The sequence below is a fragment of the Piliocolobus tephrosceles genome, chromosome 3 (genome assembly GCF_002776525.5).
Source record: "Piliocolobus tephrosceles isolate RC106 chromosome 3, ASM277652v3, whole genome shotgun sequence".
Classification (NCBI taxonomy): domain Eukaryota; kingdom Metazoa; phylum Chordata; class Mammalia; order Primates; family Cercopithecidae; genus Piliocolobus; species Piliocolobus tephrosceles.
Genome location: NC_045436.1, coordinates 12,368,877 through 12,513,055, shown reverse-complemented (window position 1 = coordinate 12,513,055; position 144,179 = coordinate 12,368,877). Strand labels below are relative to the sequence as shown.

The 144,179-nt window shown below is 37.9% G+C and overlaps 1 protein-coding gene and 1 long non-coding RNA gene across 6 annotated transcripts; one reads left to right on the top strand and one right to left on the bottom strand.

Moving 5' to 3' along the window:
* Positions 1–31,271: 31,271 nt before the first annotated feature.
* LOC111552569 lies at positions 31,272–73,597 on the bottom strand. Of its 5 annotated transcripts, XR_002734670.1 has the most exons (5): positions 73,444–73,597; positions 59,208–59,275; positions 54,625–54,717; positions 33,780–33,906; positions 31,272–31,522 (listed from the first exon to the last, which is right to left on the bottom strand). It is a non-coding gene; the product is annotated as an uncharacterized LOC111552569 (long non-coding RNA). The 5 variants fall into 5 exon arrangements; XR_002734669.1 differs by lacking the exon at positions 59,208–59,275; XR_002734671.1 differs by lacking the exon at positions 59,208–59,275 and having other exon boundaries at positions 31,272–31,517.
* A 96-nt stretch (positions 73,598–73,693) lies between these two features.
* NEIL3 (nei like DNA glycosylase 3) lies at positions 73,694–127,399 on the top strand. The gene is made up of 10 exons (XM_023226906.1): positions 73,694–73,963; positions 85,952–86,064; positions 100,185–100,319; positions 100,604–100,817; positions 104,222–104,296; positions 106,278–106,444; positions 116,447–116,616; positions 118,379–118,799; positions 125,300–125,474; positions 127,107–127,399. The coding sequence occupies exons 1-10, from the start codon at positions 73,808–73,810 to the stop codon at positions 127,287–127,289; spliced, it is 1,809 nt and encodes a 602-aa protein (XP_023082674.1). The 5' UTR covers positions 73,694–73,807; the 3' UTR covers positions 127,290–127,399.
* The last annotated feature ends 16,780 nt before the right edge of the window (positions 127,400–144,179 follow it).

Sequence of the window (144,179 nt, the reverse complement as noted above, 5' to 3'; positions counted from 1 at the left end):
TGCAGTCAATTTTTATATCATTATTGCTGCTGGATTAACTCTTATATTTTTCCCAAGTAAGGCTATTGTAAACCTGGGATCAGATCCAGCAGTCTTTCTGTGTTTAAATCTAGAACAGTATTACTGGGATACAAATGAATGCCTTCCACCTAGCTTAATTATGTTTGAGCTGCAAAAGAATGCATATGCTGTATCTATGATTTTGCAAATACAAAGCAGGGGCTCCCTCTGCATAGCCATCTGTGCACTGCTTTTGTCTCGGATTTTTTGATATAGATAATAAAGCCTAATCCTCTTTCAAATCAGGAGAAGATAATTGGAACATGAGGCTAACCACATGTAATGCAATGATAGTATTTCCTAACTACTCATAACTTTGAAATAATAGTAATAGCAGTAATAAATGTGTTTTTATGAAACAATCTATTAGGCCACAATTTAAAAGTTATAAAAATATAAAATATTATAATTGCAAGTGAAAATTATAGCAAAGTTCCTAAACTAAGGACACATTGAAAATATCACCAACTAAGCAATCTTTTTTTTCTTTATTATTATTATTTTTTTTTTGGAAACAACGTGCTGCTTAACCTCATGGGCTCAGGCAATCCTACCTCAGCCTCCCAAGTAGCTGGGATTAAAGACACGAGCCACTGCCCCTGGCTAATTTTTGTGTGTGTGTGATTTTTTTTGTAGAGACAGTCTTGCTACATTGCCTTGACTGGTCTCAAACTTCTGGCATCAAGCAAAACTCCCTCCTTGGCACCCCAAAGTACTAGAATTATAGGTTTGGGCCACCACACCTGGCCAGTTATGAAATCTCCTTGTTACATTTGGGCCATTGAAGAGATAAAATGCAAAAAGAATTCTGAATGTGTGTCCTAAGAATGAGAAGAGTATGTACAATTATGTCAGATACCTACTGTCAGCATCAAACAGGTGACTTCTGCACATGAATCAACTAATAGCCTAGCTCTGCATGTGGTCATCCTCAACTCCAGGGACAGGTATTTTGTCTTAATTTCCACAGCCCATCCCAGGATTCTGCCTCCAAGCTGCTGCATCAAATCTCTCCTGAGTTTCCAGCCCACCTCCCTGCCCTGTGGACTTCAAACTCAAGACTGCAGTATCAGTTCTCAACCCAGTTTCCAGCCTGCTGGTCCACCATACAGATTTCAAACTTGTAATACTCCACAATCACAGAAGCCAGGTCCTTAAGGGGTGTGTGTGTGTGTGTGTGTGTGTGTGTGTGTGTGTGTGTGATGTGTGTGTTAATCTCATCAGGCTGCCAATAAAAATACCATAGATTGGGTGGCTTAAATAATCGAAATTTATTTTCACATAACTTTGGAGACTGGGAAGTCCAATATCAAAGCTCTGGAAGAGGTCAATTCTTGGTGAGGGTTCTCTTCCTGCCTTGCACATGGCACCTTCTCACTGTCTCATCACAAGGAGGAGAGAGAGCAGCCTCTCTGGTGTTCGTCTTGGAAGAGCACTTAATCCCACCAACAGGGCTCCACCTTCATGACCTCATCTCAACCTAATAACCTACAAAGTACCTATCTACAAACACCACCACATAGAAGGTTAGGGCGTCAATATCCGAATCAAGGGAAGTGGGCACAGTCTAGTCCATAGTCCATAGCACACCGTCTCTCTCCCCGCCTCTCTGGATGAGTAGGTAGGTAGACAGATACACCAATATGCTATGGTTTTTGTTTCTCTGGAGAACCCTGACCCCTACATCTCACACACTTTATCCTCTCTGAAATCCAAACTCCATAATAGCATCCTCTGACCAAATCAGTGCTTCAAAGTCATTCACTTTTTTTTTTTTTTTTTTGAGACGGGAGTCTTGCTCTGTAGCCCAGGTGGGAGTGCAGTGGCGCCATCTCAGCTCACTGCAACCTTCACCTCCCAGGTTCAAGCAGGTCTCCTGACTCAACCTCCCAAGAAACTGAGACTATAAGCATGTGCCACCATGCCCAGCTGATTTTTTGTATTTTTAGTAGAGATGGGGTTTCACCATGTTAGCAAAGATAGTCTCAGTCTCCTGACCTCGTGATCCACCCGCCTCAGCCTCCCAAAGTTTTGGGATTACAGGCGTGAGCCACCACACCTGGCCTCATTCACTTTCTTACTTCCATTCCAGCTGCTCTTCATCTTCAGCAAGACCTCCAATCCTTAGGCCACTTCACTTTTTGCAAAATGATCAAATGCCATCCAGCTTCAGTCCACCTTCAGCTGGGTACTCAATGCTGACATTGTCACTTTTTCAGAAGTTACTCCAGATTTTCACCTCAGTCTTCAAATCAGTAAAGTCATCAATGGCTTTCATTTTGCTCTACCGATCAGTACTTTTCTGTTCTCATTTTAAGATTTTTGTGCCTTTTTACTCTATTGATTACCCTGTGTCCCTTCACATTACGTTTGCAATAAATATATTTTAAACAATATGTGAAGATTACTTTTACTACAATATATGTGTTACAAGAATGCCATGGCACTCCATGGCCACTTATCTTACTTGGCACTCCCGTGACTACCAGTTTCTGGTCAGTTGCAGATGGTTAATAAAATCTTGTTGAACGAATAAGCCCTCTCATGAAGAAACATTCTACATAGACTGACAATGACAGTCAAACGACAGGGTGAGAGAAAGGGGTTTTTACTAATGCAGAAAGTGGAGGAAATGCTGAGGCCAAAGTATTACTTAAGGGTAATTCTGCCTCCTTTTATCTTCAATAAGTGGCAGCAAAGAGTTCATTCAGCCTTTATGAATGATGAAGTAGAGATGCCAAACACTCCGTTCCATCCTACAAATTGAGTGAAGGATCCATAAACTTTCATGTAGAATGAATCTTGTAGTAAAAGTAACCGTCTCGTATATTTGAAAATCCATTCTCGGCATACAAGATGTCTAGAGACACAGCCCGCTTAGGGGGAGACTTGACAGGAAACAGCAGATCTCAATTGTAGTTCTGATTCTGGCTAATTTGCTGTGTTTTCTGAGAGAAGTTCGTTAACTTTCTTAGAATTCAGTTTCATTACTTGTGAAAAGATTGGATTTGATTATTTCTAAGGTCTCTTTGAGCTCTAAATTTCTATGCTAGTCTGATGAGATTTAAATTTTTAAAACCCTTACTTGTTACTCATTCTTTAAAAATGTAAAAATTACCATACAGCACTTTTGCCAAAAAAAGTTTCTTTGTCAGCATTTCAAGATGCTTATACATAAACCTTTATACATACTAATGCAAAAAACTGCTAATTTTTCAGTCACTTAAATCTTTCTAGTCTTCATAAAGACTAGGCTGTATTATTTATCATTTTAGTGGGACTAGTAATGAATAATGTAAACTAAGTCTTTAGAGTTGGGATGAATTTTACCTAAGTTTTTCTTCTTAAATTGGATGTTACAGGTATATATGCTAGATTATTATATGAAACTAAAACAATGGAAATACAGGTATATAACATCTATTAGCACCTTGTATTTATAAAAAACATATTGGCTGGTCACGGTGGCTCATGCCTGTAATCCCAGCACTTTGGGAGGCCAAGGCGGGTGGATCACAAGGTCAGGAGATTGAGACCATCCTGGCTAACACACTGAAACCCCATCTCTACTAAAAATACAAAAAATTAGTCAGGCGTGGTGGTGGGCACCTGTAGTCCCAGCTACTCAGGAGGCTGAGGCAGGAGAATTGCTTGAACCCGGGAGGCAGAGGTTGCAGCGAGCCAAGATCATGCCACTGCACTCCAGCCTGGGTGACAGAGCAAGACTCCATCTCAAAAAACAAAAAACAAAACTGAAAACAACAAACAAAAAAAACTTATTTTGAGAATAATGTCCATTCACTCTACTATTTTAATCTTCTAAATTGAGGATTAACATTACAACCAACATTAATACATGGTGCATTTCAGCACTGCGTTTCCTTTCAGATCTAAAAGTTGCACACTATAAAAAACAATCCCAATACAAAAAAGGAATTCTAAACCTTCATAGACAGACAGTTATTATAAGCAATATTTAATAGAGTCATATTATACAAGTATGTTGAAATTAAATTTTTAAAAGTCAGAACAGAATATGGAATGTCACATTAATTAATTTCATAATCTTGATTCAACTCTCTTAGTCTCTTTTCCCCCATTTGTCAAATAAAGGGCTTAGATTCATTGATTTGAGAAAAAAAATATTTTGCAACTCCATGAGGAGAGGAGAGTAATTAATAAATGACCTGGAATTTAAGCTAGACCTGAAATGCACAGGGTCATCACAGGAGAAGAGAGAGAAACAGGACTCCCAGGCAGAAAGTCCAGCTCAGATGTGTCTTGAATCGTTTCTTCACTACCCACTCCACAGAGCATTGACCAGGCCTTCAGCAAGGTAGCTTGACAAGTCCCTGTGTTCATATTTTGCAGAAGGCATTGCCTAAAAAGAGCCACATATTTTGGTAGTGGTATCTCCATCAACCCACAGGGATGCCCCAGGGACAAGCCAGGGAAATAAATACACCAATTTCAGTCATGGGCACACACAGGGTGGGGAAGGGGAGAAAAGAGACCTGGGGGGACGACAGGAGACAGCATCACAGGACAGGGTGAAAATGCAAAATGAGCTCTGTTTGCTTAGGATGTGCAAATAAATAAACAAAAGCATTGTTTCAAAAGTAAAAGCAGGCCGGGCGCGGTGGCTCACGCCCATAATCCCGGCACTTTGGGAGGCAGAGGCAGGTGGATCACGAGGTCAGGAGACCGAGACCATCTTGGCTAACACGGTGAAATTCCGTCTCTACTAAAAGTACGAAAAACTAGCCGGGCGAGGTGGCGGGCGCCTGTAGTTCCAGCTACTTGGGAGGCTGAGGCAGGAGAATGGCGTAAACCCGGGAGGCGGAGCTTGCAGTGAGCTGAGATCCGGCCACTGCACTCCAGCCTGGGCGACAGAGCGAGACTCCGTCTAAAAAAAAAAAAAAGTAAAAGCTATAGTCGTTCATCAAAAACTGGCAGCATCTTGGTGTACAACTGCCCACTGCTAAATCTGTACGGCAAAAAACAGCCCAAAAGACAAAAACTAGTAGAACCAAAATAAACTCGATAGAAATGAAAAGTGGAAAATTAAAGAACATTGAAAACTGGCATAATTGAAATAAGAATAGGTGAAAATCCCGAAAATAAAAAATATAATCAATGAAACGTTTAAATCTGAATAGCCTAGACAAACTATCATAGAGATTTTTTATAATTTTTTATAATTTTTATAATTTTTTATAATTTGATTTTTCTATAATATAATTTTTTATAATTTTTTATAATTTGAAAATTATAAAAATTTTTTATAATTTTTTATAATTTTTATAACTATCATAGAGATTTTTTATAATTTTTTGATTTTTTATAATTTGATTTTTTATAATTTTTTATAATTTTTATAATTTTATAATTTTTTATAATTTGAAAGAAAGTAATAAGAAATTCACACAGATTGATTCACAGAGAGAAAAACAGATTATGATCATGTGAGAAGAGTTATTAAACCGCACAAAAGATGGATTATAAAGAAATGGCATGTATCTAATTACGTATGCTGAAGAAGAGAGTAAAGAGAATGGTTAAGACCTAATTTTTCAAGAGATTATGTAACTCAGGATGTTACAGAATCTAAAGAAAAAAACAGGAGTCCTCAGATTCAAAGTACAGTGTGAACAATGTTCACACTCAATAATCAGTTATAGTTCCATGAAACAGGAACAATTAGAAAATGGAATTTGTAAAAATAGCCTTTAAAGTGGTATTAAAAAGTCAAGTGTGTGGAAATAAATCTAATGAATGTATAAAGACTGCATGAGAAAATCTATAATGCATTACTACTGAGAGAAATCAAAGAGGACCTAAATAAAAGGAAGAGCATGGCATTGTATCATTTCTATTGCCACAGTAATGTTGCATCAGAAACCGCCAAAAGCTTTGTGGCTTCAAAGGGCATGCATTCATTTAGCTAAGTTCCCACACTGGTTATTTAGTCAGATGAGATCTTGTGGGCCAGACGGAAGTCACCTGCGTATCTGGAGGTTGGCTGGCTGTAAACTAGGGTAGGGATTCACATACTTGGCGGTCAGGAGGCTGTCTGTTGGGATGACTTGGTTCTGCTCTAGGAGTTTTCTGTATCTCTTCACTGAACTAGCTTGAGTATGTTCTAATCATAAAGCGAAAGGAACAAGAAGGAAAACAGAAATGCAGAAGTGCTTTTCAATCTTCTGCAGCAAGTTTGCTAATGTCCCAGTAAATGAAGCAATTTAGCACTTTAACTCTTGAAAGGAGCTGCAAAGGTACATGGCAAAGAGTGTGACTGCAGGGAGAAGCAAGGAGTTGGTGCTATTAATGTCATCAACCTACCACAACCATGATCGTGGACAAGAGAACTCAAATTATAAAGGATGTCAGTTGTTCCCCCAATGCCACGGTGCTCTAGCCTCATCTTTTATTTCCCCTGCCACAGTCCCAGATCAGCCACTTCTCCAACGAACCCTGAGAATGGATTTGTAAAATTATTTTGAAGTATCCATTGCATGCCTACTTTACATAGAGTGGGATATGTAAGTGTACATGTAATGTTTGACCTCACCAAAAAAGCCTCAACAAATTTCAAAGAATCAATGTCAAAGAAAACATGTTTACTGACAAAAATCAATACAGTATTGGAATTTTTGAAAAGTAAAATTTTTTTTCCAGCAATACTTAATAAGGAGAAATAGACCAAGTTATTATTATCAATACAAGGAAATATAACTACAGATATAGTAAGATTTTTTTAAATGTAAGTGAATGCTAGGAACACCTTTATGGAAATATATTTGAAAACCTAAAAACAGTTATAATTTTCCAGAAAATATATAAATGACTGAGTTTTTTTTTCTGTATGAAATTGAAAAGGTGAATGTACAATAGTTATTAACAACACTGAATATAATCAAAACTTTTGTCTTGTTCCCCCCTAAAATCATAAATAATTTATAATCTATACCGTTTTAGGGAATCAAAAAAGATGAAAGATCCTTCACAAATACTATTTGGCCAATATTAACTTGATATGCAAATTACACAAAGACAACACAAAAACAGCAAATATTTTAGACAAAACTGCTTTGTGACCATAAATGGAGAAATTCTAAATAAAATATTACTAAATTAAATTCAATACAGTGTATTTTTATTTTTTAAAAATCCATGATTACTAATAGGCTATACACAATCAAATTTGACAATAAGATAAAAGATTAACATATGACTCAGTAACATCCTAATAACAAACTAATAGAAACATAATTTGAAAAATAAGATTATATTAACCATAACAGTCAATACATCAGAGTATCTAATAGAGGAGCACCAAATGCATATTTTGGCGAAAGGCCAAGTGCCCAAGTGTTAAAATCAATGCATGACCACAGTTGAGATAAAGCCAAATATGATTACCATGATGAACTTCTAGAATGCAATCTGAATAAATCCAAAACCTCACAAAAAATATAAATTTCATTATAACTTTATTATTTAAAATGTTTTTATCCAGGTAATAACAGGGATGAAAAAACTGTAAAAAATAATTTTTAAAATATTTGTTGTCAGATTTATTTTGTATTTCATACTGCAAGAAAAATTATTTCTTCACACTTTCAGCTGCTATGTTAGGTTGCTTGTACAATTGTAGTTTAAGGGGAAACATTCAGGTCCTAAAAGTGGTTAAGTATCTAAAAATTAGAGTTCCTAGGTTCATTCCTTCAATTTTTAAAATACTGTGCACTAAACAATCGCACAAAGATTACAATTATTATTTAATCTCTATCATTCTGTCTTATAGTATTTAAATTGTGTGAACATTTGTTGGTTCAAAAGTATTGATATTAATTATTTAATAGCTAACATGCTTTCTGTTAATAATTTAACTTTATTTTCAAATTCTAATTTAATTTTCAAATATATTTTTCTATGTATCTAACTATTTGAAAGTTTATAATAGCTTATTCACGACACTAACATTTTACAGTCATTATTAATTGCTATAGCATTGTACTCTTGCAATAATTTAAAAAACATTTTACTTCAAAATAACACAGCATTTTACACAAAAAGAACATGAGAATTTTTACTCTGAGTAACATCTAGAATGTTTACATATACTTGAAAATGAATATTCAGATATTCACAATAAATACGTAACATGTCTTCTTTGTACTACTGATGTGTAACTTTATTTACATATGGAAGAAACCTTTGAGATCACAGAATTATTGATCATACTCAAGTTCAAGTATGGAAGAAATTATATCGAAGGTGGCTTTAAGGTATTTTGTCTTCTAAAAACCAAGGGTGAAGGCACACTGAATAGCTGGTTTGGCCAAATATCAAAGCCAAACAAAATATCCAAGCAACTCTAATAACTAGAAATAAATTTAACAGGAATTGTCATCATAACTTGCTGAGTTATGAGGTAATTAAGGACATGAATAGATAGAAATAAATCTTGCTCATGGATGAAAAGTTAGAATATTACAAAAATATAATTCTTTCCAAATTAATTCATAATTTCAATCTGATTTCAAGCAAAATTCTAATGAAGGTTTTCATAGAACTTGACAATCTTATCCTAAAATTTACATGGGAGAGCAATGACGCAAAAATAAGGTTAAAAAAAATAAGAAAGACAACAATGGGAGGCCATCTTGAGGAAAGAAAATCTTTTTCTCATTTGGAACGATGGTACCACATGAGTTTGCCATCATTCTATGGGTTTTGTCCTAACAGATACCAAGCCTTAGTAGACAAAGATAAATTAGACCAATGAAATGGAATGCAGGAGGAAACTTGATATATGACAGAGGAGGCATGAAAAATAAGTGAAGACTAGGTTTTCCAATAAATGTTATCAGGAGAATATAGTCAAAGTATGAAATGAAAATAAAATTAAGATTTTGTACATGATAAAATAGAAACTACAAGTAGAATGGATCTACAATCCATTCTAAATGAATTCAACACCTAATCTACAAAGCCTTGAAAAGAAAATATAGTGGAATATCTTTATGACTGCAAGGTTGAGAAAGAGTTCTTAAAGAGGATCCAAAAAGCTCAAAACATTGAAGAGAAGGTTGATGAATTTAAATACATGAAATTTTTAACTCTTCAAGTTGATACCATTCACAAGTAAAAAGACTAGCCACCAATTGGAGAAGTTATTGGCAATTCATGTAACTAACAAATGAATTAGATACAATAATATATAAAGAATTCCTACTAATTAATAAGAAAATAGGCAGAAAAAGAAATTTTAAAAGGATATAAATAATTCAGTGATGAAACCAAATGTTCAATAAGTGTATGAAAAGAAAGTCAATTTCATTTCTAAGTAGGGAAATGAAAAAGAAAGCAAAAGTGAAAAACATATCCATCAGAGTAATAAAACTTAAAAATATTTTATAATATCATTGACAAGGTTGTGGAAAAATAGAAAACTTATACACATTGATGAAAAGATAAATTTATTTAAAATACCCTGGAGGGCAATAGGGCAATGTCCCAGTGAAGCTGTAGATACGCACAACATTTAAACTTCCAGGTGCATACTCTTCTAGAGAAACGGAGCACACATGCATAAGCAGACAGATGGGGAGATATTAACATATCGTGTTTGTAATAGTGTAACATTGGACACAGGCCTAACAGCTCATCAAAAAAAAAAAAAAAAATGGAAAATGAACTGTGGTATATTCCATCAATAGCATAGTATACAGCACTTAAAAGGAATGAATCAGAGATCTACGTATTAACGTGGTGAAAACTCAAACATAGAATACTGAACAAATAAACGTAAATTAAATAATATGCATACTCTCATTTTTATAAACACTGAAAATAGACAAAAATGTTACGTTATATTTTTGGATCAATTACACAGTAACAGTATAAATGCATATATGAAATTAATAAACACTCTAATATTATAAATATATCAGGATATGAATGGAGGGAAGGGAGGTAACCAGGGAAGAGTAGCCAAGGTACTACAATTCTTTCTGTAATATTTTATAACTTTAGGCTAGGCACAGTGGCTCATACCTGTAATACCAGCACTTTGGGAGGCTGAGGCAGGTGGCTCACTTTGAGCCCAGAAATTTGAGACCAGCCCGGGAAATATAGTGAAACCCCATCTCTACAAAAAATACAAAACATTAGCCTGGCATGGTGGTGTGCACCTGTAGTCCCAGCTACTTGGGAGGCTGAAGTGGAAGGATCACTTGAGACTAGGACATCAAGGCTGCAGTGAGCGGTGATCATAGCACTGCATTCCAGCAGGGTGACAGAGTGGACACTCTCAAAAAAAAAAAAAAAAAAAGGAGTTGTTACAGTAAACACTACATGGTTTTCCTCCTACATGTCTGTAAAATGCCACCTTTGATTAATAAGCAAGGATACATAGGAGTAACACTTAGCTGCATTTAAACCAATCAGTAAAATAAGAGATAAAGTCATTTCCATTTTGTTGCGTTCAGAAAATAATTTTCCTACCAAAAATAAGACTTGTCTAAAACAATAATAACCTGGACAAAATGTGGCTGATGGCTTAATGAATCTAATAGCAATGATTAGAGATTCCTTTGAAATTGATAAATTATCAAATTTATGTATGATGCTTCTAAATTTATGTTTAGGTAAAAATTGTAAGACTTTTTTTAGAGAAAATTGAGGGTTAAAATTGAGTTATTCTATTAAAACATGTTATTTAAAAAATTAACTTGTAATCATTTAAATAGTTGAAACACAATGATTTTAATTTACAAAATTATTTATCTTGTAAGTAACTATGATTATTTTCCCTAGACTTCCAGCTGCACTTTCAACGAGGTCAGATATTAGCTAGTGCCAACATTTCATATGTATAAAATCGCATGCACCCTGTTGCCATTTAGGGTAGTGAATACCCATTTGTAAACAAAGTGGTGATCCATTATGAGAGCCAAAGGGCAAAGCTTTACCTGAACAGAGATTCATCATTTTTTAATGCAGCACAGCTTGATACTTGCGATATCATCAAGCACTCTGAAAGGTTCTTGTCAGAGATTGATGACCTAAACAATTACTGAAACTTAATAACAGCGTTAACAACTGCAGGTCGATCTCACACACCACAAAATAGTGCTTGTGTTTTTCTCCACGCTTCTTTTTAGCCAAGTTATATTAATATTTTGACCAGAGAAAATGTTGGATAAAGTTAGTTTTTTATTATTCCATATTAGTAATCATAGAGGGCATAGAGATTGCTGTATTAGCAGTACCACAGCAAAAATAATTCACTTGCAAAGCAACTATAAAACATTATGCAACAATTCGTTAATGGGTTTATCAAGATAGCTTTACACTGACTCTCTGACCCATGGAAAGCACTAAATGGAAATCTAGAGAGAAAATAATATGATGCTGGCCAGTATGTTTTAATGTTAATTATGTCCAAAAAGATTATGAAATATTTTATTCATGCCACTGGTAACATATGCCTATGAGATAACTGTATCAAAAAAGATGATTTTCTGGTTGTCTTTTCTTTTTCTTTTTCCAGAAAATGCTTTGTTTCCTATTATGAATTTGATAGTTTGATGAAAGCATATTTTGTTGGAAGGTACTTCTACTTGAACTAAAAAAAAAGTCCATATATATTTTATGTAGCTGATTTCAATAACTTCACTGAGAAGTATTAGAAGTAATGGTGTGACTCCTATGAACCAAACATTATTAGGTAAAGACACAACTTCTGCCATACTCCGAAAGCAACTGAACTGTAAACACCATGGTTGATTCACACTCAGTTCATAACTTACTTTTTTTATCCTTTTTCAGAGCTCTGTGCATGTACATAAAATTCAAGAGCACAATTGAATAAAATACAAATCACTGAGTGACTATTTAAAATTTAAATTTTGTTGTGAGCATTATCAACAAAGGCGGGCCATTAAAAAGGTTATTTCTTTACTGGTGAATTAATGATAGAAGGACAACCAGTGTAAACTATTCTGCAGACAGGCCAATAATGAAAACATAGCTAAAGCAGTAAAGCTTGCCAACTACTGATGAGACTCAGGAGAAATTTCTTAACAGATGTTTCCCTGAGCAAATATATACTTTGCCTACTCTGATTATGATGGCCTTGAGAATTCGTGATTTGATTCAATACTCAGCTACTCTTCAGCAGCCTCATAAAAAAATGACTCGTACAAAGGATATATTCTATATTTTCCTTTCCTAAGAACCAATATCTAACATATTTATAGTTCTCAGTCCCATATGGTGAAGCGGTGGTCCAACAGCACTGTTTGCAACACTATAATTAAGGTTGTGTCAGCATTTTATTATGAAAGGAAGGAGGCGAAGCCTTTTTGGATTTTTTTGTGTGTTTTCATTTTATAAGCTTCCCTTAGTTGAGTGCCCACTGACTGCAATAGTCTGCTTTGACCTTTCATTTGCTTCCTGCTAAGATTTTTTTTTTTTTTTGAAATGGAGTCTCGCTCTGTCGCCCAGACTGGAGAGTGGTGGTGCGATCCCGGCTCACTGCAAAATCTGCCTCCTGGTTCAAGCGATTCTCCCACCTCAGCCTCCTGAGTAGCTGGGTCTACAGGTGCCCACCACTATGCCCAGCTAAATTTTGTACTTTTAGTAGAGATGGGGTTTCACCACGTTGGTCAGCCTGGTCTCGAACTCCTGACCTCAGGTGATTCACCCAAAGTGCTGGGATTACAGGTGTGAGCCACTGTACCTGGCCAAAAGAGAGAAGAAAAAAAAAAAAAAAGCAAAACAAAACAAACAGGAAATTGCTACCGATAGATACTTTAATCTTGCAGATTCATGTCTAATCATTATTATATTCTGAAGACTTCTTTCTTTCTTTTCTTTTTGAGACGAAGTCTTACTCTGTTTCCCAGGCTAGAGTGCAGTGGCGCAATCTTGGCTCCCTGTAACCTCCGCCTCCCAAGTTCAAGCGATCCTCCTGCCTCAGCCTCCCAAGTAGCTGGGATTACAGGTGTGCACCACCATGCCCGGCTAATTTTTTGTATTTGTAATAGAGACAGCATCTCACCATGTTGGCCAGCCTGGTCTCTAACGCCGGACCTCAGCTGATCCACCTGCCTCAGCCTCCCAAAGTACTGGGATTACAGGCATGAGCCACTGAGCCCGGCCAAGACTTCTTTCTAGAAGGAACATGAGCAGGAAAATATTGGAGAGGTTTGTGATAGCAATAAATGTATACAGAGAAGAGTGAGGGAGTCACCATTGTTGAGTCTCATTATAATGCCTGTCTTGGGCATCTCTGCATTTTTACTAATATCTATTTGTGTGTATTAAAGCCCTAGTAGTTTTAATCCTTTCTTTCTAAAATCTTCCATTGTCTAATTTTGTATGCAATGAGAAATATTAAAATATGCACTTACTAGTTGTGGGACTTTGGGCAATTTGTTTATTTGTGCCTCAACCTCAAATTCCCTGAGTAATGAATGTAGATAGGAAGAATATCTACTTCATCAGACTGCATGGAAATTAATCATGCATGTGTTCATGCTCAGTGCCTGGCATATGATTTTCACCCATATCCTCTCCATCCTTACCTACCTACTGTGACTCCATTGTAGTTACCAGCAAGGTCTCCCCATTCTGCAGTTGCCTGGCTTGAAGTGCAGGTATTGAACTCTCTACCCAAAGCCAATCCTTGATAAACATTCTAAACTGTTCTTTTTTCTTTGTATTCTAACACAAGCTACAAATTAACCAAAGCAATGGTTATTTTGATTAATACAATATCCTCTAAGATTAATCATTAATAAATTATCCTCTAGGCTGTATGAAGGGGAAAGACCATGTCTATTTTACTGATACAGTGCCTCATGCCTGGCATAGAGGTATGTATGTGTTTCATAAAATATTAGTCTTCAGAGCTATCGAATAGATTGTTTTCATTTGTGTCCTCAAATGTAACAGGCAACAGATTCAATAACATCGCGTTTAGAAAACTAGCATTAGTGCATTATTATCCCAGAATCTAACTATTTCAGTGTGTCCTAATAAGCAAGAACATTCAGATCTTTCAAGTCAAGGATTTGCCTCTTACCAAGAGATAATTCACATGTGCCATCCTCCCTTGCCAATTGTAACATTCTCAGCCGTGGAAAGCTGCCAGAGTCATTAACCGGCTCTGCATGATGCTATTTCTCTTGCTGTCTAATCTGTCACCTCCATGCTTTCTTCAGTCTTTGCTGGCCTTCAGACCCCCTCTCACACATATGCTATCAGTAACCGGTGCCTCGTCCTCCTCCCGCAGCCTAACAGGCTGCTATTCTGCTATCGCCCTCCTGGGAGCGCTGCTGGACCGTGAGCCCGCTCTGGATGTTTCCAGCCGAGTTCCTGCCAATCTCCAACCAGCCCAGGAAGAGAAATACGCACTCTGTTAGAGCAACAGTGTCTGCTTTTAGCCGGTGCTATAGGCCATGGATTTGACTTCTGATTCCAAACGACAGCTGTTTATGTGAGATACAAACGTTGGGCACCCTAAAAGTAGCTAAGTTCTTTTTTCTAGGTGGTAGTTTTGCAAAGCACATGCATTATCAATGCAAACCTATCAGTCTTAGCTCTTCATTATACAGGACGATGTAAGCCTCCTTTTTGACTAAATGTTATTAAAACACTGGTGCTTTTTTTGCCTTTTAATTCATAATATTTTAAATACAGATGAAATAGTAACCAGTTTATTAATTCTATCATAGAATCATGTATTAACAACAGTTTACCTCTGCATTTCACTGCATCAGTAGTCCTCATAGTAAATATTGTCCTAAATATCTAAATATATGTTTTTTAACATTTACATAGCCAATGAGCATTGTGTAGCTCTAGAAAGGTTCCTTTTGGTAACTTCCATCAACGACACTGTGCAGCACTTAGTAGTATCCCTGTCACATGTCTTTGCCTTTTCTTCCTAGTAACACATAGTGTCTAAATTTGCTCCTTTTACATATCATATTTATTTACAGTAAGCCATATTTTAATTTTAAATACTTTTAAATGTAAATATGGTTTCTGTTGTCCACATGGTATCTGTGGTACAAATGAGTTAGTTGAATTAATCAAGACAACATCTTTTAAAAGGAATAAATATTCTTTCATAAGTGAGCTATGTATTATCATGACTATCTATTGCTATGGAAGTGCAAAAAGCAGACTAACATTTCCAAAACATAAATAGGGTAATGCCACATCCTTGCTAAAATCTTACAGTGACTTCCCACTGAAATTAAAACAGTGTGTACAGTTTTGCATGGTTTACATTATGAATGTGATGTACGTCCCCCAACCTCTCTCTCCAGCGTCTTCTTGCTGTGTCCTGCGTTCCTTTTCCCTGCCCTGCGCCCAACTCCTAAGCTCACACTGCGATGCACTTTTTCCAGTTCCTTCCAAAGTATGAGGCCACACCTGCTCTGTCTCAGCCCTTGCACAGTTTCCTTTATCTAGAATGCCTTCCCCGCCCTCTCCTGGCCAACCACTCCCCTCCTTTCAGGTCTCAGCTTAAATGTCATTTCATCAGAGTCCCATTCTGACTTCCCCTCCACTGCCATCCCTCATAACACCCTCTGCTGCTCTGTCACAGCACCTGTCACATTTGTGGGGTTTGGTAGGCAATGGTGTGAGTAGATGTCTCTCACTTCCACTAAAGTTGAAGTTGGGACCATAGCTTACTGTGAAAACTTGGCTTGTAAACAATGGCTAATTAGGCTCATAATGGCCCTCTGCTAACTTTGTGGCCCTATTTTTCTCATATGTAAAGTGTGATGATGGTTCAATGAGTATACATACATATTGTTTATATATATACATTTTTATAGATGACGTATATACACATAGTGTATAGCTTTGGAAAAAATACCTTTAGTAACTTTTATCAATGATACTGTGAAGCACGTCATGGTGCCTATCACATATGTTTTCACATACTATGTATATATAATATGTATATGAGAATATAAATAAATATACACGCATCACTTATAAAAGGTCCATAGTAATTATTATGCAAGTGCTTACTTATACAGTATTTTGTTCATTACCAAATGTCCAATGGCTACCACATAGTAGCCTTCGAAAAGTATCGTTAACTGAATTCATGAATGAAAATATTTTCCTTGTCCTTATAGGAAACTAGATACCAAACATTTCCAATCCACTGGGACAAGAATCTTAATTTTCTTGAGAGGTGTGGAGTAAGAATAGCAGTGAGAACAAGTGGGATGGGGAATGCAGAGGACAGACCTTTGAAATCCGTTTCCCTTCTCCGTCGCCATTCTCTTCTAAACTTCTGGGTTCAGAGCAAATCTGGTATATAATCAGGTTATGATCCATGATGGCTATTTAATGCACTTATTTATCTGATATCTTTTGAGCACCCACTGTGTTCTAGGCATGATTCTAACTATCACACAAAAATTCCTACCTTTGCAGAACACGCCCTCAGTAACAGCGGGAATTAAATGAGAAACCTTTAGCCTATTCCCATCTCTTTGTGGATTTCTAAAGTAAATGTGATGGATTATCTTGAAACTCCTCCCTGGAAAACTTCAGACCTGTTTACTCAAGGCTCCTAAAGGACGCTGGAACTTCAGAACGAGAATCTAACTAAATTAATGAAGCATTCCCAAGGTGTACACTATAGTAATGAGTGTTACTCAAAATGCACAGTCTGTGGACAAGTATGAAAAACAACGGTTTAAAAAAGAAGCTTTTTGATAATTATTATTATAGCTTTTCTCGCTTTGTTGTGATTCACTTTATGTTAACTCTGGGACTTTTCTCACTAATATATCTATTGAAATACCAGTTCAGCTTTTTCCTACTGTGTGCACTTGGGCAAATTACTAAACCTTCCTGTGTTTCAGTTTCCACATCTATAAAATGGGAATTATAACAGTTTTTGCCTCATAAAATTATTCAGGATTATATGAGTCAATACATGTACATTGTTTCGTACAGAACTTGGCACAAGGTAAGTACCTAATAAACGTTAATTTTATTATTATTTGTTTATTATTTATTTATTTATTTATTGGAAACAGGATCTCTTGCTCTGTAGCCTAGGCTGGAGTGCAGTGGTGCAATTGTAGCTCACTGCAGCCTTAAACCCTGAGCTCAAGCAATCCTCCCACCTCAGCCTCCTGAGTATCTGGGACTACGGGTGCATGCTGCCGTATGCAGCTAATTTTTAAATTTTTTTCAGAGACAAGGTCTCACTCTGCTATCCATGCTTAAGCTCCTGGCCTCAAGTGATCCTCCTATCCTGGCGTCCCAAAGTTCTGGGATTACAGATGTAAGCCACAGTCCCTGGCCAACATTTGTTATATGTGTCCTGATTACACTGATAAAGTCTTTATTACAGAATAAATATCCAAGGATATTCCATAGAATATCCTTGAGAGATATTGAACTTCATCAGGACATAAAACATGCTGAAAAAGCCAATGAGGTTCATTCTGGCAACTTCAAAAAGGAAGCCTAGGACAAGAGATTCAATCAAATCAGTCTTTGTAAGGAAGGCAAGCTGGGGGGAATCAGTCACCCACACTACAGCAGCAGAGTGTGAGGGCCACTAGAGTAACAGGAAAATCCTGTTCTAATCCAGACAAACACAATGGCATTATAGTAAAATGTATTTGCACATATTATGTGGCAAATGTCTGCACAGGCTGTCTACATTTAAGTCTAAGAGATCTAATATTACCCTAAGATCTTTCATGCTTTCTCCAAAAGTTGTGAATATGAAAATATAAATGCAAATTGAATCTTTACAGTGAATGTCACTAACCCTTAACCTGGTTTCCATATATAATTAATGAATTTAAAGTGAATACTCCACATCTATATGACATTTAAAGCAATTATTCTCTTGTCCCCTTCCCAAGGAACTCATTTAAATTCCTGACTCCCAAATCTCCATCCGATGAACTTTAACTTCCAAACGAGCCACCAAATATAACATAAACATCTTGCAGGTTGCTATGGTTTCAATGTTTGTCCCCTCCAAAACTCATGTTAAAATTCAATTGCTATTCCAAGAGTTTTAAGAGGCACGACCTTCAAGAAGTGATTAGGCCACGAGGCATCCACTCTCACAGGTAGAATCGGTGCCTTTATAAAAGAAAGAATATGGCCCCCTTTTGCTTTCTTGCCCTCTCTTGCCTTTCTGCCATCTGCCATGACATGACACAGCAAGAAGGTCCTTGCCAGAAGCCAGTCCCTCAATCTTGGACTTCCAGTCTCCAGAATCAGGAGCCAAATTACCCAATCTCAGGTATTTTGTTATAGCAGCACAAATGGACTAAAACACAGACAGAAAAGATGTAGATAAAGTTTTATATCTTTCATTTTCTTATTTTCTGTACCAAATCATTATAATAGCCAGGGTGGTTGAGAAAAAAGAGTCAAAGGTGTAAATAAGTTTGAGAATAGAAGTCAGATAAGGAACCCAGAATCCAGAAGCACAAACATTAGGAATCAAGAGAAGTAAGAATATAGAAGCAACAGAGATGAAGGCTTGGTTATGTGTTTATATAGGGTTTGGAAAAGAGCACAGATTGATAGCTTATGCCTGCTTTAACTTGTCATACACCCTGGCTTTCCCTATGTGGTCTGGGGTATATAAGTCCCCCTGTAAACTTGTGCTTGGGCTCTGCCAACACTGAGATACCTCAGACCAATCTTAGTGATTGATAACCAAAGATGAACTACATCCTATCTGAATGAGGAAGAACATTACAGGGCTGTCGCTGGAAATACTGGAACCTCTCAATGATCAGTGATTGCCAGTGATTTCTTTCTCCTGCTCTTCTATACTCTTTACACGTATTAGAAGCTTATGAGTAGATCTTTGGGATATTTGTGAGTCTTATCAAATCATTGCACTAACTTTGCTGAAGCATTTTTCTCCATTGCTAATTTCAAAAGCAAAATATAATGTTTAGCTCTTTTGGTTCTCAAGCTCTTTTGTCTCAGAAATGCAAATTATAGTTATGTACTCCTTAGATCTAAATTCAACTGCAACAAAAACCAGATACCTCTTCTAGTTCATTGTAACAATATTTTTTATCTGTCATATTCTGTATATGTAGCTGGGGTCAGATGGTTGTTAGTTCTGTGATATCATTGGAAGTACCCATTTTCAATAAATCAGACAATATGTGAAATAATGTTTAAAACATTGCCCCATATTCTATTAAGGTTATCATATCACTTCTGAAGATTAATGTATATTGTTCAGAGAGATTTGGGAATGGAGCAAATCTTCTAGATACTCATCAGATGTGAAGACGTATTTTCCCTGTGAAGTCACTGATATTCATGACCCCACACATGCTCACAAAAGCAGTTAGAGGGCTTCACCTTGAAAAGGTGTTTTTAAGTGCCAACTAATTCTTACACAAAAGGCCAGACAATAGTTGAAAACTCGACTCTAATATGTAGCCACTTTATTTTCCTTATTACCTAGATGGAAGAGATTCTTCTCTCATTAATACTTGAGGAATAAATATTTTTAGGCAAGAATTAAAGGAGCTAATGTATTAAATAATAAAAAACTTGCAAGCATAAGTTAAAATGTAAAATTTAACAAAATAATTTACCACACAATGAAAACCTCTAAATAAGATATCAGAAAGGTATTTTTTAAAAACAGCTTCTTCTCTTATCTAAGCCTTTTCCCCTTTTATTGACTTCTTTTTCAAGTAATGAGTAAGTCCTTGCTTGGAAGAGATAAACAAGCATAAATAAAACAAACACAATTAAAGTTAGTTTATGTATATATACCTTTGAATCAGATAGCATTGCCAGCCAATTGAGCTTTCTCCTGTGGTTTCTGTGGGGTCGATATTTTTCATGCTGGGTATGTGCATTTATCTTCCAGTTGATCTTCCATAATAAAATGAATCCCCCAAAGCTTCAAAGCCAATTAGCTTACAGTGATATTTTTCATTTTTTTCCTTATGAACTTCTACTTCAGTAAAAATACAGTTACTGATAAAAACAACAAAATACAAAAAAGGGAAGGAGATATGCTTCCACCAGAATCTATATTAACAGATCTGTCAAATCAGCCATGCTGTTGCTTAGCAGGCATCAGTAGATCACGTGACCAGCATCCTCCGTTTGGCCCAGTTTTCTCAAAGAGAAGAAATGATGCTTTCTTACTCGGGGTGAACTGGGTCTTCCACACCATACTGTTAAAAAAATCAGCTAGGTCTTGCTATGTCTAAAATACAAATTTATTAATGAGTCATATACAATTATTGATTAATTGATGATAATATAATAAGGCTTTATTAGAACAGAAAAATGCATTACCATAATGTGTACAACTCAATATCAAAATCACTTTGGACATGAACTGGCTGCCACTTATTTTCATGATTTAAGAATATTAAAAAAGGGGACAATAAGTATCATAAACTTCATTCTGGGGGAATCAGAATCATCTAATTTATGAGTTTTATGAGGTATGATTTATAAATACACACTATGAGAATTAAGCCAAATATTTACTGCTTATAACTCTCATTAACAACAGATCTGTCCATGGGTTTGCTTGTTCCTGATCTAAATGTGGCAGTTCTTACCGTTGGGCTCTGTTAAATATTGTTGACTAGTTTGTTCAACCTAGATTCCACCCTACCTCTAACTGAGATCTGGGGAAACTAAACAACGTTTAGCTATTGCACTAGGGTCCTTGATACAAATCAGATTCCTCAGATTAAATGCATTTGAGTGAGGTGTGGAAAGTGAAAGTGAAGCCAAAACCATTTTCTTGTCTTTTTTTGATGTTTTTCTACAAAGAACATGGAAATTTGAAGATTTTCTGCTTCAATCACTGAATGTCTTTTTCTTTGCTTCTTTTGTTTTTACAGGAAGTTCTATCAGAGGCAGCAGTGGCATCACCCTTGAATTCCTCATCCTGCGTCATAGGCGCTCTCAAGCCCAGCAGCTGTCTCAGCAGAGCAGGTCTCCTGTGGATCTTGATTGAAGAAGTCATTTCTGGTGGCGCAACTACCATCTATCCTTCCAGTATTCCTTAATGGAAGCCTACAATTTTCTGTGTATTTTCTCTTTTTTAAATATCCTTTTTTTGTAATTTCTTTTTTTTTTTTTTTTTGAGATGGAGCCTCACTCTGTCGCCCAGGCTGGAGTGCAGTGGCACAATCTCAGCTCACTGCAACCTCCATCTCCCAGGTTCAAGCAATCCTCCTACCTCAGCACCCCCAGTAGCTGGGATTACAGGCACGTGCCACCATGCCCAGCTAATTTTTGTGTATTTAGTAGAGACAGGGTTTCACCATGTTGGCCAGGCCAGTCTCAAACTCCTGACCTCAGATGATCCACCCGCCTCAGCCTCCCAAAGTGCTGAAATTACAGGCATGAGCCACTGCACCATGCCTTTTTATACTTCTATTTTAAGTTCAGGGGTACATGTACAGGTTTGTTACATAGGTAAATGTGTGTCCTGGGGGTTTTTTGAACAGATTATTTCATTACCCAGGTTTATTTTATTTATTTATTTATAGATGGAGTTTTACTCTGTCACCCAGGCTGGAGTGCAGTGGCGTGATCTGGGCTCACTGCAACCTCCACCTCCCAGGTTCAAGTAATTCTCCTGTCTCAGCCTCACGAGTAACTGGGATTACAGCCACCCACCACCATGCCCAGCTAATTTTTGTATTTTTAATAGAGACAGGGTTTCACCATGTTGGCCAGGCTGGTCACGAACATCACTCAGGTATTAAGTGTAATACTCATTAGTTATTCTTCCTGATCCTCTCCCTCTTCCCACCCTCCACCTTCTGAAAGGCCCCAGTTTGTGTTGTTCCCCTCTAAGTGTCCACGTGTTCTCATAAATTAGTTCCCACTTACAAGTGAGAACATGCGGTGTTTGGTTTTCTGTTCCTGCATTAGTTTGCTAAGATTAATGGCCTCCAGCTCCATCCATGTCCCTGCAAAGGACATGATCTTGTTCTTTTTATGGCTGCATAGTATTCCATGGTGTATATGTACCACATTTATCCAGTCCCCCACTGATGGACATTTAGGTTTATTCTTTCTTTGCTATTATGAATAGTGCTGCAGTGAACATATCCATGCATGTGTCTTGGTAACAGAACGATTTATATTCCTTTGGATATCTACCCAGTAATGGGACTGCTGGGTCAAATGGTATTTCTGTCTTTCGTTTTTGAGGAATCTCCACACTGTCTTCCACAGTGGTTGAACTAACTTACACTCCCACCAACAGTGTGTAAACATTCCTTTTTCTCCACAACCTTGCCAGCATCTGTTACTTTTTGACATTTTAATAACAGCCGTTCTGACTGGTGTGAGATAATATCTCATTGCAGCTTTGATTTGCGTTTCTCTAATGATCAGTGATGCTAAGCTTTTTCTCATAGGATTGTTGGATACATGTATGTCTTCTTTTGAGAAGTGTCTTTTCATGTCCTTTGCCCACTTTTTAATGGGATTTTTTTTTCTTGTAAGTTCCTTTAAGATCCTTATAGAGCTGAACATCAGATCTTTGTTGGATGCATAGCTGGCAAAATTTTCTCCCATTCTGTAGGTTGTCTGTCTATTCTGTTGACAGTTTCTTTTGCTGTGCAGAAGCTCTTTAGTTTAATTGGATACCATAGGTCAATTTTTGCTTTTATTGCAATTGATTTTGGCATCTTTGTCATGAAATCTTTGCCCAGGCCTCTCTCCTGAATGATATTGCCTAGGTTGTCTTTTAGGGTTTTCATACTTTGGGGTTTTACACTTACTTCTTTAATCCATCATTAGTTAATTTTTGTTCATGGTGTAAGGAAGGGGTCCAGTTTCAATCTTCTACATATGACTAGCCAGTTATCGAACCACCATTTATGAATAGGGAATCCATTCCCCTTTGCTTGTTTTTGTCAGGTTTATCAAAGAACAGATAGCTGTAGGTGTGTGGCCTTATTTTTGGGTTCTCTATTCTGTTTTACTGGTCTGTGTGTCTGTTCTTGTACCAGTACCATGCTGTTTTGATTACTGTGGCCCTGGAGTATAGTTGGAAGTTAAATAGCATAATGCCTCCAGCTTTGTTCTTTTTGCTCAAGATTGCCTTGGCTATTTCGGCTCTTTTTTGATTCCATATGAATTTTGAAATAGTTTTTTCTAGTTCTGTGAAGAATGTCAATGGCAATTTAATGTGAATAGCGTTGAATCTATAAATTGCTTTGGGTAGTATGGCCACTTTAATGATATTGATTTTTCCTGTCTATGAGCATGGAATGTTTCTCCATTTGTTTGTATCATCTCTGATTACTTTGAGCAGCCATTTGTACTTCCCCTTTTAGAGATCTTTCATCTCCCTAGTTAGCTGTATTCCTAGGTATTTTATTCTTTTCATGGCAATTGTGAATGAGTTGGTTCCTGAGTTGGTTCTTGGCTTGACTGTTGTTGGTGTGTAGGAGTGCTAGCAAGTTTTACACAATGACTTTATATCCTGAGACTTTGCTGAAGTTGCTTATTAGCTTAAGAAGCTTTGGTCTGAGACAATGGGGTTTTCTAGATATAGGATCATGTCATCTACAAACAGGGAAAGTTTGACTTCTTCTCTTCCTATTTGAATGTCCTTTATTTCTTTCAATTGCCTGATTGTCCTGGCCATAACGTCCATTACTAGGTTGAATCAAGTGGTGACAGAGGGCACCCTTGTCCTATGCCAGATTTCAAGGGGAATGCTTCCAGTTTTTGCCCATTCAGTATATATTGGCTGTGGGTTTGTCATATATGACTCTTACTATTTTGAGGTATGTTCCTTCAATGCCTAGTTTATTGAGAGTTTTTAACATGAAGGGATGTTAAATTTTATCACAGGCCTTTTCTTCATAATCTTGTTGTTTTTGTCTTTAGTTCTGTTTATGTAATGAATCACATCTATTGATTTGTTTGTTTGTCGATTGACTTGTATGTTGAACCAACCTTGCATCCCAGGGATGAAGCCTACTTGATTGTGGTGGATAAGCTTTTGGATGTGTTGCTAAATTCATTTTGCCAGTATTTTGTTGAGGATTTTTGTATCAATATTCATCAAGGGTATTGGCCTGAAGTTTTCTTTTCTTTTTTTGTGTCTCTATCAGATTTTGTTCTGACTGATACAGTAGGACTAGAAGTAGTTGTACTTGAGAGATGGGAATTTGGGAGTGACTGTAAGACCAGTTTTGTGAAACAAGGATGATCCATGATCCCAATGTCATTCAAAAATGGAAAATGTGTAGCCCATGACACAGAGCCACTCATAGGATCCCCTTCAGTCACTTGAAATAAAGTGCCTACTGAAGGGAAGGTTTTGAAATGAAATGACCATTGTGATAGAGCATCTGGAGAGTAAAAAGAATACAGAACTCTGGCTGTTTCTCATTATATTGGACAATTTTTAAATAAAAAAAAAAAAAATAAAGACAAGCTCTGGGTTTCCAATTCTTAGTCCAACACATGGTTAGAAGGCTGGGAAACATCTATCGTGATCTCTGGCCGTCACATAACCAACATAGCCAGAGATCAGACATGGAGTCTGATGTCCATAATTTGCTATATCACAACAAAAACTGAATACAAAGCCTTTCCATGCCTCTTACGTCAAAGCTGGAGTATTTTGCAACAGAAAGTGGAATCCCGATGGGGAACATTTTGATGGATTCTGTTGAACCTGACCAATCTGCATCCCTAAAGACCACCCACAGAAATGGTTCTTTCTCCCCTCTGTGATGGAACAAGCCCTGGTGTATTCGGAGACCCTGGCCACAACTGCACCTCACAGACACTACACCTGTGACAAGAGTTAGATTCCAGCTTGTCCTAGGGAAACAAGCAAAATCTGACATGGAAAGAGTTATGTTTCCATATCAAATAGATCCATGATTTTGCTAATATACATATATATATATTAGCTGGAAGCTGAAGGATATGTGTGAGAATGGGTTCTAATAAGGATAGACAAAGGAAAAAGAAACATAGATCAGACAAACTGTATCAATATTGGTATACCTACCAGAGATTATAGACTCAATGTGCCAGCTGAATCTTCTCACTGTGGTATAAAATGTTGACTTGGTTAGTGGACTAAATGGTGTTCTGCACTAAATGAAGGTGATATGCCTAACCTTATTTAGTATAATACAGAAAAAAGAATTTTAATACTTAGAATGATAAGAACGGAATGAGTTTATTTTATGTACTACATTACTCATCTATAGAGATTTATCCTGAGGCCCCTCAGAGGACCCTCCATTTACCTAGGCAATTTAAAAATAAATTGGTAAACAAAAATAATTAAAGACAGAAATATGGGCCAGGCATAGTGGCTCATGCCTGTAATCCTAACAATTGAAGAGGCCAAGCAGGAGGATCATTCGAGACAAGGAGTTCAAGGCCAGCCTGGGCAACACAGTGAGACCCTGTCTCTACAAAAAATAAAATATTAGCTGTGCATAGGGGTTTGCATTTGTAGTCCTAGCTATTTGGGAGGTTGAGCTGGAAGGATTGCTTGACCTAGGTTTCTGAGGATGCAGTAAGCTAAGATTGCACCACTGCACTGCAGCGTGGGTGACAGAGACAACTTGTATCAAAGAAAGAAAAAAATAAAATAAAAGATATAAGCCACTAGGGAAAAAAATGAAAAACTGTGAGTTTATACCAAAATATGTATCTCTAAGTATACTCATATGTAAAATATATATACTTATGAATACAAAACACATAAATAAATAAAGTAAAGAAATAAGAAGATAGGGGCTCTTGTTTTATAAGAACGCCAACTGCTGACTGATAAACCCCAGAGGGATTGCTGGAGTTGGAAAAAGGTCATCATTTTTGTCATCATTACGTAAAGATTGAGATAGGCAGAAATCATCAACTGATGCTAAAACTAGGGGGATACATTTTTTAAAGAGGCAAAATATTTGTGTGATCTTAAATTGTTTTTCTATAGATTATTAATTGCAATGTAAAAAATAGTAACTATATAGTATACAAATCAAATGCCTTGACCAGATGATAAGGATGCAAACGGATATTGTGTGACTCTCGATTTGATATGCTGAGAAGGCCATCAAGTCACAATATCCCTTATGTGGTATCCCAGTTGGGCAGACGTAACCGAAATCTAAACATGAGTAAACATCAAAGTCAAAATGAAGAACATGCTGTTTTGTTTTTTGAAAATGTGGGAGAGGACTGTATTCTGCATATAAAGGAGGCAAAGAAAGGCTTTAGACATCTTTCAAATTAAATGAATCTAAAAAGACATAATTAAGTGCAGTACCTACCCCTAGACTACATTTTATACTGGAAGACAAATTCAATGAAGGACGTTACTGGGTTGCTTGGTAAAATAGAATGTAGATGATAGATTAACATTTGAGTTAGTATTACATTTACTGAAGGTGATAACCACACAGTTGTTACACAAGGATACATTTTTTTCTTAAGAAATAAGTACTTAGTGGGAAAGGACCAGGAGGTATGCAACTTATTCTCAGATGCTGAGGCAGAGACAGAGTCTCTATGATAAAGCAAATGGAGCAACATGTTAAGAAGTGAATCTGGGTAAAGGCTCTACCATTGTTCTTTGTATATGCCTATTTTTGCAACTTTGGTATAAGTTTGAAATTATTTTCAAATAAATTTAAAAATATGTATTAATAAAAATATACATACAACATCTTGAAAGGTACTGTACTGGGTATCCTGAGTAGGTCAGCAAGGAAGGTGGAAAAGGCTGCCCTTGACATAGGCTTACTGACTTCATTGAAGACAGCTGGGTCCCAGAGTGGAGAAGACTAAATGGCAGTGCTTAACTGCTAGAAACAGGATGCTCACGATTACAGAAATAGGCAGCAGAGACAGAAAGATCATCAGAATAATTTTTCCCATAGGAATGTTTGGTAGTTACTAATTAACCATGGTGTCTCTTGGACGGAAATAGTTAGGCAGACTACTAGAGTCCTATTAGATCTGAATTTAAAGACTCTAATGTTGTAAGCAGAAGTCTGATTTTCCCATCATAAAAGAGTAAAAGACCCCCTCCTCTAATTCTTAGACATAAACTACTTCTCAAGACCAAAAGTCCCTCAAATACAGAGTAAAACAGATGCCTACGGAAAGACTTTTTGATATTGCCAAATCTTTTCTCTGGTCTCCCTGCAAAGGACACAGAGCCCCTTACCATGGGCCTGAAAAAGGAAATGTCCAGGCCTTTCAGGGATGACTGAGCTTGGACTAATGCATGGGTCGTAAGGACCCCAGTATATTGCACATCTGTCTTCTCTGCCCAAGTTTAGAGTCACTGGAGATGTAGACAAAAGACATTAAAGAACATTTTTGATATCAATTAATATAATCGGAGATTTTTTTGTCAGATATGGTCAAGTAGGTTAGGGAACTTACCATTCCAGGTTCCCAACCCCAGAAGTACCTGGACCCCAGCATAACCTGCCCTCAAGCTCATATGTTACTACATGACAGTGGTCTAATTAACAGCCCAATTGGAGGCTATTACTTCAGTTGTCTAAAGGTTTTGAGACAGCCATGTGGGAACGGCTCCCTCCCAAAACTCCATCCGGCCTGAGCACTGCGGTGAGGCCACAGAAGTTCACGCCATTTGCAGTGGAAAGGAGCCTGGCCCCTTCTCTTCCCTCGTGGAAATGGGAAGCTCACCAGCAGGGACTCTGGCTTTGCGGGGGGTCCCTGTTTTCGCTTTTTTCCCTTTTCACCCAATAAAACCCTTCCTTACTCCCCCTTCAAATTGTCTGCAAACCTAAATTTCCATGACCGTGTGGCAAGGACCCTGTCTTTAGCTGAACTAAGGAAAAGTCCTGCAACACTTTGAGACTAAATTCAAGTGACTATTTTATGACCTGTTTGGCCACTTGGCCTTTTAATATGAATTGCTGAGTAAATAAATTGTCCAGATGTGGCATGATAGCCATTTGAATGGTTCATTGAATTTTTTTAAAAAGAGCTACAGAATTGATATTAAAGCAACAAATGGGCACTGTTTACCTGTGGAAGGCTGCAAATTCTGTTTCATTTTCAGGCCAGGGAATATGTGAGGAGCTATGAATCGTGTTAAAGATATAAAGGGATTACTGATAAAGCATACATTTTTTTTCAACCTAGCAGCTGTACAGAAAAATTTTCTTAATAATGCTTGCATTTAATTACATAAAGAGTGGTAAAGTCTCTTTCACTTTATCTCAGTAATGAAGGCTTGATTCTGAAGATAATCCAGGGTCTTTCCCTGTCAAGGCCAGCGTGTGGGTAACAGTGAATTCAATTCCCAGGCTTCAGTATCCTTAGACGATAAAACAAGAATAATTTTTCACATACATTATAAAGATGAAAAATAGTACCGTAGGGCATATTTTCTTTAATATACTCTAAAAATATAGAGAGAGAGCATGATAGACAGATGTACAAAAGAAACAAAATTAGCCTCTGAGCCACTTCTAGAGTTCACTGTAACACCATTCAACAAAAATTTAAAAACATGAAAGAGTCTTTTCCTTAAAAAAAAAATTAGTGTGTTAACTTTTCTAGTACTGAGGCTTATTTGTGTGGGATTTAGCCACAGCCTCTGATGGCTTGCAAGATTACTAGTTTTGTGGAAATAATTAGGAAGCCCAGCTCTGCCTTGTAAACTAGAGTCTTGAGGTTAATTAAAGTAAAATAAATGCTGCATAGATGAGAACCACCAATAAAGCTTGACGGTCAGGTGTGTAGAATCCTGTCATCTGCTGAGAATACAGGCAAAGAAAGCCAGCATCATAAATTAACTGGGCATATGTTTAGACTTTTTATAATAATCTTCAATCAACCTTGACATCAGATACATTATGTCGATGGTATATAGTTGTATACTACACTGATTTTATTCACAGTGTTTAGACATCTCCAAAATATTTCTATGGAGTCCTAATATATGGCAAATATTTTTCTCTATTTTTTTTAAAAGAGAAACGATGTAAAGCTTTTTGCACAGGCTCACTGATTTCAGTAAAGAAATCAAAGGTTAGCTAATTTAGTTGGCCACCTCTAACAAAAATCATATTTCAAAAATGGTTTCTTTCCAAAAATCATTCAAAAAGATGGTAGCATTACCCCCAAAACAGTGCAAATGTCCTACCGCTGGGAAGGACTGAGAGTCAGGAGACTTGGGTTTAGAGCCAGAATCTGCCTATTCAAAGGGGAGTGAACTGAGTGAGCCTCCTAAACTTTCTGAGCCCCTGTTTTTAAAATACGAAATAGATACAAAAAGCAGTATCTTGTTGACTTCATGAAGTTTTTATGAGGATAAAATAAGAAATATGAGTGCACTTTCTACTGTAAAGCACTATGTACATGTTAGAAATTTATTAAAGAAAACATATTCCTTTTTTTCTTTTAAATAAGTAAGTTTTCTATTAATTTGTTATATGGAAGCAGCTTTGTGGGAGGCAAGGAGTTGTCTGTTGTCTCTTTACAAATGCAGTAAGTTACAGCCCTCTGCCAGACAGTTCAAAGTTCACAATAACGGACAGACAGAATAACACATGAGATTTCATAAACTAACCTACAGTAGAAAGTAATGTAAGTCAGAAATGGATGAGTGTATGAAATGCCCATAGAAAGTGCTATTTCTGAGACGTAGACACAACTAAAAAAAAAAATCATCTCAATCGTAGTTATTTAGAAGATTTCAGAAAATATTTCATCAAATTAAATGAATGTTAGTTTGCGGCAGAGTTTTAATAGTTAACACAGCTAACCTAGAGTCAATGGAAGTCTAAAGAGTATTAATTCTGTACTTAAGAGCCCTGGGAAGTTTCCTATATGGCAGTGAAAATGCAATATACCATTCTGGGATGTCAAAATGCAGAAATAAGGTAAAATAACGTTACACTAGCATTGTATTTCTATCCATTCTGAAATAAGCATTGAGGGAGGAATGTGAGGGTTTAAGAGTATGAACTTTACAGCACGGATTTGTAACACCACTATTGACAGATCGCAAGCATTATTTTCCTTAATTCCTAGTCTAGTAGATTCTAACCAATAACTAACTAAGTGAAGCACATGCAGTCTATGTTTATACTGTGAAAACATATACAATTTAAAAGCTGTTGGAACCCTCAAAACTCTTAAGCCTTGAGAGAAATGTGACTGTGATCTGAATCACGTAGAATGTAGCTACAGCTTCTGCTTCTTAGATTGTAGAATAACTCTCTTTCTCGTTGCTCTTGTGTTGTAAATGACTAGGAGAGACCAGAGACCACACCTCTTCCTCTTCTAATCCCTTACTTTTGTTACAGATTAACTGCCTCCTTTACTGTCTGCACCTAATTCAGACCAGATCATGCAAAAGACCCCATGACTGTCACATGTTCAGTGTGGAAATCAAATATAACTTTCCTGAAAGTAAAAGACCACCTCAACCAATCAGATCATATAAGGCATTAAGCCTTATAGTCAAAGATGTTGAAATTCTGTTAAGCTTCCCTAAGTGTTATCTATATAGATGACCCCCAAAATTCCACATTTTGGAAAGCTGATTTCCATTTTTTGGAATCCTTGCTTCCCCGATGGCCATCCTCAAGCTTAGTGCTTGAATAACCTCTACAATTAATAATATTTTCTGAATCTCATTATTTACGGTTGTCAATACTGAACACACAAATGCATAAGCACACCCACACACACTTCTTAATCAGGTAAGAAAATTAAATTGATTTTTCATGGTTGAATTCACTCTGCTCTCCAAGTGGTTACCTTTCTCATATAAATTCGAACCAAAATGGCGATGTCCAAGATTGTGTAGTGCCAGGTTATACTAATCCCTGTCTGGATAATACTATAACCAATCAGGACTCCAAGTAATTGAGTTTCTCATTTAAAAACAAAACTTCAATAATTTCATTGAACTCATTATAATAGATCTAAAAACTGAATGAATCAGTATATTTTAGCAGAAAGTATCAGCATACAGAATTAACAATAGCCTGAAGCATAAAGACATGATTTTTTTAATCTTATCACAAGTGTAATGGCCCAATGGGTTCACCTTGCCCACTGCCTAGACAGAGCCAATTTATCAAGACAGGGAAATTGCAATAGAGAAAAAATAATTCATGCAGAGCCAGCTGTGCAGGAAACTGAAGTCTTATTATTACTCAAATCAGTCTCCCTATGGGTTCGGGGGATCAGGGTTTTTAAGGACAACTTGGTGGGTGGGGGGAAGCCAATGAGACAGGCATGCTGATTGGTCAAGTCAGAGATGCTTCTTGTGCTTAGTTCCTAAGTGGGGGCCACAGGATCAGATGAGCCAGTTCATCGATCTTGGTGGTGCCAGCTGATCCATCAGTTGCAGGGTCTGCAAAATATCTCAAGCACTGATCTTACAAGCAGGTTAAGGAGGGTCAGAATCTTGTAGCCTCCAGCTGCATGACACTTAAACTGTAATTTCTAATCTTGTGGCTAATATGTTCAACCTACAATGGCAGTCAAGTCCCCAGGCAAGTAGGGGATTTCCCTTGGTAAAGGCCTGTTATCATCTTTGTTTTAAACTATAAACCAAGTTCCTCCAGAAGTTAGTTCAGCCTATGCCCAGGAAAGAACAAGAATAGCTTGGAAATTAGAAGCAAGATGCAGTTGGTTAGGTCAAATCTCTTTCACTGTCTTAGTTACAATTTTGCAATGGTGGTTTCATAAGCAGGCTAGAGATAAGTGGTTATGATATAGAAGGGCTGGGCTCCCAGCTAAACCCCACCCTTAAGCCTGGAACTGCAGCCCTAAGTGAAAATAGCCAACTCCATTTTTCCACCAAAATGTTGTTGGTTTTCTTTTTGGTCTGCCCTACCCCTATCCTGTGCCCATAAGAAGACTTCAGCTGGCAGAGCAACACAAGCAGCTGAGGATGAGGGAAACAAGTGGCTGAGTGTCAAGCTGAGAAGCAAGCAGAGAAGCAAATGAGCTTCAGAGACTACAGATAGATGCAGCTAACTTCAGATGGTGCAGCTTCAGGGAAAGATGACCTTCTTCCCACACCATCCCCTTTCCAACTTTCCATTCTGCTGAGAGCCACTTCCATCACCCAGTAAAATCCTCTGCATACACTACCCTTCAATCCATTCATGTAACCTGATTCTTCCTGGACACTGGACAACAACCTGGGTGCTGACAGGGCAGGGGCTGCGACATTGCTGTGGGGCCTGCACAGAGCCTGCTGCTGTCAGAGAGGACCAACTGGCCGGTTCCAGCGTTCATTTGCTTTGGTCCCACACTCAGTTGCTTGCATGCTCCCTCTTGCAAGGAGTGGCCAGCAGCGGACTGAGTGAAATGAGTCATCCAGTTCCCACCCATGAAGAGGGTCAAGGTCAAGGAAACAATCTCATGTCAGTTGTAGGGTCAATTCAACACCACAACAGTGACGGACTGTTAGCTCAACATCACTTTGAATCATTTTGGCTTTCTTTCTTGGTCAAAAGAAGACTGCCAAAGAGGCAAAACACAACCTCACATAACTAAATCCCAAGCAAGAAAGAACTGTTGAAAGAAAAACCTTAGACAAATAAAATTTAACAGAGTTGAACTGAGCAAAGAACAAGTCATGAATTGGGCATCCTCCTGAGCCAGAGTAGACTCAGAGACTCCAGCACAAGCATGTGGTGACATAAGACTTATGGACAGAAGGAGAGTGACCTACAGAAAATGGAAGTGAGGTACAGAAACAGCCAGGTGGGTTACAGCTTAGCATTTGCCTTATTTAAAAATGGTTTAAACAGTTGCCCCCGTATGATTAGCCAGAACCCAGTGACTGGCACAAGAGTAGATTTAAGTCCATTTACACCTCTATTTAGGTAATAGTTCACTATGTACAGAGAAAGCTTTAGGTTCAATTTAAAATATGTAAAGAGGCAACTTTAGACTAAACTTCATTTAACAGAATGGAGTGGAAGCAAACGCATATATTCCTTTATATATGTTTGCCTTTAAAAGAGTAGTGAAATCCTTCTCAGAAATCTATGTATATGTAATCTATAATATATTACATATACATATGTGTATGAATAACATAGATAAATAATATATTTGTACATATATGTGTATATAATATATTATATTATGACATATTATATAAATAATATTATATATTATTTATATAATATATAAATATAAAATTATTTAATATATAAAATATATAATATATATAAAAATTATATAAATAATACGTCATAATATAATATATTATATATACATATATGTACAAATATATTATTTATCTATGTTATTCATACACATATGTATATGTAATATATTATAATATATAATATATATTATATATTATAAAATATGTATCCTGAAACCTAATATCATGAGTTTTAAAACAGTAGTTGTCAAAAGAAAAAAATCTGTATACTAAACATAATAGAACCCAAGATTGTCTGCTGTAAGTAAATTTCATCCAATTCTTAATGTAAGAGATTAACATTTTATTATGGGAATTTCAACACCTTTAGAGGGATTTTGTAAAATTAGTATGGAAAACAGACAATCTTTAGGGGGAAAAAAAAGCATTTAATCTGAATCCATCTGACTGTGCCAGTGTTTGAGGAGTATTTGAGCCCAATTTAAAAAGTCTTTACCAGTCTTACCTAGAATACCTCCTTGTACTTAAGAGATATTCTCAATCCACTGCCTTGAGGCCATCAGAGGATCCTTCAGTTGCTTGTTCTTTTCTTCTTTTTCATGTTGACTAAAGAGGCACACTAAGCAGTCCTTCTAAGCAAAACGAAACAAAACAACAAAAAATAATCACCAAGGCATTTCTGAAAAAGAATCAAACTGTCCTTTGGAAAACTGAAATTGCACTTGGGAACTGCATGTTTCTGTCTTTAAATGTAGTCAACAAAACTGTTGCTCTCTTAGAAATGGTTTGTTTGTGATAAGTGAGCTTTCTTTCCGTAGATGAGGTCCCCAGAGTGAGTTTCTGTCACCAACATTTCCCTTCCTTGGACTTGAGAAATTACAGTCTGCAGATAACATACTTGCCTAAGCAGCACAAAAATGTTCCTGACTGCGAGGAACTTCTGAACAGCTTTGGGAAACAGGATTCCACGAAACTCCCTGGGGAATGCCCCGGAATGTTTATGGGGACCTAAACCTCTGCAGATGCACATTAAAATTTGCAGCAGGTTTCTCAATGGGCCTTTCTGGTGTTTTTGTGCTGAGGAAGTTTAAGTCTGTCTTATGGTTCTAAATATCATAAAAGTGCTAAAGTATGAAGTGTTTATCATAAAATCTTCTGAACAAACATGATTTGATAGATCAGCTCTAAAAACGTGGACAACTTTAATAGAAGCAGCAGGATGGAGTCACTGAAAAGATTAGGGCTCTCCAGTCAGAAGATCTGCTTTACATCTTGGTGCTGTTGCTTATCATCTCTGTGACCTTGTGCAATAATCCTTTAATTAATCTTTCTTTCCTCATCTGTCTCATAGGAATAATGTGAATATGATAGTGCTTTCATTCATTTTGTCATGAAGTGAATATTTGTTGAATCAGGCATTAGGTGTATGTGTCAGGCTCTAAACTGAAAAGGAGCAGAGACTCCCTCTTAGGGGCCTGCACCTCTCCACACCCAAGCATGGAAATAAAGGGAAATCTTGAGCTCCTTCAAGGGAATTTCAGGTGCCTAGCTAGCCCTGAGAAATAAATAATCAACTTGAAAAGCAAGAAAGTAATAGTAGCCTAAAACAACAGCCAAGAAAGCTTCAATCATGGGATGTTTGGTTCTCCTACAGAACTATGTTTGGTTCTCCTACAGAAACTAAGGATAACAACGTATGTCTCTGAGTTGTTTTCCAGAAACCCGGACCCCCACCAAATGAACCTGCTGGCATGTAGACCTCAAATAAGAAGGAACTGAAGTCTGAACTCTGACCACTGTTCTTTGTTTTACATTTCATTCTGAGGGGCCAGGAGGGAGTCACATCCAGGAGCCAGAGCTAACATTCCAATCTGCTGACCCCAAATTTTTAAAGAAGGTTTTTCTTACTTATCTAATTGCAAATTAGAACATCTTTGAATCTATTTATGATACGTAAGCCCTCTCTCCCTTAAAGCTATCCATCTTTTTAAGGCCAAAACCAATGCAAATGTATTGACATACCATGGTGCCTGTAACTTCTGCTTTCCTAAAATTTGCCCCTGCCTTTAAAAACTCTTACCTGCAATCCATCAACGAGGCTGGGACTTAAGTGTGAACGGTCTAGTCCTCATTGCTTGCCGCCCTACAAATAAACACCTTCCTTTCTACCAATGCAAACTGTGGTGTGGATATCTGGTCTTACTGTGCTGGACAAGAGGACCCCAGTTTGGTTCTGTAACAAGACTAGCTGCTGGGATACACAATAGGAAGACAGCCATAGTCCAGTCTTGTGAAAATAGAAGTGCCTAGGAAACTGTAATCTACACATGCTGGTTACCATGATAAGAAAAACAATTTAATGGGCTGGGTGCGGTGGCTCACGCTGATAACCTCAGCACTTTGGGAGACCGAGGTGGGTGGATCACGAGGTCAGGAGTTTGAGACCAGCCTGGCCAACATGGTGAAATCCTCTACTAAAAATACACAAATTAGCCAGGTGTGGTGGCACATGCCTGTAGTCCCAACTTCTTGGGAGGCTGAGGCAGGAGAATTGCTTGAATCCGGGAGGAGATTGCGGTGAGCCAAATCACACCACTGTACTCCAGCCTGGAGACAGAGCAAGACTCCATCTCAAAAAAAAAAAAAAAAGAAGAAGAAGAAAAATGATGTAGTGTATTTGAGGTACATAGCAATAACCAATTCCTTTTCCAGTAATAAATAACAAATAAAAGTCACAACTTGACATTGAAGTGATTTTAAAAAATGCATATCCACACCAGTTTAGAGTTTTGCGTTAATACATGAGGTCCCTCATATAAAGCAAAATTCCAAGAGGTAATACAGAAATCAACTTGGCTTCTCCTGCCAGACTGATCATTCCTTCCTAGTTTTGGTTACTGATTATATCACTGAAAAGTCAGTTAAGACACTGCTCTTACTAGCAGTGAAACTTGGATACGGCTTAAAAAGCTGCAATTCAATAAAGCATTAAATTAGACTGCTGATGAGGTATATTCAAGGAGACAATTTATCAATATTTATTAATCCTATCTCAAAATAAAAAAAAATATGTTTCTACCAAAAAACTTAAGGACATCTTTCATCTACTAAAGAAAGAGTGCAGATATTTTTAAACACTAATTTTAATGTATAGGTTATTTTTCAAAAAACAGGTAAATACTACAGAATCCATTATCAAAACTAAACTTCATACTTTAAAAACTATCATAGAATTTCAGAATTGAATTTGACCTTAAAGGTCACCTTTTAGAAAGGGTAATAGAATTGAATTTGACTTTAAAAATCACTTTTTAGAAATAGGAAATAAAGGAAAGGGTGTAGTGACTCACGTCTGTAATCCCAGCACTTTGGGTGGCTGAGGCGGGTGGATCACAAGATCAGGAGATCAAGATCATCCTGGCCAACATGGTGAAACCCCGTCTCTACTAAAAATACAAAAATTAGCCGGGCACAATGGTGCGCGCCTGTAATCCCAGCTGATCAGGAGGCTGAGGCGGGAGAATCGCTTGAATCCTGTAGGCAGAGGTTGCAGTGAGCCAAGATTGCACCACTGCACTCCAGCCTGGGCAATAGAGTGAGACTCAATCTCAAAAAAAAAAAAAAAAGAAAGAAAGAAAGAAAAGGAAAGAAAAAAAAAGAAAGGGAAATAAAAGAAGAAAAAAGTAAAATTTTTGTATAAATACACATAGCTTTTTAGTTTTCTTTTCTTTTTCTTTTTTTCTTTTCTTTTTTTTTTTTTTTTTGAGACAGTCTCTTTCTGTCATCCAGGCTAGAGTACAAATGGTCTGATCATGGTTCACTGCAGCCTCAACCTCTTGGGCTCAATCAATTCTCTCACCTCAGACTCCTGAAAAGCTGGGACTACAGGTGCACACCAGTATGCCTGAATAATTTTAAAATATTTTGTAGAGGCGGGTCCCACTATGCTGTCAAGGCAGATTTTGAACTCCTGACCTCAAGTGATTCTCCTGCCTCAGCTTCCCAAAGTGCTGAGATTACAGGCATGAGCCACTGTGCCTGGCCACACACAGCTGTTTAATGGCAAACTATGGGTCTGAACATGATCACATGTTAATTCAAGTCATTTTTTTCTATAAATGATTTATTTTGGTTTATAAATAACATAACATAAAACAGAATATGAAAAACATGACTGCAATGAAATAGCCTACTGAAAAGCTTTGAAATTAGTAATGAAAATTAATAAAAATACTTTTTTGTTTCTGTTATAATCCTCTTTCATTTGTTAGTTGATTCAATACTTTTATTTTGAATAACTACTAGTATTAATCTCTGTACATACCAAAATAAATAAGGCACACTGCTGTTTTTCTAGGATCACCCAATGTGGAAATAAATAAGCACAAAATCAGACAATATAAAAAAGGATAATAAGGACTTCATTGCCTTTAGAAACCATTACAAAGTCAGAGGAATAGCAAAACCCATGAATCATGCTCCATATGCTACCAGTTTACACCATGGAGAAAGGAAGAGATGGGATTAACTGGGCAGCCCCTGCATACAGCTGGTGAAACTGGATTAGTTTAGCATGGGCAGTAGGTGAAGATCAATAGAGCAGATTCAAGGATGACAATATTAGTTTCCTTGTCATAACATGGAAGTAATGCCTATCTCATAAGGTGGTTATAAGGAATAAAAAAGGGGCTAGGAGCAGTGGCTCATGCCTGTATTCCTAGCACTTTGGGAAGGCAAGGCAGGCAGCTCACTTGAGCCCAGGAGTTCAGACCAGCCTGGATAGCAAGGTGAAACCCTGTCTCTACTAAAAATACAAAAATTAGCAGGCGTGGTGGCACAGGCCTGTCATCCCAGCTACTCAGGAGGCTGAGGTACAAGAATTGCTTGAACCTGGGAGGCAGAGTTTTCAGTGAGCTGAGATCACACCACTGCATTCCAACCTGGGTGACAGAGTGGGGCTCTATCTCAAAATAAATAAATAAATAAAAATTAAAAAGGAAACAATACAGACATGAGTCAGGGAAATACTCGGTAGAAGAGGTCCACTCTCAAACCTGGACCTATGGCCCTAAATGAGAACATGCATTCCTATTTTCCCGCCTAAATGTTGCCTTTTCCAAAACCACTCTGGCCCATCATGACCCCCATCCTGTACCATAAAAACCCCAAGCTCCACTGGCAGAGGAGCAGAGCAGAGCAGCAACAAAGGAGAGAAGAGAAGCAGCAACTGGATGTTGGAGAAAAGCAGCTTTACTTCAGAGGAATGGCTTGATGGAGGGACTTTGGAGAAGAGCTCAACTGGGGAAGGCCGACCTACAGGGGAAGATTGTCTTCCCAATCCATCCCCCTTCCAGCTCCCCTGCCCATTGACAGCCACTTCCACTGCTCAATTAAAATCCTCCATATACACCACCCTTCAATTTGTTCATGTTACCTGATTCTTCCTGGACACGAGACAAGAAATCAGGTACTAAGAGGGCAGGTTATAAAAGGCTATCACTTTGACCCTTCACTGAGCTGGTTAACACTTAGCTGTCTGTGGATGGCAAATGCTGAAAGAGCACTGATTGTAACATATGCTCTCTGGGGTTCTGGGGGTCGCAGACACCCCCTCTCAAACAGCAGAACTAAAAGAGCATTGTAACACGCCTGGACACTGCTGCAGGGCCCACACAGAGCCTGCTAATGCCAGAGAGGAGTGATCAGTCAGTTCCAACTCATTCACTGCAGCTCCTGCATCCACTCACCTCTGTGCTCTCCCTCCTATGAGGGGTTTAGAGCTGTGGGCTGAGTAAATGAGCCACCCTTTCATGAGTCCTGTGAAGGGGTCAAAGGAAATATCCCATCTCAGAAGCATCACAATGGCAACATTAATAAAATACTTATAGTAACTCTAATACATGGAGATATCCCAAAAACAAGAATTCAGATAGAGGGCATCAGTGGCTGGCACACATCCTCCATAGCAGGCTTACCCAAGCTCAACTAATCAGCTTTACAGTAAGAACACCAACCCCTTTTTATGTGGCTAAATTGTTGGATCCATTTATAGCATTATAGTGGAATTTAAAAATACTATTTACTAATTGTTTGTATTATTTCATGCATACGCCTTATTTAAACTTTATTCCATGAGTGGATAACTCTTGTCCTGTCTTAGAGCGTTTAGAGAGGTTGAGAAATCTGCCCCAAATTACACAATTCAAGAGTGAGTCTGGCCAGAATTCAAACTAAGGAGCTAAGGAGCCTGACTCCAAAGTCCATATCAGTCTAATTCAGGGTTTGGCAAACAAGGCCCATAGTCAAATCTTGCCCACTACTTATTTCCATGTCACTAATTTTTCCTTTCTCTCTCTCTTTTTTTTTTTTTTTTTTTTGAGACAGAGTTTTGCTCTTGTTGCCTAGGCTAAACTGCAATGGTGCAATCTCAGCTCACTGCAACCTCCGCCTCCCAGATTTAAGCAATTCCCCTGCCTCAGCCTCCTGAGTGACTGGGATTACAGGCATGCACTACTGTGTCCGGCTAATTTCGTGTTTTTAGTAGAGACGGGGTTTCTGCATGTTGGTCAGGCTGGTCTCAAACTTCTGACCTCAGGTGATCTACCCACCTCGGCCTCCCAAACTGCTGAGATTACAGGTGTGAGCCACCGCCCCCAGCCTCAACCATTCTTATTAAGCACTAAATACCTAAAATTTGCTTTTTTTAATAAGATGAAAGACAGCATCTATGCAAAACTTCCATTGCAACAAAACCATTTCTATGACAACTAACACTATTTCAAACCTAGTAAGGTAAAGCTCCTTTATACACATTACATACTGTTGTTTTTTGTTTTCTGTTTTTTTGTTTTGTTTTGTTTTGTTTTTACCAAGTATTGCTCTGTTGCCCAGGCTGGAGTGCAGTGCCGCGATCTTGGCTTACTGCAACCTCCATCTCCCAGGTTCAAGTGATTCTCATGCCCCAGCCTCTGGAGTAGCTGGAATTACAGGCACACACCACTGTGTCCAGCTAATTTTTGTATTTTTAGTAAAGAAAAGGTTTCACTCTGCTGACCAGGCTGGTCTTGAATTCCTGACCTCAAGTGATCTGTACACCTCAGCTTCCCAAAGTCCTGGAATTACAGGTGTGGGCCACTGTGCCCAAGCTCTACATGTTGCATACTGTTAAAAGACAAAACAAAACACAAGATCTTCATTCCCACATAAATTTGCAATGAATATGTTTTTCAAGTTCAAACTATAGTTCCAGTTGCATTTTTCAGATCTTAATTAAAGGAAAAACAGAACAAAGCAAAAATCCTTCAAATTTCAAAATTCACTTAATTGCGCAGTTGAAGAGCTTCCACTTAGCTTTCCTGTGGAAGTTGCTAGTATGCAATAGAATGGACCACCAAAGTCAAATATCAAGGGGAAAATCCAATAGAATTCTCTTTGCCTTCGAACTAGTGAATGTGCCCAATTAAAATCACAAGCTCACATATTGATATCAGTATTTGGCAAAACCTATCTGTGTGAGAAGACGTTTTCAGAAATAAAATACATGAAATTTCATTATGAATCAACATTAACAGATGAGTTTACAATTGATTTTGATGACAGCAAAAACTAATTGTGAACCCTAGTTAAGCAAAATATTATTCCCCTAAAAGAGAAATCTGTTCTTATCATTCATAGACTTGTATGTTTAAATTGTTTAAGCATTTGTTTGTTTATTTGTTTGTTTATTTATTTACTGAGACAGGGTCTCACCCTGTCACTCAGGCTGGAGTGCAGTTGTACAATCGTAGCTAACTGCAGCCTGGATCTCCCAGGCTTAAGCAGTCCTCCTGCCTCAGCCTCCCAAACAGGTTGGACTACAGGCATGCACCACTATGCTGGGCTACTTTTTTTTATTTTTTGCTTTTTTTTAGTGACAAGATCTTGCTATTTTGTCCAGCCGGTCTTGAACTCCTGGCCTCAAGTGATACTTCTGTATTGGCCTCCCAAAGTGCTGGGATTACAGGTGTGAGTCATTGTACCCAGCCTGTATTTTCTTTTAATGAACTTGTCATTATTATATTTTGAATTTCAACAAGTAAAAATTTGTAGACATTTGTTTTCTCTCTTCTTATATAAATACTTACATAATATCCTCAGTTTTGCCTACAAAATTGCCTACAGTTTGACCCTTTATAATAGATCTGACCCTTTATAATAAAATGTTTGCCAACCTCTATTTTAATTCCAACAAATGTTCATTGAATGTCACTTGTCTTCCAAAGTTATCTGCTAAACATCTATACCTTGACAGTAATTTCCAATGTCTCTCCACTTGTCTCCAAAATATTTTGGCAAAAATTGAAGGATATGAAAAAATTGTTTTTATGAACTTTTCATTTGTTTCTAAAACCCTAATATGGCCTGGCCTGGTGTCTCCCCCAATGTCATCTTGAATTGTAATCTGAATTGTAATCCCCACGTGTTGGGGAAGAGACCTTGTGGGAGGTGATTAGAATATGGGGACGTCTCCCCCATGCTGTTCTTGTGATGGTGAGTGAGTTCTCTCGAGATCCGAATATTTTATAAGGGGCTTTTTCCCACTTCACTCCTCACTTCTCTCACCTGCCGCCATGTAAGATGTGCCTATATCACCTCCCACTATGATTGTTAGTTTCCTGAGGCCTCTGTAGCAATATGGAACTGAGTCAATTAAACCTCTTTTCTTTATAAATTACCCAGTCTTGGGTATGCCTTCATAGCAGCATGAAAACAGACTAATACGAACCCCCTCACCTCTTGCTGACTCATCTCCTCCCATCCCCTGCCCCACGCCCCCTCTACAAATCCCCAATGTTTTCATGTTACCTACTCATTGTGAATTATCCTCTCTCCCTAAGCCTTTCATTGGAATCAATATTTTCCCTCCTCTTTTCCTGACTTTGTCACAAATATCATTTCAGTACTTATCTGTCCTCAAGTTTGCACCATTCAGTGTAGGCAGGAGTTTGGATCCCCAAAAGTGAGAGTCCTGGCTGATCCTGATGGATCTAATAACTAAAGGAAGTTTCCAGATGGCACAGTGAACCCATGGATATTGGCCATATTCTTTTCAACTTAAGAAACAACTATTGGTAAGCAACTGGACCATGGGCTGCTGGCTCCTGAGGTTTGAGGAGGGGAGTCCTTGAATGGAGGCAACGTTTAAGGCAAAGATTACGAAAAGGATCGACGACACACATTCCAACTTCTATGGCCAACGCAAGCCATTCAAAGGCAGTAATGGTGTACCCAGGAGCATGCAGGGTACAGAGGTGACTTCTCTCAGAATGACTTCTGAAGTGGTCCCACTCAGGATAGCTTCTGAGCCTCTTTCTCCCTTCCAGTCACTCCCTAACATGAGGGCAAGGATTTCCAAAGTTTTGGCCAAGTAGATCAACTGTGTTTATTTACTTATTTCTACATATAAACTATCTTCTCAGCAAGACCCCATTATGTACAAGCTACATGTTAACTAATAATATGTTAACTAATAATAAGAGCTTGTGATATGATGTAGTTTTCAACTATATGCTTTATTACTTACAGTCCTATGACCAAAATCAGTGGTAAAAGGGATGAGCTTGCTTTATCCCAGAATACCTTAAACACACATGCTCATATTATTTTCTTTTCTTTTCTTTTCTTTTTTCTTTTTTGAGATGGAGTGTTGCTCTGTTGCCAGGCTGGAGTGCAATGGCCGATCTGGGCTCACTGCAACCTCTGCCTCCTGGGTACAAACAATTCTCCTGCCTCAGCCTCCCGAGCATCAGGGACTACGGGTGCACACCACCACATCCAGCTAATTATTGTATTTTTAGTAGAGACGGGGTTTCACTATGTTGGTCAGGATGGTCTTGATCTCTTGACTTCATGATCCACCTGCCTCAGCCTCCCAAAGTGCTGGGATTACAGGCGCGAGCCACGACGCCCAGCACATGCTCATATTTATATAATTACACTCAACCTAAGCCCCTCATTTTTCTTTGTCCTCTTTTGATGCCACAGTTTTCCTCACCCAGGCTGGCCCACTGTACTGGCTCGTTCTGTGCCCAAACTAAGCTTGCATGTCCAGCTCCTTGCCCTACCTATTATTCTGATATAGACAGGCTGAATGAGTGAGGCTACCTTCTTCAGTATCTACTCAGCTCTTTACTGATGATAATTCTAATGCTTACTGGTTTTCTTTCAGATAAGTAAAAACCATATCACGATTCTGTGATTTAAAAATACACAAAAGAGCTGGGTGTGGTGGCTCACACCTGTAATCCCAGCACTTTGGGAGGCCGAGGCGGGTGGATCATGAGGTCAGGAGATCAAGACCATCCTGGCTAACACGGTGAAACTCTGTCTCTTCTGAAAAATACAAAAACAAAAATTAGCTGGGCACAGTGGCGGGCGCCTATAGTCCCAGCTACTAGGGAGGCTGAGTCAGGAGAATGGCGTGAACCCGGGAGGCAGAGCTTGCAGTGAGCTGATATCGCGCTACTGCACTCCAGCCTGGGCGACAGAGCAAGACACTGTCTCAAAAAAAAGAAAAAAAAAAAAAACAAAGAACCTGATGTTCAATGTCCATGAATTTTATAGACAGTTATTGCTGTTTGACTATTTCTTTACATATTTCATTTTGTGTTTCCTTTTCTTGTCTTTTAAAGTGAGTCTTCTTTCCTTCACTTGATCTATTTATTTCAAAAGCACTTTTAGATGTTTTTCTACTTAATTTTAGTCACCATCAGATTAAATTACACAGCTGACCTTTTTTTTCCTACTAGCCATATAATTGTAGGGAAGTACATGTGCCAAAATATTACATTACTAAATATTTGTTATTATCTAAGTCAATGCCAGGATGTCAAGATAGCATGAGGCCAATGAGAAAAGCTTGGAAAACTTACAAATGTGAGGTGGATTTCATGTTACCCGGTAGGAAATGTGTATTAAAGGCCAGGCCAGAGAGTATGGGATAAGAAGGAGAAGAGATTAATGCAACATATTTGAGCTTTAGTTGTTAACATAAAACATAAATACTTTCAATGACTGAGACTAGTTAAAAGAAAGATCAGCTTCTGTACAATAGATTCTATAAAGAAAAAGAACACACACAAATGATATGTTAGATTCCCTTGCAAAATTGTAATAAAGTTGAAAATCATTATGGATGTAGTTATTAGAAATAAGGAAAACTGGCACCTATGAAATAGAAGTCATAATTATATTCAATAGCAATCACAATTTGCAAATTTTCAGGTTCTTAGTGAATTGTTATTTAAGTGAGTGGGAACAGCAAGCTTTAAGAAGCAGAGACTGAGAAAATAAGCACGTTACCAAAAAAAAGCCATCTGCAATTGTAAAATACAGAAGGAAGACTGAGGATTCTAAAACAAACTCAGGAAATGTGCAGTTAGTAGCACTCAGAAATAATGCAAGAGGAGAATAAGGCTGATGTGAATGAGTATGAAAATTATGAAAGCCCTTGAACAAAAGTAAGAAAGCATGTGTCAAATAAAGCATCACACTAGAAATTGCTACTAAAACAAAGAGCTAAGAGCAAGAATAAACTATTAGAAAAACTATCATTATGATGGAGAACTAACTTATAAAGTAAGTAAGCAGAACAAAGTTGTAAACACGTTCAGGGCAAATAAACCATGTTGAACAAGAATATAGCGTAATTTTAGTTCCACTATATTAAAAGAACATAGTACATAATATACTTTGAAGAAAATAAAATACCTTATTGGTGAATTCTGCTAGACTTTTTAAGTACCTTCATTTACCTTGTGAAAGGACCTATTCTTTTTCATGCACAGTAACAGCTGATGGCAATAAAAGGTATGAGTTCTTCAGAATACTTTACATTTAGCCAGGTTCACGAATGAGGGTTGTGTTTTACAATCTTTTTGTGAAATACTAGAACACTTATTAAAGGATAGTATACTGTAGTTGAAAGATAATTAGATTAGGACTCAGGTTCAAGTTCAGTTTTAATCTTTTTTCAGCTATGTGACTTTGGACAACTTTTTTTTTTTTTTCTTTTTTTTTTTTTTGAGAGTGGGCCTCATGCTGTCACCCAGGCTGCAGTGCAGTGTTGCAGTCATAGCTTACTGTAATGTCAAACTCCCGGGTTCAAGCTATTCTCCCACCTCAGCCTGCTGAGTAGCTAGGACTACAGATGCATGGGACTGTGCCCAGCTTCTTTTCTTTCCTTTTCCTTTTCCTTTTCTTTTCTTTCTTTTTTTTTTTTTTTGTATAGACAGGGTCTGATTATGTTGCCCAGCAATTCTCCCACCTAGGGCCTCCCAAAGTGCTGGAATTACAAGCATAAAACGACCACGCCCAGCCTGGGCAAATAATCTAATCTCTTTTAGCATCAGCTGCTTCATCTACAAAGTGTCTGTACTAATCATTCCTTCAGACAGATACCTTAAGATTTAAATATAAAGCAATTCTGTACTATTCCCAGGACTGATGCATAGTGACTCTTTTTCCTTCAAATCTTGATGGTTCTGGCAAAGCTTGAACTCAGCAATGTCATCGCTGAGCTATATAATAAAGAAAAGATATACCTACAAATAGGCATGTTGAGTAAATACATTAATGATGAAAACACATAGCCAAAAAGTGGTAGTACCACTTTTTCATCAGATTCCTTAAGGGGATGTTCACAGTATAAAAGGCTTTAACTTTTGGTAGCTGACAGCAGTGGACAGTATTGCTTGCAATCAGAGATAAGCTCAGTGTGAACAAAACATCTAATGATTCGGAAGCAGAAATAGAACAGTAAACATTATGCAGAGTATAGTGCCTTGCCCCTTGTAGGCACTCAAAAAAATAATCCATGGTGATTATGACAATGATGAACAGGACCAGGTCCCGCAATCAGTGTCTAGAGCCATTAACAAAAGGCCATGCACTTAGGAGGGGGATTGCTGCCTTTGTGGCGTTTACTGAGTATATTTCCACTCACTGGGTTACAGGACAATGATGAGAGAAGTGTAGGGCTTTGAGAAGACAGGAAATGGCCTGTTTTGTGACCCGAGTAAAATGTCGACAGCCTATCATAAAACCATTTTCAATTTCTGGCCTGAAACCTTATTTGCATTTTTTTTCTTAAAGTTACATTTTTTTCTTAGAGATACTAAATAATTTTAGGGGAAAATGTCTTCTGCAAGTTATTTTTATCAGAAAGCTAGAACATAGTTTATTTAAGGACATAGTTTGAAAGTTGCTTTAACTATCTGAGGGAAGGCCAGAAAGGCTCTATTTTCAAATAAAGAACCGACCAGAAGAAGTGGGGAAAAGGCTGAGTAAAGAAATGAATGGAATTAAAAGAATCAAGAGGTGCTCCTTTGCGTTTTGTGATTTTTCTACAGTAAGCCTATGGCAGAAACTTGTCACTTGCCACTATCTCTTCTCCCCATCTTCCTGGATAATGTAACTCCAATTTTGTTGGAGGTTATTATCAACGTTCTAAGTTTAATATGTAATATGTAAATATATTCACTTTCACAAATGCCTTTGCAGTTACAGGAAGCCGTGTTGCCAGTTCTGGCTAATAAGATACAGACAGACATGCCTAGGACCAGCATTCTTGTTAAGATAAGACAGAGTCTTGTGGGAAAGGGTTATGTACCGATCCCTTTCTTTCTGCCTGGAATGGGAATAGAAGGCCTGGAGAGGCAGCAGCCAGCTTGCAAACATGAGCACTGTCTTAGTCCATTAGGACTGCTATAACAAAATACGCTAGACTGAGCAATTTATAAACCGCAGAAACGTATTGCTCACAATTCTGGAGGCTGGGAAGCCTGCGATCAACCACCAGCAGATTCCACGTGTGGTGAGGACCCATTCCTCATCAATGCCACCTTCTAAGAGTTCTCACGTGGCAGAAGGGCAAACAGCCTCCCTCAGGCCTCTTTTATAATGGCACCAAGCCCGTTTATAAGGGCATAGTCCTCATGAGCTAATTACCTCCCAAAGGCCTCACCTGTTAATGTTATCACATTGGAGATTAAATTCAAACGTAAAAATGTTGGGGGGTACACAAACATTCAAATCGTAACAAGCACAAAGGTAGCAACACCCTGAGGAGGGCAGAGTAGAGAAATAAAAGGAGTTTGAATCCTTGGTAATTTCGCAGAGCTTCAGTAATAGCAGCCCTGGACTACCTAGCTCTACCCCGAAGTGCACATGAGAAAAATTTACACTTTCTGTGTTTAAGCCACTATTCATCAGGATTTTTATAGCTCAAAACCAAACATAATATTATGTCCAGTAAAGACCTACTTCATTTTTGTGTTTTGCTTTATTGTACTTCAAAGATAATGCATTATTCTTATTTTTCTTCTTTTTTTGGAGACCATGTCTGACTCTGTCACTCAGGCTGGATTGCAGTGGCACAATCATAGCTTACTGAAGCCTCAAACTCCTGGGCTAAGGTGAACCTCCTGACTCAGCCTCTGGACTAGCTGAAACTGCAGACATGCACCACCATGCCTGGATAAATATTGCATTTTTTACACATTGAAGGATGGTAGCAACCCTGCCTAAAGCAAATCTATCAAGGCCATTTTTCCAACATCATGTGCTCAATTTATGTCACATTTTGGTAATTCTAACAATATTTCAAACTTTTTGTGATTATTATATCTGTTATGGTGATCTGTGACCAGTGATCTTCAAAGTCACCACTGTAATTATTTCAGGGCTCCACAAATTGTGCAAATATAAGATAACAAATTTAATAAATGTTGTGTGCGTCTGACTGCTCCACCCCCTGGCCATTCCCCCATCTCTCTCCCTCTCCTTGAAATTCCTTAAGATAAAACAATATTGAAATTAGGCAAATAAATAGCCCTCCAATGGCCTCTCTCAGTATTCAAGTGAAAGAGTCACATGCATCTCATCTTAAATCAAAAGCTAGAAATGATTAAGCTTAGTGAGAAAGTCATGTTGAAAACAGCAATAGGCCAAAAGCTAGGCCTCTTGCACCAAATAGTTACACATGTGAATGCAAATGAAAAGTTCTTGAAGGAAATTAAAAATACTACTCTAGTGAACACACAAATGATAAGAAAGCAAAACAGCTTTATTTCTGATTTGGAGAAAGTCTGAGTGGTCTAAACAGATCAAACCAGCCACAATATTCCCTTAAATCAAAGTTTAAGCCTCAGCAAGACCCTAAGTCAACTTTGTGAAGGCTGAGAAGGGTAAAGAAACTGCAGAAGAAAAGTGGAAGCTGGTGGAGGTTGTTGGTTCATGAGGTTTGAGAAGAGAGGTCATCTCCGTAACATAACAGTGCAAGGTGAAGCAGCAAGTGCTGATGGAGAAGCTACTGCAGGTTATCCAGAAAATCTAGCTAAAATAATCAGTGAAAGTGACTACACTAAATAACCAATTTTCAATGTAAATGAAACAGCCTTCTATTAGAAAAAGATGCTATCTAGGACTTTCATAACTAGAGAGAAGTTAAAGCCTGGCTTCAAAATTTCCAATGTCAGGCTGACTCTCTTGGAACAAGAAAGTGTAGATGACAACACATCTGTTTACAGCATGGTTTACTCAGTATTTTCAGCCAACTGTTTGTTTTGTTTTGTTTTTGAGATGGAGTCTTGCTCTGTTGCCCAGGCTGGAGTGCAGTGGTGCAATCTCCGCTCACTACAATCTCCGCCTCCCGGGTTCAAGCGATTCTCCTGCCTGAGTACCTGGGACTTCAGGCACGTGCCACTACGCCTGGCTAATATTTTGTGTTTTTAGTAGAGCTAGGTTTTCACGATGTTCACCTGGCTGGTCTTGAACTCCTGACCTCAGGTGATCCACCCTCCTCAGCCTCCCAAAGTGCTGGGATGACAGGCGTGAACCAGCGCGCCTGGCCTCAGCCCACTGTTGAGACCCAATATTGAGAAAAAAAAAAAAAAAGTTTCCTACTGCTTTTGAACAATATACCTGGTCACCTAAGAGCTCTGATGGAGATGTACTAGGAAATGAACGTTGTTTCCATGCCTACTAATGCAGCATTCATTCTGTAGCCCATGGATCGGAAATAAATTTGACTTTCAAGACCTATTATTTAAGAAATACATTTTATAAGGCTACAGCTGCAATAAATAGAAATTCCTCTGATGGATCTGAGAGGAGACAATTGAAAACCTCCTAGAAAGGATTCATCATTTTAGATACATTAAGAATATTCATGTTTCATGGGAGTTGGTCAAAATATCAGCATAACAACAGTTGGGAAGAAGTTGATTCCAACCCTCATGGATGACTTTGAGGGGCTCCAGACTTCAGCGTAGAAATTGAGTGCAGATATGGTGGAAATAGCAAGAGAGAACTAGAATTAGAAATGGAGCTTGAAGGTGTGACTGAATTGCTGCAATCTCATAATAAAACTTGAATAGATGAGAAGTTATTTTTTATGAATTAGCAAAGAAAGTTTTTGTTTTTTGGGTTTTTTTTTTTAAGACAGATTCTCTCTGCCACCCAGGCTGAAGTGCAGTGGTGGGATCTTGGCTCACTGCAGCCTCTGCCTCCTGGGTTCAAGTAATTGTTTCTCCTATCTCAGCTTCCCAGGTAGCTGGGACTACAGGCATCTGCCTCCACACCTGGCTAATTTAGTATTTTTAGTAGAAACAGTGCTTCAGCATGTTGGCCTGGCTGGTCTCAAACTCCTGACCTCAAGTGGTCCACCTGCCTCAGCCTCCCAAAGTGCTGGGATCACAGGCATAAGCCACTGCGCAAGGCCGGAAAGTGGTTTCTTGAGATAAAAACACCACCTGGTGAAGATGCTGTACACACTGTTCAAATAACAGGATTTAGAACATGAATATAACTTTATTCTAAGTTATTTAGAATAACTTGGTTGGTAAAGCAGCAGTAGGGCTTGACAGGATGACCTCCAGTTTTTAAAGAAATTCTACTGTAGATGAAATGCCATCAGTTTGCATGATACACAGAAATCTTTTGTGAGAGTCCACTGATGTGACAAAATTTATTTTTGTCCTATTTTAAGAAATTGCCACAACCACCCCAACTTTCAGCAACTCCACCCTGATCAATCAGTGGGTATCAATACTGGGGCAACAAACAGATTACAACTTGTTTAAGGGTCAGATGATTGTTCGAGTTTTTTAGCAATAAAGTATTTTTTAAATTAAGGTATGTAATTTTTTAAAAACAGGATGTGATTACACATTTAATAGACAACAGTATAGTGTAAACATAACTTTCATATGCCCTGGAAAACCAAAACATTCTTGCACCTTGCTTTATAACTATATTGGCTTATTTCAGTGGTCCGGAAATCATCCTGCAATATCTCCGAAGTATGCCTGTATACGTTATTGGTGGAATTGTTTTGAAGTTTAAAATATAAGAGGCTTCGTAACCTAATTTAGGATCAGCCCTAATGGGAGCTTCCACTTTGTCAAAATTATGGTTAAAAGAGTCTGCCTAGGAGGAAACAACAAAGTAACATTCAAGGACCCCAGGAATCCACCCTTCCTCATTCTACAGGTGACTCAATCTGAGGCCAAAATCTACTTAAAACATATAGCTTTGCCCACTCAGGTAGATTGCCCTCAAGACCCTTGGTATTTTAAAGTCAAAATAATTCTACCTGAACCTAATAGGTGAAAAACAATCTGAGACACCAGAGCTAGAAAATAAAGAGGCATCTATATCTAGTATCCAGCGAAATTAAGACTCAGTTCCTCCCTGTGGCGCTGTGCTGAGACGCAAGTTCTGCAATTCCAGTCCTAACTTGATTAAGTCTCAACCCTGCCTTATCTACTCATCTTGCCTTGAATTCCTTCCTGGAAAAGTCTGCATTGACAGCTGGCAATCACTAGCCTTGATTCTGCCAGTTTCTTGGCCTTTCTAAATATCTGCCTGCTCAACCACTTAACCACTTAAACCTGGTTGTCCCTGTGTGGCTTCAAACTCCTATTAAGTAGGCCCAGTGTTCTCTTATCCATGGCCTTAATGTCTGTCTATGTTATCTAGCTGAATGAAAAGAAATTACAGGGCAATCAAGGCAACACAATGCCTTCGCTGATCAATATAGAAAAGGGCAAATTAAGAGCCTTTTAAAATTTAGGCAGACATTCTGTGAACTCTACAAAATTATCACAAGGCTTAATGCTGAAGAGCCTCAAGTAGCATTTGCAGAGTGTGTTTCTTGAAGTAAATGTCAGTGATCAAATAGATTTGGGAAGCAGTGTTCCATACTTTCCCCTTAGAAGCCCACAATGAGCAACAGTGGATAAAGATCCTCAGAAATCCACATAGAGGAAACCACTTTATGTTTTAAAAATTTAACCCAATGCTTCATAAAAATACTTCTTTTACATTTTTTCAAATATTCTCTGGAACACAATTTGAAAAGTGCATGAGGACAAAGTTTTAAAAATCGATGGGAAGATATCTTTTGGTTTCAAGTTGGAGTCCAGTAGACTTAACTCTACAGTATATTCAATAAATAATGTCTGAACTGGATTAAAGTAACTAGTAATAAAAATCCTGAATTTGACACGAGACATTTGTTTCCTTAAACTTTAGACATTAAGGTTTAAGTAAAAAATATGTATTTGACATCATTTGATTCTAGTTAGCTAAATATCACTTTTAATTATCAATGTTCTGAAAAATTCATGGTTAGAAAATCTGAATTTTAGAAGAAAAAAATACAGCTTATCAGTTTGATATCTATGACCAAAGTTCCTCTGTAACCTAGTGACACTGTTCTAATAGTAGCAAAAGAAGCTAGGAAGAAAACGTCAGCTTTTTAAAGACTACAGCTACACATTAAATTGAAAAAAAAAAAAGTAATGTTATTGTATTAGTATTATTTATCAGTGCATACACATGCACATAAACACATATATATGCACATACTTATACATATTCATGTGTACAAATATCTTGATATTTGCTAGATATTTGCATACACATATAAACACTTGGGATTATTTATTTGATTTATTCTCATCATCAGGAGAGTTTTTAAATGAACATGAAAAGAAAGCTATAGAATGAGAAGTACAAATCTGAAATACTAAATAAAAATGTTAGGAAGTTTAAGATGCATGGATTATGTATGAATCACAGGGTGGGGAAGAATTGATATTTTCAGGCCAAATGCTGATGAAAGGAGTTCTGGTACATAAAATAATTTAAGGCTATATGTATCAAACCTCTTTAATTCATGTGCATAGACATGAATTAAACTCTTCGCAGAGTTGGAGATGAGAAGACCTGAAAAATCCTTTTTCCAAACCTTCTGCTTTCATAAATAATGAACCTGAGACCACAAAACACAGATGGCTTGTCCTTAGGTGAGAATGCATCAATAGCTAAACTAAAATCAAAACCATGTTTCCTAATTCTCAATCAGGTTTCTTTATCACCAGATAGATACAAGTTGGTGGATTTTTCAAGCTCAGAACCGCTCTCCTGTTATGCAATACATTGCATGTATTGGCATCCATCTGGGCCCTTTGGGTCACCCCTGTGGGACTGGAGAACAAGGTGAATAGACACAAATATGTTGATTAGGTTGAGTCTCATTGTCTTCTGCCAGACTCTATTAAACCATAACATGCTAGATAATAGCTTATAACTAGGGTAAGATCAAATCCTAAGCCTGACACAGACCTCATAGGAAACACTGGAAATTATTACCTCCTTTTTTATTTTATGTGAAACTATATGTAAGATTTGCTAGCTTGTTTTTTTTTTTTTTTTTTTTTTTTTTTTTTTTTTTGCAGTTGCAAGATTTAATAGAGTGAAAACAGAGCTCCCATACAAAGGGAGGGGACTCAAAGAGGGTAGCCTTTGCCGGATCCAATGCCTGGGTTTATAATCCCATCGTTGTCCCTCCCACTGTGCTCTCAGGCGATAGATGATTGGCTATTTCTTTACCTCCTGTTTTTGCCTAAATAGCATTTTAGTGAGCTCTCTGATTGGTCGGGTGTGAGCTAAGTTGCAAACCCCATGTTTAAAAGTGGATGCGGTCGCCTTCCCAGCTAGGCTTAGGGATTCTTATTCGGCCCAGGAAATCCAGGTTTCTTTCTTAAATGTTTGACAGAATTAACCAATAAAGACATTTAAGACTCAAGCTTTGGCCTGGTGCAGTGGCTGACACTGTAATCTCAGCACTTCGGGAGGCTGAGGAGGGAGGATTGCTTGAGCCCCAGAGTTCAAGACCAGCCTGGCAACAGAGTGAGATTTCAGTGAGATTTCATCTCTTAAAAAATTTAGCCAGATGCAGTGGCATGCTCTTGTAGTCCCAACTACTTGGGATGTTGGGGTGAAAGGATCACTTTGGCCCAGGAGGTTGAAACCGCAATGAGCTGAGATCATGCTCTTGCACTTCAGCATGAGCAACAGAGCAAGACTCTATCGCAAAAAAAAAAAAAAAAAAGACTCAAGTTTTATTTGTGGAAAGACTATAATTACAAATTCAACTGTTTTTATGGGGCTATTTAGATTTTCTATTGCATCAATTTTAATGATTGGTGTTTTTCAAGGAATTTGTCTATTTTATCTTAAATTGTCACACATATTGGCAAAAAGTTAATATTCCACTATTATCCTCTTAATATACATATTATTTGAACAAAAATTCCTATTTTTCAGAAAGTAGTAGTTTTGATTTTCTTTTTAACTTTTTTGAACTTAATCTAGCTATAGTTTTATCAATTTTATTCATCTTTTCAGAGAACCAACTTTTGGCTCTGTCAATTTTCTCCCTTGTTTGTTTTATATTTCTTATTTCCACCCTTATCTTTATTGTTTTTGTGTCTTTTTATATATTTGGGTTTAAATGCTTGCCTTTTTCTACCTGCTTAAGAAAGTAGAAATTTAGAGTGATCTTAAATCATTTTGCTTATTCAATTTTAGAGTTTTCCTTTTAAGTACTACTTTAGCAATATCCCTCAAATTCTCATAGGCTGTATTCTTGTTTTAATGTCACTCAAATTAAGTTTTTATTTAACTGTAATTGTTTTCTTTGACCCATCTGATATTTAAAAGGCAGATTTTTTCTAATGTTTTGGCTTTTCTAAATACCTTATGTTATTGATTTCTAATTTAAGTCTGTTATCAGTTAACATAGTTTATAATATGAAGACTTTTGTATGTTTCATTTTCCAACATATGGTTTATCCTGGAAGTTGCATAATATGCCTTCATAAGAGGTGTTCATATGTCCATTGGAATGGTCTATATCTGTCATTAGTTCCACCAGCTTTTACTTTAGGTATTTTTGTATCAACATAGTACGTCTTTAGGTTTAACTCTCAGGGCAGCCATATGAAGAGTGACTTCATACTTACTTTTGATTTCTTATCCAGTGTTGCCAGTCTAACACACTTTCTTAGCCTTTCTGCATATATGAATAATTAGGGTTTTGTTCTTGTTCCGAAGCACTGTGAAAGAATAAACTCTTCATCAACATGTTCTCAGGATGTCATTATTTCCTCAAAAATAAACTGTGCACTAAAGCTATTTTGTACAAAATCTACTTCTAATTAAGCAAGATAAGGAGAGAAGGTATTGTGTAAAAAATAACTAACAATCAAGATGTCACAGGCATCTGCCAAAAATCAGAATGGTTGCTGGTAAATAACTTGTAATATGTGGTGGAACACGCTGATTGGCCACTCATTGCCCATTCCCTCCTTTGTGTTTACTAAAATAATCCTATTTCTGTTTTTATTAAAAGGACCCTCATTTTATTTTTATTAGCAATGCAACAAAAACCAAAACAAAACCCACACCTATCTCTCCAGCTCTGTTTCAGCAAAGGTTTGGTTAATGAAATTAGCTGAATTCTGCTAGGAATTCCTCTGCCGTTTTGTCTGCCTGACATGGGCACCTGCCCTTCCACCTCATAACTTTCTGATTCTTCCTGCCTGGAATAGAGAAAGGAGGTTACTGACAGAGAATAACACCTTACAACCATGAAGTCATCATGAAGAGGAAGGAGCAAAAGGTGAATTAAGTCCAGGATACTGATGACCTCATGAAGCCACCATACCAATCTCACTGACCTATATCCAGACTTTGTGTGTGAGAAAAGGAAACCCCTACACGGTTAAGCCAACAAAGTTGTGTTTCTTTTACAGTCAGCGGAACATAATCTCTAATACCAAAAAAGAAAGGAAATTCGTGAGTCTATCAGAAGCCAAATTCAAACTTCTGCCTGAGTTACATTTTTCCATTTCCCCTCTTCTAGAATAGTTTCTCTGAAGAATACACTTTAAAGGTTACTTTTTTTTTTTTGAGACGGAGTCTCACTCTGTCGCCCTGGCTGGAGTGCAGTGGCGCCATCTCGGCTCACTGCAAGCTCCACCTCCCGGGTCCACGCCATTCTCCTGCCTCAGCCTCCCACGTAGCTGGGACTACAGGCGCCTGCCACCACGCCCAGCTAATTTTTTGCATTTTTAGTAGAGATGGGGTTTCACTGTGTTAGCTGGGATGGTCTTGATCTCCTGGCCTTGTGATCCATCCTCCTGAGCCTCCCAAAGTGCTGGGACTACAGGCGTGAGCCACGCCCCTGGCCAAAGGTTACTATTTTATCCTGCAAAGAATTCAGTGCGAACTTTCTCCCATTATGGAGCAGATGATTTCTGGTTACCAAAACCAGAAATCATCTGAGTAGCGTTTCCCTTTCTTTGAAATACCACTACTGTTTCTAAAATGAGACATTAAGTCCAGGCTATCCTGAAGAACATTGTTGACTGCCCTTTTGTAAAACAACTCAACTTCTTACATAGTTTGAAAGACATTCCCAAGGTGAAATTTCTACAAAATTATTTCCATATCTGGAATCTCTGCAAACATGTTTCTGTAACTGCCTTGGCCTTTTCTGTCTGAGCTGAAGTTATGCTTAACCCTTTTCTTAAGAAGAGTTTTAAATTTGCAGTGCTAATCCCTTTCACATTAGCACGCAACCTCAGAATCAAGTTCTAACACGCATGTGCTGAGGAATTAAAACCTTTCATAATCAAGCCGTCACATAAATGTCTACTGATGCAAACTTCCACATATAAGATAGACAGTAATTCCAGCGGCATTTAGGATATGGCTCTGGATGCCCTAGTGCTGCGTTAATAAATGAAAAGAATGGGCTGTTTCTCAGCTTTGCTAATCTAAATTAGAATATTTTGTGAAGGTGAGTGCTTACCCCTGAGAGACTATAAAACATGTCCGTGTACATGCGTGCGTGCACGCGCGCACACACACACACACCCCTCCTTTAGCATTTTCCAGTTGCTTCATGAATGAAACCAGTGGAACAGAAAACAAAAAAAAAATAGGTGTCGGTATTTAGCAAGTAAGCAAAAAGTCTTGAATTTTAAATGCTGCATAGGTTTAGATCTGATAAACCTTTCAAGTCTAATAGATTAAAAAAATCAAAATAGAACCTATTGTGGCTTAACCGGTAGTTCAAATTCATTACAGGCCAATAATAATTAGATCAAAAAATGCCAAGGAATATTTGTTGAGGCTTAATGGTTACACTAGGAACCCCGTCTGCATAAGATGAACAATTTCTAAATATCGTTCCTGTCTTTAAAAAAAAAATGGGTTCCAAAACATCTACAAATTGTATGCATCTGAGTTTTTCTGTTGATTTTGGTGGTTGACTAAAACTTTGGGCAAGAAGTGAGTGATCTTTCATTTGGCTGCTGAAACTGTCTTTCTGTTCCATAGGAATATAAATCCATTTTACTGCATTATAATTACTGTGTTCTCATTAGGACATTATACAATAGACTGGATTCAGTCACCTCCTGAAAGTTGTACTTGTGCTGTTACATAGGTAGGGATAAATATACATATAGCTGACAAGTTATCTCCCAAGTGTGTAAATATGATTGAGAAGGCTAGAGTGTGCCCAACTGTCTTAAACGAGCTCACGATATTTATATCTGACCTTTAGTTAATGATATAACCTGCTTCTATATGGTCTGTCAAGCTCAGGATTGAGTATTTTGCTTAAACTTTGCGCACCTTTGATTGCTTCATGCTAGCAAAGTCCATCTGTTGCTGTCATTGCACAGCTATCAATTTCAGTGTTACCTTGCTTCAAATCATGCCTTAAAACAATCAAGTCGACTTGAAATGTCCACAGAGTAGATAATGTGGCATAAAGACATTATTCAAGCATTTCTGTTTTTTAAAACTCCAGGTCCATTCTTAGGCACGAGACTTTTTCTGTTCCTGCTTCTGCTTTATAGCAGTCAGGGCTTATCTTAGTTTCTGCTCTACCTCTCAGCTGCCACCTCCTTCTCTGTCCCTTGCTTCCATTTCTCCAAATGGCTTGCTGCCCCTAAAAACAGGGATGCAGCTTGTTTATTCTTAAGAGTTTCCCAGCTATTCATGATGTGAACTGGTGATCACTAAAAATAGCAACAATGAATCCACATGCAAAATTATTTCAAAACTCTTGGTCCTTGGTCTAAAATAATAGTCTCTGCCTGAGATGAAATCTAGTAATATTTCTGTTCTCAGGTTTTGTTTCTTGAGAAGAATTCCTTACCAAATACTTCCTCCACATTCAGACTCTATCAATGAAGATAATAGTGGCCCCTTTGCCTCAAGTAGAAATTCTGATTTTTAAAGAATAATTAGGCCAGGCACAGTGGCTCATAATCCCAGCACTTTGAGAGGCTGAGACAGGATTGCTTGAGCCCAGCAGTTTGAGATCAGCCTCAGCAACATAGTGAGACCCGTTCCACAATTTTTTTTTAATTACCCAGGCATTGTGGCATGTAGCATCAGCTACTCAGGAGGCTGATCGTAGTTCAACGCAGCTTCAAACTCTCTGGCTCAAGCAATCCTCCCACCTCAGGATTGAGGTGAGGTGAGCCTGAGAGTTTGAGGCTGTACCGAACTACGATTGTGTCACTGCACTCCAGCCTGGGTGAAAGAGCAAGGCCCTGTCTCAAAATAAAAATAAAAACAATTTTTTTAATTTCTTAAAATTTTTTTGAAAAGAGTGATTAGCTTGATATTTCTTCTCCCTGGAACAAATGCAGCCCTCATTAGAAATCTAATTTTTACAGTAATCGCCTTCTGGAACCTCATCCTTTTTTGTCTTTCAATTTACCCATCAAAACATAGCTTATGTTGACATAGTTACTTTGATTTTTTGCATTAATGATCTGACAGGAATTTGGGGGGAAACTGACTTCCAAAATGGTTGGCAACCAAAACAACATCAAATGAGTCAAACATACAAAATGCCAATGTTCTTAATCCCTTCCAAAACAGCCAAATACCATGAATTTCAAAATTCTGCTATGAAGCTTTAAAGTTCACTATCTTATGATGAATTACAGAAAATATTTAACTGACTAAATCAGTTAATTAGTTACTATAATTGTTTACTATAACTGGTACTAAGTGACTTAGGATGGGTCCCCTATGTAGCCTCGGGATGGGGATGGTCACCAGAAAGACGAAGGTGAGGGTTAGAGGGTTAGAACCTTTGGCCTCGTCCACTGACCTCTAGAAAAGGGCATGGAAATGAGATTAGGATCCATAAAAACTCTTGAACAACAGAGATTTGATGAGCTTCTGAATTGGGGAACACATCCAGGCCCTGAGGGAGTGGTGAATGCCACAGCACAGCTTTGGTATCCCTCCTTTTCACCCTTGCTAATTAAATACCTAATACTTAGTTGAAGTAGGGCCTTTTAACATTTGATAAATGAAATTTTAAAAAGCACGTAATCTACATCTTAAGAAAACTCTTCCAGAAACAGAAAAGAAGCCTGGAGCACTGGCTCCTGCCTGTAATCACAGCACTTTGGGAGAACAAGGTGGACAGATCACCTGATGTCGGGAGTTTGGACCAGCCTGTCCAACATGGTGAAACCCCATCTCTACTAAAAATACCAAAAATTACCTGGGCGTGGTGGCAGGTGCCGGTGATCCCAGCTACTCAGGAGGCTGAGGCAGGAGAATCACTGGAACCTGGAAGGCAGAGGTTGCAGTGAATTGAGATCGCATCATTGCACTCCAGCCTGGATAACAAGAGTGAAACTTCGTCTCAAAAAAAAAAAAAAAAAAAAAAGTGAAAAGAAAGAGATTGTATATGTCACTTTATATCACTAGTACCCTGATATTAAAATTGGATAAGGACAATATAAAAGAAAAAGAAAAATAATTCACTTCTGAACAGATGGAAAAATACTAAATAAAATATTAGCACATAAATTCAAACTGTATTAAGAATAATATAGTGTGAATAGGTAAGGCTTATTCTGGGAATGCTAGAAATGTTTACTGATCAAAGCTCTATCAATGTAATTCATTACTGTAGAAGACTAAAGGAGAACAATTTATTATCTCAATAGATGTAGATAAACCATTTAACATAATTTTACACTTATTTAATACAAAACAAAAGAAAAACTAGGAAAACTGGAAGCAAATGAGATGTCCTTTACTTGTCTTATGATCTGTTTCTATCCACAGGATGCTTTTGGCACTAAATGTGTGGGGTTTGTTTCTCACACCAACCAATCGTGTGATTCTCCAGATACCAACTGGGAGTTCAACAATTTAATTCAACTTTGACACTAACCACCTAGAGTTAGAGCAGATCCCACAGTTTAAAGGCTCAGTCCCTCAAGACTGCCCCAACTCCAGATGCCAGTTGCAAGTCGCAGGCCTTCTGTACTTTCTGATGGCTATACATTAAGAATTCCCATGACCTCCTCCGAATGCTTGATAATTTTCTAGAAAGGCTCACAGAACTCAGGAAGGCAGATAACTCACATTTACTGGTTTATTATAAAGGGCACAACTCAGAGTAAGGTACTGGGGGAGGGGTGCAGAGAGGCTCCACACACTCTCCTGTCACCACTCCCTCAGGGCCTGGATGTGTTCACCAATCCAGAAGCTCATCAAATCTCTGTTGTTCAAGAGTTTTCATGGAGCCTAATCTCATTTCCATGCCCCCTTCCAGAGGTCAGTGGGTGAGGTCAAAAGTTCTAACCCTCTAACCCTCACCTTAATCTTTCTGGTGACCATCCCCATCCCGAGGCTACCTAGGGGGCCCATCCTAAGTCACTTAGAACCACTTATAGTAAACAAAAAGCATTTAACTTTTTAAGAAAAAGAAAACAAGATTGTGCTTACTGAAGAAATTTTTAACTCAACAAGACAAAGATATCATATATCTCAACTACTGTTCAAGGTACCACTGAAGGCCCTGGCCAACACAATAAGACAAAGAAAATAATTACTGACCTTAAGAATTAGATGGCCGGGCACTGTGGCTCATGCCTGTAATCCCAGCACTCTGGAAGGCTGAAGCAGGTGGAACACCTGAGGTCAGGAGCTCAAGACCAGCCAGGCCAACATGGTGAAACCCTGTCTCTACTAAAAATACAAAAATCAGCTGGGCGTGGTGGTGCGCACCTGTAATTCCAGCTACTAGGGAGGCTAAGGCAGAAGAATCACTTAAACTTGGGAGGAGGAGGTTGCAGTGAGCTGAGATGACGCCATTGCACTCCAGCCTGGGTGACAAAGTGAGACCCTGTTTCAAAAAAAAGGAATTGGAAAGGAAAAGATGTGACTGCCATTGTTTGTAGATGCTAAGATGATCTCTACACAGAAAATCCAAGAGAAAAGCCAAATTAGTGTATCTAATAAAAGAGTTAAGTAAAATTTCTAGATACAAGATAAACTTTAAAAAGTATTAGTGTTTTTCCACGCCACTAATCTCAAAATATTAGTTCCCCTAAAAATTAATAAATAAAACTTAGGCTTGGCGTGGTGGCTCATATCTATAATTCTAGTGCTTTGTGAGGCTGAGGCAGGAAGATCACTAGAGGCCAGGAGTTTCAGACCAGCCTGGGCAACATCACAAGATCCTGTTTCTACAAAAATAATAACAATAATAATAATAATAAATAAAATAAAATAAAAATACAACTTTGAAAAATATATAATCCTTATTTTTAAAAAGCAAGACAGGTTGGGTGTGGTGGCTCATGCTTGTAATCCCAGCACGTTGGGAAGCCGAGTCGGGTGGATCACTTGAGGTCAGGAGTTTGCGACCAGCCTAGCCAACATGGTAAAACTCTGTCTCTTCAAAAATACAAAAATTAGCAGGATATGGTGGCGAGTGCCTGTAATCCCAGCTATTCTAAGGCTCAGGAAGGAGAATCACTTGAAACTGGGAGGCAGAGGTTGCAGTGAGTTGAGATCGCACCACTGCACTTCAGCCTGGGCAACAGAGTAAGACTCTATCTCGAAAAAAATAAATAAATTAAAAAGCAAGCCAATTCATTTTATGAGCCTATTATGACCCTGATATTTATTTATTTATTAGCTACAATTATCTACTTCACATGCAATATAATGTAAAGGCTAAGACTGAAACTACCTTTGCAAAAATTATAACAGTGAGAAAAATCTAACCTAACTGACTCCATCTTGCTTCTAACCTCACAAGCTAATTGCTCTCACTCATTTCTGGGTGTAGGCCAAGGTAAGTATGGAAGAAATTTAGTTTTCAGTTCAACTTTGAAGCAAGGATGATGATATTCCCTCCCAAAACTGAACCCCCCTAGGGACAGAAACTGCCTTTGGAAGAACACTGAAAGGCTACAGGGTTAGGGTTATGGGAGGGGCCAGAATTCTGCAAAGATGTGGACATATTTAAATAAAAAGTAGCCATTGCTCCCTAGCTTGCTTTTCTATAATTCCTTACTGCTCAGGAGTCATGTAGCCAGATGTCACTAGGTTTGTAACTTCTCTTGTTGGTCCTATAGATAACATTACTATTGATTGGTTTTTGAGATATTTTTCAGACTTTACATTCGGGCAGACCAACTCTTGTTGGTCCTATAGATAACATTACTATTGATTGGTTTTTGAGATATTTTTCAGACTTTACATTCGGGCAGACCAACTGATGCCACCTGGACCTGTGATTCATACCCAGAAACTGACTCAGCACAGGAAGACAATTTGGATGCTCTGATGGTTTCATCCCCAACCAATCAGCAGCACCCGTTCCCTAGCCCCTTGCCTACCAAATTATCCTTAAAAATCCTAGGCTCCAAGCTGTTGGTGAGGCAAATATGAGAAACATCTCCCATCCTTCTGCTCAACTGCCTTGCAATAATTAAACTCTTTCTCTGCTGCAACACTGCTGTCTCAATACATTGGCTTTAGCTGTGCAGTGGGCAAGAAGAAACCACCGAGGGTGTAATAAGAACAAGATTGCCCAGACACAAATCTTGGTTGTGTCATTATCTGTATGATTTTAGGCAAGTTACATATCCATTCTCTGCCTCAGCTTTCTCATCTGTAAAATGAGAACAATAATAATACTTATCACTTGGGATGCTGCAAGGATTAAGTGAATCATACTTGAAAAGCACTTAAATATTCATAGTACAAAGTCAGTGCCTCATAAATATTATATATTATTATAAGTATAGAGCTAACTCATTAATCCATTAGGAACTACTTGCCTTAAAATTAAAATATTTTTAAAAAGAAAAAAAAATTTTTAATATATAGCAATGCTAATATGTTTTTCTCTTCCCCAATTGCATGTACACCTTTCACATTGCAATCAAGTGCCTTACACAATTTAAAACATTAAAAATACAATAGAAAATAATATGGCACTCAATATATCAATCTATGAAATAACTAGGAATTAAGCCAATAAAGCACACCACCTTCACAGAGAAACTTATAAAATTAATAAATTTAATCCAATGAGACCTTTATAAAAGAAGACACATTAACATTGTGAAGCTATTAATTTTTTCTTAAACTTATCTATAAATTTAATGTATTTATAATTAAAATCTCAGAAAAATTTCAGGAGGAATATGAAACTGATTCTAAATATAACCTGGAAGTTTAAACAGTCATAGAAAGCTAATATAATTTTGAAAAGAAAGACTAAAAGTGGGAACTCATTTTCCAAGATATGAAGACATATTATAATATCACTGTTATAAAAATAGTATTGAACTGGAGCAAGAACAGATAGACCAATGAAACTGAAGAGGAAGAACAAACAGACATATGTAACTGTGAATTCTGCGTATAACAATGGCACCATACATAAAAGACCTAAATGTAAACATAAAAGTTTTAATCAAAGTTTTTAGGTTTTCTGCATAAGAAACCATCCCAAAGTCTCAGTGGCTTCCAAAAATAAACTTTTTTTTTGAGGTGGAGTCTCTTTTATGTATGTATGTATGTATGCATGTATGTATTTATTTTTTGAGTCAGAGTCTCGAGTCTCACTCTGTTGCCCAGGCTGCAGCGTGGTGGCGCAATCTCGGCTCACTGCAACTTATGCCTCCTGAGTTCAAGTGATTCTCCTGCCTCAGCCTCCTGAGTAGCTAGGATTACAGGCGCCCGCCACCATGCCCAGTTAATTTTTGTATTTTTAGTACAGTGTTTAACCAAGTTAGCCAGGCTGGTCTCAAACTCCTGAACTCTGGTGATCTACCACCTGGGCTTCCCAAAGTGCTGGGATTACAGGCATGAGTAACCATGCCTGGCCTAAAAATAAACATCTTATTTCTCACTCACAAATTTATGATCAGATAAGAGAACTCACATTCAATGTACTAAGGTAGTCAAATGGCCTGACAACAGTGTGGTGAAGTCTTATCCTCTAGAGAAAGACACATCAATGATAGCATTAGTAAAACTGCTATAAGGAAGCAAGTGAATGCGGGAAACAATCATCAATTTAGCATAATAAAACCATAAAGTTTATTAAAACAGTGTGTATGAGGACATTTTTATGACATTGGTACTACCTTGGATTTGGAGGGAAAGAACAAATCATAGTATAAAATGTTGATAAAAATAAATCAAAAGTAAAAATTTGTGTTCAGGATAGAAAAAAACAGCTGATATATGATAGAGGGGGAAAATAAATTAGCATTATACAAGAGATTATTTTCTGGAGTACGACAAAAACTCCTATGATTCAGTAGCTTATATACTTGAAGAAAGCCGGAATTATTATTACTATTATTTTCTATATTGATCACTATTGTAGCTCCAATGCTAAGATAAGTGCCTGGCAATATTGTTACTCCTCGTTGTTAAACCTCCTTACTGTGTATCCTGTTTCAGGATTTGCTTCTGATCTATTCCTCTCTAAACCAGACATATTAGTTTCCTATCACTGATGGAACAAATTATCACAAATTCAGTGGGTTGCAACACCACAAATTTTTTATCTTACTGTCCTGGAGGTCAAAAGCTCACCATCAGCCTCACTGGCCTGGAGTCAAAGAATCAGTAGGGCTGGTTCCCCCTGGAGGCAATGAGGGAGAATCGGTTTCCTTGCCCTTTCTGGCTGGCTGAGGTCACTGCTGTTCCTTGGATGGTGACTTCTTCATCCTTCTTCAAAGGCATCAGCATAGCATCACCACCTTCCTTCACTAACTCTGCTTCTGTTTTCACATCAGCTTCTCTGTCTTTGACCCTCCTGTCTGCCTTTTATAAGGACCCTTGTGATTACACTGAACCCACCAGGACAATGCAGGATAATCCTCCATCTCAAAATCTGCAATTTAATCACATACGCAGAGTCCTTGTGTCCCATGAGGAAACATATTTACAGGTTCCAGAAATTAGCACTTGAACACTTTTTGGAGGCCCTATTCTGTCAACCACCCCAGAGGTTCTCAACCTTGGCACAATTGACATGTTTGCCTGGATAATTCCTTGTGATGGTGGCTTGCCCTCTGCATTGTAAGATATTTAGCAGCATCCTTGCCACGTGCTCCTTAGACATCAGTAACACATCCCCATCCCCTAGTTGTGACCAAATGTCACCTGAGGGGCAATATTGCTCCTGGCTGAGACCCCTTACTTTATCCTGTTCTAGTGATCTTTTAAAAAAGCAAATCCAATCATGTCACTTTCCTGCATAGAATTATTTGTTTGTTGCCTATTATTTTCAAAACAATATTCACATTTCTTAATATATCATATTAGATTACTCACAATTGGGCTTTGCTCATTTCTCTTGGTTATTTCTCTGTCTTACTGATTTTTCTGGCTGCCCTCTATTTCCATCCTCTTGTCCTCCGTATGTTCTTGCAGTTCCCCTGAATATGAGGTTCCCTCACATCTCCTGGCTCTGTAAATATCTTTTCCTCCATCCACCTAGAAAAGACCTTCTGTTCTTCATCTGATGAACTTTTACTTACTTCTCTTTAGGAGCCAGCTTAGATGTCTGAGAATCTAGGTTACTTTCTCATGTACGCTCTGAGCACGTTACCTCAATTAGAGAGCTAGCGTTTATTTCCTCCTTTCCTGGCACTGGGCTGTGAGTTGTTTAGATCTCTGACCATTATCTGTTTTTAAGGGTTTAACCCTCTTCCTGGAACATATTAGTTGTACACTAATCGTTTTTGGAATGAAGGAGTAAATGGTGGATTTCATGCCTCAACTTGAATATACTCTCTGGTGGCTGAAACTGAGGAAGAATGTTGCTCCAAAATATGAACGGGTGATAACTTGCTTTTCTATTTTAAGATAGAAAAGAAATTAATTCTCCCATCCTCTTGCATGGAGAGAACCCCTCAAAAAGAAATTATTTTGTATTTTGTCACTATTTAGTTATTATTTTTTCCAAACTCAGAAGTTATTCTTCTTAATATGTTTGAATTTTTAAAAATTGAAAAAAACATCTCTTCCACCAAGAATTTGGCAAAAGAAAGCTAGAGTTAAACACTGCAATCATAGATTTCACAACACTATGAAAAGGCTAGGTATGTCAGAGCAGCTTCCTGTATCAGGAGGGCATGGTTGATTTTGCAATTTAGATTTTTACTTTGCAGGCAGAAAACGGTCACCTGGGCACTTCCAGCCTTCACTATGTAACCAAAACACTGATTTGCAAAGTCCCAGCATTTGGTGTATGCTCCAAACAATAAAAGTGTCAAAATGGTTTCCCTTGCTGTGCATTTTATTATTCTTCTGATAGTTGAATGTTAAAGTTTCTCTAAAATGTTTAGAAACTGGAGACTCTTTAGTAAATACCACTGAAAACACCTGCATAAAATGCTTGCTAATGAGGTTTCCTCACTTCAAAGCTCAAATTAAGAGGGTGCTGAGAGAGGATGGATGCTATCTCTGTACCTTTTAAATATATTCAGGTAATTTATGTAAAATGCCAAAATTAAAGACATTACCCCCATGCTATACTTTTATCACTCCAGCTAAAAATCTGCCCACAGACACTGTAAGAAGGGTATAAACAAAGTTTTGTTGTCTGAAATACGTCAAAACATAATATGCTAAAAGAACACTTTTAGATTGTCGTTAGTTTCCATATAAGGCTGACTAAAATGTTTTCTTTTCTTTTAAACCACCTTTTTTTTTTAGGCTGTTGCTAAACATATTTGGTTGAGAGCCAGTGTCACATAATTGATGTTGCTGAAAATATGTGGCTAAGACTACAGCTTGCCTGGTTGAATCCGAACTCTGTAACCTTGAGAAAGTGGCTCCACCGCTCCATGCCTCAGATCTTTCATTTGTAAAATTAGGATAGCAATTAATAGTTCCAACCTCAGAAGGTTACTGTAAGGACTAAGAGTCAATATTTGGGCCATGTTCCATGGCTTACGGCTATAATCTCAGGACTTTGGCAGACCAAGGCAGGAGGATCACTTGAGGTCAGGAGTTCTAGACCAGCCTGGGCAATATAGCAAGACCCTATCTCTAAAAAAATATGTATTTTTCAAATTAGCAAGGCATGGTGGTGAGTGCCTGTAGTCCCAGCAGCTCAGGAAACTGAGGTAGGAGGATCACTTGAGACCAAGAGTTCAAGGCTGCAGTGAAATATGATTGCATCACTGCACTTCAGCCTAAGTGGCAAAGTGAGATCCTGTCTCTAAAAAAATAAAAATAGATTAAAAATAGTCAATATTTGCAAAACACTCCGAACCTTTCCTGGTACATGAAAGCACTAAGTAAGCTTCTGGGATTATTATTAGAGAAAACAGAGGAATTTTGTACTAAGGACTCTTCAAAGTGTTGAGAACTCAGCATTGTGCAGGAAACTCTACCCACTTACTATGAGCAACTGTGAGATCCATCTATTCCTTAAGAATAAGCAGATAAGGAGCCCAGACCACAGCTCTTCATAGCCTAAAATGCAGCCCTGGATTCTGGTTAGGAAATGTATTAAATACTTCCACACTAAATCTGGGTTTCAAATTCAGTAAGAAGTTTTGTGAATTTGTGGGTTTGGGATCCCTACACTTGTTGAAAAATTTCATTGGCTGCGTATTATCCCAGGAAAATAAGTTCTACTTTCCTTGATTTGTGTTCTTGACAACATAGTTCCTAGGAATTTTTTCAGTGTCATCTACCATTACTTACCTACCTGACACTTCTGCTTTAATCATTGTGCCCAAATTACATCACATATTTTTCCACATTCCACTTGCTTATAATTCCCTTAATTGACTTTTCTACTTCCCTAGGGTCCCCACTTCTGATGGGAACCCTCTTAGCTTCCATCTCTTCTCTGATCATATTTGTTAGATTACATTGCTTCTGAGCGATCAGTTCCTTCGATGAATTCTCCTTGGATCTGTATCATTTTTTGCACATAGTATGAAATTCTTTTCCTTTTGTTACATTTTTGAATGCCTGTATCTCTAACTATATTGTAATTTCTTTGTGTACAAAGACTCCTCTATGTCATATTGTACCCCAGGGCCTGGCTCTGTGCCCCAGACTGAGCACGCATGAAGTATTTTTTTTATTAATAAAATCATTGCAAGTAAAATTTACATTTATTTTTAGCTCCCATCCATCTCCTTTTGGCAAATTTTTACCCCTTTCAACACTTTTCCCACTAGTATTGTGTATTTATGTGCTGTATATTGCTTATTTGAGGTCTTGAAGAAAGCTATCTTTCCCAATGTTTTGGAAATTTTTATTTCATCAACACTTACCTGTGTTGTTAGTGAAAAAAGTACTGATCCAGGAGCAAAAAAATGTAGGTTATCTTAATAATGACTAACTTGAAATGAAACTGTTTCTTCATCTGTAAAATACTAAAGCTAATATCTTCCCTGACTACTATACAGGGTTATTGTGAAGACAAATACATACAAAATACAGTCATGTGTTGTGTGACAATATTTTGATAAACAATGGGCCACATATCCTACAGTGGTCCCGTAAGACTGTAATGCAGCTATTGCCTAGTGATGTCATCGTAGCTATCCTAACATCACAGTGCAATGCATTACTCATGTTTGTGGTGATGCTGGTGTGAACAAACCTACTGCACTGCTGTCGTGTAAACAATTATGTACAATACATAATATTTGATAATGATAATAATTGACTGTTGCTGCTTTTTATATATACTATACTGTGCATTTTAGTTTATTTTAGAATTTACCCCTTGTACTTATTTTAAAAAAAGGTTAGCCATGAAACAGTCTCAGGCAAGCCCTTCAGGAGGTATTCCAGAAGGCATTGCTAGAAGAGATGACAGCTCCATGCGTGTTATTGTCCCTGAAGACTTTCCAGTGGGACAAGATGTGGAGGTGGAAGGCAGTGATATTGATGATCCTGATCCCGTGTAGGCCTAGGCTAATGTGTGTGTTTGTGTCTTCATTTTTTCAAAAAGCTTACAGGTAAAAAAAAAAAAAAATTAAATACAATAAAACTTATAGAATAAGGATATAAAGAAAATAGTTTTGTACAGCTGTACAATGTGTTTATGTTTTAAGTTGAGTGCTATTACAAAAGAGTCAAAACGTTTACAAAGTTTACCAAGTAAAAAAGTTACAGTAAGCTAAGGTTAATTTATTACTGAAGAAAGAAAAATCCTTTTTATAAATGCAATGTAGCCTAAGTGTACTGTGTTTATAAAGTCTACAGTGTATATAGCAGTATCCTAGGCCTTCCCATTCACCCACCACTCACTCACTGACTCACCCAGAGCAACTTCCAGTCCTCTAAGCTCCATTCATAAAAAGTGTCCTATGGAGGTGTACCATTTTCAAATCTTTTATACTGTATTTTTACTGTACCTTTTCTATGTTTAGATATGTTGAGAAACACAAATACCATTGTGCTATAATTGCTTACAGTATTCAGCACAGTAACATACTGTAAAGGTTTGTAGCCCAGGAGCAACAGACTATACCACGTAGTCTAGCTGTGCAGTAGGCTGTCCCCTCTGTGTTTGTAAAAGTGCATTCCATGATGTTCACACAATGTCAAAACTGCCTAATGACAATTTTCTCGGAATGCATCCCATCATTGAGTGACAAATGACTGTAATGTACACAAATGACTGCACATACGGTTGGTCTTATTTCCTCGGGAATCCATCAAGATTACTGGCTTGTTGCTCTAATAAAGAAAGCGTGTCACAGAGTAACTTAATGTATTACTAATTTTCCATAACATTTAGTTTAAAAGAGACCTTTGAAAACATCAAATCTATATTCAAAAGAATGACAATAAAGGCCTCTGGGAACAGATGGTCCAATTTTTCAACCTTAAGTTAATAATAATAATTCAATTAAACAAATATTTGTTGAATATCTATTATATACAAAAAAAGCATCCCGGCTGCTATGGGAAGTGTAAAGATGAGCATCTCTTCTGTCTTTAAGGAGTAAGAGTCTAGTTTAGAAGGAGACCAAAATGTACAAAATGTACACAAATTACTTTACCACAAGGTAACTTTGGTAAGTTCTTTGGAAGAACTAACTTCAGAAGATATGAGGTTAATTCTGACTGTATCAGTAAGGTTTTTTAGAGGATATCCATAAAACTGGGGCTTACAAGTTGGAAAGACTTAGCTAGGCATGGTGGTCCCAGCACTTTGGGAGGCTAAAGCAGGAGGATCATGAGATTAAGAGATTGAGACCATCCTAGCCAATATAGTGAAACTCTGACTCTACTAAAAATACAAAAATTCGTTGGTTGTGTTGGTGCATGCCTGTAGTCCCAGCTACTTGGGAGGCTGAGGCAGGAGAATAGCTTGAACCCGGGAGGTGGAGGTTGCAGTGAGCCGAGATCGTGCTACTGCACTCCAGCCTGGGTGACAGAGTGAGACTCCATCTCAAAGGAAAAAAAAAAAGTTGAGAGAACTTCAACAAACTGGGAAAAAGAGGAGGTATTAAAAAGGCGAGAATAGACCAGGGACGGTGGCTCATGCCTGTAATCCCAGCACTTTGGGAGGCCGAGGTGGGCGGATCACCTAAGGTCAGAAGTTTGAGACCAGTCTGGCCAACATGGCAAAACCCCATCTCTACTAAAAATACAAAAATTACCTGGGCATGGTGGTGGGTGCCTGTAGTCCCAGTTACTCGGGAGGCTGAGGTGGGAGGATTGCTTGAACCGGGAAGGCAGGGGTTGCAGTGAGCTGAGATCACACCACTACACTCGAGCCTGGGAGATAGAGATAGACTCTGTCTCAGCAAACAAAAACAAAAACAAAACAAAACAAACAAACATAAAAAAAACAGTGAGAATAATAGCATGAGCCAAAAAAAAAAAGTACAAAGTATATCCTGGGAATGGTAGGTACAATTTATCTTATTTTTGTAGAGTATTTCATAGTTTTCAAAGTGCTTTCACATAAGCTATGTTGTGTGTGGAAATTAGAGCAATCATATGCAGGTGTATAGAAGAAGTATTATTTATTGTCCATATGAAGAAAGTGAGTTTTGGGAAACATGAATGACATATATATAGTTATCAAAGAGGACAATTTAATAAATTTAACAAATTTGTTAAAATTAGTAAATTGTACTTAAGAAATTGTGAAGGTTCCTCTGGTAAGAGTGCACAAGAGAAACTGCAAGGAGGATGGCAGTTAGCAGGATGATGCCATAGTCCAGCTGAAACGTAGCAAGGGTCTGCACCAGGGTAGGCTTGCTTGCAATGATGTGAGGAGTCTTTTTACAGACACTGTAGATACACAGCATATGCAAGTTTGCTTTTGATTGGATGTAAGAAGCGAGAGCAAAGAGATATACCAAAGGACTCAGAGGCTAGTCACACATAAACAAAATCTGGGCCGGGTGCAGGGGCTTATGCCTGTAATCCCAGCACTTTGGGAGGCTGAGGTGGGTGGATCTCTTGAGGTCAGGAGTTCAAGACCAGTCTGGCCAACATGGTGAAACTCTGTTTCTACTAAAAATACAAAAATTAGCCAGGTGTGGCGGTAGGTGCCTGTAATCCCAGCTACTTGGGAGACGAGGCAAGAGAATCGCTTGAACCCGGGAGGTGGAAGTTGCAGTGAGCCAAGGTCATGTCACCGCACTCCAGCCAACAAAAAAAAACAAAACAAAATCTGACTCGGCCTTTCAGTCACACCAGTGAAATCTCTTAATACCTTCAGTGTCAGTCCCCAGCTCTTACTAATTAAAGATAGTATTTGACCCAAATGTGCACAGTGCCCAACACCTTAAAGAGAAATGAGATGAATCAGATAAATGAACAGGTTGGTATTTTTTAAATTTGTCCACAAACTCTTTGATATCCCTCCTTTCAAATCACAGCTAAACTCCCTTCCCCTTGTGTATGAACTGTATTTAATGACTGGCTTCTAATGAATGGAATAAGGAGTAAGTTACCATAATAAACTAGGTAATAAAGGGTGACTAAGTAATAAAGGGCATTGCAACTTTCTCCTTGACTTCTCCCTTGGATCACACACTCAGCTGCCATTTCGTTAGAAGAGCCAAGCAGCACTGTAGAGAGACATATGAGGTGAGAAACTGAGGTCTCCTGCCAACAGCCATGAAAGCCACTGATCTCAGAAGTGGATCTTTGAGCTACAAAAAGCCTTTAGGGCACTTTAGCCCTGGCTAATATTTTAACTGTAACCTCTTGAGAAATACTGAGCCAGGATGACCCTGGCTAGTTAGACTATTGCCAAATTCCCGACCCACAGAAATTTTGAAATAACAAATGGAATAATTTATGAGGTAACAATAAATAACTAACACAACTCTGAAAGAGGAAAAGGTATATAGGACCTTTCTCCATCAAAGGACAGAGATTATTGAATTGAACAAGGGAGTAAAGTACAAATAGTCCTGAAATTGATCCAGCCAACTTTTGACCACTAATCTCTCCCTGCAAAGATTTAATACTTTTCAAAATTTCAAAGTCAAGTCTTCAGTATATTCAAATGCAAGTCTCTAGTATACAGATGCTCCTCAACTTATAATGGGGTTATGTCCTGATAAACCCGTTGTAAACTGAAAATATAGTAAGTCAGTCGAAAATGCCTTTAATACACCTAACCTACCAAACATCATAGCTTCACGAGGCCCTCCTTAAATGTGCTCAGAACACTTACATAAGCCTACAGTTGGGAAAAATCACCTAACACAAAGCATATTTTATAACAAAGTGTCAAATAGTTTATTGACTACTGTACTGAAAATTAAACACAGAATGGCTGTATGCGTACTCAAAGTATAGTTTCTACTGAGTGTGTGTCACTTTTGCACCATCATACAGTCAAAACACTGCTATGCTGAGTCATCCTAAGTCAGCAACACCTGTGTATATGCTCTTCTGGTTTAACTGCAGTGCGGTGCTATGCTTATGAAATCACTTAGAAATTGACATTCTGTTTTAATGTGTTGTATTTCAGTTTTCAAAAAAGAACACACTTTATAATTTATAAAACAATATGGAGTCATAAACTTCATAGATTTATATGTATGTGTGCATCTTTGGTTAGGGTTGTGGGTAAATTTGAAAAGCTACGCATTACCCTCACATTTATATGAAGCTCTGTCTTCAACAAAGCAATTTCAAACAGCTTTCATCTTGGGGCATCGCCTAACAAAATCGATGCATGGACTTGGGTAGGGCTCACTTAACTAATAACGGAGTTTTTAAATATAGACACTAAAATATATTCTGCTGTTTGTTCCAAAATCCCTCCTCTTCGTTTCTCTCATCCCACCCACGTCCAAATATAGCATACCAAAAACAGGGCCAAAAACAAGATTGTCTGTGACCTATCTGTCCTGTCCCAGACAAGTACAGATTAAGAGGACCAGATCAGAAAATGTGTGTATACTAAGTAGCTCAAAGACAAGGGCAAAACTTTAACGCACAGAAAATACCTTCAGAACTTTCCAGGTTCCAATTTCCTCTGCTTTTACAGGTCAGCCTAGTTAGTTGTCCTCCACGCCCCACGCCCCACGCCTCACGCGCGTTTGCGTTTTCTTAATAAACCCATAGCAAGACCTACGGCGTGGGTGAGCCACAGCGCATGCGCCGTAGGGAGCGACCCTAACAGCTTGGACGCTGCTTGGGCGGGGCCTAGGCCGGGCCTGGGCCGGGCTTGTGCCGGGCCTGGGCGGGGCCAGGCGCGCGCGAGATTTGAATTTCCTCTGCGAGCAGTCAGTGCCCGCGCAGAGGTTGAGTTGCATAGCAGTATTCTCACCAGGGCCTGTGACCAGTGGGCCACGGGTGCCGGCCACAGAGATGGTGGAAGGACCAGGCTGTACTCTGAATGGAGAGAAGATTCGCGCGCGGGTGCTCCCGGGCCAGGCGGTGACCGGCGTGCGGGGAAGCGCTCTGCGGAGCCTGCAGGGCCGCGCCTTGCCGCCCGCAGCCTCCACCGCTGTGGTTTCCCCGCAGGTGAGCTACTCCTGTAACCGGCCATGCAGTCAGCACGGGGAAGTGGAATAAAGACTCCATCAGGGTTCCAAGGTTTAAAATGTCATCTCTTTGCTCTGGCCCAGACTTCGTTTCCCGAAGTTTTTCGTCAATTTACTGGAGGGAGAAGTCGGTCCTAGGGCGCCTGCGCAGGAGAGGAGGGCTAGCGCTCTGGGCAGAAGCTGCCTGAGCAAGATGCCCTGGGGGAATCCGGTGAAGGTGTTTTATCCGAGTCACCTTACTTCTTTATGATACCCACATGGTTTCCCATGTCTACAGCTGCATTTTTTTACTGTTGATATTATCAAATCTCTGCTACCTCTGATAACGTTTTTTCGTCCCATTTTAAGCTTTTAGCATAAATTTCTAGTTTCTTGCTTGCCTAATATTCTGCAATTGGTAAGTATATCACAACTAGTATATAATTCTAAAACTACACGTAGAAAATGTAGCACTAACTTCTCACTCAACTTCATATTGCCATCTAATTCAGGGGCAATGAAACCCAGTTCTGGTTCCCTTAAGTGAATTTATTTCTTTTTAAAGTAAACCAGCACAGCTTCTTGCCACTCAGGCATTCATTGCAGACGATGTGTTATTCATTTGATAGAACTTGTACTAAAAATATTTTGATTAAGGCATCATGTTTTAAAAGCCCTTTAGATGTGTGGATGATTGTATTTCATGGATACATGCAATATTGCACTGTATTTCAATTTCTTCTGCAAAGCTTCCTCATAGCCTTTGGTCCTAGAAGAAAAAGTTGCCTGCTATGAAATTAGCATATGCTTACAACTTGAAAGAAATGAGGTTCTAAGTCTAAGAAAATATATTTTCAAACTTGGGAAAAAGGAATAAATTTTACATATCCTTCCAATTGCCCTTTTGTTTATTTTAACTTGATATGCCAGTAAGTACTCTGTACCTATTTTTTTATTATTGTTACAGTGTTTCTAAAATCGTTTCAGGGTACCAAAGATGGATTTTATATGGTTTCTTAAGAATATTACTATTTATGAAAATTACTCATTCAACAAAATTTGAGTACTCAAGGCACCTGGGGAGCAAAAACAATACTTCCTCTTTTAGAGCCTATACTCTAGTTGGGAAGATACAAAGACATTCATTAAATAATCGCCTAAAGAAATATAAATTAAGTTCTGTGAAGGAGAGATACATGGTTCTTTAAGTGCTTTTAGGAGGATCAGGGAAGGCTTCCCCAGGGAAGAAGCAAAGCTGAGGTGTGGGCCGGGTGCAGTGACTCACTCCTGTAATCCCAGCACTTTGGGAGGCTGAGGTGGGCAGATCACCTGAGGTTGGGAGTTCAAGACCCGCCTGACCAATATGGAGAAACTCCATCTCTACAAAAATAAAAAAATTAGCCAGGCATGGTGATGGCGTGCATGTTAATCCCAGCTACTCGGGAGGCTGAGGCAGAAGAACCGCTTGAACCCAGGAGGTGGAGTTTGCAGTGCACTGAGATTGCATTATTGCACTCCAGCCTGGGCAACAAGAGCGAAACTCTGTCTCAAAAAAAAAAAAAAAAAAAAAAAAAAAGCTGAGATGTGCAGGGCGAGTAGCAGCTATACAGCTCAGGGACTGGAAAAGGAAAAAGAAAAGACTGAAAGAAAGCCAGAGTAGACACTGCCCTCTCATTTAGGAGACAGCTGCAGAAATCCAGGTGACAAATTTGGGGTCAAGTGCTGGTGGTGGAGATGAAGACAAGAGAATCACTATTTTAGAAGTAAAGATGGGAGGGTGAAGCAGTGGATATGACATGAATATGCTTAGAGATATCATCATTTGCATGATTCAACCACAGCGTATTTTGTGTTAGGTTTTATGCTAGCTCCTGTGGATACGAAGATGAGTAGGATATGCTTTCTGCTGTGAGAGTCCAACCAAATGTTTTAAATAAATATCAACTCATTGGTATTTAGGAAAAATAGCTTAAACATTTCCTTTTAAGTTTTGTTGTGATTATCTCTGATGGTAAGGCATGAGATGCTCTTATATTTCATTCAGTCATGAAAAAGGATAACCCTATGATAAAGGATTAACCTGATTCTACAGATGAGGCATATGAGTCTCAGAGTGAGTTTAAATCAGTTTGCTCAAGATCACATGGCTAGTAAGAGGCTACACCAGGGTTTGATTTTTCTTTAAAACTCCAAACCAGGCCGGGCCCGGTGGCTCAAGCCTGTAATCCCAGCACTTTGGGAGGCCGAGACGGGCGGATCACGAGGTCAGGAGATCGAGACCATCCTGGATAACACGGTGAGACCCCGTCTCTACTAAAAAATACCAAAAAAAAAAAAAAAACTAGCCGGGCGAGGTAGCAGGCGCCTGTAGTCCCAGGTACTCGGGAGGCTGAGGCAGGAGAATGGCGTGAACCGGGGAGGCGGAGCTTGCAGTGAGCTGAGATCCGGCCACTGCACTCCAGCCTGGGCGACAGAGCGAGACTCCGTCTCAAAAAAAAAACAAAAAACAAAAATAACTCCAAAGCCTACCCTCTTAACATGCCGTAGCTCCTCTCAGCCATAAAAGATTCAGTAGGATCTTTATTGCTTTTTTAGCATACAATGGTAGGAACACCACAATGCTCAGTATGTAGTAGTGGTTATTTATTAAATAGAGAAGTGCAACCTTGAATTTTTAGCTGTGTCTACTACCATTTTTAGTTTTGTTCGGTTTAGTCAAATCTCTTATGTCTATTCTGATAATTCTCTTCTAACAGCTTCCATGACCATGTTTGGATTGCACAAAAGAGTGCAGCCTGATGATGTAATACAAATGCTTCAGTACTGGTTAGGCAATTATTAACATCACTTGGCAGCAATATTCAGTAAGTTATACCCCACACATAAAAAGCCCGGCATTTAAAGGTATTATTTTTGGTACCTTAACAGAAAGAGGCATTAAAAATTGGAATAGGTCTTTATGATTAGGATCAGGAATCTGGTTCTATGGACACTGGATTTTAAAATCAACATGGAAGGAATACACTCTGAGGCTGTTGGTAAACTTCTAAATAATTTACTACGGCTTCATTTTCTGGGGCTTTGATCTAAAAAAAAAAAACCATAATTATAATCTTTTGTAAACATAAAGAGTCTTTTGCATTTTAGAGGGATCCTTAGTAAATTTCATTAAAACATGGTTAAGTTGTCACAAACCTCTGGCAAGATCATTACTGTAACAGATGATCCCATGTCTCCTAAGCATTTATGCCAAAGAGTGAAAGCTATTTAAATGTTTCTGCTACTGGCTTGAAATGATTAGTTTTCACAAGGCAACATTTAAAAATAATTTAATAACTGCATACTGCATTCTTTACAGTGCAGTAAACATGGAAAAAGTTACCAATGAGAGCTAAAGAAATATTTAATGGGCATTCAAAATAAAATATTTAAACCTCAGATAATCATACCAAAAAACAAACCAAAAAACACTACTTCAGTAGCTATTGCCACAATGAAGTGTTACTCTGTCATATAGCATTCTTCTTTGTTCGAGTGTAAAGTTTATAGAGAACACACTTGAATGCATGTCTCCCTGTGACAACTGATCCTTATTTTGAGAAAACCTAGCCATAGAAGATCCCAGCATCTGCTAGTCATGGGTGTACTATATTATTGTTCTGAGTTATGATCCACTGTCTTGTCAGCATAAAATTGTGCAACAGTGTAAGCAAATTGCATAAAACTCTGCTGGAGATTGTGGAACCTTATGGTAAGAAACAATATTGGAATATAAATGAACATAGCTGGTTAATGAGCTTTGAAAAGTCAATCCTTTGATTTTAATTGTTGGGTGGATACAATATTTTAGTGAAATATTTAATCTGCATGTGTTTTCAATCTCACAAAACAGCATATGAAACAGTTTATAAGCATTCATTTTATTTGAAACATGGTCTGGTTATTTCCATCACTCCTTAAAATTTGATACATGTATTTAATATGCCAGCTATGTGTCTTTATATATGCTTCACAGTGTCAGGAACTGAGGAGACGTTTAATAAAAGTTGAATGGATGAAGAAGAGCAAGGTTTTGAATAGTGCAAGATGATTAAAGATTTAGAAATAAATTCCATTTGGAATCTTTCATTATGAGAATGTGTATATTTTGTTGTGCATGTTATATGGAAATTCCTACTACCAGAAGATAAACCATTTTCCTTCTTCAAAGTGAGGGGGAAAAATCATGGCTCATTTTACTGCCATTATTTAAAGAAATGAGCTAATCTACAGAGATTCATTTTCCAGTAAAATGAGGCTCATTTCTTTAAGCATCTGAAGGGGATACCTAAATAATTTAGAGAACATGCATTATATACTTCCTTACCTTCTTAAATGGATACTGGTAATGATTTCTCCTTAATGACTCAAGATCATCATTATCAGTATCCAGAATCCTATGGAGTTATGAAACAAGGGACAACAGAGAACAGGTAACATTCTTACAAAGGAAGAAAAAGGGGAGGTGATTTTCCATGGCCATTGTAGCTTTTTATCCAAGATGAACATATTCGGTATGCTGTAGAGAAAAGAACATCTATCATCTTGATTTTGAATTCCCATTTCTTTGTTACTTCCTCGTCTGGAGATGCTTATTGTCACAGCTTATTTGGTCAGGATTAAATTAAGTAGCATATAAAATTCTTAGCTTAGTGCCTAGCAAAATAAACATCCTGGGAATTGTTCCTTTTTCTTCTAGATCAGAGCTTTCTCACCAGACCCATTTATCTGAGGAATACCCTATTTTTATGAAGGGTTTGTAATCATTTGATGCCTTCAGATAAGGTACAAAGTCTTTAATCTCTCAGTAAGTGCTTGAAGGCCCCGCACTTAGAAAACTGTAGAATATGTTTTGATGACTAGGCCTGAGGACCCCTATTTTGGTGTTTAGAAATCATTTTAAAATTGTGTTATTTGATGACTTAGACTGGTATATAAGTGATCTCTGATTAAAAAGTGTTGTTGTATTTTGGGGGGGAAGCATGTGAGGAAAAGAGGAGAGACTATGAAAGTAAATATGGTATTTTCTTCTTTATAGGGAAAATACTTAACTGCACTAGAGTTGAGGCATTTATCTATGGAAAAGTCTTATTCTGCTCTGAAAAGTTTATCTTCCTTGTCCACCCATGGATAGGCGGGATAAATGGTAATCAGCACAATAAATCATGTGCTGTCTCTGAAAATATATGTTGTTTTGAAGATTTCATATTATTAAGCCACTTGAAAATGGGAAGGTGAACCCTTCTCAATCATACTTAAAATTGTGTCAAAGGAGATTTTCGTCTTTATTTCAGAAAAAATAAAAAGGATGAAATGTTCAAATAATACAGTAATGGATTATACGGGTCAACATGAGAAAGTCAAGTGTATATTGGGCAATTGTGTATAGTTATAGCAAAGATAACAGGCTTATGGAAATTAGTTTTTGAATTTGGGCAGCAAAAGCTTGTAGAGAGAAGTGATAACCCTAGATTCTATGGTAGGACAAATGAGTATCTTATAAATCTTAGGTTTATTGCAAAAGCCTTACCCAATTTGTACACAATAGCTATTAAAACAAGTAGAACAAACCATTACCTGTATACCAAAATTTTACCTTAAGATGGAGTTTTAAAAGAAGAGTGAAAGATATATGCCGGTGCTTGCAATGGGCAATCATAAGTTGAAAATTTTATTTTATCCCAAGTATATTATCCAGAGCTGATTATTTTAGAAATTATAGAGTACCAGGAATCCGCTGACTTGGATAAACCATCCACATGATAGACAACTGAATAAAAAAACTTTATATGACATTTCAAAACCAAAATTAAGCACAGTAGTACCACCTATCCAAAGAAGGTGCATTCGAAGACACCCAGTGAATGCCAGAAACCATGGATAGTATCGAACTCTATATATGCTATCTTTTTTCCTACACATACAACCTATGATAGTTTTAATTTATAAATTAGGTACAGTAGGAGATTAATAGCAGTAACTCTTAATAGAACAGTTATACTGTAATAAAAGTTAAATGAATGCGGTATCTCTGTCTTAAAATACCTTATGGTACTATATATACCGCGAGTAACTGGAACTACAGAAAGTGAAACCTTGGATAAGTGAGAACTACTGTATTGGATTAGATCTTTTTAGAGCAACAATTTAAATGCTAAGTAAACATGTCAAATAAAAACCAGGCATTCTGGGACTGGTGGCTAAACACAGAGGAACTCCTCCCTAAACCTTCCCAGATGGTTCTTTTAATTTTATGGGAAATTCTGGTAAGTAGAGTATTTTACTTCCGTTAAGACTTTTAGTAGTCATGAGAATTTGGTCCTCTTATGTTCTCACTCCGTTACAGGTAATTAGAAAATAAGATATTGGGATGTTAATGAATTTTAAAAGGAGATTAAGTAGATGGTAGAGTAGAAGATTTTGCCAAGATATCTTCGGAAAAGTCAAGCAGGATGGGGATGGTGGGAGGGGAAGCAGTGAGTGTATACTTTAAAGTCACACTTGGTTTTCAGAGCTAAAGGAGGAGGTATCTATTTAATCCCACAAATGTTCACTGAACCCCAGGCATTGTGTAAAGCCACCAAGGATATTAGCTAAACTTGTTACTGTCCCCAGAGAGCTTATAGATCGATGGGGGAGAAATTCAAGTCACAGGCAAATAATAATTCAGTATAGTAAGTACTGTGACAGTGGTTTAGAAAATACTATGTGAAATTTGGCAAGTAGAAAGCCTTGAGATTATCCTGCCGTCCAGGTGGGGAGACCCTAGCCCCAGAGAGAATTACAAACCATATATGTGAGCAAGGGAGAGGTTTTACTAACATTTCATTTTAATACCCAAATACCATCAGGTATGAAAAAAGGAATTCTTAAACATATTTAAGCCAAGGTCATATAGCATCTGTAGAAGAGTTTCTGCTGCACTGAAGTCAGTTGATATTTTTAGGTTAATGTTTTTCTATAAGTTAATATCTACCTGTGAATTCCTTCACTTGCTCTTCTGTCAACATGTATGTTACAATATTAACATTCATCAGGCAATAAACCTCTTTTTTCAACATTTGTAATTTCAGAGTTTTGATTTTTTTTAAAGATCATATCGTGTGTTGTTTTTAATTACAGAGAATAGAGTAAAACACCAGTAGAGCAAATAAGACACGTATTACACCTTGAAGACTTTAACTGGAGGTTCTCTTTGAGGCTCTGTCAGCTAGGACGACATACTTCAATTTCCATTGACAGCCATGTGAAAATATATAATGGTTTCATGCATTTAAGTATATTGGGGGCTTTGTATTTTTGACTCTTTTTTCTTTCACAAGAGAATTTATTTACAAGGGAACATATTACCTTTTTTCTTGTTAATAAGTGGCCCAGTAACTATAAGGTTTGAAGCACTGTCCACCAAAACTTTGTTTGCTAAATGACCATATCATTTTCCACGGTTAGAACTTTGTTATTTTTTTTAGATAGAGTCTTCGCTCTGTCACCCAGGCTGCAGTGCTGTTGAGAGATTGGCTCACTGCAGCCTCCACCTCCTGGGTTCAAGCAATTCTGCCTCAGCCTCCCAAGTAGCTGGGATTACAGGCATGCGCCACCAGACCCGGTTAATTTTTGTGTTTTTAGTAGAGTTTTCATCAGTTGGTCAGGCTGGTCTCAAACTCCTGACCTCAGGTGATCCGCCTGCCTCAGCCTCCCAAATTGCTGGAATTACAGGCGTGAGCCACCGTGCCTGTCCACCATTGTTAGAACTTGCTAAAATCTCTGATAGATGACAGCAGATTTGCAGATATAGATGTCTGCTCCAGGATAACCTTTGATGCCTTGAGGCATAAATCCTGGAAATAAAAACTTTTTTAAAAAAATGCCTATCCCCCAGCATTGGTAATGGGAGATGTTTCAGCTGTGCTTTTCGTAAACTGTACATGGAGCCATATTCCCCACGGTGTAGATGCTACAGAATCTTGAGGCAGGACCTTATAGGCTCATTTATCACATAGGAATTCCCTGAGGGAAAATCTCTGGTAGAAATCAGGATGGCTGGTTTTGTGTCTCTTCCTAATAAACATTATTAGGAGTCCTAAGCATTTTAATATTGGGGTAAAAAGAAGTTGAGGTTTCCATTAAGAACCCTCATTTTTGTCAGATTTTTCCTGTTGGTTTTTTCAATTGATCTCACCTGAAATGTATGTCGTATGGTAGTCTGAGGTTAAATGGTTCAAAAAATTTTACACTTATTATTTCTGTAGGTATTTTCGTTTGCCAATTACAACAAAACTCAGTGGGGCAGTACTGCTGAATTAGATTTGGGTGTTTTGATAATGGGGCAGTTGTCTTCATGGAGTAGAAAACTTCCCCAGGAAATTGGCAGAGTTTTCAGAACTGATAGAGTAAAATTAGAAAATCTGTCTACTGCTCTTCCTCTTGCTCTCTGGGCCATGGCGTAGCAGGGCCTTTGCTCTGTCATTCCTTTTGCCTGGAGCATGGCTCACTTATTTAAAACTTGCTCAAATTTCAATTCTTTGATGAAATTATGATTGCTCCTTTAAAATTGCAACCTGTTGCACCCTCCCCCAATCTTGATCTCTCCTTTACATCTCCATCTCTTTTCCAAATGTCCTAACATACTGTGTTATTGTGTTTATTGCGTACTCTTTTTCCTTACTAGAACATAAACTCCATGAAGGCAGCTGGTTTAGTTATTTTATTTATGGATGCATCCCGAGCCTCTAGAACAAGGCCTGAGACATAGTGGAAGGTCAGTAAACTTTTCTAAAATGAGTTTATCCAAGTAAACAGCCATTTTTAACGGGGAGGAGGATCATCTTTCTAGATGTCACATGCCACTTTTGTTTTAGACAAAGCCAAGTGAATAACATGAACTGTTATAGGTGTTGACTTTTGGTGTTTTTAACTAAATGGTGTAAGTTCTTGTCAAAGCTGTTCACTTGGTGATGTGAGCAGACTTCACATGAGACATTTGGGACTCATGCACTATCTTATTAGGTGTTGTGACAGCACTGTCTATTTCAAGGTTACTTCTCTGTCTCTTTGCTAGTAGCCATTATAAAACCTGGTAAAGTCAGAACTAAGTAGTAGAAAGAAGGTCCAGGCAGGGAGAAGACAAGTAGTGAGTGCAGGCCAGTCCTGTTTCCCATCTTGGAAGAAGGGAAGTGAGCCAATCAGGTGCAGTGAGAAACAGTGATGTGGCAGCTGACACAGAATTTCATAATTGGCCTATCAGACATTAGATAGATGTTGAGTTTCAGCTTTAACTTTTTTAAATTTATTATTTTTATTACAGTAGGCTTCTGGGGGAACAGGTGGTGTTTCGTTACATGGATAAGTTCTTCAGTGGTGATTTCTGAGATTTTGGTGCACCCATCACCCAGGCAATGCACACTATACACAATGTGTAGTCTTTTATCCCTCATGCCCCTCTGTCCCTCCCCGCAAGTCTCCAAAGTCTAATGTATAATTCTGATGTCTTTACATCCGATTTAACCTGTAACACTTGAAGGGGTAAAGGAGATTAAAGCACAGGAGTGGCAGTAGTAGCAAATTCTTTCCTACCCAAGAAGTGGGGAATGCTACTAGATATGAGAGAGAGAGAAGGCTGTGTGTGTGTGTGTATGTGTGTATAAAATGGGTTAACATTCATCACTTGGCCTCTGCTGGGAGCTCTAAGAAAAACTAGAAGATTTCACAGGGTGTGGCTAAAACAAGTTGCTAGTAAAGAATATTGGGAAAAGATAAGAGATTGTTGACATTGGAGTGGTGGGAAAACAAGGCTCTGATCATTGACTTATAAATGAGGGTTCAAAATGTTAATAAGAACTTAAATCTGAGATCCTGAAAATGTACAACCTAATCTATATTGAGACGAATATCTATATCTGCTTTGTATATCATCATCTTAAAAGTGTCCTGGGTAGTTTATAAGAACTTTTTACATACTGATTGGTTGTCATGGAAACCTACCTTAAAACCCACTATCATACTCTATACTTGGCCTGAAGTGTATTTGAGTGACTTAAAGTCCCTTGTTAGGGAGAAAAGCATCAAGATTCTTGGTACTTCTCAATTCAGGGCTTTAAAAGATTGACATATAAAAACAAGGCAAATGTGTTTTTTCCTCACTGAGTACTCAAGCCTGCCTTCCCAGTGCTTGATAATTATTGATAGGTACTGGAATTCATCCCAGAAAGGGAAACCAAAGACTGAGCTTTGAGGACATGGTGGCATATACCTACGTCTCCAACAGTTTCTTTTTTATGATTTGCGCAGAGCAGGAAGTGATTGCTGTCATTTTTAATTACTCCTGTGCATTTATCTGACATTCTAAGCCAGTGATTGATTCTCCAGTTCTTAAACAAAGAAGGTTTATATAAAGCTAATCACCTGAACTGTAGGCAGTTGGAAAATTCTGGCATTGACTGTAGCTATTTCAACCTTGAGTGGGTTTAGTGGAAGAATGTCTCTCATCTCTATCTTTTTTTCTTTATCTCCCTGTTACCTCTCTTTGAGCTAAATACTGTGATTGTATCTTAACAAAGTCCAATTTAGTGAAATAAAGAATAGAGTGGACATGCCATCTTAAGCATTTAGAATGACAAATGTCTGTAAAACCAAAAGTTTGAGAATCACTGAGCAATATCATTTCACTTTAAACTGAGGAAAAATTGTGACTTATTTCTAGACTCTATATCTAAAGCTGTTTTATAATTACATCTTGACATTTCCCCACTCCCATTGCCTACCAAGGTTTCATTTAGAATCTTCTGAGGATCCTTAGGCCCATTAGAGAAAAACAAAGAAGAAGTTAGAGGTAAATGAGGATATTACTTTAGATTGAGTTAATACATAGATGTAATTCTGTGTACCCTGTTTTATCTTATATGATAGTTAAGCATGTCTTAAGTTTTACATTTTTTATTACATTTTGCGTTTAAATTAAATGACGTTTATAAAACATATCTAAATAATAAAAAATAATGACATAAGAAACACCAGTATACATAACACCCAGTTTAAGAAGAAGGGCATTACTAAAATCTAAACCAAACTCCCTTTATTTTCTTCTCCCACAGAAGAACCTATATTTTATATTTTTGTTTTCTGTTTATTCATGTTTATAATTTCCTCAAATATCTTATAGGATTCTGCATATATGTTGTAATTCTAACAATGTGTTGTTTGGTTTTGCAAGGCTGATGGGGGAAAGGGAATATGAGTTGATTTTTTCTTTATTCTTAACATTGTGGTTGGAAGAGGACAGGTCTCAAATTAGATACCCTTACTCAGGGGGCCCCAGGTTTTTATCTCGGAACTCCTGCACCCTCACAAGACATAAAGATTGAAGCTCTCATTCCTTAGTTTCAATCAGTGCCCTTAGGGTACATGCTGGCTTCAGGACTCTCCCTACTACCTCTCAGGGTTCTCTCCCACTTTTGGTTTTTGACCTTTTATTATCTCATACTAGCTTTACAGTTCATTGGTGTAGTTAAAAATACTTTGTTTTCGTATTTTATCATCTATCATTTGTAGCTGTTTTTGTCTGACCACTCTTTGAGGAAACTTGGCTGTACTTCTGGAAATGGAAGAACCTGTATTCCAATTTTTAGTTTTAAAACATTCGTGTTGTATTCCTGTGCTTTCTTTTCATATGCACAGAGTTGTATGGTCCTGGAAGGAACTTTATTTTGATTGTCTGCCAATTCCTTTTTTTCACTTAATTTTTTTGGCCTCTCTATCTCTAAATGACTGCATAGTAATTTGACAAAATGTATGTAAACAGCCGATTACATTACCTACTTGTTGGAGATTATTCTTCTCATTGGAATGCAGCTGGGCATGAAGTAATAAAAACACATTTAAGAATTAAATTATAATTTTGCTTAGAGTTTGTGTGTGTGTGTGTGTTTATGTGTGTATATGTATTTTCTACTAGGCTTCTGCACTGAATAATAATGAAGCCAGCAGCCTGTTTAATGGATACGTTTATAGTGGCGTGGAAACTTTGGGGAAGGAGCTCTTTATGTACTTTGGACCAAAAGCTTTCCGGTAAGATAAGCCTATACAGTACATCTTATCTCTCTAAGTTTAAAGATGCGTAAAGGCTACATGGAGTTTGCTAGGTGTCACATTTAATCGTATAGGAAGTACTGTGTTTTTAAGAGAGTTCCAATATGAGAGGTTGTGATTCTATCATGGAAATCAATAAGCAGCCGAAGAATAAATTCTGATGTCATCATTACTTGGAAGACAGTCATTTTACAGAGCTTCCCAAGATGTATTAGAGCAGCACATCTGTTTTGCTAGTCCCCAAGCTCCCTATCCCACAAGTCTCTCCTTGTTTTTACCAAATGTTTATTGCATTCAGTGACATTGGTTACTTTATGTTTGTGACAGGCCCTAGTTTGGTTTAAAAGTATCACTTGATTTTTAAATTTTTTCTGGCTCCTTGCTTTCTCTGAAGCCTTGAATGGAATTTGGAAATTTACTTGGAAAAGGTAAAAACTTTCCAGAGAAATAACAGGTTCTCCATTGTTTCACAGTTCCCATGGAAATTCATGGCTAATATACTGGCAGAGAAGGACTAGCAGCCCACTTCCTTGGGTGACTTAATGGCAAAAAAGTCAAAATATATGTAATTGTGATGCATGATGACATATTTAATTTTTGCAAGAAAATGAAAGCGGCCTTTGAGTTAGTATGTCTACCCAGTCTCATTCTGTCTTTTCTGAGTTTAGCCTAAACTTTTGCCAACTGTAAAAATTGGTACTGCTTCCTCAAATCGTTTTTAGTGCTGTTTAAAGATACTGACCACAGTTATCACCTTCTTTTTTTTTTTTTTTTTTTAGACGGAGTCTTGCTCTGTCGCCCAGGCTGGAGTGCAGTGGCGGGATCTCAGCTCACTGCAAGCTCCGCCTCCCGGGTTTACGGCCATTCTCCTGCCTCAGCCTCCCGAGTAGCTGGGACTACAGGCGCCCGCCACCTCACCCGGCTAGTTTTTTTGTTTTTTTTTTTTTTAGTACAGACGGGGTTTCACCGTGTTAGCCAGGAGGGTCTCGATCTCCTGACCTTGTGATCCGCCCATCTCGGCCTCCCAAAGTGCTGGGATTACAGGCTTGAGCCACCGCGCCCGGCCGCATCACCTTCTTAAAAGACCTATTCTTGAACCCGATGCTAACCAAAGGTGAATAGTTGTCACAAAAAGATGATACTATATGATTGTTCTTTTATTGCATCTCACCTACCACATATTTAGAGGAATCCAGGGTTTATGTAATTGCTTTTCCTTTGAGGTGTTCTCTTTTCATTGTCAGCAGCTGCTGTCCTTGGACAACATTGTCACTTCATGGTTTTTCTTAGTCTGGAATTGATAACATCAGCATATGCCTAGTTGTTCATGCAGTAATGATATATTGCAGGTTACATTACTGCTGTAGTATATTGATGTGATTGAAAACTCGTAGTTCTGGATAGAGTAGTACACAATGGAATCTATGCACGATAGTTGAAAACATTGATATGTTATTGATTCTCTGGTGTTAGGTACAGATTTATTTCTGTAAGATGAATGATAGGGGTTTTTATCAAGTGCTCTCCACCAGACTGATAAGGGGGAAGTCATTTCTCAGTACAGGGCTGTCAGTAAGTGTTCCATGAAGTTCTAAACAAGGACAATCACTTCTTCAAACTCATTGAACTAGTGCCATCCCTGGAGAGTACATATATCAGTATATGGGTGGGAAAAATGCAGTGGCTTGCTTCCTTTCAATTTCCTGCAGCCATAACAACTATTGGATCTAACAATTCAAGGTCAGTGGCAGATCTGCTGTTGGAATCTGAACCTAAAATCAGTTGCTCCCCTTTCACAATGTAACATAAGTTCAAAAAATGTACTTCCAACTTGTGCTTCTTAGAGGAATGGATAACTCTCTCAAAGAAATGTAGTCTCTTTGTGAGGCTGCAGGTCTGTGCACCTGCAATAGAAATGTAGTCTTGAGTTTTGACTTCTGCCTCCCTCCCACCCTGGCTCGTCTGCATTTGATAGAGCATATAGCAGGAAACATGTTTAAAGATTGCTCACAGTTTTCCCTTGATACCCAACTTTTCACAAGCAAAATTGCCTGCAGAGTTTAGTTATAAAGTATGTGCATCTCACAGGTCGGGCCATGGGATTCATTTGTTGAATCTCCTGGAATTCATTTGTTAATGAAAGTAGAATACAAGCATATCCCTCTAAAAGAATCTGCCCTGTAAAAATCCACACATCAGAAAGATTCATAATAGAGAGTGATTACTTCTCTACCTACTAAGTGATATATTTAAGTGCTCCTAATAGTGCCAAGGAATACTAAAAATTATTTGCTATACATTTATTTTAGGAGCATTGTTGTGGTGTTATGTGTGATTAATACCTGTACAACTTCTGAATACTTTCCAGTAACCCTTCAACTAAAACAACACAAACGTCACTTGAAGTTTTTGCTATAAATGTAACAAGTACTCAGTAGAAAAAAACTGAAAAATAATGAAAAAATAAGTGTAAAATAATATATTCTCAATCTCACTAGCAGGTATAATCTTTATTAACTTTGGATGCATATATTGCCACATCGCCAGTATAATGTGTGCAAATATTTATATGCATGTTCACCCAGCTGCACTCACACTTAAGCTATCATTTTAATCAAAATGAACATAGCTGGGCATTTTGGACTAAAATTCAAAAATCAGATAGATAGATAAATAAATAAATATATTTTTCCAAGACCATTTGCTGTTTCCAGTTTGTGATTTACTCCCTCTGGCTTTTGCACTTATATGTGCTCAGAGACCAGAAACTATATTTGAGATATTTTGGAGGCTTTGCCATTTTAGAAATGCCTTATACATGATTGATTTTATAATTTATTGGGGTTTAAGTGAGTATGAACCTCAAATCAGTTATGCAAGAGATAATGTAATGATTCTTTTTAGTTTGCTGAAATGTCTTTATTGAATCCATCATATACTACTTATAGTTTTACAGCTTCAACATAGTTTCTGTACTGTCACATAACATGTTAGGGGAAATGGAAGTGTACTTTTACTCTGTAGAATACTTTAAGATTCATTCATATTGTTTGAAGTATCAGCGGTACTTTCTTTTCTTTTACTAAGTAGTCTCTCATTATATGAATGTACCATATTTTGTTAATTCATTCATCAGATGATGGACATTTGGATTGTTTCAAGTTTTTAATATTAAAATTGCTATGAATATTCACATACATATGACATATATGTATGGACATATATTTTCACTTGTCTTGAATAAATACGTTGGATTAGAATTTCTAAGTCATGGCTGGGTGCGGTGGCTCACGCCTGTAATCCCAGCACTTTGGGAGGCCGAGACGGGCCGATCACAAGGTCAGGAGATCGAGACCATCCTGGCTAACACGGTGAAACCCCATCTCTACTAAAAATACAAAAAAACATTAGCCGGGCGTGGTGGCAGGCACCTGTAGTCCCAGCTGCACGGGAGGCTGAGGCAGGAGAATGGCATGAACCCGGGAGGCGGAGCTTGCAGTGAGTGGAGATTGCGCCACTGCACTCCAGCCTGGGCGACAGAGCAAACTCCGTCTGAAAAAAAATAAAGAATTTCTAAGTCATTTGGTAAGTATATGTTTGACTTTAAGAGGAATTGCCAATTTGTTCTTTTTTTTTTTTTTTTTTTTGAAGGAGGACGGCCGCTCTTTCACCCCGGATGGAGTGCAGGGGCCGGATCTCAGCTCACTGCAAGCCCCGCTTCCTGGGTTCACGCCATTCTCCTGCCTCAGCCTCCCGTGCAGCTGGGACTACAGGCGCCCACCACCTCGCCCGGCTAGTTTTTTTTTTGTATTTTTTAGTAGAGACGAGGTTTCACCGTGTTAGCCAGGATGGTCTCAATCTCCTGACCTCGTGATCCGCCCATCTCCGCCTCCCAAAGTGCTGGGATTACAGGCTTGAGCCACCGCGCCCGGCCCAATTTGTTCTTAAAAGTGGTGGTACTATTTTGCATTCTTTCCAACAGAGTATGAGAATTTCAGTTACTCAGCATCTTTGCCAGCACCTGGTATTGTCAGTCGTTTTAATTTTAGCTATTCTAATAGGTGTACAACGTATCTCATTATGATTTTGATTTTCTTCTCCCTCCTCACTAATGATATCTGATGCAAAGTGTTTATCTGCTGTTTGTGTATTTTGTAGGGTGACGTGTCTATTAATTTTTTCTCTTTTTATTGGATACATTTTGGTATTACTGAGTTATAGTATTCTTCATATATTCTAGATGTAAGCCATTTATCAGATACATGTTTTTCAAGTATTTTCTCCCAATTTGTGGCTTTTCTCTTCATTTTCTTAACCATGTCTCTTGAAGATTAAAAGCTTTTAAGTTTGATGAAACCTAATTTATCAAATTTTTCTTTCATGGTTCATTCATACTTTTTGTGACCAGTCTAAGAAATATTTGCCTAATGCAAATTAATCAAGATTTCCTTGTTTGTTTTCTTCTGGAAGTTTTATTGACTTAGTTCTTCTGTTTAGGATTATGATCTATTTTGAGTTCTTTTTTGTATATGGTACAAGGCAGGAGTTGACTTTGTCTTTTCGTGTGTGTATTTTCCAGCACCATTGTTGTAGAGATTATCCTTTCTCCATTGAATTTCTTTGCAACTTTGTTGAAAATTAGTTGACCACATATGTGTGGGTCTATTTCTGAACTCTCCATTGAGAAGAATATCAGATAAAATGATACTCTTTTATCATTTTTTGTGTCTGCCCTTTCACCAATAATACACTGTCTTAATTAAAGTAGCTTTAAAGTCAGTTTAAATTAAGTTGTGTCAGTCCTCTGACCTTATTCTTTTTTTTTTTCAAAATTGTTTTTGTTATTTTAGTTATCTTTCTACATTTTAGACTTAGCTTGTTGATTTCTACAGAATTCTTTCTGGCATTTTGATTGACCTTGTGTTGGATCTATAGATCAATTAGGTGATAATTCACATGTTAACATTATTGTCTTCCACTCCATGAACACAGTATATATTAATAAGTATTTAGATCTTATTAATACTTATTAATACTTATTACTTATTAAGTATACTTATTAAGTATAAGTATACTTATTAATACTTATTAATAAGTATTTAGATCTTCCTTCATTTCTTTATCAGTATTTCATAGTTTTCAGATTTGGATGTATTTTATATTTGTAACTAAGTGAGTTTTTTTGGTGCTATTGTAGAGGGTACGTTTTTAAAATTTGAATTTTTTTTTTTTTTTGGATTTTTTAGTAGAGACGGGGTTTCACCATGTTAGCCAGGATGGTCTCCATCTCCTGACCTCGTGATCCGCCCGTCTTGGCCTCCCAAAGTGCTGGGATTACAGGCTTGAGCCACCGCACCCGGCCAAGTTTGAATTTCTAATTGTTCATTCACAGAATATGGAAATATAATTTTTGTGTGTATATTTAGCTTGTATCCTGCAACCTTGCTGATATGATCTGGCTCTGTGTCCCCACCCAGATTTTATCTTGAATTGTAATCCCCACGTGTCGACATGTGGGGGGCACGTAGTCCCCATGTGTTGAGGGAAGGAGGTGATTGGATCATGGGGGCAGTTTCCCCCATGCTGTTCTTGTGATAGTGAGTGAGTTCTCACTCAATCCTATGGTTTTATAAGGGGCTCTTCCCCCTTCTCTTTCTCTTCTCTTTCCTGCTGGCATCTGAAGAAGATCCTTGCTTCCCTTTCACCTTCCACCATGATTGTAAGTTTCCTGAGGCCTCCCAAACCATGTGGAACTGCAAGCCAATTAAGCTTCTTTCCTTTATAAATTATCCAGTCTCAGGGAAGTTCTTTACAGCAGTGTAAAAACGGACTAATACACTTGCTAAACTCATTATAGTTCTAGTAGCTTTTTCTTGTATACTTTTAGCATTTTCTATGTAGATAATCATATCATCTGTGAACTAAAGCAGTTTTATTTTTTCCTTTCTAATCTATATGCCTTTTAAATATATATATACTGGGCAAGTTCTAGGTACATGTGCAGATTGTGCAGGTTTGTTACATAGGTATACATGTGCCATGGCGGTTTGCTGCACCTATCAACCTGTCATCTAGGTTTTAAGCCTCACATGTATTAGGTATTTGTTCTAATACTCTTCCTCGCCTTGTCCTCCACACCCTATATTGCCTTTTATTTCTTTTTCTTGTTTTATTGCACTTGCTAGGAACCCCAGCATGCTGTTGAGTAGTAGTAGTAGGAGCAAATAAGTTTGCCTTATTGTCTATGATTTTAGCTTTATTTTCTTTTATTAAATCAAAAAATTTCCCTTTTATTTCTAATTCGTTGAATTTTTCAAGTATTTTTTCTGCATCTATTGAGATCATCATATTGCCTTTCTTACTTCATATGTTTATTTGTGGATTTCTACATTGATTGATTTTTAAATTTTGAATGAGCCTTGCATTCCTGGAATATACTCCACTTTGTCATGATACATTATCCTTTCTATATGTTTCTGGATTCGATTTGTTAATATTTTATTGAGGACTTTTGCATGTGTCTTCATGAGAGGTATTGCACTGTAGTGTTATTTTTCTATTACTGCCTTTGTCTAATTTTGGTATTAGGGTAATCATGGCCTCCAAATGAGTTTTATCTGATGTTCTAGAATATTTATGTAGATTTGTTATTGGTATAACATCAACTGGTCTAATGTATTTGGAGTTCCAGGAAGGAAAGAGAAAAAAACAAAACTGAAGACATTTTTAAAAGAAGTAATGGCCAAGAATTGTGCAGGATTAACAAAGCTATGGAACAAGATCACATAATTTAACATTCTTATAACTGTCATCCTAGAAGAAAGAAAGAAAGAACAGAAGACATCTTTGGATTTAAATAGCAAAGAATTTTCTAAACAAACCACAGATCGAAGAAGCAAAAGAACCTCAAACCAAACCAAATGTCCCTCACACATACCTAGCCAATGTGCTAAAAACCAAAGATGAAGAGAAAATGCTGGAAGCAGAGAAACATTACATATTAATACAAAGGAACAAAGCTAATAAATACATTTACAGAAATTATATAAGACAGAAGACAACCAAGCAATGTTTGCTGAAAGAAAAACGTCTCAACTCAGAATTCTAAATGCATCTAAAATGTCTATTAAAAATGAAGGTATAATAAAGACTTTTTCGAAAAAAACAAAGAAGCTAAGAGAATGTAGTACCAGGAGACCTATGGTGCAAGAAAAGTTAAAGTCTGTCCAGCATAAGGGATATAATAACAGATAGAAATCTGAATCTACAGAAAGAAAAAACTGGGAATGGGAAACTTGGAAGTAATTATAAAAGATGTTTTTCTTTTATGTTCTGTATCTAAAGCAAGCATAATAACAATTTATTGTGGACTTTATAACATATGTCAGAGTAACAATAGTATAAATAATGAGATAGGAAAATGATGGTACACTACTTTAAGGTTGTTGCAATATACGTTTTGCATATCATTTGAAGTTACCACAGTGTAAGATGTGTATTATAAAACCTAGAGCAACTACTTAAAAAAAAATTCAAAAAGTGGTAAAAGTAATAAGCTGCTAATGGAGATAAAATATAATTTTTAAAAATGCTCAATCCAAAAGAAGGCATTAAAAGATGAACAAAGAACAGATGGAACAAATAGAAAACAATAGTAATATAGTAGATTTAAATCAAAGCATTAAAATCATCACATTAAATGTAAATAAACTAACCATCCCAATTATTTGGCAGAAATTAATTGAATAAAAACACAAGACCCAACTATAACGTGTCTATAAGAAAACCACTTGAAATATAAGGATGCAGGTTAAAATAAAAGGATGGAAACAGAAATACTATGGAAACATGTATCAAAAAAAAGCTGGAGTAGCTAGAATAAAAGCAAAGTAGTTATCAGATCAAGGAATATTACTGGGGGTAAAGAAGGACATTAAATAAAGATTAAGGGGTTAATTCATCAAGAAAATATAGTATTCCTAATAGAAATTCAAAAGATGTAAAGCAAGAACTGCTAGAATGGAAAGGGCAAAGAGAAACTAATATTGTTGAATAATTCAACACTCTCTTGTCAGTAACTGATAGAACAAGTGGGCAAAAATCAATAAGGATAAAAGACCTGAGCAACACTATCAACCTCCTTGACCTAGCTGACAAATAGAGAACATTCTACCCAACAACACTGCTTTTCAAGTGCACATGGAACACTCAGCAAGATTGACCAGATTATGGAAAACAAAATGAGTCTTAACAAATTTAAAAGTATTGACATCCTGAAAGAATTCTCTCTGACTGCAACAGAATTAAACTAGAAATTATTGAGATACCTAGAAAAATCTTTTTTTTTTTTTACTTTTCAAATGTAGTCTCGCTCTGTTGCCCAAACTAGAGTACAGTGGAGCTATCTCAGCTCTCCGCAGTCTCCACCTTCTGGGTTCAAGTGATTCTCCTGCCTTAGCCTCTTGAGTGGCTGGCATTACAGACGCCTGCTACCATGCCTGGCTAATTTTTATATTTTTAGTGGCAACGGGGTTTCACCATGTTGGCCTTGCCGGTCTCGAACTCCTGACCTCAGGTCATCCACCCACCTTGGCTTCCCAAAGTGCTGGGATTACAGGCATGAGCCACTGTACTTGGCTGAAAAATTTTAAGTATTTGGACATCATTGTGCTTCTAAACTCATGTGTCAAATAAATCACCAAGGAAGTTAGAACATATTTTGAATTGAATGAAAATGAAAACACCAGATCAAAATTTGTAGGACACAGCTAAAGTAATGCTTGAGGGAATGTTCTAGCATTAAATGTTTATTATAAATAAATAAAATTCTCTAAGATTTAAGCTTCCATATAAAAAACTAGAAGAATAAGAGATAATTAAACCCAAAACAGACAGAAGGACAGAAATAATGAAGATAAGAACAGAAATCAATGGAATTTAAAAATGAAAGCAATAGAGAAAAAAAATCAATGAAGCAAATAATTGTCCCTTTGAAAAGCGTAATAAAAATGAATGACACCAAAAATTCGTTCTTTGAAAAGTGTAATAAAAATGATAAACTTTTAGCTCAATGCAGTCCAATGTAAACATGGGAGACATATATAATTTAAAATCTTCCAATAGCCGCATTAACTAAAGCAAAAAGAAATCAATTTTAATATTGTATTTTATTAACCTATGCAAAATATTTCAACATGTAAACAATATAAACAATTATTGATAAGCTATGTAACATTCTTTTTTTATACTAAGTCTTCAAAATCTGTGTATTTTATAATTAGCGTACACATTAATTTGAACTAATCACATTTCCAGTGCTCATTTGCCACATGTGTGTAGTGGCTGCCATACTGGACAATACAGCTCACAAATAAACACTATGAGGAATGACAAAGGGAACATTACTGCAGATCCTCAAGTTGTTATTTGAATAGAAATAGGACACTATATATTACATAACAAATTTATGTCTGTGACTTCAACAACTAAAATAAATGGACAGATTCCTTGAAACACACAGATTATCAAAACCTACTCTAGAAAAGTAAATAATATGAGGATTTTTTTATGTTTTAAATGAGTTGATAGTCTAAAACCTCTCAAGAAAAAAAACTCCAGGCATATTTAAGGAACATGCTCTGTCATATCTTTTTCATCTTTTTTTCTCTTTCTTAGGTTTGGATAATTTCTGTTAATCTATATTCAAGTTAACTTATTCTTTCCTCTGCTCTGTGCAGTCTGCTGGTCTGCTTATTGAAGAAATGTCTTATCCCTGCTGTCATGTATTTTTGTTTCTCTGCTGAAATATCACACCTGTTCAAGTGCCTTTATACTAGATCCTTACATGTGTTAAATCATTAACATATTAATAACTAATATACAATATAAAATTTGATTAAGAATCAATATTTTAAGTTTAAAATTAATTTAACATTACTTTTAAATCACCTGTCTCATAGATCTGACATCTGGTGCATCTTTGGGTCTGGCTCTGTTGACTGCTTTATCTCTTGATATCTTTATCTCTTGATACTTTTTTAATCTTTGTGTATATATATGTGTCTTATAATTTTTTTTGAATCCTAGACATTGTCTATAGAAGACGAAAAGCTAAATCTCAGACACCATGTATAGACAAATAAGAGCTAAATAATATTTAAGCTCAGAAACAGTCATGCTTCTTCTATCAGTCATTAGTGTCAGGGATTGAGTGAGTCTAGTAAAGTAGTTGACCTTGGTTTGAGTTTTGCTTTGTTTGGGTTGTCTTCTGTGCACCAACAACTTCAAAACTCCAGCTGCTACTGCTACTTTATGCCTTGTGTGTGGATTGGGTTGGCAGTGGATGGTTTCTCTGTTGCTGCTCGACTATCAGCGTTCAGCACATCTTGCATATTCACGTCACAGAGAAAGTCTCTCCATGTTCTTACCTCTCCACCATGTAGGCTGCTGTTGCTTGTGACTCAGTGGGAGGCTCCTGATGGAGATAGTGGGGATTTTTACTTCTGGACTAGCCTGAGACTTGGGCAGGCCTTTGTGTATGTAGAACTCAAGGTCGCAGTTTTCTTAGGGTTACTGTCACTTGCCCTCCTATGGCAGCCAAGCTCTGCCTTGCATCTGTGGGTGTACTTGGGTCTGACAGCTTCCTCCCTCTCTTTTAGTGGGAGCGGATTTCTCTTTGTATCATCACAGTATTTTGTGCCAAAGCTGATTTTCTGTTTCAACTCTAGGGACAGATGGCTTTTGCTTCTACCTCACCCACAACAGGCCAGAGTACCTTTGCCTGGGCTGGGTGGCTGAAGGGTTTCCTGCTGCTTTCCTGTGGCAGACTGCTTATGGTTGTTATTCAGTATAAGACATTGTTTGGGCAGAGGAAGCTTCCCGTTCCTCCCTCAAGGATAGATGTGATCTTTGTTTCTACCTCTCCCTTGGCCCCAGAAGCTTAAAGACGTTTTTTTAAGACTTTGGCTTCATCTGAAAGAAGTGTCCAAGAAGCAGATGGAGTTTCATGAAGACAGGGGTCATGCCAGCATGAGCAGCTCTTTCAGGTCTCTTGCTGTCACTCATATCTTTCACATGGGCCCATGAGTGTGTACTCTCCTTGTGTCTGGGGTTCCAGGGATTCTAAACTGTCACACCAGCCCACATTCGGTATCTAAAAGTTTGTTGAAAATTGTGCAGTTTTCTGCTTTCCCATTTGTATAGTGGCCTTCTCTTCCTCTTGTGCTCTGCCATAGGTGAAGCAATTTGTGTATTCTGACTTCACTTTCCATGGAGGGGCTTGTCACATTTTGGAATGTAGCTTACCTGGTTGCGTTGCAATCCTGTGTCTCTATGGGCTTAAGAAAATGTATGATTTTGTAGATAATGTGATTTTTTTTTTATCCTTGTTGGAGTGGTAGCTATGTTCACTTTCAGTCTTCTGTATTCTAAGGAGAAGCAGAACTCCTTTTTTTTTTTTTTAGCTTTGTTAAAACTGTATCTTTTTACATTCTCCTTTTTCAAATTCCCAGCATAGGTTTTACAACTATTATATTCTACATTTTATACTCTTTTTTACCCTTAGGACACTTCTGACCATTTGAAAATTTTTATAGGCAATTGCTTTATTTGCAAAATGTAGTTGTCATTAATGTGAAACTGTGACAGTACTGCTTTGTTTATGCTGTTTGTGCTTGCTTAAGGATGTTCAGATTATTCTGACAGTGATAGCTGGGAGAATACAGCTGATTCTTAAAATAGGATCAGGGCTTATTTACTAGTTTATTTAGGAAGCTATTTCTAATGAGAGGAATTTTCTTACTCTTAATTGAATTTTTAGTTTGGATACAATTTTCTTATTAGAACTTGGTTGCAAGTAACAGAAGCCCAACTCAAGCAAATTCAATAATTATTTATTATCTTTTGTTGACTTTGGTACCAAAAACTTTTTTAAAATTTAAAAAATCATACGGAATATCTTACAGAACCTGAAGAGAATACAGACAGGCTTCAAGGAGAACTAAAGCAAGCAAAGACTAAAAGCTATTAGGATTCTCTTCATTTCTTCACTCTGTTCCTCACCGAAATCTTCTGTAGTCTTCCTCTCTGCATAGAGACCTTCCTTTGCTTTACTGGGGCTCACGTTGGGAATCATTCCCACAGACAGCTCTCATGTTAGATCTCTTAATGCTAACAGGATCTCCCTGGGTCCTACATCTTTAAATTCATCAGAAAAACTGATGAATCCAGCTTGGATACTGATGGATCTAGCTTGGGACAGGTGTCCATTTCTGAATCAACTGTATCAAAGGCACAGGATCTGAGAAAATGGCAGAGACCTGTTAAGGTTAAGCCTAATGCCCACCCTTGGACCAGGCAACTGTGGTTGGCAGGTAGACTTCTATTACGCAGAATGAATTGTCTTGGGTAACCTTTTGGGTTGGTAGAAGGAGCTTGAAATAGAAATAAGGATCTGATAAAATTTTCCTGAACTAATTAATTATGAGGAATCTTGAAAAGCAAATGAAATCCTAAAAATGTCTTTTCTTTATGTAGTATGGGCCTATGTACTGGTTTTAAAACAAAAATCAGTATCAATTGTTGTCGCAGTATAGATATTTACTCTGCCTCAAATATTTTCATGATACTGATATATTTTTTGTAGTTTAAGATCAAAGGTACTTAGTAATGAACCCACAAGATGTGTTGGTTTATTGGTGCTCGATTATAATATCTAACTATTGAATAAAACAAAATAAATAAAAATAAAGTAAATATTTTATGCACTTTTTTCCTAAAAATGAATGGATTTATAAGACAGAGCCATACTTATTTGATCTAAGGTTCTTGCTGGGGCTACTCCTGCATTTGAATTGGGTCTTAACCTTTGAGATTTTTTATGTGGATGTGGTTTCATTATAGAAAGTGATTTAGAATCCACTTTATGAGCCATGCAGCTGAAAAGATTTTAGATATGATGGCTTCTGGGCATGACAGTTGTACACCTTTCACTGGGGTTGCACCTCCGTAAGCTAAATTATGGAGTACTTACAGGCACACATTTTTCCTGTCAAGAACTATGGGGCATGCAAAATGCATTTATGATTGATAGCAGGGCACACAGAGTTTAAAACCCACATTTTTAAAGTTAGACTGGTTAACCTTGTACAATACTATAACATGGTGCTTCGCAATTAGAAGCACAGCGCAGTAACATTTGCTGCCAAAAGAGCCATATTTATTAACTCAACAAAGCTATAAGGAGCAGGATTTGAAAGGTGGAACACAGTATTTCATCTTGAGAATCATTTTTGATCTTCATCATCAGAGATCTTACAGAACTACTTTAAAAAAAAAAAAAACTGGACATGCTAATCAATCCCATAAAATCTGAAAGGTTATGAATTTTTCATCACTGCACTGTGGCTTTCAACTTAACCGTCAATATTTATAATCTCCTCTTCCCAATACATATAAAGGTAAAAGAAAACGAAAAGAATTGAAGACAATAGCATTTTGACTTGTTCTCTCTTTTTTTTTTGATACATAAGATTTTACAAAAATAAAAAAATTGTTTCATTTCTTAGTGCAAAACAAGGGGGGAAAGTGTCTTAAATCATAGATATTATTTTGCAATAGGTAAATATTTCCAGTCCACTGTGGTTAGAAATAAGGAATTTGAATATTAGTGGCTTTGTAGAATTTATGAAAACACAAACTATAGGCAACTTAAACTTAGCCTTATCTCATCCCAAGCCTTTGAATCTGAGAAAATGCCAAGAGATGCTAGACTGTTCCGTGAATAAAAGATACTTCGTCTGACAAGAAAAGAGGAGCAGGGGTGTATTTTCTTAGGCTTAGTGTTGGTACCTTATTATTTCTCTGAGAAGTTATTTTACTTTTGACTTGAAAAACTGATTGTCATGTCTTCTATCTTTATAAGGATACAAAGTCATGAGAGAAAAATATAAAATAATCTTACTACTGGTTTCTGCACTTTAAAAGTGCCTATCCTGACTAACATTTGTTTGCTTATAATCCAAAAAAAATGATAGTACAGGGAAAAGCTTGATAAATGATATGCTTTCTGCCACTCAAAAATGAGTTTGATTTTGTTTCAGGATTCATTTCGGAATGAAAGGCTCTATCATGATTAATCCACTTAAGTATAAATATAAAAATGGAGCTTCTCCTGTTTTGGAAGTGCAGCTCACCAAAGATTTGATTTGTTTCTTTGACTCATCAGTTGAACTCAGGTAAAAAAATAAATAAATAAAAGTACTTAAGCTGCAGTACTGCAGAGTATGGTTTGGGATGTCACATGTGTGACTAAAGAAACAAATAAATAAATAGTTTGTAATTGATGAAACCTCATTTTAAAGAAGCCTTCAGATAATATAATTTGTAAGATCTTTGTTTGCATATATAACTCTTATACCCTGATTAACATAAAGTGCTTATAGCAAAGCTCATTTTAAATGACACTTTGTGAAATTATAACCAGACTTATGATTAATGTGTTTTGTATTCCTTTCTATAGAAACTCAATGGAAAGCCAACGGAGAATAGGAATGATGAAAGAATTAGATGTATGTTCACCTGAATTTAGTTTCTTGAGAGCAGAAAATGAAGTTAAGAAACAGAAAGGCCGGATGCTAGGTGATGTGCTCATGGATCAGAACGTATTACCTGGAGTAGGGAACATCATCAAAAATGAAGCTCTCTTTGACAGTGGTCTCCACCCAGCTGTTAAAGTAGGTTTTAAGTATTTTTTAAATTATCTCTTGAGTTTTCAGTACTCTGAAGGAACCGACATGGAAGTCTTAACTTTGCATTGCAGTAACACAGTCTCCTCAAACTTCAGGTGTCCTGCTTCCCACGTCTACCCAGGTCAATTTCCCGGTGCAGCCGGCTCCGACCACCGCATGTACAGTAGCCTTGTGCACACCCTCCCTCTCCACATTTCACTCTCTCAGTCTTCCTTAACTTGCCCTGCTTTTTGTTCTCTCCATACCAGGTATCCCTTTCAAACAACATATTTACTTATTATACTGATGGTTTAAAAGCTGTCTCCTTCTGCTAGAACACAGTCTCAAAAGAAAACAAGGCTTTTGTTCACTGAAGTATCCCAACATCTAGAACGTGGCCTGTGGTGTATGGTAGGCATTAGATATTAATATTTGTGGAAGATGTGAATGAGCTAACTCCCAACTTATTTTCTCTGGCATATTAAGTACATGTTCTGCACACATTCATGTATTCCTGATTACAGCTGTTGGTGACGTTAGAAGCTGCTGTTGTAGCGTAAGGATAGCAGTGGAAGGCAGGCAGCAGGGTCCAAGGAATAAGTGATCAGTGAGGAAATGGAAACAAAATGTAGAGCCCTTGTTCACATAGGCCAGAGTGAAGGGAAAATATTGACCTGCTAGAGAGGATACCAGGACAAGACATGAGTTTGTTACTTTATTTTGTTCTTGGTCTACATCTGGAGAGACTTGAACTTACTTATATGTTGCCAAAAAAAAAAAAAAAAGTGGTTGAAGGGCAGAGGTTCCACCTGTAGAAAAGGGAATGGCGATGAATACGGCAGTGTTCTAAGAGGGTAAGAGAGGTGAGAACCCAAACCCAGGTAGAATACATACATTTTGGTTTCTAGGAAAGACCTCTACATTGGGGCTTTTATCAAGACCTGTTGTTACTAACTAAATTAATTTTTTAGCTCTTTTAGCTGAATTATTTTGTACATAATTCACTCTATTAACTAAATTATCTATTACATAAACCCAGGTTATTTGTTTACTTTGCGTAGATACTTACTAGATAGTTTTAGTCATACCAAAATTAGTAGGAATTAAGCTTTAAAAGAAGCCAGTTAATGATAGGTCTAGATTAGATTCTGCTTTTTGATACTTGGAACAAGTGAGTTCAGTATGGAAGTAATGAAACAGAACTTTAACAAGAGTGAGCTTTTTAAAAATCACTTAGACCTCTATGAAAGATGTTTTTGAATAAAAGAACCCAGGATATTGTTATCTGTGATGCACGGATAATTTACTTTTTATCTCTGCTTCCAGCCAGCCAGCCATCTAGGAGAAGATAATTTACCCATAATGCCTGGGGGTTTAAAAATTAATGACATTGACCAGGCACGGTGGTTGACGCCTGTAATCCCAGCACTTTGGGAGGCCAGGATGGGTGGATCACGAGGTCAAGAGGTCTTCAAGACCATCCTGGCCAACATGGCGAAACCCCGTCTCTCCTAAAAATACAAAAATGAGCTGGGCATGGTGGCACACGCCTGTAGTCCCAGCTACTTGGGAGGCTGAGGCAGGACAATCACTTGAGCCCGGGAGGCAGATGTTGCAGTGAGCAAAGATAATGCCACTGCACTCCAGCCTGGCAACAGAGCGAGACTCTGTCTCAAAAAAAAAAAAAAAAAAATTTTGAAGTTTAGCTATTGGCTTCTTAAAAGCACACGTACAAAAATTACTGAAGAAGTACAGTTTAACCTTTCAAGATGTGACTTAATATAGTATGTAAGATATGGAAAGTAATAAATGTTTTGTATGTATGCAAGTTTTAAAGTGTAAGTGAACAACTGAGAAATATTTCTAATACTTTCAGGATGACTGTGTTGATTAGATTTTCACTTTTATAGTCACTGATAAATGATTTTCTTTGTACATGTATGTGTCTGTTTATATGCAGCCTTCCCTCGGTATACACAGGGGATCAGTTCCAGTACTGCCTTGACCAAATCCATGCATACTCAAGTCCTGTAGTTGGCCCCTAGGGAGACTGCTATACAAAAAATCAGTGCTACACTCATGCAGGCTTCACATCTCACAAATATTACGTTTTTCATCCATGTTTGACTGAAAAAAATCTACATCTAAGTGGACCTGCTCAGTTCAAACCTGTGTCGTTGAAGGGTCATATTCACACACAGACAACAAGCATGAGGCATCGGACGGTTTCTTTTGGGATTACCATTGACAGCACATGTGCCAAATAATTCTGCAAGGGTAACACTGAGATTTATGCTAGGCTATGTCAGAAAAAAGTTCTGCAGTAAGGTCTGTGTCTGAGCTCTTCCATGTGTTAATAAGTATTTTGATATTAATGCATGTATATAAATGCATATCTTTTTTAAAGCTCGATCGTGACCTTGGTGGTCATCTACTCCTGTGCCTATTTTCCCTTCCCTTCTTTCTGTTTTATATTGTTCTTGGTAATTTTTTTTTTCGAGTCCAGCAAGACCTTTCAAGGTGTCTGATAGACAATGCTGAGACTTTGAAGGTGTCTCATACAGAATAAATATTCAATAAATGCTTGAATTTATAATTAAAATCTATAAATAGGAATCGTATTTTTGTCAGTAATATTATCAGTTCAAAATAAAATTACTGTTAATGATACTAAATAGATTGGTGAGAAATAGAGCTCTAGAAGATATGCATATACGATTGACTCTTGAACAACACAGGAACTGAGGTGCTAACCACCCCCCATTGAAAATCTATATACAATTCTCTACTATTCAAAAACGTAACTACTAATAGTCTACTGTTGATCGGAAGCCTTACTGATAACACAGTTCACACATATTCTGTATGCTTTATTGTTACATATGTATTCTTACAATAAAGTAAGCTTGAGAAAAATTGTTATTAAGAATATTGTAAGAGCCAGGTGTGGTGGTCTGCGCCTGCAGTCGCAGCTTCTTGGGAGGCTGAGGCGGAAGGATGGCTGAGCCCAGGGGTTTGAAGCTGCAGTGAGCTATGATGGCGCCGCTGCACTCCAGCCTGGGCAATAGAGTGAGACCGTGTCTCTAAAAAAACAAAAGAATATCATAAGGATTATATTTACTATTCATTAAGTGGAAGTCGGTCATCATAAAGATCTTCCTCCTCATCATCATTACACTGAATAGATTGAGGAGGAAGAGGAGGGGTCGGTCTTGCTGTCTCAGGGATGGCAGAGGCGGAAAAAAATCTGCGTATAAGTGGACCTTCGCAATTCAAACCCATGTTGTTCAAAGGTCAACTGTATTCAAAATCTATTTACAGTTCTTTTTCACAGAATTGGCAAGGCATATTATTTCTTACGGTAATGAGCAAGTCATGAAACTGGGCTCCACTGTTTTTTCCACTTTAAGGTTTGTCAATTAACAGATGAACAGACCCATCACCTTGTGAAAATGATACGTGATTTCAGCATTCTCTTTTACAGGGTAAGAGCAAAATTTTTCAACTATGTAAAATGTAAAATGTCAGTGGTTTCCTTTTGGATAGAACCAAAAAATGTGAAAGCTGTATATAGCCATCTAGTGGAAAGAGCATGGAGGTGCATTAAGGGAGAGTGACATTATGTGGGTGTAATTAACATCTTGAAATTCTAGGTCTCCAGCAAACTATCACAAGAAGAGAAAACCAAACACCGCATGTTCTCACTCATAGGTGGGAACTGAACAATGAGCTCACTTGGACTCGGGAAGGGGAACATCACACACTGGGGCCTATCATGGGGAGGGGGGAGGGGGGAGGGATTGCATTGGGGAGTTATACCTGATATAAATGATGAGTTGATGGGTGCAGCACACCAACATGGCACATGTATACATATGTAACCTGCACGTTATGCACATGTACCCTAGAACTTAAAGTATAATAAAAATAAAATAAAATAAAATAAAAATAAATAAATAAAATAAAATGTTACTTATATCAAAAAAAAAAAAAAAGAAATTCTAGGTCATAGGTCAGTTCAAACTGGACTAACTATAATCATATTCAATTATCTTTATACCAAGTTGGGAGCAGCCATGTTAGCATTTTACAGACCCTTTTCTATTTTTGGATACATAAAATATAGAAAGTCTAGAAAGGCTGACCTACAGTAACACTTTCAGATAACCTTAGTTCCATCAGGCTTTGCCACTAACTAGACCTTGGTTCAGTCCAGTTTGCCACTTAACTATCTGTGTGGTTTAGTTTATTTGGATAACTTTATCTAAGTTTAGTTTCTTCATCTGTAAAATGGGATAATAATGTTTCTTTGTCTACCACAGTTTTGAGAAGGAAGTACTTGCTGACTTGTAAATGTGGAACGTTATATACTATATGCATATATAGAATTCAATAAACACATTTTATCTTTTAAGCAAAGGATCACAAATACGTCTTTTCTTCACAGTCCATTTTCTGTATCCAAAATTTTCATTTTTACTATGTTCAGAAAGGCAGGTATTGTAGCATTCTTTATTAATTGGCCTAAAATGTGAATGAACCTCCTGCCCTGCAGATCTGTCTTGAGTAACTGTGGCTATTTTTAAATTGCATTTGCTTATTTCTTCTTCCAGAAAGAGATGACCATAGAAAACTGCCCATTTCCACCCAGATTAAATTGGGTCTTCCAATACTTTCCTTCAATTAATATAAATTGTGTAATTTTCAGCTCATATATGGTAAGCTGTATTTCTGGGCTTTTAAACTTTCACACTGCTGATGGAAACCCAAGATATTTTCTTTGCAGACGGCTTAAATATTTGTGAGTGGAATAAAACTCACAAAGTATATCAAAATATCTTTTGAAGTAGAATTTATACCAAAATGGAATATATTCTCTGCTAGGATGGTATTTGAATGTTTATTTTCTTTCTTTCTTTCTTTTTTTTTTTTTTTTTACTGAATCTCTAAGGTTAAAAAAGAAAAAAAAAAATGTCCTTTTTCAGGTTAACAAAGAAAATACTCTTACTGAATTTTGTCCCGTAGAAGTAAGTTTTTTGGTTGTTGAAACTGAGTGAGCAGTTTCAGTCTTCTAAAAATAATCAGATTTAAAGCTAATCTAGCCTTTTTCCTTTAACTATATAATTATGGTTAATTAAAAAAGCCTTAAAAGTGTAAAAGACATTTTTAAATATAGAACTTTTACATCTCATTTAGATAAGAGGATAAAGCTTTGCAAAGAGCAATTTTGAATACTAATGTCATAAAATGACTTATTTCGCACAAATTTTATTTGACAAATACTACCAAATCTTGTCAATACCTTTTTCTCTGATGAAAGAAAAGATTATATTGACATATGTACAAACGTATGTAAATTTTTAACAGATGGTTTTCAGAGATGACCTTCAAGACTGTGTCTTTGGCTCCTTGGCAGCACGGTTTTGTGGATAACAGAATTTTTTGGTGTTTTTTTTTTTTTTTTAGTGCCGTAAAGCAGGACTTGCTGTCTCTAAACACTATAAAGTTTACAAGCGTCCTAATTGTGGTCAGTGCCACTGCAGAATAACTGTGTGCCGCTTTGGGGACAATAACAGAATGACATATTTCTGTCCTCACTGTCAAAAAGAAAATCCTCAACATGTTGACATATGGTAAGATATTGAATTTAAAGGGATACCATTTGCCCTAACCATCTAACTAAAAGGCTAATAATCAGAGAATATAACTGAATAACTGTCAGGCTATTCAGAAGAGAACATAAATCAAAAGTATTTTAGTCCTTGGAAGAAAATAGTAAATAACATCACCAAAGAACCCGAAGGAGCCAAAGGTGATTTATGGACCAGTTCTGAATTTAGGTAGAAAATCTCTGGCTCAGGGAATAATATGTAGCCTTTACCTTTAACCTAGTTTGTAAAGTGAGTACCGGAGATGTCAATAATTGGAAAAAAATGCAACTACCTTCAAAAGTCTTCTGCTTCACTTAGAAATAATATTCTAAAACACGAGCAAGAGCTTTTTACAGATTGTATGTCTTGGTGGTGAAATAATAGACCACTTACTAAACTCACGTGTGGTGGTTCTGCCAGTTGCCGAGTATGTCTCTTCCAATGATGCCTTCCAGAACTGGAGAAATGACCGCAGGATAGGTTTGAGGACTTACTGTGAGAGGTATTTGAGCTAAAACTCCATTGATCACCTGACCTGACTGGTGGTGGATCACAATGATATTTTTGTCTCCTGGAATTAGTGCCAGTTCAGAGCCAGTGTCCAATAATCCTAAAAAAGTCTGATTGTTTCCTTTTTCCCCAATGTACAATTACCTTGGTAACAGGCCATAGGACCTTTTGGGGAAATCTAAGAGAAAGATTATACAGTATAAAGCAGCTGCATAGCAGTATATGTGATTATAAGCCAGTAGTACCAGTATGACATGAAGCACATCAAATGGTGCACAGGTTCAGGGATATTATTAGAGGTTTACATGTGCAGGAAGGTTGGGAAGATCTCAAAGTGTCATTTGAATGGAGCTCCTTGTTCCACTCTTCCCCCCTTCTCCCTACTGTACTTGACTTTAAAAAAAGTATCATTTGAAATTTACTTTTAAAAATAGAATTTTGATTAAATGATAAAGCAAACAGTATTTAATTGGAAAAAAGGAGCATGGCCACAAACTTTGAATCATTAATAAACATGGCATGGTGGAGGGATGATGAGAATACTGGCCAACCCCAACAGAGGCTCCACGTTGTGGAATAGTAAAAGCTAGTTTTTCAGGGAGGATGGGATCAAATGGTGGTGGTCATTAGTAGTTTGAGGAATGGTTAACAGTCTTTCCTAAATTAGCGCATTAAGGTCTTTTAGCTGATTGTAGCATAGTTAACATGGAAAACGAAGAGACTGAAAACGCGTGTAAAGACGCTGGTGCAGAGTAACGGGCAAACGATGGTTACCAGCCTGGGGTCAAGACACTGGACATGGTACCCTAGTAAAACTTTTTAAAAGTCAACAAGGACTGTGGCAGATTTGATAGATAGGAAAATGCAAAAGTCTTCAGGACCAAATGATAAAAATGTTCACATCGTGGGTCTGGGAAAATGGCCAGCAGTGAAGATGCAGTGCGTGTTAGATATGGGAAAGAGCCGTGGAATATCCAGGAAGATGTGTCTTATGGGCTGCAATCCAGGATGAGAGAGGCTGTCGGCACAGTGCTGTTGATTGAAGCATTCCAACTTCTCAGTTCACTAAGAATGAAAAAGGAAATGAGCCAAGGTCTGAGCTTCAGCAAATACCTATAACTACAGAGTGGGCAGGAAAGAAAAAGCAAAGGAAACAAAACCGTAGGATTGGACATAGGAAGAGACTCAGGGCACTACTAGGCTGTGGGAAACCCAGGAGGTGGGAGGGGCCGTCATGTCTGTAGAGCTCGGGGACAGGGGAGGGAGCTGGCGTGCAAAGGAAGTCCCAGCTCATGTCTCCATAAATATGTCTAGAGCTCCGTGCTTTCTCTTGGTGTCCCTGCATTTCATTTTCTGCATCACTCTTGTTCTCCAGTACTTTTCTCTAAACCACTCTACATCTTCTACTCATCTGCTTCACCCCGTGTTACTATTATAGACATCTGAAATAGATTTAGATAATTATATATATATATAATATACACTTATGGTTTTTTAATTTTTTATGAACATTCATACTTTTTTATGAACTAGAACTTTCATAATTTTTTCTGAACAGGAAATTTTTTTATAATATAGGTATACATTTATTTGACCAAATAACTAGATACTGCATTGAACACAATAGCTGACAGATAGAAGATCTTCACTATATGTCTACTGAATAAATGATTAATGTTCTGTATTGGTTTTCTATGAATTGATATCTTTTGAGATTAAAAAAATTATCAAATAATTATGTTATTTATCATATAAATACTTGTCAATGTCAAAGGTTTTTTGGAAACCAGATTTCAAAGACCCCACAATTCCCCAAAAGAGACCTATGAGTTAGGGAAGGCTGTGCTCAAAATGTTCTGGGCCTTGTAATCCCTCTTCCCTCCTGACCTGATTTTGTTTTCTGCATTGGCACTCAGCTTGGAACTTTGTTTGATAAACCAACTATACACTGTGAAATAAATATTTACATATTTTAAAAAGCTTGAAAACTGGGACTATTTGCCCTGTTCCTAGATTTTTTTGTGAATAAGTACATCCCATTTATTTTCTGGATGAGTATTTGAACCTTTTTTATGTTGACTAAATTTTCTCATTTTAATGTAAAGCCATTTTAAGTTAAGTTGAAGAAGTCTGAAAAGGCTGCTACCAATTACTTAAATCCTGTTTCTTCTGTCGCTGAAAGCTTACTGAACTCCTCATGAAGTCCTCCCCCAATTTTCCAGTTTCCACTGATCATATCACACTTTAAATACTGATACTATTTATTGTTGGGTTTTGTTTGTTTGTTTGTTTGTTTTGAGTCAGAGTTTCAGGGTCTCGCTCTTGTCACCCAGGCTGGAATACAGTGGCACGATCTCGGCTCACTGCAGCCTCCACCTCCTAGGTTCAAGTGATTCTCCTGCTTCAGCCTCCGTAGTAGCTGGGATTACAGGCACCCACCACCATGCCCAGCTAATTTTTGTATTTTTAGTAGAGACGGGATTTTGCCATGTTGGCCAAGCTGGTCTCAAATCCCTGAGCTCAAGTGATCCGCCTGCCTTGGCCTCCCAAAGTGCTGGTCCGTGTGAGCCACCATGCCCCGCCTATTGTTGGTTCTTAATTATTTGCTAGCTAATATAATTTATGTATGTGAGTATTATTTCCTTTAAAGAAAACGGAGGAGGTAGTCTTTACCTTTCATTAGGGACTTTAAATTTTTTTAAATTGTTATTTACTTTATTTATTAGGGCCTACTATATGCCAGGTACTGGGAATACACAGACAGAATAGAACACAGCCTCTCAAAGTGCTCAAGGGCTAATGTGAGAAGTAAATGGTAAATAGACAAAGCACCGTGATGGAATTGCTGTAAAGGGACTTGTTTATCCTAATGGCAATGGAAGTATGGAGGAAGAAACACTTTAAGTCTACTAGGAAGGACAAGGAAGTCTTTCTGAAAGAGGCAGTCTTTGAGTTTAGTATAGAAAGAAATAGTAACTCATCAAAGACAAGAGGTAGGAAAAGGATTTTCTGAAAGACGAAACAGCACATGGGAAAGTATACAGGGAAAACATTTGGAAAGCCACCCACAGGGAGGATATTTTGTTCCTTCAGGAGCACATATTCAGGTCTCTAAAAACCATCTAGTTTGGAAATGTGGCGGTAGTTGGTTGCCAGTCAATGAGAATTTAGTGCTGTCTGCAAACCACTCTTTAAGCACGTGTAATCTGGCAGAAATTTTTGAGGGCATGGAGCAGTTAGAGGGCACTTGAGAGACATAAGAAAACCTGTGATGGGTTAGTCTTGGTAGGATAAACTTGTTCAGGGGAAAATCTGATTGTGTAGTTGTCATGTTTAAAACATAATTTGAAGGTCTTGACTACAGTGAAACCCACCTCAACGTCTCATAAACAAAAATGGCAATTTATGGGTCATGTAGCCAAAATGAATATTGGAGTAATTCACAGAATTAATAGAAAAGCCGTAGAGACCAGAGCCTCGGAGGCTGGAACCCATGAAGGTGACCTTGACTCTTCACAGACAGAACAAGTAGAGAAAACGTGGGTCTAAGCTGCTTCCTGTTTAAGCTCCTTATCACAAGCTTCATGATAATAAATTATTTCTGGTTTCAGCAAAAGAACTATATTCTTGAGGGCTTCTGGGAAGTTTTGGTGCTCCAAGAATAAGGATTCAAAGTAGACTGAATGAAATAGCAATCATATATTGATTAAAATAGAAGCCGGACAGCAGCTTTTTATTCAAGCCTTTAAATGCCACTTTATTTTGCATAACTTCCTTTTTAGTTTTATTAACATTTATATTGGTATTTTTTTAAAAAAATCTACTTTGTTTAGACAAAGAAAAATCAATTGCTTCCCATGCCAGGAACTTGTTTCCATTGAGAAATGCAGAGATACCTTAGAGCAGGGGTCTCCAACCCCCAGGTCACAGACCGGTACTGGGACCAGTACATTAGCGTATGAGCTCCACCTTGTGTCAGATCAGTGGGGGCCTTGGATTTTCATAGCAGCGCGAAACCTATTGTGAACTGTGCATGCGAGGGATCTAGGTGCCAAGCTCCTAAGCCTGCTGATCTCCCCCACACCCCACCCAAGCCCACCACGCCGATGGAAAGATTGTCTTCCACAAAACCAGTCCCTTGTGCCAAAAGAGTTGGGGACCGCTGCCTTAGAGGCACTGCCATTCCCCACTTGTGTTTTATGCCCCTCCCCATCTCCCACCCTAGGGCAGTCTGAGATGATAGCTGAATCTGATAGTATTCGCAATCACTGGGAATGCATGGAGGGAGGCAGAAAGGTCCAATGGAGAGCCTTGCTGTTGCCTTAACTTTCATGATCAAAAGAAAAGGATCCCATTAAAGAGAGGTATAAGAAACAGAGCTATAGGATCAAAGATAGGAAGTGATGGAGAGAATTAAATTCAACTGAGTTAGCTGGCACAGTGACTCATGCCTGTAATTCCAACACTTTGGACAGCTGAGGCAGGAGGATCGCTTGAGGCCAGGAGTTCAAAACCAGCCTGGGCAACATAGCAAGACTCCATCTCTAAAAATAAAAATAAAATTAGCCAAGCATGATGGTGCATGCCTGTTGTCCCACCTACTTGGGAGGCTGAGGCAGGAGGATCACCTGAGCCCAGGAGTTCGAGATCACAGCGAGTTATAATCACTCCACTGCACTCCTGTCTTTAAAAAGATTTAAATTTAAAATATTTAAAAATAATTCAGCTGAGTTAGAGAGGGTGAGGCTTGAAGAAGCTATTTTATTGGACCTCTGGGAAATAGGTGATTTTCAAGAAAGCAGTTGTAATTGATAGGTAGGGGCAAAATTTGTTCATTAAACCTATATTTATTGAATATTTATAGAGTACTATATTCTAGTGGGAGGAGATCTTTTTAAGAAAAACTTGGCCGGGTGTGGTGGCTCATGCCTGTAATTCCAACACTTTGGGAGGTCAAGGTGGGTGGATCACCTGAGGTAAGGAGTTCCAGACCAGCCTGGCCAACATAGCAAAACCCCGTCACTACTAAAAATACAAAAAATTAGCCAGGCGTGGTAGCATGTGCCAGTGATTCCAGCTACTTGGGAGGCTGAGGCAGTAGAATCATTTGAATATAGGAAGTGGAGGTTGTAGTGAGCCGAGATCATGCCACTGCACTCCAGCCTGGGCAATAGATTGAGACTTTCCAAAAAAAAAAAGGCCGGGTACAGTGGCTCATGCCTGTAATCCCAGCACTTTGGGAGGCCGAGGCAGGCAGATCACGAGGTCAAGAGATGGAGACCATCCTGGCCAACATGGAAAACCCCATCTCTACTAAAAATACAAAAGTTAGCTGGGCGTGGTGGTGGGCGCCTCTAGTCCCAGCTACTTGGGAGGCTGAGGCAGGAGAATCGCTTGAACTTGGGAGGGGGAAGTTGCAGTGAGCCGAGATGGCGCCACTGCACTCCAGCCTGGTGACACAGTGAGACTCCGTCTCAGAAAAAAAAAGAAAAGAAAAAAAACTGTCTCTACATACATGTATAAGACACGAGGCAATGATAAGTGGTGATTAGTGTTCTCAGGAGCATCAGCCACAATAGCAGATAGTGACGGGAGAGGGCTCAGTTTTGATAGGGTGGCAGGTAAGTCCCTGGGGAGGACATTATTGAAAAGATTTGTAGCAATCTGACTTGTAGCAATCTGAGGGTGGGAGAGAAAATTCAAAGACGGTAACCCAGAAAAGCATGAAGACTCTGAGTTATTCAAGGAAGAGAAAGAGGGCATGTATGACTGAACCAAGCAGAGGGAATGAGAGACAGAGGGAGCCTCTCTGCTTGGGAAGGACCAAGGAGCATGCAGAGTCAGCTTGGCCAAGGAAAGATTCTGAGTAGAATGGGGAACCTTTGGAGGGTTTTGAAAGGGCGTGAAATAACTGACTTATGTTCGAAAAGATTTATCACTCTGGCAACTGTTGCCAGTACTTTGAGCTGGGAAGCCACTGGGAGATTTTGAGCAGGAGGGCAGCATGAATTGACTTGGGTTTTCTGATTATGATTTGGGCTGCTGTGTGGATTAGTGACTGTCGTGGAAGTAGAGTGAAGCGGCAGCATTGAGGACTCTCAACAGTAGTGCAGGTGGTAAATGCTGGTGACAGGGAAGAGAGAGGAGGTGGTGGGAAAAAAAGGTTGAATTTAGGATAACTTTGGAAGTTGAGGTACGGTTAAGGCCAGAAACTTGTATAATTTAAGGGGCCTTATTTATGAAAAATAATAAAAAATTATGACTACAACGTTAGGTCCTAATGTGAATATTTAGAATAAGAAATCACAACAAATTATATTTTTTAAACACCACAAACATCAGAAAAATGAGATATTATTAGTTCACTGCCTGACACAGCTGTGTAATTGTGTTCCTTCATGTTTTTGGCTGCAAACTCCTTGATTGCCTTTTCATATGACCACCAACAATATCATTACATCTTTTATTATGACTAGATGAGAAAACTTTGAGCTTCACAATTGGCTGTTGATAGTGACACATCTCCAGCTTCCTGTATCTTTTCTTTAAGCAGTACTTCTTCTCTGTAAGGAAACCCTGAGAACAGTGCCTCTCAAACTTTAGGGTGTACCAGCATTTTCTGAAGGGCTTGTGAAAACACGGATTGCCGGGCCCCACCCCCAGAGCTGGGGATTCAGTGGGACCCAGGAGGGGCCTGAGAATCTGCATGTCTAACACATTCCCACATGATGCCCATGCTGCTGGCCTGAGGACTTGACTTGGAGAACCCCAGCCCTTTGATCTTCCTCAGGTGCCTCAGGTCCCCTCCTCTGCCAGGTTGTTTGTGAGTTAGGGTGGGAGGTATTAGGGGTAGGGTGGCCTGGCAATCTGGATTATGGTGGCCTGTGGGCACAGAACGATGCAGTATCTCTTGTTCAGGCCCTTCTCCTCAAGCTTCAGGGCAGAGTCTGCCTGCTCCTTGAGGTCGCCAGGGCAATATTGTCCCTGGGCACTGAGCAGATGTGAGGTGACGCTGGCAGCATCCAGGCACCAGGACTACCGCTGCCTGCAATCCTCTGAGTCCCCAGCATGCGGTTCAGTTACGGCTCCCATTCTCCATGCTGCCCACCCCAGTCTGCAGAGGACACATCAAGCCATGGAAAATGAAACTTTTGCTTCATGTAAATTTGCATCTGCGACAGATCCCACAGGATTTGCTGATGGACTGGAAGTGGGGTGTGAGAAAAGGAAGTGTTAAGGATGACTTCTGGGTCTGGGCCTGATGAATTGAGTGATGCTGATGCCATTTCCTGACACGAGATGGAATAGTAGAATTGCAGATTGGTGGGTCATGAATTTTATGTGTATTCATTTCCGCTGGCTGCCATCATAAATTATGACCTTGGTAGCTTGAAGCAACAGAAATGCATTCACTCAAACGTTGGATGCCAAAAGCTCAACATCAGTTTCACTGGACCAAAATTAAGGTGTGGGTAGGACTGTGCTCGCTCTGGAGGCACTGGGGGAATCATATTCCTTCCCTCTTCTCACTTTCGGAGCTGCCGGCATTCTTTCACGTGTGGCTACATCACTGCAACCTCTGCCTCTGTGGTCTCCTTGCCTTCTCTTCAGTGTGTATCAAGTCTCCCCCTGCCTCTCTCTTATAAAGACACTTGTGATTGGGTTAAGGGGCCACCAACTAATCCAAAATAACCTCTCTATGTCAAGATCCTTAATTACATCTGCAAAACCCTCCTTCTTTATAAAGTAACATATATAGATTCCTGGAATTGTGCCCTATGTCTTTGGGAGGCCATTATTCATCCTACTACAGCACATTAAGTTTGAGATTCTTCTTACACATTCAAGTGGAGATTAGGAAGAATTTATTATGAGTGATTAAGAAATGGAGCAGTAAGAAAAGGAAAGAAGGTTTCCAAAGCCTCCATATGTAACAATAAAATTCTCCTTATGATCAGGGAAACTTACAAGACAGAAGAAAATGAAAATAGGGAAAAGTTGGAGCACATGGAAAATGTAAAAGTCATTTAAATTGTGTTTAATTATAGATAAATGCATCATGCTGCCTTTCAAAGTAAGTTAGTAGAGGACAGAGATTAGGTCAAGTAAACAAATTCTGTAGAAGATCTGATGTTCCATAGGGATAATAAATACTGAGTGGCATTAAAAGTCAAGGTAAGTAAAGATAAAAGAATCCTAATGAGATGTATCTTACTTTCAGATTTTCTTATTCTATTTATTATTTTACCAGACACGCCTGAATTTTAAAACTAGTGTAATTATATGTAAGGAACAAAATGTCACAGGAGACAAGGTTACCTTTGAAAGGCAAAGAACTCATGTTCTGAAATGTAAGATACACAGCCTTTACCTGGAAGAGCTTTTTTTGGTATTAATGTTTGGGATCATGAAGGGAATCCGTGATACTGCCATGGTTGCTTAACCATGTGACATACTCTATATCCAGACCTATAGCTAGCTGTGCATTAGAGAGTAGGACTATGTCACAGCCATATAAAGGCATTTTGTGTAAAAATACATGTTCAGTGAAGGACTTCAGATGGAGAATCATGATTTATATTTGTGGCCCAAAATCAGGGTTTTATTGTTTGCTTGCTAATCTAATAATTGGCTATCCACCATAACACAGTTTTACATGAAGGGAAATAACACAAAGAGATATGTTTTTTCAACATTATGAATTAATGAATTTACATAGTGCTCAGCAGATACTGTAGAGAAATTCTAGCGTTTCCTAAGTTTTCTGTGCACATGAAGTAAATATAAAACTTTCACAGCTTTCAATCCTCTAATTTCTGCATAGGTGTGTTTTCCCATAATTTAATTGAATAAAGGAAAAGTACCAATTACTTAAAATATTATTTGAGAAATACTTCCTAATGTGATATCAAATATTTTTAGTTGGTTAAAAAAAAAACTACTCAATTATTTGACTCTAAATAACTTTTATTTGATGTTTCTCACTTTAACAACAATTAGTGAGGTCCAGGTGAAGACATTTTACTCTGGACAGGTGCGGTGGCTCACGCCTTAATCCCAGCACTTTAGAAGGCTGAGGCAGGAAGATTATTTGAGGCCAGGAGTTCGAGACCAGCCTAGGCAACATAGCATTCCATCTCTACTAAAAATTTAAAAATTAGCCAAGCATGCTAATGTGCACCTGTAGTCCTAGCTACTCAGGAGATTCAGGTACGAGGATTGTTTGAGTCCAGGAGTTCAAGGCTGCACTGAACTGTAATGGTGCTACTGTACTGCAGCCTGGATGACAGAGCAACACCCCATCTCTACAAGAAAAAAAAAAAAAAAAGACTAAGATACAGTTCTAACTTCTAAACAATAATAAAGAGATAGCATTGGGGTATTAATGGTTCTGTAATCATTTCTTAAATACCCAGACAAGAACAAGGCAATAATAACAATGTTAATGATTAATTTAAAAAATTATTTATATAGCAGGCTACCGACTAGAAATACTATAATCAGTTGGACATCTAGCAGGGTGGATTATGTTATGGACTCTGTGGCTCGGAAGTCTGAAGAGCAGTGGACCTGTGCGGTGTGTACTTTAATCAATAAGCCCTCTTCTAAGGCATGTGATGCTTGCTTGACCTCAAGGCCTATTGGTAAGACTCAATTTTGATTTCGAGTTTGTTACATTTCTAAGAGGGTTAATTATACAAAGTCAGGAATATATCTTGCTCCATCTTGATATTTCATAAGTAAATAAAATGTCTTTCTCAAAGGTTTAAAGGAATTGCCAGTTTTTACATGTAAACCATGCTAATATTCTGTTGAGTAATTTTTTTTAACAGGGAGGGAAAGCATGTTTGTGCTATAACAGTATGTGCCTTTGTATCTCAAAAAAAAAACGGAGATGATCACATCTGTTCTCTACTGTTTCTAATGAATTATTCAATAAAGCTTTGTTTTATGCAGATTTCAGCAACTTTCGAGTTTGTTATTCAGTGCAAGTGTTTCATAAATTGAAAGGGAGGGTTTCTGTAAGAATATCTTTGCAGGTGGAATAGAAAAATGCTGAATTTTTTATCTTCTGTATCCCTTCTACCCTTGTTATTAAAATCTTTACCCAGACAATTGTACTGATTTCATTGAAATCTTTCAAAATAACTCTTTATAGCTCACGATTTCATGCGTTTAGAGCATGTAAAACCTCAGAGGAAACCTGTGATTAAGAGCCATCTCATTGCTGCAGCTTCTATTGTGTTCTCAAAATGTTATTTCTTTCTTCAATTAGAGATGAGAAAGTTCATTCCTGACTTGTGCACCCCCGCATTGTGTCAGCTGTCATATTGTGGTTTGTTCCCTGGGCCGGAAAGGCAGACGTCACCCCTTGCGTAGCTTTGCTGTGCTGCGTCTCCTATTTCTACCCCTCCTTCTTCAGTATCCTTCAACAGAGACAGAGCCCGTGGAAAAGCACAATCTTAGGTTGCCACATTGATTTCAACATTCTGCAATGCATTTATATGTCTCATTAACTGTTTTATTGTTAATGTTTCTGAGTCAGAAAGACATCTTAATGAAAATATAGAATGTATTATAGTATATATTCCAAAATCCTAGGATACTTTGTTGAAACATTGTATTGAATAGATGTTAAGTCTGGCCCAGTGCGGTGGCTCACGCTTGTAATCCCAGTACTTTAGGAGGCCGAGGCAGGTGGATCACAAGGTCAGGAGATCGAGACCATTCTGGCTACCACGTGAAACCCTGTCTGTACTAAAAATACAAAAAGTTAGCTGGGTGTGGTGGCGGGCACCTGTAGTCCCAGCTACTTGGGAGGCTGAGGCAGGAGAATGGCAGGACCCGGGAGGTGGAGCTTGCAGTGAGCCGAGATCATGCCACTGCACTCCAGCCTGGGCGACAGAGCAAGACTCCATTTCAAAAAAAAAAATAGATATTAAGTCTTTGTAATTCATCTTTACTTGTTTTCAATAAGCCTTTCACTTTGTCTTGTCTTTCCTTGTCATTCCTGGTAGTCTAGAAACAGGTCTCTAACTGCTGACTTAATGCTTTATAGGATATCATCTCTTAATTACCACTTGTTAATACTTTGCCTAATATTAGCAAAACCGATAGCTGAATCACCTTTAAATGCTTAAACACAATAAAAAGCAAATATAAACCTGTGTTAAACCCATGTCAGGGGTTCTGTAAGTCAAACTTTTGCATTTTACATAATATTTCATTTCCTAGCCAGAAGATGATTCATTCTGACTTGTCTGAGCTAACTTTGTGTTATTAGTTCTATATATTAGTTCACTGTAATAGAGTGAAGTAAATTTTTTAATCAAATAAAAAGCTGTTTCACATAATCAGTATGTTATATTTATAGGATATTGCATAATTACTTATCTCTCCTTCCAGATTCAGTGCTCAAGAATGAAGAAAATTCTACTGTCTTTAGCCACTTGATGAAGTACCCATGTAATACTTTTGGAAAACCTCATACAGAAGTCAAGATCAACAGAAAAACTGCATTTGGAACTACAACTCTTGTCTTGACTGATTTTAGCAATAAATCCAGTACTCTGGAAATAAAAACAAAACAACACCAGACACTAGATGAGGAGTTTCAAAACTCTCCTCCTACTAATGTCTGTTTGAAGGATGCACAGCACCCCTCCAAGAAGAGAACAAACAATATAACTCAACTCTCCAGCAAAGTAAACATATCACCTACAATCAGTTCAGAATCTAAATTATTCAGTCCAGCACATAAAAAACTAAAAACAGCCCACTGCTCATCACCAGATCTTAAAAGCTGCAACCCTGGATATTCTAGCAGGTATGATGCTTTTAATCTTGGTCTTTAAGATAATTGCTTTTTTTTTTTTTTTTTAAAGACGAGGTCTCACTGTCACCTAGGCTACAGTGCAGTGGTGTGATCTCAGCTCACTGCAACCTCTGCCTCCTGCGTTCAAGCGATTCTCCTGCCTCAGCCTCCCAAGTAGCTGAGATTACAGGTGCCCGCCATCACACCTGACTAATTTTTATATTTTCAGTAGAAATGGGGTTTTACCATGTTGGCCAGACTGGTCTCAATCCCCTGAGCTCAAGTTATCCACCCACCTCGGCCTCTCAAGGTGCTGGGATTACAGACATGAGCCACCACGCCCGGCTGGTTGCATTAAGATTTAAGAGGACAGAAATTGTCCCTTGCTAAGGAAGTTGAATTACTTTTGGTAACATGAATCAAACCCTAAAAGACTATTATAGTAGTCTGCCTCCTTTCCCTTCTCTAGATTATAATGTTAGAGAAGGGAAGGAAATAAAAAACATAATTTCCTACATGTATACAAAGTTGGGTTTTTTTTTCTGATAATAACCATACACATGATCAATACAGAATATTTGGAAAATATTGTACAGTATAAAGAAAAATATTTGTCACCCATAATCGTACTGCTTATCAATAACCAGTTAGCATTTTTTAATATTTCCTTCCAGTGAAAGATACTCTTCCAAAAGGGGAACTATTTTTTATAAAAGTTTAGTTAGTATACTGTGTTCTAAAAGGAGGTACCTGAGATACCTCTAGTGACCTTTCTGTTAAAGAACGTGGATGGATCTCAAACAGTCATGTGAGATGGTGTTTATTTTTATTTTTGTTTTTCTCGTTGAGACAGCATTTCGCTCTTGTCACCCAGCTGGAGGGCAGTGGCACAATCTCGGCTCACTGCCACAACACCTGGCTAATTTTTTTTTTTTTTTTTTGTATTTTTAGTAGAGATGGGGTTTCACCATGTTGGCCAGGCTGGTCTCGAACTCCTGACCTCAGGTGATCTGCCCACCTCAGCCTCCCAAAGTGCTGGGATTACAGGCATGAGCCACTCGGCCTGGCCTTGCTCTTTTTTTTAACTGAAAGTCCTGAAAAGCCTGCTTGCTACTTTGTATCTGAAATTGAAAAGTTGTAATTGTAACTAATAAATACTACCAGAGCAGATACATTTTATAGGACTTCCAGCTACGTGTCCAGGAGAACACCCTCATTTTTGTCGCCTGTGATACAGAAATGTGAATACATAATGTCATCCTCTCTTTTCCTTAATGATTATTGGCAGCTGCTGAAACAATTTTCTATTGACTCTCCTTCCCCCTTTATCTGGCCCTCCCAGTCCCTTTATCTGGAATTCCTAACTATGGCAACCCGATGTTACATCTCCAACAGAGGACACATTTCTCCACCGTTTTCTTTTCTGAGCTGCTTCAGAAAGCAGCTGACATATGTCCAGCATTTTTGAATAAGTGGAGAATTTATAACACATAAATGGAGGGTCGTCCTCCCCTGTATGTCTTTTCTTGCCAGTGGGAGACAGGCAGAGAAACAGTTACAGTCGTCCCTCGGTATCCTCAGGGAATTTGTTCCAGAACCCCCAGGATACCAAAATCTGCAGATGCTCAAGTCCCTGGTATGAAATGGCATAGTCCTTGCATATAACATATGCACACCTTTTCATATATTTAAATCATCTCTGCATTACTTCTTATAATACTGAATTCAATGTAAAGGCTGTGTAAATACTTGTTATACTGTATTTTCTTTGTATAATTTTTTATTGTTTCTTTTTGTTATTTCTTGTTTCCAAATATTTTCGATCCGAGATTGGTTGAATTTGTGGATTGGGAACCTGCGGATGTGGGGGGTGTACTTTGGTTGGGACCTAGAGTAATGTCAGGTGGAATTGTGAGATCCACTGGCTTTTCCTCTTATTAACTATGCCTTTACTGATGGATAGATGCCTCCTCTTGGCAGTGGGACGAGGGTCCATTTAGTGTAAACTCCCAGAGCAACCTGTAGGAATCCTTAAGCTTATTTCATAACAAATTCGGAGACAGTCTTTGCTCAATAGATGTATTTACCCCCAGTTTCCTATTCCAACTCTAGTTTTACCATCAGTTAATCCTGATGATTTATCCTTGACTGGCTTTTTAAATGTTTTGTTCATAATCATTTAGGGCTTTTGTTCATTTGCTCACATTTGAATGAAGCTATGGGAGCTGAACTTTTAACTGACTGGATAAATCCACCACCTGTTCACTTTAACCGTAATTAATGCCTCATGGTGGAAGTTCATGAAGGAGTTAATTGAGAATGTTTGAGTTGGGAGGCTGTCCTGGAAGAGAAAATCATTTCCAAACAGTCTTTTCTGTTCCGTGGCTTAAGTGGAAAGTAGAAGTGATTGTCTTAAAATATTGTGGCATTCGTTGTACCTAGATGAAATATCTTGGCCTATTTTTGTTCCCTTAGTGCTTTGTAGAAAATCTCAGACAATTTCACTAATGAATTAGGGATTTAAAAAAACATTAATGTAACCTTAAATTTAAATGATTTCTTCATAAGCCATTAGTAATAGGATCATATGATCAATCACAGTGCACCGCATTCCTTAGAAATGCTGCAGCCCGTGTGTGTATTGAATATAAGAACACCAGGACTGAGACTCCACAATCAATCAAGATCAACTAGCAGAATAAATGTCAAGTGATGAAATAAATTCACCCAGCAGCCCTTCTGCACCCAGCTACTTTACAAGGAATAAATTGCAAATTACTGTCATTTATTTCATTTTTCTCCTTGTCTGGCAGCTATAGTGTTCATCTTGTGGACAAGATGCCTAGCAGAAGCTCACAACATAATACTATTAAAGCAGGTGGTCCATCCATAATTTATAGCCAGTTTATATTTTCTTTAATATTATATGATAATTACTTTGACTTTTGTTCTCTTAATTACAGTTCTCATTACCACACGATCCATGCAGCGTTGATGAGGCATGTTTTCTGATTGGTCTTGAGATAGATGTGTATTCCATCCAGTTATTGGCTTATAAATTAGATGGTTGAACCCATTTTTAAACAGTTAAGAATAATTACTAGAAACAGTTTAAGTTGTCGATCCAATTATTGTAAACACAGAGCAAAACACAGTGATGCATTTTCAAAAAATGCTTGTGTTTTAGGTTGAAATTTTTCCTGAGTTGATGCAAAGGCTCACATAGAAGGGTGAAATGACAATAACAAAATCATTAATATTTTCTCACGTTTGCTGCCATCAGGGGTGTTGAAGATTTGTCTTTAATCACCAGTGCAGGTATGACACCATGTCCTTGTCTCTGGGTTTGCTTCTTGGAGTTTTCAGTCTAAGGATTTCAGAACCACCTGGGACATCCAGAATGAGTCATTTCACTTTTGTTTCAATCCTTGCAATAATCCTGTATGACAAAACCCACATTCAGTGAGACCGATTAATCCAACAACTTCAGACACTATTTTTATTATGATGAATCACCCTATCTATAAAATGAGTTAAACCTAGCTTGTCCGACCAAAGGCTTGTGGGCCAGTTGGCTTTGAATGCAGCCTGACACAAATTTGTAAACTTTCCTAAAACATGAGTTTTTTGTGTGATTTTTTTTTTTACGTTCATCAGCTATCATTAGGGTTACTGTGTGGCATTGTTCTTGATTCTAATGACATGTACATGAGCAGACTATAGCCAGCAGGGCCAAATCCATCCCACCACCTGTTTGTGTAAAGCTGTATTTCCATTTGTTTAGATATTTTCTATGACTGCTTTTCGTGATGACAAACTTAGACCATAAGACCAGCAAGCCTAAAATATGTTATCTGAAAAGGTTTGCCAGCCCCGATCTATTATATTAATAGATCGTTTATAACCCAGCGTTAATATTCAAACTGATGGTCATGATCACTAAAATGAATGATTCTGTATGCTACATTTAAGTAAGAAATCTGCTACATTTTAGAAAGTTTTTAAATGATTAAAACAAAGAGAGGAACTAAGATGTCCTCAGTTAATCAGAACATTTAATTATCCTGGATAATGTGTTCTATCATAAAATTAAGATTAGCTGTGAATATTTAGAGCCAGCGTGATCACAGGTGGCATCAGTATCTTGGTTACATTACTTCAGTGCTTCGTAACTTAATGTGCATACAAATCACCTGGAAATCCTGTTAACATACAGATTCTGATTCTGCAAGCAATCTGGAGTAGTAGCCAACAAACTCCAGGTGATGCTGATGCTTCTGGTCAGTGGACCACACTCTGAGTACCAAGAAGTACCAAGATCAAACGTGGCTTTTTTTTTTTTTTTTTTTTTTTTGAGATGGAGTCTTTTGAGACGGAGTCTTGCTCTGTCACCAGGCTGGAGTGCAATGGCACAATCTCAGCTTACGGCAACCTCTGCCTCCCGGGTTCAAGCAATTCTCCTGCCTCAGCCTCCTGAGTAGCTGGGATTACAGGCACACGCCACCACGCCCGGCTAATTTTGCGTTTTTAGTAGAGACAGGGTTTCACCATGTTGGCCAGGCTGGTCTTGAACTCTTGACCTCAGGTGATCCTCCAACCTCAGCCTCCCAAAATGCTGGGATTACAGGCGTGAGCCACTGCACCCAGCCTGTGACCATGTTTTTTACTTAATTTTTAAAGAAAGAAATGGAGTGGAAGGCAGAAATGAAGGCAGAGAGATGACATTTGGGCCTCTCCTTTCTACTTTAATCCTGCCTTCTACCTTGGCCCTTCTCCCCAGAAAAACCTTAAAATAGAGAATCTAACCCTCTCCCTGGATATGTGGAACCCTGGAGCTCTCTAGGTTGAAACAAGTAGGTTAGAAAATGTTCAACTGTTATCCAAAACAGCCACCTCTAAAATGATATATAAAACTGTTTTTATGTCCACACGGTTTTTAGTAAGAATGCACCATTTCATTAATTTTGTTAATATTCTTAATCTTTTCTCCTTTAATTTTGTTTAAGCATTGTTTATGAACCACTTGCTTTAATTGTGAAATCTGTTGACTTCTCTACAACTGTCCAGATATCTGGCTTCTCTTGAAGCTAAATTTTGGAGGAGATTGGTGAACTGAAAAGTTGTGGAAAAGAGAAGTCCTTTGCCTCTCAGCTTTCCTATTTCTGATTTGGTATTACCCATGACTCTAAAATACAACCACCACCCCTCTACCCTGAAAAAGGTACCATCAAAATAGTCGCTGGTGAAGTATTTAATGATAACGATGTATTTAGCAATGCCTACAGCTGCTCTTCTTTTACAAATGGCTATTGAAGAAACCTTCACAAATTGCCCTCAGAATGTTTGAGTTCATCCCAGCAAACATTTTCAAAGCAGTATATTTAAGCATATTATATAAACGAATTTCAGTCAATTTCATCACAAATAAAAGATTGCATTCTCTGAACATTTCAGTTAGATATAATGTATTCAGGCATCATAGAAACAAGTGTATAAAAAATGCAGTTTAGGAAGCAAGGAAAAAGAGAAATCACCTTTGATTTTTAAGTATTTTTAACAATTATTTAAGAATGATATTTTTGTTCTTTAGATATTTACCAAAAAGTTGAGAACGGATTAACTGTTTTATCATTAAAAAGTTTTAAAAAATAGGAATATTAAGAGGGGGATTTCTGGTTTTAATGAATGTGAACACTTTCTCTTCAACCAGTTTATTAAAAAACTAATTCTCATAAAGGCATCATTAAAATATGCACAACATAGAAAATTTAAATAAGCTTCTTTTCAAAAAGAAAATTCTGTTTATATAGCTACAGTACAAGGCCAGCTTCTAGCCTGTGTACACTGGGTATGAGGACAACCTCCAAATCCTCTTGATCCTAATTGTGGGGGAGAATAAAGCTTCCCTGCTAGCTTTACAAAATTCACATTTTTGCTCTCTGCCAGGCAGCCTGTTTCTTGCAAGAATATGATTGCGGCTATTATAGTAGCCTTGATCAGAGAAAGCATAGAAAATTGTCTCTAAAGTAGATAGCACAGAGAGTGATCTCTATGGCCTTGTCAGAGCCATTGATGAGAGCTTGCTACCGATGAGAAAATAATTAGAGAATATTGTGACTAGCCACTTTGGGGCCAGTGGGAATGGAGAACCTGGACTTGAGAATAGTTTAGAGGAAATAAAAGTGGCTACAGCGTAATCCTGGGTAAGAAAAGAACTGAATATCAGAAATGAAAAATAAAATTTGATTTACTGGATGCACAATCCGGCTGCTGTTGTTCTTTAGAAATTTAAATTACGTGTTTTAGGTACATAGGTAACTTTGGAAATAAATTAGAATTACCTGGGAGAACAAAGAATAAAGACAGCATTTGCATAATGACCTAATGCTAATGTGGTCCAGTTTTTGATAAAATTTCTTTGTACAAGTGAAATTCTGACATGTGGGGGTAAAGTGGTGTGAATGGTCCTTTAGCACTCCTATGCGAGCTTACTTTGTAACCTGTCATTACAGTGAACTTCAAATTAATGTGACAGATGGCCCTCGTACCTTCAATCCTGACGGCCCTCGCTGCAGCAAACACAACCGCCTCTGCATTCTCCGAGTTGTGAGGAAGGATGGGGAAAACAAGGGCAGGCAGTTTTATGCCTGCCCTCTACCTAGAGAAGCACAATGTGGATTTTTTGAAGTATGTGTAAGATTTATCTAGCTTACTAAAATGTAATTAAATGCTTTGGTTATTAATGTATAACAAATAGCAATACTTTCCTAGTTTTACCTTTTACCTTTTAATTTGAAATAACCATATTGGCATTCGGTCTAAAGCTTGAATGTTGAGTAACTTAAAATTCAGATGTTCAGCCAAAAGAAATTTAATAAAATAATAGCTATTATATTGTTAGAGTGTATCATATTTATAGTCACAAGTCTAGAAGTGTTGCCCTTAGCTTGTAAAGTTAGAAAGACACTGAGTGACTAGTAAATACTAGTAGTACATATGTGGCTAATAATCCAGGGTGAGAATTTGTTCTTCCTAACTTCAGTGCTACATCAAAACCTTTGCTTTATGCATTGGATAAAGGTTTATAAGAAAAACAACTTACATGCCTGGGATTTACAGTAACCTTATCAAATCCCACTTAACTACACTTGACCCAAAAAAGTGATGGCAGAATAGCAATTTAGCTATAGGTGATTCCTCATGCCTTCCCAGTCTGTGGATGTGTCCCTAAAGATGAACCTAAGATAGGAGATAAGAACCTCAGGTCCATTTAGTCAGTCTCACTTCCAGTATTCCTCAGTGTGAGCATCTCATCAGGCCGAGTGTGAATCTAATGGTCAGAAATACATATTTTTTTCTAGTTACTCTTCATCTGAAATAGAACTGAAAAAAAGAAAATATTGATATGTTTCAGTGCTGGAGCAAAGATTTTCTGGTTGGACTTTTTGAAAACTCAAATGTCTGTCTTCAGTGTGACACTTCCTTAAGGAATTTCCCAGGGAAAATTGGATAATATCTTAGACCTCAGTCTCTGAACACAGTGTGACTCGACCCTACAAAATTCACAGATTTCCTCCTCAAGAAGCTTTCATAGATGTAATGGGAAAAGATTATTAGCAATATTCATGGTATTGCTAAAAATATAGTAGCCTTTTTCATATCTCTCTTGAGGTCAAAATTAGTAAGAATAATATAATATAATCTGTCTAATTTAGTCTGGATAAGTCTTTATTTGATTCTTTTCCTAAGGAAGTTTAATATTAAAATCATGACAAATCTTTGATCTTACAGGGTTTCTTCTTCTTCTTGTTTGGTTGCTTGGTTGATTTTTTTTTTTTAGAGACAGGGTGTCACTATGTTGCCCAGGCTGGTTTCAAACTCTTGTGCTCAAGCTATCCTCCCACCTCAGCCTCCCAAAGTGCTGGGATTAAAGGCATGAGCCACCACACCTCGCCTGATCTTACACTTTGAACTAAAACAGACCTATGGCAGGGATATTGGTGATTACAGCAAGATTTTGGTAGTTTTCAATTATTCTTAATAAAGTGAAGAAACTTCTGTAAATATACCTTTAGACAAAGGGAAGCTCAGAATTACGTCCATTTTCTGCGTGATTCAAACAAATGTGTAAGAGACATGCTTCTTTTAGGATATAAACTTTTTTAAAGGCAACGACTAATGACTTGTCTATTTTACAATGTCAAATTAATGATAACAGCAGTGAAGACTATACAGCACTAATCGCATGTGCCTAGGGTTAGCCTGTACATCATGATAACTTTTATATAAACTTGTAAAATGTACCTTTTTTTCCTGCAGTGGGCAGATTTGTCCTTCCCATTCTGCAACCATGGCAAACGTTCCATCATGAAAACAGTATTGAAGATTGGACCTAACAATGGAAAGAATTTTTTTGTGTGTCCTCTTGGGAAGGAAAAACAATGCAATTTTTTCCAGTGGGCAGAAAATGGGCCAGGAATGAAAATTATTCCTGGATTCTAATATCTGTAGATTCTCTGGCATTTAATCTCTTCAAACTGTGTGTAATGTTTGGTCCTCTGTTTCATAGAAAAGTTGTAGAATACCTATGATACGTTGAAAAGTTACTGCAATATTTGAGAACTGTTCTTTTTTTTTCCTTTCCATCTTTGGTGCCATCTTTCCGTCATTGGCTATGTGTTTTCTTTTTGCCTTGATGAACGTTTAGTGATGACAATAAAGTGTTTTTAGTACGCTCTTAGTCTCTTGTAACTGTGGAGAAGCAGAGTTTTTGGTTTTTTTTTTTTTTTTAGGAAAGGATTATGCAACACAATAAAATAAGATATTCTGTCTGTAGTAAATATATTTCTCATGTACAACCACTATTTATAATATATGATTAAAGAGATTTCTTGTTTTATTAAATAAAATTTAAGAAATAAGATCTTCTTTATGAACAAGTCTATTTTTAAAATTCTGTGCAACCAACATTAAGTTGCTGTTAGATGCTAGGGCTATGCCAAACCTTGTATGACTTCACATTTGTGTTCTCATGTAAAGTGATGGGGACGCAGACTATAAAAGTAACATCTAAGAAAAGAAGAACTTGGGTTTAGGTGTTTAAAAGAGAGGTTGATTTGTATTTTTCTAATGCCCTCTCCCCCCTGCTTTTATTTACATTTTAGCACAGATCACAATGATTGTTCCCCCTCAATAAAAAGTCACTCATAAGGTGTTTCTGCATGCTTGTCCAAAAAAGTCCTTTCAGAGCTGGTTGAATCTATTTTTTTTTTTTAAAGGACAGCATGAAGGTGGCTTGAACCACTTTCCCATTCTATCACTAATTTTTTCATTCAGAGCTATAGAAGTTAATAGCATATGAAATTATTGGCAAGAACAAAACATATTTTATAGTTTTATAAGTGTTTTGTTTTGACTCTACACTGAAAAGACAGGACCAACCTAGGATGAATGACCTTCACCCAAATTGCTCAACAGGACAATGACTCTTCAGATCAGGAGCTGGACTGGACAGTTGACAGTCTTAGCTGCCCTGATGTGAAGTACGTAGGGAGTACATTAAGAAGGAAACTGCAAGCTAATTGCACAATAAACAGGAAAAAAGGTCTACTGCAAAAAGGACTTCCATAAAGTCTGGTCTTCAAAAATGTGTATATTAATTACACAGAAATGTAGGTAAATGAAACAATAGGTTATACAATAAACTTAGATCCCTATCCTAATAAGAAATGTTCAGGATCTATATGAGGAAACCTTTTTTTTTTGAGACAGGGTCTCACTCTGTCCCCCAGGCTGGAGTGCAGTAGCATGATCTCGGCTCACTGCAGCCTCAACCTGTCGGACTCAAGCGACCCCCTAGCCTCAGCCTCCCAAGTAGCTGGGAATACAGGTGTGTGCCAGCATGCCAGGCTAATTTTTGTATTTTTTGTAGAGATGGGGTTTGTCCTACCACCCAGGCTGGTTTCTTCTGGGCTCAAGAGATCCTCCCACCTTGGCCTTCCAAACTGCTGGGATTACAGGTGTGAGCCACCACGCCTGGCCTGAAGAAACTTTAATCTGAGGCCCAAAGAACCAGATGCATTCTAGTTCAAACGAGCAAAAACAAGTTCTTGTTTGGAAAAATGAGTGTTTAAATGACAGCGTTCTTTCAGACTTCTATTATAACGAAATTTCTCATAAAAAATCTCAGTGGGGGTTTCTGCCTCCTTGTGTCCTGGTGAGCTCCAGCTGAACCCAGCCTTCCCACAGACAACTCTAGATTCTGGACAAAATCAAAAGCACTGCTGGAGAGTGAACTAAAGCAGGCAGATTCTTGAAGGCTGTGAAATTTAGAAGAAAGAATTGACTGGAGGTGATTTCCCGTTTTTGACAGCTTTTGTCCTGAGGGCAGAACAAAAACAGAATCAAGTAGGCCAGCCAAAACTTCAGTATAAAACCTGAAGTATTTCTCATCTGCAGAATCGGCAGGCAATTTTGGCAGCCACAGCCACAGGGAAGTAAGGGGGAAATCTCAGAAAGGACATGGAGAGGGGAGCCCCACATTCTGTGAAACTCTGCTGATGTCATTAACCACTGAACCATATATGCATGGGACAAACTGAACACAGCAAGCTAAAGATAAAAGCTGAGCCAGCCAGGCACAGTGGCTCACACCTATAATCCTAGCACTTTGGGAGGCCCAGGCGGACAGATCACGAGGTCAAGAGATCGAGACTATCCTGGCCAACACGGTGAAACCCCATCTCTACTAAAAATACAAAAATTAGCTGGGCATGGTGGTGCGTGCCTGTAGTCCCAGCTGCTCTGGAGGCTAAGGCAGGAGAATCGCTTGAACCTGGGAGGCGGAGGTTGCAGTGAGCTGAGATCTCGTCATTGCACTCCAGCCTGGCGACAGTGAGACTCTGTCTCAAAAAAAAAAAAAAAAGGCTGAGCTGAGATATGATCTGCCACGCAAGAAACAGATGTTGTAGTTTGAATCTAACCAAATTAATCTGCTGCTGAGATCAATACATCAACACTCTTTAGAAGCCGACAGCAGGTCCTTGAATAACCAACCCTTCATTCGACATCATTTTGTTGTAACTATGAGAAAAATATCACTTTGAGCCACGGCCACTATCTGTGTGGAGTTGGCATGCTCTCCGCATGTCTGCATGAGTTTTCCTCTGGACACTGGGTTCCTCCCACATCCCAAGGATGTGTGCTTTAGGTGAACTGGCACGTGTGTGTTCATGGTTCCAGTGTGAGTGTGTGTTGGTGTGAGTTGCCCTGTCATGGGAGGGCATCCTGGCCAGGGAGAGTTCCCACCTGGTGCCCTGAGCTGCTAGGATAGGTTCCCACCACCTGCAACCCGGAACTGGAATAAGTGGGTTGGAAAATGAATGAATATGAATTACAGGAAAATAAAAATCTGCCAAGTTTACAATAATCATACAAATGCACAGCAACACAGTACAAAACATTTGCAAACATTTATTCTGTGAGTTAACTCATCACCGCTACTACCACCATCAGTCACTCCAAAATTCGGGTAACTAAGAAAAAGAAAAAAAAATTACTTTGACTGCAGTATGGAGGGTGAATGAATTCATTCACCAAAATTTGAGTAAATATCTTGTTTATAGTAATCTTTCTTCAATATATTTACAGCTCACATTTATTTTGGTGTTTAACATTAGAAGTCTATTTAGAAGTTTGATAATGTTTCTCTGACCAGAAATATGCTGTAGCAACTTAACTCTGGTTTATATCAATTAGCCTTTGGGAAAATTAGTTCTGTTTTACATTATTTTGCTTCAAGTCGTTGTTTCCATGAACCTATCAATGATGTGAAGTGAGAACTTACTGCATGCCAAATCCAGAGTCTTGACCACATAATACCTATACTATTCAGGATACAGTCCAAAACTACAAACATGAACAACCAGAACAATGCGACCCAGTTTTAGAGGAAAGACGATCAGCCAAGACCCACTCTAAGATGACCCAGATGTTGGACAGTAAGCAAAGATTTTAAAGCAGCTCTTATAACTATGTTCATTGAAGTGAATTCTAAAGGGAAATAATACCAGGTAGAAATCCAAATATTTATTCAAGAGGCAATACAGAAAATATGAAATTGCAAATACCTAAAGGAATATAACATATTTTTTCCTCTTAGTTTCTTTAAAACATACGGGACTTTTAAAGCAAGAAATGAGCTTGTGAAATTTACAATACAGGTAGATATATGTGACAACTATATCATAAAGGATGGAGAGATTGAAGGACCTATTATATGAGTTTTCTACATTTTATGTGAAGTGTTACCATATTGACTCTAATTGTACAAAGTTAATTATGTATTTTAAATATCTATTACCAAATTTTGGGAGTTTTCAACCATTATCTCTTCCAATACTTTTTTTTTTTTTTTTTTTTTTTTGAGATGGCGTCTCGCTCTTGTCACTCAGGCTGTAGTACAGTGGCGCGATCTCATCTCACTGCAACCTCCGCCTCCCGCATTCAACCAATTCTCCTGCCTCAGCCTCCTAAGTAGCTGTGATTACAAACATCCACCACCACACCCGGCTAATTTTTGTACTTTTAGTAGAGACGAGGTGTCACCATGTTGGCCAGGCTGGTCTTGAACTCCTGACCTCAGGTGATCGCCCTCCTTGGCCTCCCAAAGTGCTGGGCTCACAGGCATGAGCCACCACGCCCAGCCCCCAATACTTTTTCAATCCCATACTCTCCCTATTCTTCTGAGACTCCAGTGATACAAACGTTAGATTATGAGATTGTTATTGAGATCCCCAAGGAACACAGCCCAGATCCCTGAGGCTCTCTTCATTTTTTCCAGTCTATTTTTCTCTCTCTTTTGTTCCAACTGAGTAAATTTTACTGATTTGTCTTCAAGGTCACTGAATCTTTTCTCTGTCATCTCTACTATTGAGATCATTCAGTGAGGTTTTATTTCAATTACTGTATTTTCCATTTCTATTACTTCCACTTGGTTTTTTAAAAATATAACTTCAGGGAGTTTTTTGCTAAGATGTTCTAGTTTTTTCCCCTTTGGTTTCAGGAGCATGTATAATTGATTCTTGAAGTATTTTTTTGATATCTGCTTTAAAATTCTTGTGAGATAATCCCCAAATCTGACGAATCTCAGCGTTGTCCTCAGTTGAGTATCTAGTCTCATTCAGATTGCTGTTTTCCTGGCTTTTGGCATGACAGGTGATTTTTTTTTCCATCATATCCTGGATGTTTCAGTTATGGTAGGAGAGCTTAGATCCTATTTTAATCTTCTAGTTTAGCATGCCATCAGCCTGTTTAGGTTTAGTGTGTAGGTTCTGGCCTGCATTGTAGGCTTTGGTTTCAATGACAGTGTCATTTACAGAGCCCTTGCAATGCAGTTCTGGTCTCCTTTCGTCTGGTGTTGCTGCGGCTCCTTATCAGTCCCCACTGGTGCTGTCTGTGGACACAGCTGATCCCCTAGGTTGCCTGCTGTTTCTGGAGTTGGGGAGAGCAGATGTCTCTGTGCCTGTGTTTCCTTGTACCACTCGGTGGAGAGAAGCAGTTGCTATTGTCCCATATCAACTGCATTGACTCCCACAGCAGCAGAACCTGGACAGGGTTGTCAGATTTCAGAGCCTACATCTGTTGGTCCTTGTGCTTAACTTGGGAGATGCTGTGTGGTCTGCTGGTATTCATCTCTTTGGAGTTTATCTGCCCATTTCCTGGTATTTCAAACCAGTATCACAAGAATATAAAATATTTCAACGATGGGAGAAAAAAGTGAGAGTCAGATAGAATATGAGGAAGACGGTGATTTCGAGAGTCACTGTTTATTGAACCTTACTTTGCAGCAACCACTGTGCTGAATATTTGCCACAGATTACTTCACTTAATTCTCTTGACCACTCTGTGTGATAGACTTTGTTGCTGTTGTTGTGGTGGTGTTGCTATTTCTAATTTTTCAGTTAAGGAGACCTGGCCTGCTGTAGGTTAAGTAGGAAGTGTGTCTGTCACACAAGCCATGGTTTGAATGAACTTTGTGACACACTAATGCCCACACCCTGAATAAGCTATTCTCCTTTTCATTTATTAAGGAAAAGTAGCTGTACCCAGAATTGCATGTCTTTAACACGTACAAATATCTAAGAATCACCTAAGTAGGAAAAATAAAGGGAAAAAATACACAAATGAAAATAATTGTGGTATGATGAGATTATGGTCATTTTTCTTTTCTAACATTTATGTTAAATTTATGATGTTAAAATTCCCATAAGTTCATTTTAAATTCTAATTATACATTTTAGTTCCATTATTTTATTTAAAAAAATCCATTGTTTTCATGTACTTTTCTACAGGTACTTATCATTGCATATTATAGGTTATCAGTATTAGCAAATTGGGCGAGGAAATGAAAAAGCAAGTGTTCTAATGGATTTCCCAAAAGACGAAACTTCTTCTTTTTGTGGATGTCTTTACAGCACTGACATCTTTTCTGGAGTATACTATGGTCTGCCTTGTGTTGTATTTGTCCTCTCTGCGTTTCTTAATGTTCACTTCCTTAAGAAATTATATATGACTCTTCCTTATTCTTCATAGAATCTTACCAAGTATTGTACCTTGCACACAGTAGAAATTTGGTAAATAGTTGTTAAACTTTGTAGATGGAGGTTTAATGTAACGTCAGTCTATTGAACATTTTTAACCTTGTTACCACTATTCAAACATGAAGGCAGTGAAATGTCATTGAAAAGAGTGTTACTGGTTTATTATAAAAAAGAAATTCCTCAGTATCTAAAAGCTGTTAAATCTTTCCAGTAATTTAAATGAAAGTCCCTTTTTTTGGGTATTTTCTAGAACTTTGCTTACAGATAGACAAGCCAAAATTAATAAAATCAAAGGACATGCATTTAGTACAAGGGAAAGAACATACAAAAATAATGCTGCCTTACATTTACACTGTATTTAGGGATATATAGAAATGAGTAAATATAATTATATCTTACAACGCCCATGACTCTGAACCTCTTCATTTTTTAGAAAACAAAGCCAACTGATTTAAATAAATGTTTAATTCAATTAATCTCTGTTGAGCACCTACTATGTGAAAGATTCAGGGACAGTTATTTTTAAAGAGATCTTGTAGATCCATAAATAAGGTAGAAATGATAAGTGAAATAAGCACTTTAAGCAAAGTGCTAAAGGTTGCAGAGAGGGAAATTTCACATCTGATTCAGGAGCTAGAAGAGCTTCAGGAAAGAGATAGGAAAGAGTTGACATGTCACCTTGATGAGGATTTGCATACGTAGAAGGGCATCCTAGGCAGTCGGCACAGCATATACAAAGATCTCTGAGAGCAGCAGCACAAGGAGGTGTCAGCAACAGAAATATTCGTGTTTGGCTAGATCATAGGGTATGTGAAGGAAAACAGGGAGATAAATGTGTAAAAAGAAGAATCAGTTCCCACCCTGGGATGGGCTAGTTCTGTGTTCTGAGAATATAAGAACAAACAAATCACTCTCTCTCCTTAAGGAGCCCATGGGCAGATAAGTACGCCAATGTACACTGGGATACGCGCTAAACTAATGACGCAGAGGAACTCAAACAAATGAAAACAATGATCAATCCTGCCAGTGGTGTAGGAGATGGTATGCACGGTGGTTAGTCACTCAGATTGAATCCTGGAGTCAGACTGCTGGTCCCAAGATCTGCACCAGCCCTGACCATGACCTTGACGTTACGACCTTGATCTCAATGCTTTACTAAGTTTTGGCTACTGTGTGCTAAGTCTTAGACGCCTCATCTGTTAGATGGTGGCAACAACAGTTCAGTTCTTACAGGGCTCTTGTGAGGATAAAATAAAATATCCACGTGAAGGTTTAGCACTGGCAGTTAAAGCTCTTGAGTTAATTTTATTATGTTTATCATGAATAGCCCTGCTACTGTTATGTGTCACAACTATTCTCATGGAATGTTTCAGAGAGGAAATAACAATGACAATAACCTTAAAGAAGGACTTGAACTACACCCCACAGCAAGGGGACTAAGGGTCTCCTTAGGAGGAGAAAGGAACAGTGCAAAAGCTTTTTTTGTTTAGGGAACAGAGTCCAGAAGTTCAAAAAGAAAGTATTTGGAAGAGATGCTGGGGTGAGTATTATGGTTCCAATGATACATCAAAAATTTAGAAATAGAAAACATGTAAGAACTCATAAAAGTCCTTCATACATGACAAATTTTGAGATCCAAAGCCTCAGATCAATCCAGGCATATATTATATTCTAGATAGAAATCATGTATCAGAACAATGAGTGTTATTACCAAAATTAATCTCTTTCTCTCTCTACTTCTTTGTAGCAGAGATTGTGGCTCAAGTGCATGGAAACACTGAATATATAGTGTTTCTAGAGGAGCAGATTGTAGGGTCACATGGTTTCATTCACAGTGATGGATCCAAGTAGTTCCAGAGTCACATTTGAGAAAGGGTAAAACCTGTTCTCAAAGGAGGATCTGGGGAACAGCAGAGAATGGAAGAAACCTATTGTTCTACTTTCTATTTATTATTTGAATCATATTGGCTTCTCTAATAAAAGAGTAATGAGGGAGGAAAAAGGAAATTAAAAAGAGATGAAGAGCTGGGTGCGGTGGCTCATGCCTATAATCCCAGCATGCTGGGAGGCCAAGGTGGGCAGATCTCTTGAGGTCAGGAGTTTGAGATCAGCCTGGCCAACATGGTGAAACTCCATCTCTACTAAAAATACAAAAATTAGCCTGGTGTGGTGGCAGGCACCTGTGGTCCCAGCTACGTGGGAGGCTGAGGTGGGAGGATGGCTTGAGCCAGGGAGGTCGAGGCTGCAGTGAGCCATGATCATGCCACTGCCCTCCAGCCTGGGCAACAGAGTGAGACCCTGTCTCAAAAAAAAAAAGAAAGAAAGAAAAGAAAAAAGAAGTGATGAAGAAGAAAGCGAAGACAGAAAAGAAAAAAAAGATCCTGTGACTGCGAACAGAAAGGGAAGGATGAAGAGGAACACCTAAAGTATATATATTTATGTGGGCACTTGGCATCTGTTTTTGGTAATCAGAAACACAAATATATGTACTCAACAAAAGAACAGTCTTCTAAATTTTTAAAACTACATACTAGCATTTTGTACTGAATGCTATCATAAAATGCAAAACTACAAAACAAATTCAAAGTCTCATTACAACAATTCCATATCTACCTTCCATATTAACATATCTATGTCACTCCCAATCGCTAGCATGAACATCTTGGTTTACATATTAATAAATACTTGTCTGCTTGTAATATGCATCTATTTTTCTCATTATTATGTTATCACATTCAGCTTATTTGGCATCATTTTAAAGAACTTATTTTGCTGTCAATACCAGAAAACAATTTAGGAAACTGAATAGAGCAGGAAAAATGTTAAATCTATGTACTTGAGTTAGTTATTGACTCATTAGTTTAATAACTCATTTTTTCAAACTAGAATAATTTAAATGCATTAGAAATGATACACCATTAAAAAGTGCCTTCTTAAAATGGTAAACACTGGATCTCGGATCTGAGTTTGTAGTTATTACTTATTTAAAATAAACAAGCAAATTCCATTGAGATACGGTCTCATTTTCAGGAATGGTCTATTAGCAGGCAGCAGTGAGTACAACAATTAACCATATCAGCACATTAAAGCCTAATGTGTAAACTCAACATAGCAGCAAACACATATCCTACCATGGCCTATTAAGTAATCAGAAATGATTGCAGATAATTAGCCCAGGAACAGCTGCATAAACTCGACTATTCCATTTTTTGTCAGACATGGAGACTTCGAGTGGAAGAGAGGTTTATGAGGTATGCCTTGAATTGGGTGGGAGTACTACTATAAAATGAGGGACAGATTCTCACGTTTGATGGCATAGTGCCATTTTACATTGTCTTCTGATCACACTTCTAACATCACATAAATATTGTTCTTGAGTAAAAAATATGGAAACAAAGATATTACCAATGATTTAAGAAACTTGTAAAATTGAAAGTCGAAACACGATAAAAAGCAGAAGCCAGTTAGTAAATTCCTTTAATGAGTGTGTATCATTCATTCTTGTTTGTAGTTTCAGTTCAAATTTGATTTGTGCATTCGCATCTGTTCTTTCTGAGTGACACTAAATACAGCACCATTGGTAAATATATATTTGCATTTGAATTAATATATATACTTGGTAAGTATTTCTTTTCTAAATTAAAAAAAAGTAGTCTCCTTTTTTTTCTATTCCTTTTTTACAAAAGAAAACATGCTAGGTTGAAGACGGCAACTATCTGTAGAAATCTGAAAGACTGATATAAAAAGAAAGAATTATATTTATTCCATGCATGTCCAGAAAAACAGACCTAAGATACATGAGTTTGATTTTTAAAAAGAAGACTAAAATTCCAAAAATTAGAATTTTAAAAAATGAAATGAAGACGCTGTGAGGTGCTTAGCTCCTGCCGGGAATGTCATCAGAGAAACTCAGCGATTAACCTCCTACAAGGGTAGATGTGGTTAGAAGGAACCTCCCTCAGGTTCTATTAAAGTTTCCTTCCCACTGTAATATTCTAGGAACTAAAACTAAAGAGACTGAAGTCCTTCAAACACAACTTTGCCCTGCACTTGTCCAGAGATCAGCAGTGGAGGGGAATGCCACCTCTTAAAGAAGACTGTGGAATCTATGTTTATCTCTGCCCACTATATCCTTAAGTTTGGACATTTAGCTGACCTTCTCTTTTAATGTGGGTCTCACTGATTTGCTGTGTCATTTTCCATACAATTCAGTTAATTTAAAAGTTCATCTCTCATACCATGCATTAAAATAAAAATTTGAACAATTAAAAAAACTAAAGAAAATGGCTCAGAATAAACAAATATATTATCAATGGTGCTAAACTTTTGCAGGGTAATTTCTGAATACTTGCATTAAAGACTTTGTATCATGAAATTACACTTAGCACATGTTTATTGTTTTTTGACAGACAGTTTTCAGTTTATTTATAGGCCTACCAAGGATAAAATGGATAGATAAAATTAGAAACCATAAATTTCACAGAAAATTAGTTCTACTATATATAGTTTACGTTTTTTTCTCTCTAGTTATCCTTATTTTTATAAGCGTTCAATCAACAAATGTTTAAGTGCATGATGTCAATGAGGCACTGTGAAAGCATAAATAAAGAACAGTGCCTCAAGGAGTTTAAAGCCTTTGGGGGGAATTGAGCATGCAAAGTAACAATTCCAGCCCAGTGTGACAAGGACTACAGTGGAGAGAGGTAGGGTGCAAAGAGAAAACAGGACAAAGAACGCCCAAGGCAAACTGGAGGACACAAAGAATCTTCACAAAGGAGGCAGCACTGAAGAGATGGGTAGTTGCCAACTTCAAGCAAGAAGAGTTTAGGAGAAGCCTGTAAACAGAATTTGTAAAGGGCTACTTTGCATGGAAAGGAACTAGCACGTTATAAATATGAATGATAACGGAAGCTAAAATCAACCCACTCTAATAATGGTAATTGTTTTCATGCTGTTTATTCATTTCAAATTATTACCTGTTCTCACCCAACTTACCAAGACTGGGTTTACTATCACCACTGTTTCCTAGAGCAACACTTGTAAGTAAAAGTGCTAATAAAATGTGGACTGGCAGCATCAGCACCAGCTTACAGCTGCTTAGACTCTCCGGGATTAAGGCCCAGGAATTTTTGCTCTCCAACAACCTCTCCTGGTAATCCGTGTGCATTCTCAAATTTGAGGACCCTTGTCCTAGAGGAAACAATATTTGCATGTGTTTTATACCAGATTTTCATATACTATATTAGAACAGACATGTGAGACTTCTTTTTTGAAATGTGTCGTAATACGTGGGTTAATTCATTTAAAATGGAATTGAAATGTGAGGTTGAAAAAAGAACAGTGAGTGCAGTGGGAGTCAGGCAACCTGATTTCTCATTTCAGCTCTGCCACTAAATAATCATTAATAATAATAATAACAAATATGATTGCTAACAAATATATGAAACTCTGCCATGACACAGAACTTCTCTTGGACCTCAGAATCTTCAGCCATAAGACAAGAAGGTTGCATTAGAAGATCTCTAAAATCCCTTTCCAAATCTAAAATACGTTTCTAAAAAAGTTTCCGCATTCGCCATTTGCATAATTAAATAGTATAATCATCCCCAATCTCTTTTCACATTACCTCCAGTTGTTTTCAGCTTCTTGTCTTTTCAAAGCAGCACTGAAAAGACCGCTCTCTGCTGTTTCCCAGTCCATCACTTTTAAATCTGCTTTTCTTTCTGCCCTCTCTCTCTTTTAGGTCAGTGGTTAGTTTACTATACAATTGTTTAAAATGAGGTATTCTTACTTTTATACATGTAAATTCCCATGAAAATTGCTTGATTAAAACTCCCCGATAGACTTTTAGAAGAATACACAACAAATTGTACTCATCTCAGACGTGTGAAGCACCCTGTCTTGAAGGTCAATTGAACAATTCACAGGGGCTGGAAACTAACAAGAAAAAAAAGTTTCACTGAAGTTAAGATAGAGAAGAGAAGATAGAGAAGCTAGCGATCCAGGGGAAAAATGTAACACTGCTGTTTGTGCACAAGGCCTCTGAGTTTCCTTTTCTCATCCTTCCTGTTTTTCCCTCCCTCCTTTCCTTTCTTCCCCTGCTTCCTTCCTTTCTTCCTTCTTTTATATCTCTTTTGTTGATGCTGATTTTCTATCTGTTGAATTGCTTTCACACCAAAAATCTTGCTTATGTAAACTATAATCTTCAAAAAGGCAAGATTTAATAACCCCCATAACATTTAGTGAATACCTCTCAAACAAATAATTTCTCGATAAAAGCTTAAGGGAAACACACTTGAAGAACAAATGCATAATGCATTATAATCCTGGCAACAGTCAATTAATTGACTTTCTTTACAATCTATGAGTGCTTCTTCCCAAAACATTTTATTTGTATTTTCACAAGGAGGTACATTTTTTCTTTCACCTATCCACTGCTTCCTCGGCTCCTGTTGCCTGTTCCCTAGGATCTGTGACTGAGGGGCGGACATACGCTGGCGCTTTGCTTGTATCTCACACACTGCAGTGTTTCAGCACTTCATATTTTATGTCCTGGCTCCCCATCTCCTAACGCATTCCTGGGTAATGCAGCTTCTGCCTGAGTGCCCTTGAGGCCCACTTAGAGCATGTGCATGGTTGATCTAAAACTTTTCAATAACCCTTCTCTGCCTCAGATAGGAAATGACAAGAGAATGCCCTATTTCAGCATCACATTGCAATCATTCTACCTCCATGCCTTACGGTCTTGCATCCTCAAATTGGTCTTATCTGCTATAGCTGATTGTCCAGTGCTCTCCAGTGGGGCTATAACCATAGCACATTTCCAGCACCCTCATTTTGTTTCAGGAATGAACATAGATAATTTTGATCCATGGTCAACTCCAGTGGTGAAAATCTTCAAAGCTGTTATCGGTTCAAAAAAGATCGGAAGTAGTTCATTTCTAAATAGTACATCATTTCTGGAATGTGGATTACTATGTAAGCCTCTCTTGATGCCACTCTTAAAGAAACATGAGCAATAGTCCTTCAAAATGGTCTCTACGCAAATACTTGTTTTGTCACAGATCATTTTTGAGCTACTTATTGTCACCCACTTTATTCACAATGTTAGCCTAATTTTACTCCCTTTACTAACTGTATTTATTCCCTCATTCTTTCTCTTTTCCCTTCGATAAGATACTAATAAATCAAACAAAAGAATCCTCAGAAAAGCTTTCTCTAAACCTCAGGTCAGTTGGGGAGCACCTGTGATTTTTCTCAGTTTAGATAAATCCTGTATATGTTCTTCCTAGAAATAATCACAATTATAATGAAGTCATGTAAATCTTGTTATTGAATATCTCTCTTTCTTTTTTAAATGAATGCTCTAAAAGATCATGGATTTTCTCTTCTTCAACACGGAATCCCCTGTGCCTAGGCCAGTGGCTTGAGTGTAACTGGCATTCCATAAATGTATCTTATTCCTTTATTAATTTTCCTAACTGCTCTTTGCCTGTTATTATATTTCTAAAAATACAGTCCTTGGCATTTTGCTGCTTTGCTGGTAAAGGCATTCTCTCCCTGTAGGCAAATGGACACACGAATAAAGCTTCTGAAATCCAAATTACTATGGAAACAGCCCTTGGTTCTACCAGCCTGCTAAGTGGAACACAATGGTCACACCTCTTACACTGGAGGGAGCTGAAGTCACACACAAATTCTGGCTTCTCAGGTTCCCCATTTCCTTATAGACACCACCCCCCCCCCCCTTCATTAGAACTTTTTTTCTTCAGGTGGGTTACAATGCAATTGATTGTGATTAGAGTACTTAATCTATTCACTATAACTGATTAAGTTACTGCTTGATTGTCTTACAGCTTCATCCATTTACTGTGATTAGATTGTTGCTAGAAATATATGGGTACAATCAAGCTTCTGCTGTTGTCAAATTCCTCAGGGTGTTTCTGAATTTCTCCACATAATCTTTTTGTCTATTCCTTGGGGTATGTCATTTCCACAGATAACTAATCTCATCTATTACGTTTTGAAACTTCTTGATTTTATTCTGAGGGCAACTTTATCTCAAAACTCCTAGGGTGACTTTCCTGCCCTCCCCAGTACTAACCATGCCTGACAAATAACTTATGGGGAGCACCAACTATGCTTTTCTTTGCCTTTCCTACTGTCTATTCCTTCATCTCTGAGAGGTGGTGGCAGAGATTCATTCATTTATAACTTCTAACAAAGAGTAGGAGACCTTTGTGTGAATTTTTCATCAGAGGTCTGGAATACAAGTTATGCCAACATCTTCAATATATTAGAGGAGCAGAACAGGCAGAAGCACAGTTTGTAAAGATAATAACAATGAAAAAATTCGGACTATGCAATGCCCCACGTTAAGAAAAGCACATATGCACAACTCAGTTCATAACCAACCGCTTGCAACAGGCTCACCTTTTCCAGGGTGAGGTGGGGTCAGTGGTGGCTTGCAGCACACTCCAGCTTTCCCAGCCATGGCAATGAGGCTTCAGAGACAGAGAGAGGCTCACTTTCTAGCGTGACAAAGTTGAGGCCAGTAGGCTCACTACGTTTGTTTTTTTGGGAGGTCAACAGAGCAATGAGGTATGTCGTGTTTGTTTGTGTATTTGACTTTCCAGAGCCTCCTCTTGTGGATGAATGGTGAAAAGTTTCCTCTTGGTAATCCCAGAAACCAAACGCCAGAGGCTTCCCTATGGCTCCTCCAGAAACAGCGTGGCATAGCGAGGCAGTACCTAAAAAATTGTTTTTCCCAAACAACACAAGAGCGTACAGAGGATCTCATGGTAAATATGGTAAATATTAATTAGTAATTGGAATTCTTTTGTTGTTGTTGTTGTTGTTTTGTTTGTTTGTTTTTAAGACAAAGTCTTGCTCTGTTGCCAGGCTGGAGTGCAGTGGCATGATCTCAGCTCACTGCAACCTCCGCCTCCCAGTTCAAGTGATTCTCCTGCCTCAGACTCCAGAGTAGCTGGGACTACAGGTGTGTGCCACCACGCCCAGCTAATTTTTGTATTTTTTGTAGAGACAGGGTTTCACCATGTTGGCCGGGAAAATCTCAATCTCTTGACCTTGTGATCCGCTCACCTCAGCCTCCCAAAGTGCTGGGAGCCACCGTGCCCGGCCTGAAATTCTTTTAGTCTGTGAATATGGATTGCACCAGCCTTACATCTCTTGTATGCTGTTAAATTATTTTTTGGCTCTGGAGTCCTAGTTTTCCAGCATTTCTGATATCTCTTCCATTCATACAGGCAGGTGCAGCACTGTGCTCTCTCTTCAGGGCTACAACTAATTGCTTTCAAGAGAGAAAAAGAGAGGTGAACGTTTACACAGTTAAAGGTATACAAAACATATTTTTGTTTCATTTCACTACAAAAATTATAATCTCTTTTTTGTTTTTTGTTTTTTTTTTTTTGTTTGTTTGTTTTTTTGAGGTAGAATCTCGCTCTGTTGCCCAGGCTGGAGTGCAGTGGCGTGATCTTGGCTCACTGCAACCTCAGCCTCCCGGGTTCAAGCCATTCTCCTGCCTCGGATTCCCTAGTAGCTGGGACTACAGGCGTGTGTCACCACACCCAGCTAATTTTTGTATTTTTAGTAGAGATGGGTTTTCTCCATGTTGGCCAGACTGGTCTCAATCTCTTGACCTCATGAACCTCCCACTCAGCCTGGGATTACAGGTGTGAGCCACCAAACCCAGCCCAAGAACTATAATTTCTTGACACATAACCTAAATAACTTAACCAGAAATGGAAAAACAGAACTACAAATACCTCTGTATGTTTTAATTTTAAAAAATAACTTTCTGAAATGTAACATCATATCATGAAGAAATTATCTTTATTTCAATGAGTGGCCATGTTATCTGCACTTTAGAGGTTGAATAAAATTGTCACATACTTTGAGATCCTCAATGTCTCATTTAAAAATGAGACATTTAAAAATGTCTATTAAACATTATTTGAATATGAACCCAGGTATCCGACAGTCTCATATAAGCAGAATACTGTGCAGGAAATAAAACATGCTTTTGACAAGATAAAATATAAATCCCCAAATCCAGGCACTCCATTTCTATAACTTATTTTGGGGATGAACTCCTACCATCTTAAAGATGAGGATCAGATTCTGCTAATTTGTTCTTTGTACATTATTTTCATAAAACCGATTGATTTTCAAGACTTTCAGAAAATGAAAGCAAAAATCAGAGGTAAGTTGAGAGGTTGCTTATTGGTATCCATGCTGATAAAAGCTAGAAAACACAGAAAAATGCAGGAAACTTCAAAAAGCGAAGACAGAGAATCCAACATATAAGAACTGTTATATCTTGTCCAAATTTATAGTCATCCCTTTATTATAGCATGAAATACTCATCTATGTTCATAGTAACAGCATTGAGGAATCAGTTCAGTAAACACACCGGTACCCTATCTGCAGCCTAACATTTTATATTCAGCTCCTAAGATGTTCTGGCACATGCCCCGGGGTTCAACTGGCATCATGTCGAATGATACTGTGCAAATCAGCTTCATAGACACACAATGGAAATTAGGTACTTTACATTGTAATTTTTAATGAAACTATTTCAAGAGAAGGGTTAGAGAAAGTTAAAGGGTATCAAGAGTAAAGCAAGTAACCCAGTAACTGAGCGTTAAAAAAAAAAAATGGATGAAGACGCCATCGAAGATTATAGAAAGGTCAGGAATACAGAGCTTTGAAAAATGGAGAGGTAACATAGTACAGCATCAGAATTCTAGATCTTCTGAAACTCGCGGATTAA

Excerpts from the sequence above, each read along its gene's own strand:
- NEIL3 (XM_023226906.1), top strand. The coding sequence starts at position 73,808 with ATGGTGGAAGGACCAGGCTGTACTCTGAATGGAGAGAAGATTCGCGCG. Across the intron at positions 86,065-100,184 it reads TTTGGACCAAAAGCTTTCCG|GATTCATTTCGGAATGAAAG; the intron begins GTAAGATAAGCC and ends ATTTTGTTTCAG. Across the intron at positions 100,818-104,221 it reads GTCTCCACCCAGCTGTTAAA|GTTTGTCAATTAACAGATGA; the intron begins GTAGGTTTTAAG and ends TTCCACTTTAAG.